The 144,179-nt window shown below is 43.8% G+C and overlaps 1 protein-coding gene across 2 annotated transcripts; it reads right to left on the bottom strand.

Moving 5' to 3' along the window:
• Positions 1–27,391: 27,391 nt before the first annotated feature.
• LOC141107506 (class I histocompatibility antigen, F10 alpha chain-like) lies at positions 27,392–142,603 on the bottom strand. Of its 2 annotated transcripts, none has more exons than XM_073598276.1 (6): positions 142,462–142,603; positions 101,977–102,228; positions 100,495–100,770; positions 63,854–64,129; positions 61,219–61,312; positions 27,392–33,661 (listed from the first exon to the last, which is right to left on the bottom strand). In XM_073598276.1, exons 1-6 carry the CDS (start codon positions 142,517–142,519, stop codon positions 33,637–33,639), a joined length of 981 nt encoding a protein of 326 aa, XP_073454377.1. In that variant the 5' UTR covers positions 142,520–142,603; the 3' UTR covers positions 27,392–33,636. The 2 variants fall into 2 exon arrangements, with proteins under 2 accessions (XP_073454377.1, XP_073454376.1); XM_073598275.1 differs by lacking the exon at positions 142,462–142,603 and adding an exon at positions 135,972–136,094.
• Between the last annotated feature and the right edge of the window lie 1,576 nt (positions 142,604–144,179).

Genomic DNA, 144,179 nt, shown 5'->3' with positions numbered 1-144,179 from the left:
GACCATGTTACGGAAGGGCGTTGCCAGTTTAGGGCGATGGCCCATTGGATAGCACTAAAAAGCGTATGCGCTAGCTTCTGTTGAGGGGGGGAGACCCCTGGGAGCTCAGCAAAAAGAGTGCACATTTGAAACGTCAAGGTCACCAGTAATCCAGTTAACTGGAGTATCAGCGAGGAGGTTTTTTTGCCATAAGGGTTTCAAAACAGTGCAGCTCCAGAATATGTGCAGGAGTGTATACCTGTTCTGACATTCTCTAAAGTATGTTGCAGGGATCAGTGTGTAAATTCTATGCAACCTGTCAGGGGTATAGTACCAGTGGGTATGTAGTTTAACTACCATCTCTTTGATAGAGACTGAGCGTGTGCATTTATACATGTTAGAGACCATATCCTGCCAGTCCTCCGCTGAATACTCCTGGGTTGTCTCTGTCTCCCAGCCTAACATAGCTGTAGATTTGGTTAAAGTATTGTGGTCATTAAGGTACTGGTATCTCTGGAGGCCTCCCCACAAAGGTGACTTGGCCAGTTTCACCCCTTGCGCTAGGGAGTTAGAAAAAAGTGTCGTACTTGCAAATATTTATAAAAATCGGATCTATGGAGGGCAAAATTCTGCTGTAGGTGTTCAAATGAGCAGAAGGACGTGCCTTGCAGCAGGAAGGTTACAAGCCCCTGTGAGATCCAACTGTGGAATAATAGGTCCGTGTCGAAGGCCAGAGGGAACTGGGGTTCTCTTAGGAAAGAGGCCAGGCTTGGTGGAGTAGAGAGCAATTAAACTTCTCTTTGTAGAGAGACCAGAGATAAAAGGGACTGACCCGCAATACCGTTATGCGGAGCAACGTTTCTTGGGGAAACTGAGCGTGACGAGAGGAGACCTGGGAGGTAGTAAATGAAATCTTCTCGAATTGTAGCCACGGTATTGATGCTGGGGAGGTGTGCCATTATGCCATTTGGATGAGACGGGATGCCAGGAAGTATTTCCATACATCTGGGCATCCCAAGCCACCTCTAGATTGGGCTCTATACATCAGCAAACGGCTCAATCAAGGCTTTTTTGTTTTGCCATATGAATTTGAGCAGCTCTGTCTGAATAGTCATTATTGTGGAACGTGGTACATAAAGAGGTAATGATCTAAAGAAGAATAAGAGTTTGGGGAGGATTGACATCTTGGATTCAGCCTAAAAAGGACATTCGGTAGGAGGACCATTGGTTGAGGAGGTGTTTAATAGTGGAAAACGCTTTAGGGTAATTATGAGTGTACGTCAATTTAAGTAAGGGGGCAAGTCTGATCCCTAAGTATTGTAGCATATCAGAGCTCCAGGAGAATTTAAATTTATCTTTAAGGATAGATAGTAAAGGGTGAGGGATGTTGATGGGTAAGGCTGTACATTTTGACAGGTTAACTCCCAGGCCAGTGAGGTAGTAAAAGGAGTCTAGGGAAGTTAGAAGGTTGGGAAGGGAGATTAGGGGGTCAGATAAGAATAGGAGGACGTCATCTGCATATAAGCTTATTTTTAATTCTTGGTTGCTTTTGATATAACCTTTAAAATTAGGCTCAGTGGAGATTGAGTGGGATAGTGGTTCTATTGCCAGGGCAAACAAAAGGGGGGAAAGGGGGCACCCCTGCCTGGTTCCCCTACCTAATGCAAAGTACTCAGATTTGCACCCTGGGAGTTTAATGCGGGTTCATGGATGATGGTAAAGAGCTTAAATCTATTGATAAATTTGCCGGTGAACCCAAACGTAGACAGAATGGTGTCCAGGTAGGGCCAGAGAACGCTGTCAAAGGCCTTATTAATGTCTAGGCTCAGGAGTAATATCTTATTGGAGTGAATGTCAGCGTCTTGGACAATATTAGGTGCTAAGCATATATTGTCCATGATCTGTCTAGATGGTATGAAGCCTGTTTGATCTGGGGAGATAAGTGATGTAATAACCGAGGCCAAGCGGTCTGCTAACAGACATCCAAAAATCTTTAGGTCATTGTTAATGACTGAGATGGGGCGGAAGTTTTGGGGGAGGGTGTGGTCCTTTCCTGGTTTTGGAATTAGGGAGATATTTGCCAGTAACATTTCCTCAGGGAAGTGTTTGCCTTTCAAAATGCGGTTAAAAAGTCTAGTCATTTTGGGATCAGGGTTCCGGCAAATTTTTTGTAATCTGAGGCAGAGAACCCATCAGGGCTTGGAGTTTTGGAGGGTGTCAAAGAGGAGACGATGGAGGTAATTTCCTCCTCAGTACAGGGGGTGTTAAGAGTCTGTAGTTGCAACTCTGTGAGCTGCGGGAGTGAAAGGGCCTTCAGCCAGGTCTAGGAGGAGGGGCAGGGTGGGAGCTTGGGGACTGACAGTAGTTTTTGGTAGTAAGAGGAGAAAATGTTAAGGATATCGTTAGGGTGGGTTGAGAGATTACCTTCCCTATTGCGAAGTTTATAGGAGTGTGTTGGCTGGGTGGTTTGTTTCAATTTCCTTGCAAACATGGTTGAGGCCGAATTGCTATGGAGGAGGAAGTGGACTTTAGCCCAACAAAGGGATTTTTCAGTGTGTTTTGAGATTAGGGTGTCTAAGGCACTCCTCTTTTCATTAATCTGAAGTAGTAAATCTTGAGATGGGGTTTGGCCGTGTCTGTGGTATAGTCTTTTAAGGTCTAAGGTGAGTGTGTGAATTTCATGGAGTTTTTGGCATTTTCTAGTGGTAGAGATTTCTATAAAATGGCCCCTCATCACAGCTTTATGGGCTGCCCAGAGAGATGTAGGGGAAATCTCCTCTGTGTCATTATGTCTAAAATATTCAATTAAGTGCTCACATTGTTGGTTTAATATGGCAGGATCTGTGAGTAGGGAGTCATTAAGGTGCAATGCCCTAGTGGTACTGGAGAGGCCTATACATGTGAGGTCACAGGAGACCAAATGGTGGTCCGACCATGGGCATACGTGAATATTTGCTGCGGTGGAATTTGCAGTTAAGATAGAAGAGCAGAAAATGTAGTCTAGGCGAGAAAAACTGTCATGCGGGTGGGAATAGAAGGTGTATCCTCGAGAACCCACATTGTATGCCCTCCAAGTATCTATTAGCTGGTAAGACTTTAGGGAGTAATGAAGGGATTTAGGTAAAGCATTGGAGGAGGATCCTGTGCAGTTTCTGTCCATTTTAGAATGGGCCACTAGGTTAAAATCGCCATCTATCAGGAGATGGGGAGAGTGGAATTTATGGAGCACCTGGAAAAAGTTTTTAAAAAATTATGCCTGGGACACATTAGGGTACATACAATGAGGCCAGATTGATCGCTTTGTCTTGAATTGAGCCTTTAACTATCACAAAACAACTGTCTATATTCCTTGCCTTCTGGGACTGTGGTAACATGGTAAGTCGTGCCATTGTGGGGGACCTGTAGTTTGAACGGGAACCCCAATGGTAGGGGATATTAGGCGACTGGAGGACAGATGTACATTCCCACATTTTTCTGCATTTGTCCAGGATGGTAGGGGAGATGTCCGGGTATATTTGGATGGGGACTCCGTCGAATATTTGGTGTGTTTCGTGAAGCCTTGAGAATATCCTATTTAATCAAGAAGTCTTTAAGGCAGAGCACAATATCCCTCGGGGGTTTTTCAGGTGCAGGTTTGGGGCTTCGGGCCCCTGTGGATCCTGTCACAGGAGAAGGCAGGGAGGGGGGAGTCAGGGAGGAGAGAGTGGAACAGCTTTTGTACCACCGGTAGCAGATCGGTCACAGTCTCTGGGACCCCACACACCCTGAAAATTGTTCCACCTGTTCCTATTGTCCAGGTCCTCAATGTGGGCTTGGAATTTTAGGATGGTCTCAGAGAGGGATTCATGGTCTTTTCTGAGATCAGAATAGACTAGAGCAAGCTCATCATGTTTGGTTTCCAGTAAAGTAGTCCTGCTACCCAGAGCTGCAATCTCTAAGGACAAGGTGTTGGTGGATTTATGCAGCTCTGATTGGAACTTCTGGGCATACATAGCTGACAGGCTCTCATCTAAATCAGCTTTGGTGAGCTGTAGTGTGTACTCACATTCTCCCAGGGAGTGTGCTGGTGAGGAGTCTGCAGCCAGGGAGCGTGCCTGTGCCATTTTCTGCTGGGCGCCATCTTGAGCCATCTTGGGTGATTTCCTCTAGTGGGACTTTATAAGGCAAGAGTCTTTGAACAATGATATATCAAAAAAGTATATAATTTTATTATCAAAAGTTAAAACATGACAAAAATAGAATTAAAAGGGGTGTATGCCAGCAAATTCAGATGGTGGTAACAAAAAGGAGTATACATATCTGTTTACAATAATGCAAATAACACCACACAAACTTGTCTTGAGCCATCTTGCTCTGCTCCCTCACCCAAAGCAGGTATGTTGTTAGGGTCTTCTGGGCCGGTTTACTGCAGCAATTTTGGGGTCCTGGCATGCATTGAGAGTTCCGCTGGGGGTGCGGATAGAAATCAGGGGAGAATTGTGCTTGTGTAGCCCTGTGGAAGTGCCGTTGCTCTCCGTGTTTCATGGAGCTCTCAGCCGCTGCTGCCTTCCTACTTCACGCCTCACCTGCGGCCTCCACAAAGGAGTTTTTATTATAAATAACAAACTGTGTGGCAAATTAATGCGCACCCACATAGTGCTCAGTAGGTGGGGGGCTTACCCCATCCAGGATGGAAGGCAGAAAACACTGCTGTGTCCTGATGTTGTGTAGCTGCGATTGCCTGGTGTCAGGGGGGAGCTGAAGCCTCATGGGATCTCGGAGGGATGCCAGCTGGGTAATTTGGGGTGGAGGTATTCAGAGCTGTCACACTGGGAAACCGCCCACTGTTGTGGTAGCCAATCAGAATGCATTTTGGAGGCTTTGGCATGCCTCCTTCATCAGCTCTGATGCCGAATTACCCAGCTGGCGTCCCTCTGAGATCCCGTGAGGCTTCAGCTCCACGCTGACACCAGGTGATCGCGGCTCCACAACATCAGGACACAGCGGTGTTTTCTGCCTATCATGCTGAATGGGGTAAGCTCCCCACCTACTTACTGAGCAATATATGAGTGTGCATTAATTTGCCACACAGCTTGTTATTTATAATAAAAACTTCTTTATGCTGCCAAATACTGCCCTGGCGCTTCTCCCCTTTTTTCTTCCTTCTATATGTTATACTTACCTGCCCTGTGCAGTGGATTTGCAGCAGCTCAGATCCTCCTCTTCTTGGATGCCTCTTCTGTGCTCCTGGCCCCTCCCTCTTGTTTAGTGCCCCCACAGCAAGCAGTTTGCTATGAGGGCACCAGAGCCAAGTCACAGCTCCCTGCATACATTCAGACAAGGAGCTGTGGCCCTCCCCCTCTCTCTTGATTGTGATTAGCTAACTGACTTTGATTGTCAGCAGTGAGAGCCAATGGCAACGCTTCTGTGTCTCAGCCAATCAGGATGGAGAGTCTCGGACATCCGATACACTCGTGGACAGAGATGGGGTTCAGGTAAGTATTAGGGGGGCTGCTGCACAAAGAAGGTTTTTTATCTTAATGCATAGAATGTATTAAGATAAAAAAAAACCTTCTGACTTTACAACCCCTTTAAAGTGGTTGTAAATGCATAGACCGTTCACACAGCAGTGCAGCATTGATGTGTCTTAAAAAGATGAGACATGCAGTGCTTATATTCACCACAGTATGTCACATAGGGTGAGGGGATTATTAGTTCCAGGAAGAAAGATAACATTCACTGAAAATGCCTGATAAATCAAAAACAATAAAAAAGGAAAACTACTGCAGCCACCACATTTAAGGACTGTAAGCTGCAATATATGACATCTTTGTTGTTGGGTTTAGATGATATTTCACATGTGTTAACTAGAACTTACCTGCTAAATTTCCCTTTGCATCATTGATTTTGGTGCAATGTGTTAACATGCTAAACAGATGTATTAAAAATAATGGTCATATAAAACATGCATGACAATCCATGAAATGGTCTCCATTATAAAAAAAAAAAACTCTGCCTAAACAAAGCATTTGTTAATACACTGTACATATTTGAATGTACTAGTGCTGTTTTATATGTAAGAGAACTGATTGCTATGAATTTATTACTAAATTACATTTTCAGATTGTTTACATCGCTATAGGAACTTTTTCTAGCCAAACAGTAAAAAAAGCTATAATACACTTCTATTAAAACATCAAGCATATTTCCAGTCTGCACTTTCTGTGTTAAACGGTATGCATCCTTTTTTTGCAGATGCAGACATCCCAACCTGCAAAAACTCATTTCAGGGAGGTGACCCCTCATCCCGGCGCCGCCCCCCAATGAAATACAGCCTTACCAATGCCAATTAAATGCATCCTGATCATTGTCCATCCGTGCCACCTCATCAGTACCTACCAGCGCAGCCCATCAATGTCCATCAGTGCAGCCTACATTGACCATCAGTGTCAATTCGTGCTACCTCATCAGTGCCCACCAGTGTCAATCAGTGTCCTTCAGTGCCACCTCATCAGTGCCCACCAGTGCAGCCTATCGGTGTCCATCAGTGCAGCCTATCAGTGTCCATCAGTGCCACTTCATCAATGCCCACCAGTGCAGCCCATCAGTGCCACATCAGTGCCCACTAGTGCAGCCTATCAGTGTCCATCAGTGCCCATCAGTGCCACCTCATCAGTGCTGACCAGTGCAGCCTCAGTGCCCATCAGTGCCACCTCATCAGTGCTCACCAGTGCAGCCCATCAGTGTCCATCAGTGCCACCTCATCAGTGCCCACCAGTGCAGCCCACTAGTGTCCATCAGTGCAGCCCATCAGTGCCACCTCATCAGTGCCCACCAGTGCAGCCCATCAGTGCCACCTCATCAGTGCAGCCCATCTGTGTCCTTCAGTGCCACCTCATCAGTGCCCACCAGTGCAGCCCAGTACTCCTTTCGGCCACACGGACTGCTCTGTCCTCTGTCAGTGGCTGAGTGACAGGCCCAGCTGGGAGATCGCTGGTGTCCAGGAGCCTGCAGCCAAATGCGGAAAACTCTCACAACTCGCAGGAGACTTTTGATGTCTGCAGATGCTGTTTTTGAGCTAGAGAAGGAGATGCGTGCATTGTGCACATGTGCAGGTGGAGTGCCCACTGGAGTGAGGAGAGCGCACTGCACAGGTGTGCAATGTGAACAGCCCAGAGCGGCCCCCAGGGGGCACAATATTGTAATGTTCAGCCCCTCTTACAAACAGCGGGATGTTGGGGGATGAGGAGCCCCAACAGCTGCATCCATAATGGGAGACATGCACAATAAAATGGAAGGAGCTCTAGTATGTACTATTCCCAGAATATGGAATTGCAAAGGGGGGGTTTTGGGAAAAAAATGTGTGATCTTACACTATCTTCTACACCAATTATACTTGCTGTATATTTTATGTACTCCCAGCTGCCCCCTTTAACCAGCAGAGCCCAAAAGAAGGCCTAGGCTGCAAGATTCTGATACTAGGTCATATTCAGATACTTACACTGCTTGTATGAGGGTGCAAAGGACATATAGAAGTTTGATGGATGGAGGGAGTGGTTTAAATAATTGTGTTAAGTGTTGTCTGGTGGGATGGGTTTGGGAACAAAGGTTTTATTACGTGGAGGGTAGTGGGTGGAAATTTGGGGGGTAATTATGCACATTGGGTGGTGGGAGGGGGTGTAATGTTGTGATGTGTTTGGGTGAATATTGTGCATTAGTGGATGGAGGGTGGTTATTGTGCTTTCATAAGTGGGAGGGTTTGTATATAAAGGGGTTTTTTTGTTTGTTTTTTTTTCTTTGGGTATTCTGCCTACTATTGTAATAGTGATGTATCCCTTGCTGAGACCTTTATGCCTGCCCTGTATAAGCAGGTACAATCACTGCAGACAGTCTTTATCGGATAGCTGAGCTCCAAACACCTTTCCCATCCACAGGATCTTTATTGACTATAGCAGTTACAGCAGACAACAGGATGTGGTAGATGATTGAAACGACAGTATTTGCAGGTCAAAACATGGTAATATTCCCTGGATGCAAGCAGATTGCATGTGAGGACTAGACAAATAGCCATCTCTTATCCCACAAGACAGGGTAAAAAGGGAAGAGGAAGCACATCACAAGATGGGAAGAGACACAGATAACAAGACAGAAAAAAGATAATGCAATAACTAAAACAACCACAAGATGACAGTATAACAACCAACTATACAGAAGTCCTAGAAATTAACTATATACATTCTAACATGTGTAACAGCACATTGGTAATTTTGTCTTTTTCTCTCTTTTCATAGGATGTGCGCTGTGTAATGATGGAGGGACAACAGGGGAGGTATAGCACAGTTGTGTTAGCAAAAAAGAAATTGAAAGTTCCCCATGGGGTTTTTAAGCAGCAATTGTAAATCAGAAAGGAGTTTTGTAAAAGAAAGTTGATTTAATTAATAAAATACTCTGGACATAAATCATACAATACAAAAGTTTAAAACATGAGCTCAGGTTTACATGATACGAGACACAATGGGTTGGATAACAAATCAGACAATAAATTGTGTCATGTGAAAATTATAAGGGGTATGCATACAGCGATGCTACCTGCAGTATTAATTATAGTTGTACTGTCCGATGTTGGAGAAAACCCCAATGCATTTCAACCTTATTGGGTCATGATCTTCCTCAGGGGGTCCTTATAATTCTACAAGTGCATCAGAAAAAATCTAAAGCTAAGTATTATTTAATATATCTTCTATATAAAATGGTTTGAAATAATCACTCTATATTTACCCTCTATACCATATGGACTTGTTTATCCGGAGACTTCTTTAAAAACATAAAAGAAGACAGGAGATTCCCCCACTTGTGATCCTGGATTCTGCTGAAGCGTTGTACCTACCTGCATCCCAGAGGGGAGGCAAAGCTGACCCGTGAGGCTTGCAAGTGGTCACAGATAAAGTGGCCCTCACACACAAAACCAGAGGAGGAAAATGGAGAACCGGAGCACCTAAAAGTTACCATAATAATAGAAATTAGTATATTATCTATATTTTAAAATATATCGAATTATGTTAGTGTTCTAACTCAAGTGTGCAAGGTATTTGTATATAATGTAAGGGATGAAGAGCAATTTTTTGAAAATATTTATATAGACATCAGAAGGTGTATGTGTCGATGCAAAAATGGTTACTAAGGATATAAGTATCAATATGCATCATGGATTTATTTGAAAAGATGGATATCCCATCATGATATTGCTTAATTTAAAGCAAAAATGTCTGTGCCAACAAAAATGAAAAACGTGATAAAGAATGAAATACTGATAAAAGTGCAGAGTGACAAATAGTGAAAGAAGGAAATTGTGCGATGTGCGTCCCCTTCCCCCAAGAAGAGGGTTTTTTTTTTCCCGAAGTGCAAGTGGTGAAAGGAAAATCATACAATATAAATCCTCTACCCAAAGAGGATTACTGAAAAACAATAGTGCAAAAAGTGAATATAACCCTTGGAAACAGAGAAAAAATTATAAAACAAAATGAATAAAGATGAAGGTAGAAATAGCAGTGAGTAAAGAGTGCCACTGTTAATTGAAAATACTGTGGCTGGAAAATAAGTGCTGGTGTGAGATATAATTACCTCGGCAGATATACACCCAGTTGCCAAGGATATTAGAAACCGAGAAAGTGAGTGAGCGTAAAAGTAAAAGTGTAAGTTAAGGTGCTGGCGCTGTGAAGTAGATATAATCCCTCAACAAACAAGAGAGGAATGCCAGGAATATTGGGTGCTAGGGAAGTGTAAGAGAAACCACAGAAATCAATACCTGGTTTTTATGTTTAAAAATGCTGAACAAATGTGACATCCAGAAGAAAATGCACAAAAAAATGCACAATGTCTAATCGCCAGAATCAAAGGACAAAAATTATCATATAAATGACAAAGGTTTTGCAAATAAGTTTGCAATGGTGCAACTTCGCCCTCTATTATTATGTATCCTTACCCGATAGCTTTGTGTGTTGTCATGCTCATGTCAGGGATCAACTGAGCAATCCAGGCAGGAAACATCTCTAAATATGCTCCTTGAGTAGATGAATAATTACTAACAGGTGCTCAGGATAGTATCCAAATCCATCCCTCGGTGGGAGGGGCCATTGGGAAGCAAGGTGCGTCCCTACTGTGGCCACCTCGGCGTTCCGGTAAGCAGACTGCTCTGGACGCCTCCGTCACCTTCGACGTAAACAAAAAGACTGGAGACAAGCAGCGCGCACACGCAGAGAAGGCATCTCCGCCCAGAATCGGGAGACCACTCCGCGCATGCACGCAACACGAACTCCTCATCCAAAGGTGGACACGGAACGCCGCCGGCAGGGTAAAAAGCTCCACCTAGTGGTAGGTGTTGAGACCACGGGTGTTGCTTAAAAGGGGAGAGGCTAGAATTTTCATCCCCACACCCTGCCGGGAAGCCGCCAGATCAAGGATTGACATCCCTAGGTGCAAGGGGAGGACAAGAAACGCAGTCCAGTGTCTAGGGGGAAAACAGACAAAAATCATAAACATAATTAGATATTTCAACTCTACATCATTGGGTATATTACAGTGTCCAGAAATCAGACAAGCTGATACAATTATAAATGCATTGTTTGTTTGTTTATATTTTATAATGAGCAAAAGAAAGAAAAAAGAAAAAGGGGTACAATATGAGAACTAAGACCTAAAGGAATACCAATCTTATAGAATGCATAAAAGGATCCTCAAAGCTTTTTTCAAAGAAAAGGTTGCCAGGAGGAGTGAGTAGATAGAAGTTTATAGGAGGGCAGTGAGGGGCATTGAGATATTACAATAATATGTCATCATGTGTTATTGTACCCAGAGGGGGCCAAGTTTATATATAAATTAAAAAGCAGTAACATATGGAAGGAAAAACATAAATGTCAACGACTACTTCCTATATGAGGAAATAGCAGAGAAAGTAATATTTAGAGAAAGAAAAATGTATTTCTACATCTCCATCTTCCTCCTCATTTCCTCTACTATATCCTCCTAGCTAGTCTTCCCCGAATTGAAGCCCTTCAGGAAAGGGATATATGAAATAGACTTGTTGAGACCTGGATATGTAGTGGCCCCAAGTCTATATATCCATTTTTGCTCAATTTGTAAGAGCCTTTTGTTCCAATCGCCGCCTCTTCCCAGAATATGCATCGATCTAAGGCGGCAAAGGCAATTTTGGGCATCCTATAGTTGTATTGAGTAACCACATGTCTTCCTAGAGGGAGGTAGATGTTGCCTATTTCCATGCTATAGACATGTTTAGATGTTCTGCATGAAAATTTCTGCCTGGTTTTACCCACATAAAATGCGCCGCACTCGCAGGTCATTAACCAGTTGACGACCGCCTCATGCAGATATACGTCTGCAGAATGGCACGGGCAGGCAAAATCACGTACCTGGTACGTGATTGCCTTCCCGCGGGCGGGAGTCCGATCAGACCCCCCCGGTGCCTGAGGCGGTTGCCTTTGGTCTGGCAGTGATCAGAGATGAGGGGGAGGCCATCTGATCGTGCCCCCCCTCGTGATTGCTCCCAGCCAATGAGGATCTTCCCCTGCCTCTGTGTAGTACACAGAGGCAGAGGATGTGATGTCATCTCTCCTCGGCTCGGCAGTTTCCGTTCCGGCGCCGAGGAGAGAAGACATCTGAGTGAGTGCACAAACACACACACACACAGTAGAACATGCCAGGCACACTTTACACCCCCAATTCCCACCGATCACACCCCGATCACCCCCCAATCACCCCTCCCCCCCTGTCACACTGACACCAAGCAGTTTTTTTTTTTTCTGATTACTGCATGGTGTCAGTTTGTGACAGAAGTGGTAGGGCAGTTAGTACTAGCCCCCTTTAGGTCTAGGGTAGCCCCCTAACCCCCCCTAATAAAGTTTTAACCCCTTGATCACCCCCTTCACCAGTGTCGCTAAGCGATCATTTTTCTGATCGCTGTATTAGTGTCACTGGTGATGCTAGTTAGGGACGTAAATATTTAGGTTCGCCATCAGCGTTTTAGAGCAACAGGGACCCCCATATACTATCGAATAAAGGTTTTAACCCCTTGATTGCCCCCTAGTTAACCCTTTCACCACTGATCACCGTATAACCGCTACCGCTGACGCTGGTTAGTTCGTTTATTTTTTATAGTGTCAGGGCACCCGCCGTTTATTACCGAATAAAGGTTTAGCCCCCTGATCGCCCGGCGGTGATATGCGTCGCCCCAGGCAGCGTCAGATTAGCGCCAGTACCGCTAACACCCACGCACGCAGCATTAGTGGTATAGTATCTGAACGGATCAATATCTGATCCGATCACATCTATACTAGCGTCCCCAGCAGTTTAGGGTTCCCAAAAACGCAGTGTTAGCGGGATCAGCCCAGATACCTGCTAGCACCTGCGTTTTTCCCCTCCGCCCGGCCCAGCCCAGCCCACCCAAGTGCAGTATGGATCGATCACTGTCACTTACAAAACACTAAACGCATAACTGCAGCGTTCGCAGAGTTAGGCCTGATCCTGCGATCGCTAACAGTTTTTTTGGTAGCGTTTTGGTGAACTGGCAAGCACCAGCGGCCTAGTACACCCCGGTCGTAGTCAAACCAGCACTGCAGTAATACTTGGTGACGTGGCGAGTCCCATAAGTGCAGTTCAAGCTGGTGAGGTAGCAAGCACAAGTAGTGTCCCGCTGCCACCAAAAAGACAAACATGCCCATAATGCCCTTCCTGCTGCATTCGCCAATCCTAATAGGGAACCCACCGCTTCTGCAGCACCCGTACTTCCCCCATTCACATCCCCAACCAAATGCAGTCGGCTGCATGAGAGGCATTTTCTTTATGTCCTCCCAAGTACCCCTACCCAACGAACCCCCCAAAAAAGATGTTGTGTCTGCAGCAAGCGCGGATATAGGCGTGCCACCCGCTATTATTGTCCCTCCTGTCCTGACAATCCTGGTCTTTGCATTGGTGAATGTTTTGAATGCTACCATTCACTAGTTGAGTATTAGCGTAGGGTACAGCATTCCACAGACTAGGCACACTTTCACAGGGTGTCCCAAGATGCCATCGCATTTTGAGAGACCCGAACCTGGAACCGGTTACAGTTATAAAAGTTACAGTTACAAAAAAAGTGTAAAAAAAAAAAAAAACACAAACAAAAATATAAAATAAAAAAAATATTGTGTGTGATGGAAAAATCTGGAAAGCCGCACTCCGGATTGGAAAAGTGAAAAATAAAATCCTCTTTATTGAAAAAGTAATAACATGATTAAAATCTATACATGGCTTTGTTGGGATAATGCAGCATAACCGCTAACGCGTTTCACGCTCCCATAGAGCGCTTACTCATAGCTGGTTTGTACAAAAGTGATCACGACTTATATACACATAATTTGTCTACCACATGACTACGTGTTGATTATCTGATTCTAAACAGCTGGTCGTTAGTCTGTGTGGGATTTTTTTTTTTTTTTTTTTTAGGCATAGATGTGATTGGATGTGCATCCTATAGTGAAATCACTAATGAAGACATGAATATATAAATGAAATGTGTTCATGTTGACAAATGTCAACATATATGAATGATAAAAAATTATTTTCAAGGTTTTCGAAAAAACATATTTGTTATTTTCCAAAATCACAAGAATGAGATGGGTGCTGGAATTTGACGTTCAAACGTATAAATTATCATACGGATAGGCGCAAGTATGGGCAAACTATGTGAACTGGTGGCTGCGGTATAATGTAAATGGTGTATAGAGTGAAAATTGGGTCTATATGCATGTGGTAAAAAGATGTGCATCCAACACCACTAGCGGTGTCAAAAAAAAAAAACAAAAACAAAAAACTGAATATGTGTGTATGGTGCATATATATAAAAAAATATATAAAAGATTAAACCACATAAAGGTAAAAATATAAATAATAATAAAAAATAATAATAAAAAGCAATTCTTTATATATGTGTATGTGTACGATGATTTCAGCTTTCAAAAAACGTGATAACGTATGTGAATTGGAAGTTGGACAGAAAACTAGCATCCTGTCACAATGATGCGTCCAATAATCTCCTGATTTGCAGGAGTCTATGTGTAAATAAGTGCTTTTGCTTCAATTCCTACATGTGTGAATTTTAATCTTTGCAGCATATAAAAGATTATGAAACTTATCACTCACTGATAACCCCGCCACTCCAGTTTCACAAAAGTGCTCATTTAAAACCTTGCATCATTCCGTATGGGATGCATTCATCCCAATCAAGCAACAACATTAACGTTGCTGAACGTCTTTCTTTGAAGAAATCACATCTCTTGATGAATTGTCTTCAAGTGTATGGGCAGAACTATATGAGGTGGATAAAAATGGGACAAAATACAGTGTTTGCGCACCTGTCACTATTCTTTTATGCATAGTATAGTATTGGCAGTGACCATATGACAGGTTCATCCAATATATGTGTTTATATTAATGGATAAGTTACAATCTCACTCAACCAATTATTATGTGAAATAAACAACTGATCTACCCCTTTGAAGACCACAGCTCTTAAATCAACTCAAAACACATGAGAACTTTGCAGAGAAAGTAATAAACCATGTATACATATGGTAAAAAACATTTGTACAAACATTTGTGCAAAGTTAGTGTTATGGTCTACCTACAGCTACCATCAAACAATAATGTCTAATTAGAGACGAGATTTAAGTGACAGTAAATGCGAAAGATATAGTAAATTGTTTCTTTTTTAATGAAAGCATATATGCATATCACTAGTCATTTGCTCGTATGAGTGGGGGGATGTGTGGCCCAATAAAATGGATCGATTACTGGGGATATGTGTAAACTCAAAACACATGAGAGTTCAATCAAACAACAACATTAACGTTGCTGAACGTCTTTCTTTGAAGCAATCACATCTCTCGATGAATTGTCTTCAAGTGTATGGGCAAAACCATATGAGATGGATAAAAATGGAACAAAATACAATGTTTGCACACCTGTCACTATTCTTTTATGCATAGTATAGTATTGGCAGTGACCATATGACAGGTTCATCCAATATATGTGTTTATATTAATGGATAAGTTACAATCTCACTCAACCAATTGTTATGTGAAAATAAGCAACTGATCTACCCCTTTAAAGACCACAGCTCTTCAATCAACTCAAAACACATGAGAACTTTGCAAAGAAAGTAATGAACCATGTATACATGTGGTGAAAAACATTTCTGCAAAGTTAGTGTTATGGTCTACCTACAGTTACCATCAAACAATAATGTCTAATTAGAAACGAGATTCAAGTGACAGTGAATGCGAAAGATATAGTAAATTGTTTCTTTTTTGCTGAAAGCATATATGCATATCACTAGTCATTTGCTCGTATGAGTGGGAGGATGTGTGGCCCAATAAAATGGATCGATTACTGGGGATATGTGTGAAAGAGGAACTCATATATTAATATGTGTCCCTATATGTTTTTTTGCTCCATCATCCACCAAAAGAATGTGGATGTGTGATCAAGGAAAGAGTTGGGAGGAAGGGTTACAGATGTATTACTCGGGATATAGCTTCAATGTTGTTTTATTCATAGAAATGTGAAACGTCCCACTCAAAGTTTAACCCCCCGTGGGATCCTGGTGTCCAACGAGAATATCCAAAGGACTTCTCGTTTGCACAGTAACTGGAATCTGTCACCTCCTCTCACTGGTGTGATGATTTTCTCAATGCCCTGAATAGTTAAACTGGAAGTGTCTTTGTGGTGTGTGTGAACCCAGTGCTTTGATACATTGGTTAAGATCTCCTTCTCAATATTGTACAGGTGATCATGTAGCCTGTCTCTGAGACGCCGTGTTGTGCGTCCAACATATTGTACCTGGCAACTGGAGCATGTAATGACATATACCACAAATTTGGTGTTACAATTAATAAACACGGGGATCGAGAATTCTTTTTGATTGCTGCATGATTTTATGAGTTGACCCGTTTTAATGTACCTGCAGTAATTACAAGTTTTTATTCCACACTTGAAATTGCCTGTGAAGTTGAGCCAATTGGGTTTTATTCGGTTGGTTGAGAACAAACTGGGAGACAATGAGCGTCCCAATGTGGGTGCTCTACGGGATACAACCTTGATCCCTTTAGAAAGGATGTTGTTATATATAGGGTCATTATACAAAACAGGAAGGTGTTTCATGATAATTTTTTTGATTGTATTAAATTCAGAGCTGTATGGAGTAGAAAATACCGGGATTCTAGGGGACATGTCCCTTCTCTGTTGAATGTTTTTAGCTGTTTTTTTCTTTACAAGTGAAGGCCTTGGGATAGATCTTACTGTGTTGAGTGCTTTTTGTACTGATGTTTCTTTATAGCCTCCAGCTTTAGGCCCCATTCACACTAGCGCGTTTTTTGATGCATTTTGCAGAAATGCACGGGAATTTTTTAACATGGGTTCCTATGGAACATGTTCACATCAATGCTTTTTTGTATCTCTGCGTTTTTGGAAAGGGTCGGGGACTTTTTTTCATGCAAAAAGCAGCGTTTTGCATGTAATGGATTTCAATGGACAAGCATCAAAAACGCAAGTGCACCGTTTTTGCAGCGTTTTTGCAGCGTTTTTGGTGCGTTTTTGGTGCGTTTTTGCCGTTTTTTTTTTTTTTTTTGTAATTTTTTTTTAAGACTGTAAAAAAAAAAAAGAAAAAAAAAAAAAAAAAAAAAACGCAAAACGCAAATCGCGGCAAAAACGCCGCAAAAACGCGGCAAAAACGCGGCTCAAAAACGTGGCAAGCATGAAAAAAAAACCTCCAAAAACGCTCAAAAGCAACATGCATAGGTGTGAATCGAGCCTTAAACCTGTTTGCCATGCTTTTGGCTTCAGCCTCAAAAGTATCAGGAGAGCTACATATGCGCTTTAACCCTAAAAACTGGCTATATGGAATGCCTCTGATGGTGTGTTTAGGGTGTGCAGAGTCAGCTCTAAGTAGAGTGTTGCCACTGAGAGGTTTTCTGTACAGACTGGATTGAATCGCATCACCGGACCCCGCCAGTTGCACATCAAGGAATTCTATGGATCTGGATTGCAGATTTCCCGTAAATTTTAAATTTAATGGATTGTCATTGAAATATGCCAGCCAGATATCCAAATTAGCTTCTCTATCTGATGTAATAAATAACAGGTCGTCTATAAAGCGACAGAAAAAGACCGTATCTTTACGGCGGGGACTATTTGGTTCAAAGATGCGGGACCTCTCCCACCAGCCCATATAAATATTGGCCAGTGAGGGGGAAAATTATTTTTTGATGGTAGCTGTAGGTAGACCATAACACTAACTTTGCACAAATGTTTGTACAAATGTTTTTTACCATATGTGTATATGGTTTATTACTTTCTCTGCAAAGTTCTCATGTGTTTTGAGTTGATTTAAGAGCTGTGGTCTTCAAAGGGGTAGATCAGTTGTTTATTTCACATAATAATTGGTTGAGTGAGATTGTAACTTATCCATTGATATAAACACATATATTGGATGAACCTGTCATATGGTCACTGCCAATACTATACTATGCATAAAAGAATAGTGACAGGTGCGCAAATACTGTATTTTGTCCCATTTTTATCCACCTCATATAGTTCTGCCCATACACTTGAAGACAATTCATCGAGAGATGTGATTGCTTCAAAGAAAGACGTTCAGAAACGTTAATGTTGTTGCTTGATTGGGATGAATGCATCCCATACGGAATGATGCAAGGTTTTAAATGAGCACTTTTGTGAAACTGGAGTGGCGGGGTTATCAGTGAGTGATAAGTTTCATAATCTTTTATATGCTGCAAAGATTAAAATTCACACATGTAGGAATTGAAGCAAAAGCACTTATTTACACATAGACTCCTGCAAATCAGGAGATTATTGGACGCATCATTGTGACAGGATGCTAGTTTTCTGTCCAACTTCCAATTCACATACGTTATCACGTTTTTTGAAAGCTGAAATCATCGTACACATACACATATATAAAGAATTGCTTTTTATTATTATTTTTTATTATTATTTATATTTTTACCTTTATGTGGTTTAATCTTTTATATATTTTTTTATATATATGCACCATACACACATATTCAGTTTTTTTTTTTTTTTTGACACCGCTAGTGGTGTTGGATGCACATCTTTTTACCACATGCATATAGACCCAATTTTCACTCTATACACCATTTACATTATACCGCAGCCACCAGTTCACATAGTTTGCCCATACTTGCGCCTATCCGTATGATAATTTATACGTTTGAACGTCAAATTCCAGCACCCATCTCATTCTTGTGATTTTGGAAAATAACAAATATGTTTTTTCGTAAACCTTGAAAATAATTTTTTATCATTCATATATGTTGACATTTGTCAACATGAACACATTTCATTTATATATTCATGTCTTCATTAGTGATTTCACTATAGGATGCACATCCAATCACATCTATGCCAAAAAAAAAAAATCCCACACAGACTAACGACCAGCTGTTTAGAATCAGATAATCAACATGTAGTCATGTGGTAGACAAATTATGTGTATATAAGTCGTGATCACTTTTGTACAAACCAGCTATGAGTAAGCGCTCTATTTCAAAATTTATTTTTTTTCAATGGATCAAAAACGTTAGAAAATGCTGGTGAGTGACGTTTTTGAGCGTTTTTGAGCGTTTTTGAGCGTTTATCAGCGTTATGCCCCGTACACACGGTCGGATTTTCCGACGGAAAATGTGTGATAGGACCTTGTTGTCGGAAATTCCGACCGTGTGTGGGCTCCATCACACATTTTCCATCGGATTTTCCGACACACAAAGTTTGTGAGCAGGATATAAAATTTTCCGACAACAAAATCCGTTGTCGGAAATTCCGATCGTGTGTACATAAATCGGACGGACAAAGTGCCACGCATGCTCAGAATAAATAAAGAGATGAAAGCTATTGGCCACTGCCCCGTTTATAGTCCCGACGTACATGTTTTACGTCACCGCGTTCAGAATGATCGGATTTTCCAAAAAATAAATCCACCAAGAGAGAGAAAAGAAAAGAAAATAAAGTGAGTGCATCACTCACTTCGGGTGCGGCTCCCTGGCCTCCATTGGTTCATCAGCGTGGCGTCCCCCATTCAGGTGAACTGCCCAATTCATCAGTTCCCCTCTGGGGTCTCCACACACCAGCTACACGTCCTGCTGGGAGTTGTTCTGTTGCAGCATCAGGGTAGGTGTTCTCCTTTGCTTCTCCAACCTTTATTTTCTTTTCTTTTCTCTCTCTTGGTGGATTTATTTTTTGTTCACACTATTTGCCCTTGTTTCCACGTGGCATTCCTATCAGCATTTATACCACAATCTGTTGTATGTTCATGCTCATCATTTTTATACACAGATACTTGCACATCCTTGGGCATCATTTGTATCTTCCTTATTTTTTTCATATTATTCATACACCTCCTATATGGAGCTATACTGGGTTCATTTACCGGTATCACCACCTCCTACTATACATCATCACTATGATTAATATATGATTAATATATTATAATTATACACATATTTTATTTAATTTTGTTCCCAGATATCTCTGCTCCATTGAGTATACACTACTTTCTTGGTCACATGAGCTCTCATCTATATTTTAAGCTCTTATCCTATCCGATGTTGCAACCCTGTATTATGCCGCCTCAGCTTCCACGCTGAGGCCATGTTCTCGGCCGGCCCTGCTCCGATCACTCCACCTTGCGGTCCATGCCTGAGTTGGTGAGTGTCAGTGGTTAACCACCCATACTAATAGAAACAACATACGGTTCCTTAAATCTTTTTTATTCCATAGAAATGTCTGACGCATCCGCTCCTGATGAGTGGGAACACCCACGAAACGCGTAGAGCTTTATATGATGCCGCAGCCACTTATTCCATACGGATTGAGATTTACTTATTTTTAATATATGATGTTTTTTATACCATCTGGTGGATACAGATGTACCATGTGGGCGCATGTGCCGGTGGTAGGCCTGTTGCTATTGGCATGTACATGTTATTCTTATGCATATATGTATTTATTGTTTTGACCACATGATGTTATGCATGTATTTTTCCATTCTTGCATATTCAGCCTTTGTGCACGTTTCTCATGTATATATGACATGAAACATTCTTTTATTTATATATTTTTTGTATGCAAACTCATGCTACCAAATAAATATGCTTTTATTGCAATCTACCTCCACTACTCAATTGCTTCATATAAAGTCCCAAACTTCCCTTTTTCATTCAAGATATCATCAATGTACCTGAGCCACGTAGTAACGTAACACAGTTGTGTTATGTTTATTATTAAGGGAAAGTTGGATAGGGAGAGTTTTGATGTGTGCTGATCTTATTTTTTGTTATATAATTTTGCTATTTTGGACTTATGATATTGGTGTTTTTTATTATAGAATTTTTTTTCTGACATGAAAATACTTTCGGAACTTTGAATTTGTGGAATTTATTTTATGTATTTTAAGATACTCTAAATAAAAGAATGAAAAAAGATGCGTCAGGATAACAATGGGATGGATAATTCCTAGACCTAATGCATTGGGAAGACTTAAATATCAGCTGGCCAGGAAGTCAGGGTATTCAAAGTGCTGGATGTGTTCAAAATTGCACCCTAATACCTAATACCACCCTATACCTGTACTGGAAAGCCCACTTACATTGGAAGATCCAAATTTAGAATTTCAGATATCTTACAGAAATATTACCAGTGCACAAAGAGACATGTCAGTTACTCTACATGTTGCAGGCCTATTCAAGGATCCTATGGTGTGTATAATGTTTTATGGGAATAAAACTGATGTGGGAAGGGTAGATTCCTCAAAAGCACTAGACAACATATCATGTGTACAATTAACTGCAGATAGCCCCCATAATGAAACCTGTATGCATTATAAAAAAAACTATAAAACACAAAATTAACCAAATACGGTATGACAACATGGACACATCCCATTTGGGTGAAGAACTTAGATTCTTTATGTTTAGACAATAACTAGGGTCATATTATAGAAACATAGTTAATTTCCATCCACACTCACATGGGTACCCACACTGGGATCAGGAATCTATTATGTTTGTGGTAACAAGGCATATAGTTGGTTTCCTCAACAGGCCTTAAGAGTATCTACCTTAGCTTTCCTGATACCTATGGTGTCTGCCCATCCTGATGAACACAACCCCCTAAAAGTCCTGCCTTAGCCTAAATACCTCCTAAAATAGGGGGCGGGACCACAAGAAAACTTTTCACTACTGCTGATAGTCCTGGTTTCCAACTTGGACAGGATGTGGAATTAACCTTATGATGAGTAGGTTGGGTTTTGCTTTGCCTCTGTGGTTCAATGGTTCCAAAAATTAGGGGGATTTATGGTTATGGTGTTTTTTGCTTCTTGGAGTCCTATTGATCAAGAAGGTCCTTTATGTGGTTGACAAATTTACTTAGGCTAATGGCCCGTACACATGGTCAGATTTTCCGATGGAAAATGTCCGATCGGAGCGTGTTGTCGGAAATTCCGACCGTGTGTGGGCTCCATCGGACATTTTCCATCAGATTTTCCGACACACAAAGTTGGAGAGCAGGAGATAAAATTTTCCGACAACAAAATCAGTTGTCGGAAATTCCGATCGTGTGTACACAAATCCGACGGACAAAGTGCCACGCATGCTCAGAATAAATAAAGAGATGAAAGCTATTGGCCACTGCCCCGTTTATAGTCCCGACGTACTTGTTTTACGTCACCGCGTTCAGAACAATCGGATTTTCTGACAACTTTGTGTGACCGTGTGTATGCAAGACAAGTTTGAGCCAACATCCGTTAGAAAAAATCCATGGATTTTGTTGTCGGAATGTCCGAACAAAGTCCGACCGTGTGTACGCCCTATAAGACTTACTTCACCTTCCTAATAAAACATGGAATAGCTGATGACAATGAATATGCTGCAATGACACATTTGTCACCTCAACCCCCCCAGTATAAAGATGCAATTTCCACTTCAGAACCTCCCAAGAAGCAGACACCCCCAGTGATGGGTCACCCTCTAGGCCACTGTCCTAAATGTTAGGGGTGTTCCCCTCAGGTGGCTTACATGTAGAATAGGTAGTTAAGGTGACCAGTACATTTGCAATTGCGGAAGATGGGGTGGCAAACAATATGGCTGTTTAGGGAAAAATGGTTTCATTATAAAAATTTGAATCTGTACTTGTTTCTTTCCTTTACATGTACACTTGGCATATTGTGTATAAATAATTCTGATGACTTACCAAAAATTATGATTTATGTTTGGAGAACCTGTGGCAAAGAAGTTCCTCAAAATTGGCCTCTGGGTACTATTTTTGAATGACACACAAAGCCACAAGCAATAAACATCCTTGATGAACCATGATCACAAGGCAACTAACTCAATGCTTGCTATAAGCATATTATTTTTTGATTGGTCAATTTCATATTTTGACACAGCCTACATGAAATGCGTCAATCTGTATACTTATTCTGGGATCCACCAAAATTACAGAACAGCCTACTCACCATGCTTGAGGCTGTCTGGTCTCTATGTTGTTACATATTATATCTTGAATTGGTTATCACTGACTAAGAGAGGTCAAGTATCTGTAGCTAATTTAAAAATCCCACGACAATATCGTATGTGTTCCATCATTTGATATTTTAATCAATGACGAATCGCTGAAAACTCGTACCTAAATCGATCACAAATTATTATGTGCATGGCCATCCTTACTAGCGCCTACATCACTGTAGGATTAAAGATGAACTCCAGGCACAAAACATATATTTAAATAGCCACAAATGATATACTGTAAATCCACTTTCTGTGCACCAAATGCCTTTGCAAACCTAGGTATCGTATTTTAATGTAGCAGTGACATCATCACTCTGCTGTACATAGTCTGTGCAGAGAGCAGAGCTGTGGGAGGAACCCAGCAGGTCACACCCACTATAGGGCTGCCTGCAGAGAACCACAGGAAGGGCGGAGACAAGACCAGTCTCCCTGCACAAGGAGATAGAAGCAGTGACCAGTCTTTAATACAGGAAGTTCCTGCACAGAGGATTACAGCACAGACCTTTCTATTTTGCCTGGGGTCACATGCCTAGTGAACCTGATGCTCTACAGCTGTATGTTGAGTCTCACACTACCATTTTGTTTTCTTACATCACCAGGGGGGTGGTTGTTTCCATAATTTACTTTCAGTGTGCCTGAGATTGTCTGGTGTGCTGAAGATTGCCTCCTGGGATACGTGACATGAGTAGCATTCTTGCTTAAGTATTTACATAAGTGTAGCTATGCTTTGCTAAAATAGACATTACAGTTGTGCTTGTTACAAATGAGTTTGGCTCCTTCTAGTGTCCTTTTTATGCTATTAAGACTTTGTTTAGTTTCTGTGAAGCAGCGTCACAAAGCATTGTGGGAGATGTAGTTTAATGAGGAAGTGACTCATGTGTTAACTTAGTTTGGGAACTACTAAACCCACAAAGCCAAGTCACAGACTCACAAGGCCAAGTTACTGCACTGCATGCTTGGATCAGTAATAAAAGGAACAGCGCAGCCATATTTTGGCCTCTTGGGACACCATTCAATACCTGCCTGCAGTGAGGTCTGTGTGTGTGACCGGGAGATTGCGGCCTGTGAGGAGCTCCAGAGCACAGCCAGCTGGACCAGTGTGTGGATGGACCTGAGGACCCAAGATTTCTGGAGGTTTCCTGCGTTCCAGTCATGAGCCATCAGAAGGAGCGGTGCGGTGTGACGGCGCCAGCTTTGGATCAGACTGACATATCAGGAACGGAGCCTTACAGTACCTGGGCCTGTTGTGGTGAGCAGGCACTTGCCCAGATCAATATAGTGCACTGTTGTTGTGTGAGTAAGTACAGACTGCTGGTGAGACTTGTAGTGCCCCAGAAGTGATCTCACTTGTCCACAAGCTGCACACAGTTGAACTTTAGGATTTGTTTCTGCTAAGGAAGAACTATCATAAGAGTTTCATATTTGCAAGTACACAACAGCGCAGCTTTTAACCTACAATTTGCTTTCTACTTGTTCTCCCTGTTTGGATTTACAAATACTGCAGTCTAATAACAAAGCTAGCTGAAGATTCTGAAGACAAGGAACTGTTATTATCTTCTATAAAGCATCACAATTCACTTTGCATTTGGAACATTGCATTGCAACCTAGGGGGAGCCCTTGAGTACAGGATATATACTGTATATATTGCATTGTACTGTTGCATGTTCATAACATTATACTGCAGATTTGTGTGTGTGTGCTTTGAGGTTTCAGTGGGAAGGCGCTTAATATAAGCTTGGCAAGATTGAACGCTTGTCTCAGTGTGTAGCTGTCTGCATAAATCCTTTATGGTAACTATTTGATCTACAATTTTGCAAGTTTATATTGAGTGTTATCAATTGTCACATTATTTATGCTGAATTGCATTTTCTTTTCAACATTTATTACAGTAAATTACTTAAGTGGTTCCGTAACTCTGTGTGTGGTTTTCATTGATAACATCATATTACAATATGGAACCCGAGGTGTCAGAGGTAAGCGAGGATCTGAAGAGTCAGGGTAGCCAGTGGGGTATAGAGTCAATTAGCAGCCCCTATGGGGGTACCGCTACATAAGTAAAATGTTTTTGCAATGTCTGACTGTGTAACTGGGGAGGAAGAAAAGTATGTAAAATGCTTAAAAAGGACCCATTTAGTCCTGTCCATTCTTGTGTGTTCATTTTAATTGGGCTGCCAACACATAAGAATGGACTAAAAAAATTAAACATTCAGCATTTTGTCTGATGCATTGCAATGTAGTGCATGGTGCATTGGGGTATTATTCAAAATAAATGGCACCACAACATGCTAGCATGTAACCTGCATAAATGTGTCTGTGTTACCACAATGCTCTACATCCTAAAGATGTGTTTGGATCTGAAATATTTTTGTTTTCTTTCCCACATTTTGGAATTTTTACATTTAAAGCCTTGTTCACATGGGCATACTACCATGTTGTACCTACATGGGATGCACAGGTGTTCCATTCATCCAGCCCCATTCATGTCAATTGGGATGCAGCTGCTCAACAGCCCCTGCTCTCAATTTGACATCCGTGTGGGTGTAGGTACATGTCCTGATTGGAGACAGTATGGGTTTAGGGATACACATCTGTACTCACACGGTTGTCAAATTGGAAGCAATGGCTGTGTCCATGCAGCTGCTGCATCCCAATTGATATGAATGGGACTGCTTTCACACAACACCTGCGCATCCCTTGCAGACAAAATACAGCTTTCACATTGGTGTATGCTTAAGTATGCCAATGTGAATGAGGTTTTAGAAATAATAGTTAATATAGCTTTAATATTTAAAAGAATGCAAAGATGTTAGACAAATGAAGTACCAACACAACACAAGAACATTTATTGCTATCACACCTATATGTACTTGTCACATTTAACAAGTTTTCCCAGGTGTTCACACCAAACTGCACACTGAATCTCATAGGAACATGATCTGCGTTCCTGTGTGATTCCTGTACAATTCAGTGTGGTGCAATTTGAAGCCCATGGGCTGAAATTGCACTAGATCACACCAAACGTAGTGCATGCACTCAGAGCCGGATTTCTCACAAGGCCACCGAGGCCAGGCCTCGGGGCGGCAGTGGTGCAGGGGCGGCCCCGCTCCTGCGGCGACTTCTCGGCTGCCCCCCTTTTGGGCTGCCCGTTAAAGTTCGTCACGGGCACCGGTGCCCGTAAAAAAGATGGCCGCAGGCCGACCACGCAACTGCACATGTGCCATTCCAAAGCTGGCCAAGCTCGGGAAAGCTCATACACGCTCGGCTGGGCGCCATTTTTGAACAGATCGAGAGTCTAGACCACGGCGGCCGGCGACTGTGCAGTGCACTCATCATAGGCGAAGCCGCGGAGGAGCCGAGCAGCCAGTGACGGTGAGGACACTGAGGAGGAGGAGGAGGAGAGTGAAGCTGGGGGGATATCCATAGTAAAAAAGGCGACAGAGAGAGAGAGAGGAGGATGTTACTGGGAGCCCCGGGAGGCAGAAGCCATGCCATGCAGGGGACAGAGACTGATGTGCTCTGTCCACCATCCATCATATTACTTCTCCAGTCGACATCACTCATCAGTGTGCTGTGTCCTCCTGTGCCTCTTTCACCTCTCCACAGTTCAGGGCAGCACTGTGCTGCTCTGACCTGTGGAGAGGTGAAAGGGGCACAGGAGGAGGACACAGCACACTGATGATGTGGAGAAGTAATATGATGGTGGACAGAGAAGCTACCGTGAGGGGGTGAGGAGGACACTATCATGTCCGCAGCCTCTGTCCACCTCCTGTGGTATGTCCGCAGCCTCTGTCCACCTCCTGTGGTATATCTGCAGCCTTTACTTGCCATTGAGTCAGAACTTTTAAATACTTTGTCCTACGAAGATATTATCGATGAGTTTGCCAAAAGAAAAGTTAGAACTAAAAAATTGTAGGGAGTTTCTTACTGCTATAATCTTTAACCGCTTGCCAGCCACCTGCTGTCATATGACGGCAAGGCGGCGCGGCTCTCGTTCTGGGAGGGCGTCATATGACGCCCTCGCCTTCCCTACCCACCAGGGGGCGCACGCACGCCGGCAATCGCGCACGCCCACCGTGTCACTGGGCACCCGATGCACTGTATTGAGATGGTAAAAGGCATTTTCTGCATTACAGAGTATTTTCAGTCTGTACAATTAAAGCCAGTTATTTTCATTGTTCTCGTGTGTGTGGAGATATGTTTTTAATTGATCTATTGTAGCAGTCATTGATAAAGGACAAGAATGGTGGTGTGTGTGTGGGGGGGGCGGCATTGAAGGACCTGGCCTTGGGGCGGCAAAGGGAGTAAATCCGGGCCTGCATGCACTACTTTTAAAATTGCACTGCAACCGGTTTGCATGGTACTGCGGTACCCCAGACCAGTCATCGTGCTTGTAAGAGGCGGTTAGTAACAGTGGTGGCTGGAGCTCAATATTTTGGCAAACCAATGCCACCCAGCCCCTCCCCACAGGAAATGGATGGCAAGGCAGCAATCCTCCCCCGCGTGGAAGATGGAAGGGAAGGTGGCGATCAGAGGCTGCCTTACCTTAGGAGGCAAATGACAAGGATTCGGGGTAGGGCTGCTGCTCCTCGCTCCAGCTACTCCTCACTCCAGGGCTGTTGCTTCACCTTCCAGCTGAACAGGAAGTGTGTCCTGAGATCCGATTGGCTGGGAGTCCTAAGACTCCCTGACCAATCGGGTCTCAGGACCCGCTTCCTGATTGGCCGGTAGGAGAATCAAGACGACAATAGCGAATATTAATTTGCTATTGTCACACAACTGGGTGGGCTTAGGGAGCGATGCTCTGTGCCCCAAGCCCACCCTTTTTTGATGCCATCTAGAGCCTCAGACTCCAATCACGTGCTTCAAAAAAAAAAAAAACATTGAAATCCATGTGTCCAGTCCCCTGCATGTAGATTAGGGGCCATACGCATGGATTATGGGGCGGCACCCCTGTGCCCCGTATGGACGGCCCGCCACTGGTTAGTAATTGGCTAGAACTGGTGTCCATAGCACAAGTCCCTACCCCCACTCCATTCCTGCTAGAACATTGCCCCTCCTGCTGAGGCCAAACCCTTCAAAATCTTCTGCCCCACTCCATGCCAGAGGCCTCCACACATCATTCCCACCCATTGACCTTTACTGTATATCCCAAGGAAGGTATGTCCACACATATGAGTAGAATTACTGCACTTTACTGATGGAATTCAGGGAATGGCATAACAGCCACATCACATCGACATACATTTCGGAGTTATTTGACAATACACAGTCAATCAGATTTAGTGAATGGCCCTCAGTAGTCACATGTGAAAACATGTGCAGCACTTTTAGCAGCCATCTCCCTCTAACAGTCTTTCGTTCTACCTGTGGTCATTATTACTTATAGGACTCGGCTCTATGTAGTCCCCTCCTCCATAGATACACCTCTTTCGGGACCCTCCATGGAAGCAGCTTAACTCAGGGAACTGTTGGCCTGGCCTAAAAGGCATTTTGCAATCTGCCCTAGACCCCCAACCTCCATAAGAGTCAAAAAGTCTACAGCTGGCTCTCCTGGGAGCAGATCTACTCCTTCCTGGCCTCCTGTCTTGTACAGGGCCTCCATGTGCTGGTTACATTTTTGGTGGTGTAGGGTGTTTGGCTCCCATGCCCCAAGTGTACTCAGACTTCTTGCAACCTGGCTTATAACTGGGCACTGACTCATCCATGACATCATTGCAGGAGAGGTCTACCTAAAAGGGGCCTAGCACCTGATGACACTCTCTGCTGTAACCAGACACTATTCTGTAACAGAGTCATCTAGTGGCATACTTATGTAGCACTTACCCCTGAAGGAGCTGCTGAATTTTGATTTGGGCCTGTACTCTGCTTTTACACCCCCTATAACTTGACTTAGTCCCCTTGACACAGCTGTGGTATAGAGTAACTCTGTGCAATCTTCAGTTCCCCCATAGTTCTCTTGAAGCGCTTCCAAACACTCAGAGGTGGTACAGCTGGCCTTGTCTCTTTTCAGGTTCCGAATTACATCAGAAGCTGGAGCTCGCAGGCTTTCGACCAATCTTTGTCTTTTTACTGTATCAGCTACCTCCCATTCTTCAACTGCCTGGACAGCTTGATCAAACCAACTGTCAAAATCATCCTTTCAAGAGGGGATGGGAACTCTTCCTGAGAAGAATCGTAGCTTACGATAGTCAGCCCCAGAACAGACTGAAATGCTCTTCTGGCATTTGGATACAAAGTCCCCCATGGCTGTTAAGAACTCTGGTCCGATCATGGCTAAAGGTGCCGCGGATGGGACTTCTTCCTTCATGGCCTTAACTTGACTGGTACTTGGCCAACACCTGTGTGGTGTCTGGATTAAACGAAACTCAGTCTGGTCAGCTGACCGCACACTGGATCCTTGCAAACGGTCAGGAATCTCCTTCTTCCATTCCAGTTACACATGGGTGCATGAGGCCTCACGATCAGGTCTGACATCGATCACCCATGTTTTCTTGCTGAAGGACAATGTCTGCACTATCTGACCAATCTTCTCCTCAGTCCAGGCCTCCCCAGGGAATTCAATCACTACACTTGATTCTGGGTTGGCGCCTTCTTCTTCGCACCACTGAATCGCAGCATCAGGGTCCATACTGGTGCCAAGGGGATGGGCTTGCTTGCAGAGTAACAGTATCCTGGATGACGCCCCCACATGTAGCACTTACCCCAAAAGGAGCTGCTGAATTTTGATTTGGGCCTGTACTCTGCTTTCACACCCCCTATAACTTGACTCAGTCCCCTTGACACAGCTGTGGTGTAATGTTAGTGTGCAGCATGAACTTAAAGACAACTTCACAATATAACTACCTTTTACCTCCAGCTCTCCACCTGGTCAGGAATGCAAAGGAAACAACAGCACTCCACACAATAGTACTTAAACAAGAATAAGATTTTACTATATCTGCTTTTGTGATAGTGTTTACAGCAGTTGTACTGTCAGACCAACGTAGTGTGACAGCCAACAGATTTAGTTCACAACAGTACCATACAAATAAAAGTTGTTTAAATTAACCTCTTAGGAATGTGTCTTTGAAATGGGACCAATGGCAGAGTGAACTGACTTCACTATGGGCACTGTCCCACTCTCAGCACGCTCTGTCTATGCGAAAGAACAATTGCAATTTGATAAAGCATAGCACAATTACTAGGGAGCTCCCACTGCTTTATGTCACAATAACCCTGTGAAACAGTAGAATGCAAGGCCTTGTGTTAACAGAGACAGTCCTTCTTTTCTTCTGTCTTCTGCTAGCTATGTGTAGGTTAATTTGTAATCCAGTGATTAACAAAACCCAGGTAAAGCAAAATGATTGTTAAACTATTGTTGTGGTGCGGCAGCACTGTAACTGTCTCCGGTGCAAGTATTTTGGTATAACACAGTGTCAAACTGTAGTGAAATGCAGGCTTGAGGCCTATATTAAACTCCGTCTCTATCCCTCTAAATCTCCTCTGTAGACTACAGGTCCCAGCAGCACCGTGTTTAATATGCAAGTGTGTGAAAGTGCATCAATGAAACTTTGGGCAGCAGCCCTCTCACCACACTGCGTCCACAGTAGATGGATGCCTCTGCTCCACCATATCTCAATTCGTTCGCCACGGCCACGCTGTCACGCTGTTCCATTTCACAGATGACCAGGAGTCCTCGGTTACCTCCTTCAAGGGTCTCTGAATCGATCACACTGCTGCTCCAGCACGCTGTGATGTAAGGCCGGATCAAAGACTGCTCACAGATGACCGGGAGTCCTCGGTTACCTCCTTCAAGGGTCTCTGGAACGATCACACTGCTACACTAGCACACTGATGTAAAGCAGGATCGCTGACTGTTCCGCTCTGCACAGTAGGCCATAACTCTGTGGAACACCTCCTCATAGATCCTTGCAGGCAGGCCATGCATCCATAACAGAGCTATGATGGCCGCTGTGGGCCCTTTTATATCCTACCCAGCATGCAGTTCAGTCCTTGGGTGCTCATGGGAGGTCACTTTGTGGGTAGGCATTGGCATTGTGGGTAGGTCAAGTTAATGTGAAAAGTAAACAACACAGTCACTTCCTATCATCTTCTCACATTCTTCAGAAAGAAAAAATAAAATCAAGTTAATTCACAATTTTAGCCACTAGATGGTGCCAAATACTAAGCTATAACACAACATTAGATTATTGAACAAAAATGTGGTCGCTACACTTACTAACTGCACCTGCCTGCATGCTCAAGGAGAAAGATTAGCAGAGACTGTTCATTATACAAAGAAACTCCTGATGCAATCTGTAGGGATTGTATCCTCTTTTAATAAGAGGAAAAAAGTTGTTGAATGAGCAAAAGTTGTGAAGGGCAACAAGAGAGATGGAGGTCCCTGTAGAGGACGTACAGGCATGATTTGAGCTTAGATGAAAGGAAGTGTAACCTTAGATTGCAAAAAGGGTTCTTTACTGTTATTCCCCGTACACACGATCAGACTTTCCGACAACAAAACCGTGGAATTTTGTTCGAAGGTTGTTGGCTCCAACTTGTCTTGCATACACACGTTCACACAAATGTTAGGCAACAATTACGAACATGGGAACGTGGTGATGTACAAGACATACGACGAGCCAAGAAAAAGGAAGTTCAATAGCCAGTGCGGCTCCTTCTTCTTGATTCTGAGCATGTGTGAACTTTTTGTGTACAGACGATTGGACTTTCCGACAACAAAGTTTTGTTGGTGGAAAATTTGAGAACCTCCTAGCCAACATTTGTTAATGGAAAGTCCAACAACAAATGTTCGATGGAGCGTACACACGGTCTGACTTTCAGCCAACAAGCTCACATCACATCCAACATTTGTTGTCGGAAAATCCGATTGTGTGTACGGGGCATTAGAGTAGCAAAAATGTGGAAGTACCTCCTCCAGGAAGTGATACTAGCTGAGAGTATCAACAACTTGGAAGCAAAATATACAGGGCTATGAGAACTGTTAGAGAATAAAAATCACACACACACAGGTTGAACTGTATAAACCTGTCTTTTTTCAACCCTACAATCTATCTAACTATTAATATTGCACAGATCTGAGAGGAATATACAAAGGGCACCAAGATTCAAGTTATATAACATGGTTTTTGTATTTTGACACTATTTGTTTTTCCCAGATTTCAGATTTATGGCAATCACATTTTCTAAAAATGAATACAGTATTCTTTCTTGTTGCACTTGTCTTCCAATTATTGTTACATACTGTATATATACATATCAATATAATTACATTTATAAAAGTGCAATTTGTTTGCATGCTAATTTCCCTACTAGACATGTACATGATATACACATATAGCCAGGTGCTGGGCTAAAGCAATATGGAGAAGGAAATATTGGGGTTGATGTCCTAAAACTGGAGAGTTCAAAATCTGGTGCAGCTGTGCATGGTAGCCAATCAGCTTCTAACTTCAGTTTTTTCAATTAAGCTTTGACAAAAAATACCTGGAAGCTGATTGGTTTCTATGCAGAGCTGCATCAGATTTTGCATTCTACAGTTTTAGGAAATCAACCCCTTGCCTTTTATAATTCTTTACCTCTACTGAGAAACTAATGCATGCTGCGCCATTCTCCTATGGCCGGCAGGGGGAGAGCTAAAGTCAAGCAAGCCCATAGACTTCTATGCAGAATGCTGAGAATCCTGGGAGTTGTAGTTTGGGATGGAAGGCATATAATGGGACCCATAGACTGGATTACAGATCCCAGGGGACACTGTGCAGTAGCAGGAGTGGAGAGAGTATTTTTGTTAAACTGCCTAGGAAAAGTTATTTCTCTTGGCGCTGAGGAGAGAGGGACAGCAGAGCGCCTCTATTAAGGTATTCACCTGCCTGTGGGGATGCAAGCCTGAGCCCGAGAGTGAGGACACCCGGGGCAGCACAGCACCACCCACATTGCAGATCCTGCATAGTGCCACAGAGAGGCTGGAGTGTCCACTCAATCCCTGCTTTCCACTACTGATCACTGAAGGCTTTCAGGGATAGACTGAGGGGGCCATCTTCTACAGTGAGCATACACAGCAGCATCCTGGGAACTTATGAGATGGCTATTCACCCATTTTTTATACTTCTGGCAGAGACTGAGCCACTGAGAGTAGGACACCAAGTGTACCCAATCCATATCACATGTATACTGCACTCTATACCGTATTTATTTGCAACCTAGACTCCCCCTATACCAACCCCATACCACATTTTACCTAACCTTTACTGTATCTGAAGCTCATCTACATTACACCTTTGCAGAGACTATACCATACCTATACTGCTTGCAGGATAACTGGGACTGTCATTAAGTGCAAAGATGCTCTTAAAGGACGGCAGAAGAACAACTCAAAGGACTGACCCTCCTGTAATAATTTTACTGCAAGCTCTCCTTTTGTTCCCCTGCCCCTTTGGCTACAATTATCTTTTTCTTTTAGACAGTACATACCCAGTGGGTCTAAAACTAGTAAATGTGCTCTGGTGGTATAGTTCCAACAGATTAAACTTTACTACTGCTCACTGTTGCACTTTAGGTGGCCTTGCTACTGTTTATGCTGATCTGGATGCCAAATGTCATCTTATGCCTAGTCCTTATTGTTAATCACGTTATATGCTAAATTGTGCTATTACCATTGTTAAACCATTTTATGCTTGCCTAGTTACCAACCATATTGGGTGACAATATATTAGGTTTGCCTTTACTACCTAGTTTGGTGCCTGTTTTCTTTGATATAGCACTACTATTGGATACTAAGTATTGCTTTCAGTAATTCCCTGTGATATTGTATATTTTGACAATCAACTCGGTGTGTCAGAGGAACTGAGGTTCTTGAGAAGGTCGAGGCAAAGAACAGAGGACCCATCTTATCCAGTGGCTCCTACTGGAGTAGTGTAACACACATATGATCATAAAAAGGTAATTATTGCAGAAGGTTAGAACAAGAGATATGCAAAGTTTCAAGCTGTATATGAAGCGATAAAATAAGGAAGAGTTTTTCATTCTTCAGACTTCTCCCATGTTCTGCAACCTAAAAAAATATATAGATTTAGATTATTTTTTAGCTCAAATTATGCGCTTTGTCACATGTAAGATTCATTAATCATAATTACAAAACAATGTAAAGTTTAGGTACTAAAGTTTCATATTATAACCAGTAGAGATCCAGAGATGACAAATCCCTATTCTCTCATTGATATTTAACTCTAGAGATATATAAAGTACATGCACAAATTTTAAAATTGTTCCTGATTTGGCCTGATTTGAAATCAGCTGGGGTCCCAGCATATATGGGATTTAAAGTTCATCTAAACCTAGGGTAATATGTTTGAAATTACCAGTCCTAACATGAGCCATTTTTTGATTGTTTGAGATATGTGGGGAAAGTTAACCACTTCAATACAGGGCTTTTATACACCCTTCCTTCCCAGACCAATTTTTAGCTTTCAGTGCTCTCACACTTTGAATGACAATTACTCAGTCATGCTACACTGTACCCAAATCAAATTTTTATAATTTTTTTCTCACAAACATAGCTTTCTTTTGGTGGTATTTAATCACCGCTGTTTTATAAATTTTTTTGCAATATAAGTGAAAAAAGAGAGAAATTTAAAAAAAAAACACTTTTTTTTAGTTTCTATTGTAAAATTTTGTAAATAAGTAAATAAGTAATTTTTCTTCATAAATTTGGGCCAAAATGTATACTGCTACATATCTTTAGTAAAAATAACCCAAATTAGTGTATATTATTTGGTCTCTGTGAAAGTTATAGAGTCTACAAGCTATGGTGCAAATCATTGAAAAATGATCACACCTGATCACACCTTATGTACTGAAGGCCTATCTCATTTCTTGAGGCCCTAACAAGCCAGGAAAGTACAAATACCCCCCAAATTACCCCTTTTTGGAAAGCAGACATTCCAAGGTATTTAGTAAGAGGCATGGTGTGTTTTTTGAAGTTGTAATTTTTTCCCACAATTCTTGGAAATTTTTTTTTTTTTGCACAAAATTGTCATAATAACAAGTTATTTCTCTCACACAGCACATGCATACTTGCAATGACACCCCAAAATACATTCTACTACTCCTCTTGAGTATAGTGATACCACATGTGTGAGACTTTTACACAGCCTGGCCACATACAGAGGTCTAACATCCAACTAGCACCGTCAGGTGTTTTACGAGCATAAATTGCACATCTCATTCGATGACATCCTATCACACTTTTGAAGGCCCTGGAGCACCAGGTCAATGGAAACGCCCACAAAATGACCCCATTTTTGAAAGCTAACACCCAAAATTATAATCTATGAGGCATAATGAGTCTTTTGAATGGTTCATTTTTTTCCAGTAGTTTTTGGAATATGTGGGAAAAAAATGAAAACGCATTTTTTAATACAAAGTTGTCCATTTATAAGATATTTCCAACACATAGCATGTACATAGCAAAACTGACACCCAAAATACATTCTGCTACTCCTCCTGAGTATGGCGATACCACATGTGTGAGACTTTTACACAGCCTGGCCACATACAGAGGCCCAACATTGAAGTAGCACCGTCAGGCGTTCTACATGCATAAATTACACATCTTATTTCTCAACCACCTATTACAGTTTTGAAGACCCTGGAGCACCAGGACAATGGAAACGCCCACAAAATGACCCCATTTTGGAAAGCTAACACCCCAATGTATAATCTATGAGGCATAATGAGTCTTTTGAACAGTTCATTTTTTTCCAGAACTTTTTGGAAACTGTGGAAAAAAAATGAAAACGCATTTTTTTTTACACAAAGTTGTCCATTCATAAGATATTTCCAACACATAGCATGTACATAGCGAAAATGACAACCTAAAATACATTCTGCTACTCCTCCTGAGTATGGCGATACCAAATGTGTGAGACTTTTACACAGCCTGGCCACATACAGAGGCCCAACATTGAAATAGCAGCTTCAGGCATTCTGGGAGCATAAATTACACATCTCATTTCTCAACCACCTATTACAATTTTGAAGGCCCTGGAGCACCAGGACAATGGAAACGCCCACAAAATGACCCCATTTTGGAAAGCTAACACCCCAACGTATAATCTATGAGGCATAATTAGTCTTTTGAATGGTTCATTTTTTTCCCGAAGTTTTTGGAATTTGTGGAAAAAAAATGAAAACGCATTTTTTTTTTATACAAAGTTGTCCATTTAAAGGATATTACCAACACATAGCATGCACATACCAAAACTGACACCCCAAAATACATTCTGCTACTCCTTCCGAGTTTGGCAATACCACATGTGTGAGACTTTTACACAGCCTGGCCACATACAGAGGCCCAACATCCAAGTAGCACCGTCAAGCGTTCTACAAGCATAAATTACACATCTCATTTCTCAACCACCTATTACAATTTTGAAGGCCCTGGAGCACCAGGATGATGGAAATGCCCACAAAAATAACCCCATTTTGGAAAGCTAACATCCCAACGTATAATCTATGAGGCATAATTAGTCTTTTGAATGGTTCATTTTTTTCCCGAAGTTTTTGGAATATGTGGAAAAAAAATGAAAACGCATTTTTTTATACAAAGTTGTCCATTTATAAGATATACAGAGGCCCAACATCCAAGTAGCACTGTCAGTTGTTCTAGGAGCATACATTACACACGAATTCCTGCCAACCTATCACATTGTTGATTACCTGCAGTTTTAGTAGTGCAGTGGTCCACAGAGAAGAGCATCGGTCCAGGCAGAAGGCAGGAACGTGGACAGCGACAGCAAAACAGGCAGCAGGCAGGAATAGTCAGTACAGGTAGAGATGTCAGCACAGCCAAAGCATTAGTCCAGATAGCAGGCAGGGATGTGGTAAGCAGCAGCAAAATGATCAAAGGATCATCCATGCAGCAGGCAGGAATACTGTCCATAGTTAGTACATGCAGCAGGCAGAGTTATGGTCAGCACAGCCAGAGTATTTGTCCAGGGAGCAGGCAGTACCATCAAGCTTAGGGCATCGGTCAGGAAAGAATGGGGACAGGGGTAGAGGCTTCTCCCACCCAAATCGCTTTGAAGCCTCCAGGCAACCAGACCCTGTTCTGGGAACACAAAAACCAAAAACTGGTTTTCTAAACTCCGAACACTATTCTGGAGCCACTCACTTATGTGAGACCCCTGTGTAGCAGGGTGAAAGATCAATCCAAGGGGCAGGCAAGTGGCAGAACTATAGGGGTCGCTGCAGTCGCACTTGCGACTGGGCCCTGTCATTCTGCCGCTGTGGGGGGGCCAAGACCCGGCATCTCCCCCTGCACCTTTGGCTTGCCGCTTGGAATGCAGTGGGGGGAGGTGGGAGGCAGCTATTGTTCCTGTGGGCGGTGGGATCTCCCTGCAGCTTGTAGTTCTTCCCCAGTGTCAGTGTATACAGTGGAGAGAAGAAGGCAGGGGCCTCTGACCCGGGCAGGTATCAGTTTCACTTTCAGTGAGTCGCTCTGCTTGTGCTGCTCATACATGCCCAGGTCAGAGGCCCCTCCCCTCTCCACTGTATACACTCAGGAGAAGAACTACAAGCCTCATGGAGATTCCCTGCCTGTGGACACCATAGAGCTGCTGATCGCCGCCTCCCACCTCCACCAGCCAGGTACATGGGGAACATCTTGAAGGAGGGGGTCAGCAGTCTAGGGACCCTGATGTAAGGGGGGGCTCTCTGAGGGCCCTGATGTATAGGGGGCTCTCTGGGGACCCTGATGTATGGGGGGGCTTTCTGGGGACCCTGATGTATGGGGGGGCTCTCTGGGGACCCTGATGTATGGGGGGGCTCTCTGGGGACCCTGATGTATGGGGGGGCTCTCTGGGGACCTGATGTAAGAAGGGGCTCTCTGGGGACCCTGACGTAAGGGGAGGTTGTCTGGGGACCCTGATGTAAGAGGGGCTCTCTGGGGACCCTGATGTATGGGGAGGTTGTCTGGGGACCCTGATGTAAGGAGGGGCTCTCTGGGGACCCTGATGTAAGAGGGGCTCTCTGGGGACCCTGATGTATGGGGGGCTCTCTGGGGGGGACCCTGATGTATGGGGGGCTCTCTGAGGACCCTGATGTATGGGGGGCTCTCTGGGGACCCTGATGTATGGGGGGCTCTCTGGGGACCCTGATGTAAAGAGGGGGCTCTCTGGGGACCCTGATGTAAAGAGGGGGCTCTCTGGGGACCCTGAATTAAGAAGGGGCTCTCTGGGGACCCTGACATAAGGGGAGGTTGTCTGGGGACCCTGACGTAAGGAGGGGGCTCTCTGGGTACACTGATGTAAGGGGAGGCTCTCTGGGGACCCTGATGTATGGGGGGGCTCTCTGGGGACCCTGACGTAAAGAGGGGCTCTCTGGGGACCCTGATGTAAGGAGGGGCTCTCTGGGGACCCTGACATAAGGAGGGGCTCTCTGGGGACCCTGACATAAGGAGGGGCTCCCTGGGGACCCTGATGTATGGGGGGCTCTCTGGGGACCCTGATGTAAGGAGGGAGGCTCTCTGGGGACCCTCATGTATGGGGGGGCTCCCTGGGGACCCTGATGTATGGGGGGCTCTCTGGGGACCCTGATGTATGTGGGGGCTCTCTGGGGACCCTGATGTAAGAAGGGGCTCTCTGGGGACCCTGATGTAAGGGGAGGTTATCTGGGGACCCTGATGTAAGGAGGGGCTCTCTGGGGACCCTGATGTAAGAGGGGCTCTCTGGAGACCCTGATGTTTGGGGGCTCTCTGGGGACCCTGATGTATGGGGGGGCTCTCTGGGGACCCTGATGTAAAGAAGGGGCTCTCTGAGGACCCTGATGTAAGGGGAGGCTCTCTGGGGACCCTGATGTATGGGGGGCCTTCTGGGAACCCTGATGTATGGGGGGGCTCTCTGGGGACCCTGATGTATGGGGGGCCTTCTGGGAACCCTGATGTAAGAAGGGGCTCTCTGGAGACCCTGATGTAAGGGGAGGTTGTCTGGGGACCCTGATGTGAAGAGGGGGCTCTCTGGGGACCCTGATGTATGGGGGGCTCTCTGGGGACCCTGATGTAAAGAGGGGGCTCTCTGGGGACCCTGATGTAAGGGGAGGCTCTCTGGGGACCCTGATGTATGGGGGGCTCTCTGGGGACCCTGATGTGAAGAGGGGGCTCTCTGGGGACCCTGATGTAAGGGGAGGCTCTCTGGGGACCCTGACGTAAGGATGGGCTCTCTGGGGACCCTGACATAAGGAGGGGCTCTCTGGGGACCCTGACGTAAGGAGGGGCTCTCTGGGTACTCTGATGTATGGGGGGCGCTCTCTGGGGACCCTGATGTATGGGGGGGCTCTCTGGGGACCCTGATGTAAAGAGGGGGCTCTCTGGAGACCCTGACGTAAGGGGAGGTTGTCTGGGGACCCTGATGTAAAGAGGGGGCTCTCTGGGGACCCTGATGTATGGGGGCTCTCTGGGGACCCTGATGTAAAGAGGGGGCTCTCTGGAGACCCTGATGTAAGGGGAGGCTCTCTGGGGACCCTGTTGTATGGGGGGGCTCTCTGGGGACCCTGATGTATGGGGGGCTCTCTGGGGACCCTGATGTAAAGAGGGGGCTCTCTGGGAACCCTGATGTAAGGGGAGGCTCTCTGGGGACCCTGACGTAAGGATGGGCTCTCTGGGGACCCTGACGTAAGGAGGGGCTCTCTGGAGACCCTGACGTAAGGAGGGGCTCTCTGGGTACCCTGATGTATGGGGGGGTGCTCTCTGGGGACCCTGATGTACGGGGGGGCTCTCTGGGGACCCTGATGTATGGGGGGCTCTCTGGGGACCCTGATGTATGGAGGGGCTCTCTGGGGACCCTGATGTAAGAAGGGGCTCTCTGGGGACCCTGACGTGAGGGGAGGTTGTCTGGGGACCCTGATGTAAGGAGGGGCTCTATGGGGACCCTGATGTAAGAGGGGCTCTCTGGGGACCCTGATGTATTGGGGGGGCTCTCTGGGGACCCTGATGTATGGGGGGGCACTCTGGGGACCCTGATGTATGGGGAGGCTCTCTGGGGACCCTGATGTAAAGAGGGGGCTCTCTGGGGACCCTGATGTAAGGGGAGGCTCTCTGGGGACCCTGATGTATGGGGGGGCTCTCTGGGGACCCTGATGTATGGGGGGCTCTCTGGGGACCCTGATGTAAAGAGGGGGCTCTCTGGGGACCCTGATGTAAGAAGGGGCTCTCTGGGGACCCTGACGTAAGGGGAGGTTGTCTGGGGACCCTGACATAAGGAGGGGGCTCTCTGGGTACCCTGATGTAAGGGGAGGCTCTCTGGGGACCCTGATGTATGGGGGGGCTCTCTGGGGACCCTGACGTAAGGAGGGGCTCTCTGGGGACCCTGATGTAAGGAGGGGCTCTCTGGGTACCCAGATGTATGGGGGGTCTCTGGGGACCCTGAGGTATGTGGGGGGCTCTCTGGCGACCCTGATGTATGGGGGGCTTTCTGGGGACCCTGATGTAAGGAGGGGGGCTCTCTGGGGACCCTCATGTATGGGGGGCTCCCTGGGGACCCTGATGTATGGGGGGCTCTCTGGGGACCCTGATGTATGGGGGGGCTCTCTGGTTACCCTGATGTAAGAAGGGGCTCTCTGGGGACCCTGATGTAAGGGGAGGTTGTCTGGGACCCTGATGTAAGGAGGGGCTCTCTGGGGACCCTGATGTAAGAAGGGCTCTCTGGGGACCCTGAAGTATGGGGGGCTCTCTGGGGACCTTGATGTATGGGGGGGCCCTCTGGGGACCCTGATGTATGGGAGGCTCTCTGGGGACCCTGATGTAAAGAGTGGGCTCTCTGGGGACCCTAATGTAAAGAGGGGGCTCTCTGGGGACCCTGATGTAAGAAGGGGCTCTCTGGGGACCCTGACATAAGGGGAGGTTGTCTGGGGACCCTGATGTAAAGAGGGGGCTCTCTGGGGACCCTTATGTATGGGGGGCTCTCTGGGGACCCTGATGTAAAGAGGGGGCTCTCTGGGGACCCTGATGTAAGGGGAGGCTCTCTGGGGACCCTGATGTATGGGGGGGCTCTCTGGGGACCCTGATTTAGGGGGGGCTCTCTGGGGACCCTGACGTAAGGAGGGGCTCTCTGGGTACCCTGATGTATGGGGGGCTCTCTGGGGACCCTGATGTATGGGGGGGGCTCTCTGGGGACCCTGATGTAAGGGGGGGCTCTCTAGGGACCCTGATGTATGGGGGGGCTCTCTGGGGACCCTGATGTAAGAAGGGGCTCTCTGGGGACCCTGACGTAAGGGGAGGTTGTCTGGGGACCCTGATGTAAGGAGGGGCTCTCTGGGGACCCTGATGTAAGAGGGGCTCTCTGGGGACCCTGATGTATGGGGGGCTCTCTGGGGACCCTGATGTATGGGGGGGCTCTCTGGGGACCCTGATGTAAAGAGGGGGCTCTCTGGGGACCCTGATATAAGGAGAGGGTCTCTGGGGATGCTGATGTATGGGGGGCTCTCTGGGGACCCTGATGTATGGGGGGGCTCTCTGGGGACCCTGATGTAAAGAGGGGGCTCTCTGGGGACCCTGATGTAAGAAGGGCCTCTCTGGGGACCCTGACGTAAGGGGAGGTTGTCTGGGGACCCTGACATAATGAGGGGGCTCTCTGGGTACCCTGATGTAAGGGGAGGCTCTCTGGGGACCCTGATGTATGGGGGGCTCTCTGGGGACCCTGACGTAAGGAGGGGCTCTCTAGGGACCCGGACATAAGGAGGGGCTCTCTGGGGACCCTGACGTAAGGAGGGGCTCCTTGGGGACCCTGACATAAGGAGGGGCTCTCTGGGTACCCTGATGTATGGGGGGCTCTCTGGGGACCTTGATGTATGGGGGGCTCTCTGGGGACCCTGATGTATGGGGGGCTCCCTGGGGACCCTGATGTATGGGGGGGCTCTCTGGGGACCCTGATGTATGGGGGGGCTCTCTGGGGACCCTGATGTATGGGGGGCTCTCTGGGGACCCTGATATCTGGGGGGGCTCTCTGGGGACCCTGATGTAAGAAGGGGCTCTCTGGGGTCCCTGACGTAAGGGGAGGTTGTCTGGGGACCCTGATGTAAGGAGGGGCTCTCCTGGGACCCTGATGTAAGAGGGGCTCTCTGGGGACCCTGATGTATGGGGGGGCTCTCTGGGGACCCTGATGTAAAGAGGGGGCTCTCTGAGGACCCTGATGTAAGGGGAGGCTCTCGGGGGACCCTGATGTATGGGGGGGCCCTCTGGGGACCCTGATGTATGGGGGGCTCTCTGGGGACCCTGATGTATGGTGGGCTCTCTGGGGACCCTGATGTAAAGAGGGGGCTCTCTGGGGACCCTGATGTAAAGAGGGGTCTCTCTGGGGACTCTGATGTAAAGAGGGGGCTCTCTGGGGACCCTGATGTAAGGGGAGGTTGTCTGGGGACCCTGATGTAAAGAGGGGGCTCTCTGGGGACCCTGATGTATGGGGGGCTCTCTGGGGACCCTGATGTAAAGAGGGGGCTCTCTGGGGATCCTGATGTAAGGGGAGGCTCTCTGGGGACAGTGATGTAAGAGGGGGCTCTCTAGGGACCCTGATGTAAAGAGGGGGCACTCTGGGGACCCTGATGTAAGAGGGGCTCTCTGGGGACCCTGATGTATGGGGGACTCTCTGGGGACCCTGATGTAAAGAGGGGCTCTCTGAGGACCCTGATGTAAGGGGAGGCTCTCTGGGGACCCTGATGTATGGGGGGGCCCTCTGGGGACCCTGATGTATGGGGGGGCTCTCTGGGGACCCTGATGTATGGGGGGCTCTCTGGGGACCCTGATGTATGGTGAGCTCTCTGGGGACCCTGATGTAAGGAGGGGGCTCTCTGGGGACCCTGATGTAAGGAGGGGGCTCTCTGGGGACCCTGATGTAAGGGGGCTCTCTGGGGACCCTGATGTATGGGGGGCTCTCTGGGGACCCTGATGTAAGGGGAGGCTCTCTTGGGACCCTGATGTAAAGTGGGGGCTCTCTGGGTACCCTGATGTAAGGGGAGGCTCTCTGGGGACCCTGATGTATGGGGGGGCTCTCTGGGGACCCTGATGTATGGGGGGCTCTCTGGGGACCCTGATGTAAAGAGGGGGCTCTCTGGGGACCCTGATGTAAGGGGAGGCTCTCTGGGGACCCTGACGTAAGGAGGGGCTCTCTGGGTACCCTGATGTATGGGGGGGCTCTCTGGGTACACTGATGTATGGGGGGCTCTCTGGGGACCCTGGTGTATGGGGGGGGCTCTCTGGGGACCCTGGTGTATGGGGGGGCTCTCTGGGGACCCTGATGTATGGGGGGCTCTCTGGGGACCCTGATGTAAGGAGGGGGCTCTCTGGGGACCCTGATGTAAGGGGAGGCTCTCTGGGGACCCTGATGTAAGGGGAAGCTCTCTGGGGACCCTGATGTAAGGAGGGGCTCTCTGGGGACCCTGATGTAAGAGGGGGCTCTCTGGGGACCCTGATGTAAGGAGGGGGCTCTCTGGGGACCCTGATGTATGGGGGGCTCTCTGGGGACCCTGATGTAAAGAGGGGGCTCTTTGGGGACCCTGATGTAAGGGGAGGCTCTCTGGGGACCCTGACATAAGGAGGGGCTCTCTGGGGACCCTGAGTAAGGAGGGGCTCTCTGGGTACCCTGATGTATGGGGGGGGCTCTCTGGGGACCCTGATGTATGGGGGGGCTCTCTGGGGACCCTGATGTAAGGAGGGAGGCTCTCTGGAGACCCTGATGTATGGGGGGGCTCCCTGGGGACCCTGATGTATGGGGGGGCTCTCTGGGGACCATGATGTATGAGGGGGCTCTCTGGGGACCCTGATGTATGGGGGAGGCTCTCCGGGGACCCTGATGTAAGAAGAGGCTCTCTGGGGACCCTGACGTAAGGGGAGGTTGTCTGGGGACCCTGATGTAAAGAGGGGCTCTCTGGGGACCCTCATGTATGGGGGCTTTCTGGGGACCCTGATGTATGGGGGGCTCTCTGGGGACCCTGATGTATGGGGGGGCTCTCCTGGGACCCTGATGTAAAGAGGGGGCTCTCTGGGGACCCTGATGTAAGGGGAGGCACTCTGGGGACCCTGATGTATGGGGGTGCTCTCTGGGGACCCTGATGTATGGGGGGGCTCTCTGGGGACCCTGATGTAAGGAGGGGGCTCTCTGGGGACCCTGATGTAAGGAGGGGGCTCTCTGGGGACCCTGATGTAAGGGGAGGCTCTCTGGGGACCCTGATGTAAGGAGGGGCTCTCTGGGGACCTTGAAGTTAAGGGGAGCTCTCTGGGGACCCTGATGTAGGGGGTTCTCTGGGGACCCTGATGTAAGGGGGGTTCTCTGAGGACTGTGATGTAAGTGGAGGATCTCTGGGGACCATAATATAGGGGTAGGCTCTCTAAGGACCCTGATGTAAGGGGAGGCTCTCTGGGGACCCTGATGTAAGGGGGGGCTCTCTGGGGGCCCTGATGTAAGGAGGGGCTCCCTGGGAACCCTGATGTAAGTGGGGATCTCTGGGTACCCTGATGTAAGGGGGGATCCCTGGGGACCCTTATGTAAGGAGGGAGGCTCTCTGGGGACCCTAATATAGGGAGAGGCTCTCTGGGGAACCTGATGTAGGTGGTGAATCCCTGGGGACCCTAATGTAAGTGGGGGATCCGCATTCAGATATGTAACTCTCTCTCTCTCTCTCTCTCTCTCTCTCTCTCTCTATATATATATATATATATATATATATTATATATTATATATATATATATATATATATATATATATATATATATATATATATATATATATATATATATATATATATACACGTATATATTATATATATGTGTATGCCCACCAAAGTGTATGACTTTCCTTACTTAGCTGCTATGGGCTCTAGCCCGAGATCTTTTGTAGACCTAGCAACGCCACTGGTGGGGTCCCTTCATGGTTTCTTGCACCGGGGCCCAACAGGCCGAGGTCAGTGCAGATAAAAGGCAGAAATAGACGGTAGGCAGAGGTATAGTCGATACAGTCCAGGGTCAGTTCACGTGAAAGGCAAAAACATGGTGGAAAAACAATGCAGACGGTAGGCAGAAGCATAGTCGAGAAACAGGCCAGGGTCGATTCACATGGAAGGCAATGATATGGTTGATTGAGGAAGGGAAATATTCAGGACAGAAATTGAAAACGGGAAATTGGCAGTATTAGAAATATGGACTAATAATTTTCCAGAGTGTGATATAGGCCAGGTTGGGAGGGACAGTCGGGACAAAGGAAGCTGGTATCTTTCCTAATTCCTCTTTTGGTGCACACCCGACATTTTTTTTGGCGTCGTCTTCCAGATCCTGTTGGTGGAATATGGTCCGGGAAATAGCGCTCATGTAGTCTGCTGACAGAATCGGAGCGAATGCTTTCTGGGCGGGATACTTGCTGATAAATCAGGGCAGTGACAATGTCTTCAATAAACTTTATGAAGGTGGTGGGTGTTTCTGTTGATTATTGGTAGATGATGAAAGAATTTAAAAGGGCCAAATGAAAAAAGTAAATTGCGACTTTTTTGTACCAGAAGAGGGATTTTCTTGTTGAAAGATAGGGCTGCAACAATTCATCATTTAAATCCACCCCCTATGTATTTATTATACTCAGTGATACAGGAAGGCTTGCGAACGGTACCACATCTTCTGTGAAGTTCCACCAAGGTGTCATCGTGGATGGTGGACATGATGTACACATTTTTCCTATCCCTCCACTTCACAGCCAACACTTCTACGTTCCTCAAGCTTGTCGATTCCCCCCTTTGAATGGTTGTGGTGACAAGACGCTGTGGGAAGCCCTTTCGGTTTTTTCTTGTTGTACCACAGGCCAAAGTTTGTTTTAGATATAGGTGGCGGAGAAGGGGCAAACTAGTATAATAGTTGTCCATGTAAATATGGTACCCCTTTTGGAGGAGTGGGAATGCCAACTCCCAAACAATTTTTCCACTTATTCCCATGTACGAGGGACACTCAGGGGGCTAGAGCTGGGAATCTTTGCCTTCGTACACGCGGAATGAGTGCACATAACCAGTGGCGCTTTCACAAAGCTTGTTAAGCTTCAAGCCGTACCTCGCCCTCTTACTGGGGATATATTGATTGATTCCCAGCTGGCCTGTGAAATGCACCAGGGATTTGTCCACAGATATATTTTTGTCACGGACATAAACGTCGGCAAACCTCTGGGAAAAAAAATTAATTAGGGGGCGAACTTTATATAGTTTGTCAAAGTTTGGGTGATTTCGGGGAGGGGCACTGTGAGTTGTGACTGAAATGCAAGAAGCGCATTATGATTTCGTATCAGGACCTGGACATGGCCGATGAAAAAATTGGCATATGGTGGATGGGTTTGGTCGACCAATACTTATGCATTTCATTTTTTTTGTAAGCCCCATGTTGAGGGTTAGGCCTTAAAAACAATTTTAGCTCCACTACTGTTAGGGGTCTCCATTCAACAGGGTGGGCATAGCTGGAGCTGGGGTTGGTTGCAATGAATTGTTGGGCAAAGAGATTAGTTTGGTCCACGATGTCTTGAATCAATTCGTTAGGGAAAAATAAATTTAAAAAATCCATTTGGGAAAAACCTGAACACCTGGCTGTGCTGTAAAAGGGGGATCGTGGCTGACCCTGTGGTAGAAGGCAGCCACAATGGGTTTGCCAAGGCATCTGGAAGCTGGGTTTGGGCCCTAATTCTTTGGCGTGCACTTGTGCTAGGCCTTTCCTCCTGGGGTCTACCGCCGCTAGCACTGCTGGTAACTGCCTGGTGTTAAGACCGTCATCTTTTTGGACGGACTGCTTCCTCCTCTGATTCAGATCCTGATATGCTGCCTTCGGGGGGCTCATATTCCGAACCAGAACCAGAATCTGAATCAGAACTGAGCGGTGAGAGCTCCCCGTTGCTCTCATCGGTCAAACTGAGTATTTGGTATGCCTCTCCTGGGGTGTACACCTTTCTGGATATAGTGGCTGACTGGCTGTATGTACTCTGGTGGCAGGTACTCTGGTGGCAGGTGGTGAGGTGGCGGGTACTCTGGTGGCAGGTGGTGAGGTGGCAGGTACTCTGGTGGCAGGTGGTGAGGTGGCAGGTACTCTAGTGGCAGGTACTCTGTCGGCCGGTGGTGAGGTGGCAGGTACTCTGGTGGCAGGTGGTGAGGTGGCAGGTACTCTAGTGGCAGGTACTCTGGTGGCCGGTGGTGAGGTGGCAGGTACTATGGTGGCAGGTACTCTGGTGGTGAGGTGGAGGGTACTCTGGTGGCAGGTGGTGAGGTGGCAGGTACTCTGGTGGCAGGTGATGAGGTGGCGGGTACTCTGGTGGCAGGTACTCTGGTGGCAGGTGGTGAGGTGGCAGGTACTCTGGTGGCAGGTGGTGAGGTGTTGGGTACTCCTGATGGACAGGTACTCCTGATGACAGGTACTCCTGATGACAGGTACTCTTTATTTAGGGGGGCAATCTGGGCACAGTAGTACATATGTGTAATAGGTAACTCACTGTTAGCTGATCTCCTCCTCACACTGGATCGGTGTGTGAAGAGGAGAACCCAGCAACAGCAGTTACACTGTGTGTTTTGTTTACATTAGTGACCCGCTGTGATTGGACACAGCTGGTCACGTGGTAAAGAGCCATCTAATTGGCTACAGTGATCGGGGCTGAGCTGTATCCAAGGAAAAGCCTCGGCCCCGATCACCGCACTGCGCGCCACCAGAGGCATGAGCAGACACAATGCACGCCGCTTCCCAATGCCGCTCTGCATTGTGACAGGTCCCCCGCTTCCGACGCTCTGCCGCCCGCCGCTTCAATACCTCCATTGGGGAACGGCTGTGTCCCCAGGGACACAACGGAACCCCGATCGCCGCTCTGCGGGCCCCCAGGGGCCCGCAGTATCAGCAGAAAGCCGAGGCCGTCATATGACGTCCACCCAGGATGGGAGATCCCATCTGTGGCCGTCATTTGATTATGGCTGGGTATTGAAGTGGTTAAAGTATAACTAAAGGCAAAACTTGTGTTTTAGTTTTATATATAGTGGAGAGTGATTAGAACACCCACGATCCAGCGCTGTGCTCACACCAGCCGTTTTCACCTCCTGTCTTCTGTTTCTGGTGCCAGCATCTTAACTGTGGCCCTGTGGGCACCTGGCTCCTCCCATCTGACACTTTGTGTTAGCGGTGAGAGGAACACAACACGGCTATCTGATTGCTTCTGAAGCGCTGTATTTTTTTCTCCTACACTGTGAGTGAATATGATGCGGATGCTGATTATTCTAAACTAGTTGACATTGCGCAATGATATATTTCCCTTTTCTTCCCTCTCTGTATGCAATACCTAATACGAACTGTGAGGATTATTATCTATATATCGAGCCAGCCTTAGAGCTGCAGGGTTGATCTATGCAGCTCTACTTGGATTAATTGAAGAAAATCGGTTCCTTTATCTGATGTTTTGAGAACATATGTTTTATTTATAAGACAGAGTTTTAACTGCTGGTTTATTTTTTTATATTTTGAACTTGTTTTCACTTCACTCATCTCTGGACGTTTATGAAGATATCCTATTTATTGGCTTTTTACACTGAGGACACTAATATTTAGTTTGTATTTCCCTGTATGTATTAGGGATCACTGTATTGGTTTTGATTTTCACGGATACACAATTTTATAGGAAGTTGATTATTAGCGTACTTATATTATGTATTTTCTATTATTTTACTAGTGTTAATCAGAGCACTTTCACATAAGAGCAGCTTTTAATTATTTGGTTATTTCCTATGTTCACTTTCAATTAAGTTTATTGATATTTTGGATTATTAATATTTTTCCACAATTTTTATATATATAATTTTTAATTTTTTCATTATATGCACTTTGGTTTGTATTTTACACCAGACCACTACCCTATATCATATCAGCGCTTTAGTATTTTTGATTTTGGTCTACCTCTAGTTCCATGACTAACCTTACATTGGTGTTCTTTAGGACAAAGAAACAAACTCGTCTATGTCCCAAATAATACCCAGGTGCTTCCTTCCCAGCAATGATCCCTCCATCCCGAATACAGAATGAAATATCTTCCCAACATTTTTCGTTCACCACCATGTATTGACCTGGCATACAAAGGACATCATGATCATGCCTCCGACAGAGGGAAATATCAACCTGCCTCCAGCTCCCGTCCTCTCTGATCACATGCAGGTAAGTTAGCCTCAGATGCAACAAAGTAGAATCCCCAGTCAGCAAGCCCATCGATATCACCAAATACACAGATTGAGTCTGCACTTCTGTATATGGGATCAATGAGGAAGCATAACATCTCTCATAATCCAAATTAGTACGGCCCATTCAGGCATTCTATCACCAACTTGGATTAGTGTAAGAGATGTGCTTTGGTAAAATCTTACTGAGCTGTGATGCCAACTCATAAGGCCACTGCCCCCCATACAGAGACTGTACAATCAGCTTGATGTTGGTTGATAACTCTGCCTGTCCCTGCGTGCACGCCATTTATGGACTGTTCCACAGGGGCTGTTTCTGCACATGTTGAAAAACAACACCTTAAGACAGTTAAGGACTGTTCTATAGGTACTGGCTTGGAAACACATGTTGGGGAGAAAACAGTTATGGACTGTTCAATAGGAGCCGTGTCGGAAGAAGGGTGGTATGCGCCCTTTAGGCGCAAAGCAGCATATGTTGGATAGCGACATGGTTTAATATCTTCTGGTATTTCACTTCCTGGTTGACACAGCCAGGTAGGAATGAAACACATCAAAACTTTGTGATCAGAACAATGGCTTGGCTCAAGCCCCCTGCTGTGACATGTGTGATTACAGGCTTCAAAGAGAATAAGAGCTAGCTGAGAAGGCACAGGGCTAATGGAGCTGCCCCTAGTGGACAATACAGCATGCTTCCTGGAGAATGGGCAGACATTTGGAGGAATACCTCTCAGCAATATTTATTACATGAAAGGCAAATGGGGGTGGCTATGAGTGGGCATGTATGTTTGAATGAAAGAGCACACACAGGCGATTCTTTCTCTCTGCCCCTTTCTCTCTCTGCTAATGCAGGTCTGTGCAAGCCTCATGGCTCGGCTATCTTGAGGCCTTGCTCTGGGTGCTGGTTTGGGCCTAAACTCCATGCAGCGCAGAGTTCCCTCTTGCAACACCTGGAGACCAGCCGATAGGATGTGTTAAGTATAAGTCTTGTATTGTGTTCTAATTTTAAGCTATGTAATCTTGTAATTTCTTGTAGTACCTTTATGTTAGTTTCCTAATTCCTTGGGAAATAAATAAGATGTTGTTTTACTAGCAGCACCGTGTGTTTGGTTTCATAGCTAACCTGGTATTATTGTGATATTAACAATAGCATGTGCTCAGAGTTTAATAGACCAACTAATTTCAGGGACTAGACAAATTAATACACAGATATAATATTAATTATTATATCGTTTACTTCATTTGGCACACCAGAAAAGCGTGTGAATTTTATTTTTACACAGAATCCACAAAAACCTAATGTATTTTTTTGTCCTGAGTCCCTGTAAGCATAAATCCTCAAGTACACCCAGAACTGAAAATCATCTCTAGTGTGGACAAATATGCCTTGTAGGCTGTAGAACTACAAGTCACTGTTAGGTTTAAATGGCTTTGTATCAGTTTTTTTTTTGTTTGTTTGTCTATGCATTGTAAGCAGCTCTGGTAAAAACAGGTTAGACAAGCTTCAGTGTAGACTAAGTTGCAAATTAGCATATCAATGGATATTCCCCAGAAAGCATGTAGTAATCCTAAAAGCCACGTAGAACCTACAGCACAGAAGTGCTCAGATACAAGGCACCCGATAATGCCACAGTAAGTGTGGTGAGTCTTTTCTATGGATATGCAAAAGTTTAATGGTTTTGAAGGATATCAGGTAAAAGTGGTAATGAATGAAGAATATTGAATGCTAGAAGAGCGATTCATTTTTTTTTCGTGAGTTGTAAGAGCTAGCGATAATTGAGTTTGGTGTATTACTCAGTGCAGTGTTGGAACGTAAGTACAAATAGAATTGTGTATGGTGTGGATTGTATGGTTGTGAAATGGAACTTGTGTATACATATGTTAAAAAGTACGCTTCTGCCAATTATCATTCATGTGCAGATGAACCTCTTAAAAGCCAGTGTAATGTACTATTGTCTCAGTGTCAGCAACATAATAGCAGATTATTGGGTAAACAGCTAAAAAAGAAAAAGTTAAAAAAGAAAGGTTGGCAAATGAAATTGCAGAGTTGCTCAGAATTACATTTATATCTGAGCTAAAGGAGGGGAAGTGGGAAGCAGAGAGGAGACGTCTCGGGGAGGACATAGAGGAAATCAGTGAAAACCTTCTAAAGATTGCAACATCCTCCAGTAGTGAGATGTATGAATTACGAGCTACAGCAGGCAATTTGCCAGAAAGAAACAGTGAGCTACAAGAACAGCTTCAGAGGTGCAGCATGGACTCTGATATGAAGAGCAAACTTTAATGCCGCATACACATGGTCGGACTTTTCAGCTATAAAAGTCCGACAGCCCGTCCGACGGACTTTCGACAGACTTTCGACGGACTTTTGGTGGACTTTCAAATGACCGTACTTGCCTACACACGATCACACCAAAGTCCGACGGATTTGTACGTGATGACGTACACCGGACTAAAATAAGGAAGTTGATAGCCAGTAGCCAATAGCTGCCCTAGCGTGGGTTTTTGTCCGTCGGACTAGCATACAGACGAGCGGATTTCTGGGTCCAGCGGAGTTACGACGTAAAGATTTGAAGCATGTTCCAAATCTAAAGTCTGTCAGATTTGCGACTGGAAAAGTGCGCTGAAGGTCCGGTGAAGCCCACACATGATCGAATTGTCCGCCGGATTTGGTCTGTCGGCCAAGTCCGACCGCATGTACGCGGCATTAGAGTCATTGCGAATAAAGGTGTCAGAGATGGAAGAGTTGGTTAGGTCTTTAGAAAGAAAATTAGCAAATGCACACTCCCAGCTTCTTACTAAAGAGCAATGTATATTATCGCTCAATGAGCACGAAGGAACATGCCAATTGGCCAATATCTGCACAGTCAGTGAGGAGAAGGGCTGTGATGAAACACATTCTGCTATTGCACCCATACCTTCGAAGCAGAATAACAGTTTGATTACAATCCAAGAGAGACTTACTTTGTGCCAAATTCTGGGTGAATTTAATGCACTGGAATCACCAGTGAGTCTGTCCAATAAATTTGAGGCTCTAGTCCTTAAATTTCATTTGAGTAATGAGGATGCATGTTCTCTTCTGAGAGCATGGCTACCAGGACCTTTGGCAGGCCAGTTATTTGCACAGGTTAATGATAACTTTGCAGATGCAGAGATGCGGAGGAAAGATTTGCAGCGTAGTGTGGACAGTCGTGATAATGGTATGAGTGATTTACAACGAATGAGATTTAGGAGAGGAGATGACCCAATTTTGTTCTGCAGTATCTTGCATTGTATACGAAAGTGTTCAAAAGAAAGAGGATGATACAAGTTTCATATACTCAATGGCCAATAAGTGTTATATAAGCTATCCCACTAGAATGGCTCTGAGGAATGTTAGATCCTACCAAAATTTTGTCAATATCCTGCGAGACTTCTGTCAAGAGTCCAGTGATAGGGAATATGGGTCAAAGGCAGGTGTATCCCTAATAAGCAGAGGTACAGGAAGGCAGAGAGAGTTCAGACATTTTAAATGGAATAGACATGGACATAGATTTCGTAAAGCCCTTAACATTGCTAGCATGGAGCAGGAAACCCCAGAATTGCAGGGTGGACAGGCAGCCATAATGGAGCTATCTTCCAAACATGCAATAGCCGAATGTGCAATGGTGGAGGTACCCTCCACACATGCGCAGTGCTCAGCAAAGCTAGAAGTGAAACATGCAGAAAAAACAGATGCTCTTATTGCTGCAAGTGATGTTGCTATGACAGAAATCAATGGTGGAGATGTAAATAAAAGTGCGATAACTGCGCTTGAAATTGATTCAGGAGTTGAAACTTTTGATGACTCCTCAGACGATGAAAGTGTAAAGTCTGGTTATTCCAAGCATAGTAATCGAGTAATAATATCCAGCAATGTGGATTTCCAATGCCATATGCTCAAGGAAGGGCCTATACAGAGAGACCAGCCATCAAATGTTTTTTGTGTAAAAGGGGGGGGTCACATCGCTAAGTATTGTTGGGCTGCGAATAATGATATCAAACGAAGGTCGCACTACCCAAAGACGACCCCAAGGCATTATGAAGTGTATTCTGCCTGATGGGGTAGCAACCCAAAGCATGGAGGCCATAGTAATAAAACCCATTTCCCTTTTAAGACCCAAATGCGGAGACTAAAAACTGAAAATCATCAGTATGTAGAGCAGTTACGTAAAGTCAAAATGGAGGTAGCCGCATGGTTATTCAAATGTAGCACTGGGGGAAACAAAGTTAGCAGCGCTTAGTGAGCTGCATGGATGCTAAGAATTTTATGGTCAATGTTTCCTTGCCATATTTTATTTAAATATGAAGCTTACATCTAAACCATATTCATAGCAATTGTTCCCCTGGCATTGCAATTAATGGGAAAAGCTTGGGGGACTCAAAAAGTCAATTGTCATAATTGTGTGTAATCACTGTCTTTGTGTTCCTTTTTCCAGAGACCTTGGAAGAAGATAAAACTGGTTTGGATACTAATGTCTGTGTTTGCTTGCAGGTCCTTCAAAGGGAGAACAGTGGGCACATTTAGCAAAACAGGGGTTAGGTTATTGTAAATGCATAATCCATTATCAAATGGTACCATGAGCTCATTAATTAGTAATTGTTTGCAAACTTTCTGCTTCTGTTATACTTTTTTCTTGAAATAAACTAAGATTGAAAAGAAAAAATAAGATAAACAATAGTCAGGCATTAATGGATTCAAAAGTTACAAGTGAAGTTACAAATGTTGTGATGAGGTACAGATGTTTTGTTTTTCCAATTAACTAATTGTCTTTCAGATGGAAATGAGCACTTACTCTTCTCAGGAGGAAAATCCATGGATGTCTTTAGTTAAAAGTTGAGTGTTTGTCATTGTTGTATGGTGGTTGTATTGTCATGTTGTTTTTGTGTGATAATGGCCAGAATTTTAATTTCTTTGTTATTAATTTTTTATTTTTTTTTTATATTTTTGGGTATTTGTTTAGTCATCTATTTTATTTTTGTTTTGTTCAGGTGGAAAAATTATTGTTTAGTCCACCTCAAAGGGGGTAATTGGCTATTCCGTCAATTAGCAGCTGAATAGATGGTCATGGGAATATGTCCTCCAGCTGAGTACGTTTTGTTTATTTAAGAGAAGAGCTGGTAGGAAGCCATTCTAGCCGCCGAAGTTCATTTTTTTGTTATTTGTTTTTATGTTCATTCAATTGGAAAAAGTTCCAAAAGGTTTAGCCTCTGTCCACCTGAAAGGGGAGTTAGTGCATAGATCTTAAAGATAGATAAATGCATTTTTTTAAGTGTTTAAATTGAGAATTTTTGAGAGTCAACATTGAAATTCGTTTTGTTTTTAAATTTTTGATCATACCATGGGGATCCATTTTAGAGTGGGTTCAGCCTAAAGAGGTCATGTTTGTTTTGATAGTTTTTTGATAGTTTTGGTCAGAGTTGCAGAAGCCAGGAATGCTAAGTTCCTGGGTTCCAAGGAAGGAACTATAAGTAAACGTAGTAAGCGAGCAGATATTATGGATAAGAATTTGATGCTGCTCTTGTTTTTCACTTCCAGAGTCCTGATGAAGCGAGATTGGAGAGGTCTCTGGAACATGGATGACAGATGTTCATCTTGTTGGCAGTTTGTCTGTGCCATACCACACCGCAAATTTGTTCTGATAAACATCAGGAGAGAAGGGACAAACGAAAAGATTCAGTTTAATACTTGGTTTTGCTTATGGACAATTTAGGGCTAATGCTGGATCTCCTAATGCTGGATCTGAAGGACTGTGCCTATCAACAAGACTTGGGAAACATTTTTGCCGGAGTCTCTCCTGATGAATGCAAACGTGCTATTAATACATGTGCGATGGGTTGGAGGTTGGGGAAGGAATATATACATCCAATTCAATCCATCAAAACATGAAATGTGAAATATATGTTTTTTTTGTTGGAGGGAGAAATTGAAAGAAGAAAAGGTTTTTAATGTATGACATGTATTGACGTAACGGAAGTAACATGGTGCAGGTAACCAGGACACTGGCACTTCTACATAATAAGGGGTCGGTTGGCCAGACTAGAGGTTGGCCAGGTGACACATCAAGGGGGTGAAAATTTCCTTGTATGGGGGAGATATGCCTGGTTGATGTCTCACCTGAGAGGTTGAAAACCTGCACAGGTAATGCCAGTGAATACACACAGGAGCATGCTCCGTTAGATAAAGGGAACAAACGCTGGCTACCAGGGTACAATATGCCTTCACCACATGGCACTGCAACATCTCACAGTGGGTGATAAAAACCTATTACCCTATATGTGCTGAGTATACACTGAATCAAGTGTGATCATTGTACCAGTGACTTGCTCCCAGAGATGTGCGGACACAGAATGAGGTTTATGCAGGGCGCTTATTTCTGAGGAGTAACCGAAAGAGGAGGGATATATTCAGCACTATATTGGGGGGAATAGGAACTGGGATGGGTGTTGTTAATGGAGTGGACATCGATCTCCTGAGGAACAAACTCTCAGCTATAGCTTCAGACAGTAAGCAGGGCTTTGTTGTTCAGAGAGAGATTAATGACATTCTTGATAATGTTCAACAACATCACATAAATACCCGGGTAAGAGTAGCTCAAGATTTTATCCACCATGTTAAGAGGTTGGTAGATAGTGTGGTGACACAGGGCAAAAATATGTCATGGGCTATGGCATGCATGCAGGGACAGGTGGAGTTATCAACCAACATCAAGCTGATTGTACAGTCTCTGTATGGGGGACAGTGGCCTTATGAGTTGGCATCACAGCTCAGTAAGATTTTACCAAAGCACATCTCTTACACTAATCCAAGTTGGTGGTCGAATGCCTGGATGGGCTGTACTAATTTGGATTATGAGAGATGTTATGCTTCCTCATTGATCCCATATACAGAAGTGCAGACTCAATCTGTGTATTCGGTGATATCAGTGGGCTTGCTGACTGGGGATTCTACTTTGTTGCATCTGAGGCTAACTTACCCGCATGTGATCAGAGAGGACGGGAGCTGGAGGCAGGTTAATATTTCCCTCTGTCGGAGGCATGACCATGACGTCCTTTGTATGCCAGGTCAATACATGGTGGTGAACGAAAAATGTTGGGAAGATATTTCATTCTGTATTCGGGATGGAGGGATCATTGCTGGGAAGGAAGCACCTGGGTATTATTTGGGACATAGACGAGTTTGTTTCTTTGTCCTAAAGAATACCAATGTAAGGTTAGTCATGGAACTAGAGGGTTCCTTGAACCTAACCATAGGTAGAGGTGCATGTTATACCATGGGCATGGTCTCTGAAATCCAGCCACAGGGATGGAATTGTGTGGGTTTTGTCATTGTTGCAAATTTGTATGTGTTGTTAGACTTGATATTTATATAGAAGGGTTGCCCAGTTATCTATGACAGCTGGGGGATGAAGTGACGGTAGGGTCTCTGCATACAAGTTAGAGACTTTGATGCCAAGTCAGAGCCCTGCAATACCGCTGACATGCCAGAAGTGTGGTAGGAAAGGCCATTGTGAGCGAACCTGCCTAATCCCGGCCCATATCTACACTGAGGAGTTGTAGGAGGTTGGGAGCGGGATGAGTAATCTGATGGGTCATAGGTATATATGTATATATAATGGTAATGGGTTGATTTATGTCATGGTATAGTGTGATAAAGGTATATTTTAAGCTAGTAATATGGGCAAAAGGCCCTCCTCGAGACTCTATATCTGAAAGCTGGTTGATATGTTGCTATGAATGTGTGTTGGTGAATGGTGAGTGAATGGACACCCCAGGTCTGTACTGCACCCCATCCTGAAGATATCGGAAAGAAGACACAGGATGGTGACATGGAAGCCATCGCTGAAGAATGCTGGTGGTGTGTCACTCAGTGGCAAAGCGGCATGTGTTGGGAAACACAGCACGTTAGGACCGTTATGGACTGTTCAACAGGAGCTGGTTCTGAGGTCTATGTTGAGAGGCGCAGCACGCGTTAAGACATTTATGGACTGTTCCATAGGGGCTGTTTCTGCACATGTTAAAAACACAACACCTTAAGACAGTAAAGGACTGTTCTATAGGTACTGGCTTGGAAATACATGTTGGGGAGAAAACAGTTATGGACTGTTCAATAGGAGTCGTGTCGGAAGAAGGGTGGTATGCTCCCTTTAGGCGCAAAGCGGCATATGTTAGATAGCGACATGGTTTAATATCTTCTGGTATTTCACTTCCTGGTTGACACAGCCAGGTAGGAATGAAACACATCAAAGCTTTGTGATCAGAACATTGACTTGGCTCAAGCCGACCTGCTGTGACATGTGTGATTACAGGCTTCAAAGAGAATAAGAGCTAGCTGAGAAGGCACAGGGCTAATGGAGCTGCCCCTATTGGACAATACAGCATGCTTCCTGGAGAATGGGCAGACATTTGGAGGAATACCTCTCGGCAATATCTATTGGATGAAAGGCAAATGGGGGTGGCTACAAGTGGGCGTGTATGTTTGAATGAAAGAGCACACACAGGCGATTCTTTTTCTCTGCCCCTTTCTCTCTCTGCTAATGCAGGTCTGTGCAAGCCTCATGGCTCGGCCATCTTGAGGCCTTGCTCTGGGTGCTGGTTTGGGCCTAAACTCCATGCAGCGCAGAGTTCCCTCTTGCAACACCTGGAGACCAGCCGATAGGATGTGTTAAGTATAAGTCTTGTATTGTGTTCTGATTTTAAGCTATGTAATCTTGTAATTTCTTGTAGTACCTTTATGTTAGTTTCCTAATTCCTTGGGAAATAAATAAGATGTTGTTTTACTAGCAGCACCGTGTGTTTGGTTTCATAGCTAACCTGGTATTATTGTGATATTAACAATAACATGTGCTCAGAGTTTAATAGACCAACTAATTACAGGGACTAGACAAATTAATACACAGATATAATATTAATTATAATATCATTTACTTCACTTAGGAAGCGGTTGGAGAGAGACATACCAATGGGGAATGTGTGTTTTAGCCATGCTGTACTGTGCTGTGTTGTGTTGAATCAGGCCATGTTGAACTGCATTTGACGAGGCTGTACCAGAGCCGTAGGCTGAGCCATAGAAGTAACCACAGGAGGAGCATACTGTGTGTGAACATTCACCAGCCCTTTTAGTTGCCACTGTGGAACTCCTGGAGGCTTGCCCGGCAGTGTTTTCCAGCTGTCCTCTCTTGCTTTTCCTGTGCCTCCTGGTCAGGACACCTCTGTGTGTTGTAAGATGGTTCCATCCGCCCCCAAGCCCAGGTCCAAGGTCACCCCCCAAACCCCCCCTCCACGCTGGGGAGCTCCCTCAAAGACCCTGACAACCTAACACTCTCCATCTTCCATCCAATACCAACTCCTCTCCAGCTGGGCTGACCCTGAGTATTGGGGATCCTAATTGGGGATCGGACAGGGCCCTCAGAATACTCCAGGCAGCTCCACCTCTCCTCTCCTCTTTCCTTTCCAGAAGATTCCAGCCTGTTCTGGAAAGAAGTGGGAGGTCTCAGTGATGCTGCCTGTGAGTCACCCAGCTCTCCCTGAGTCATTCAAAAGAAAAACACACACACAGTACAAGAAAAACCCTTGTACACTTCTAGTACACCAAAGGGTGCTACATGTGTAAGCTACATTTAGTAGCTGCAGCGTTCAGGAGCGGCCATGGTGTCCTTAACAACCAGTGAATATCTGGTTTATAAGCAGCTGGCCAGGAAGCTGGGCCGCCACATCCTTTACATTGGATAAGACATCAGCTGTCAGCAGGCTTCACCACTGACAGGTGAATGTAAAGAAAAACATTAATAGATTTAAAAAAAGGGGTAAAATGGTGCTACCTATATGCTGAAAGGTAACAGACACAAGTTGCTTATTAGGTGATGTGTGCCTTAAATGTAACTGTTATATGTGCATATACCATTAATGCAATATAATTAACTCCTAGCTATAATAGCTCACTACCTTGGAGAGTGAAAAGTGATAATACCAAAAATAAACTAGTGAATCAGAAACCATGATACTCCAATATCATAGATGTAAATATTACAATCCAGTAAAAATGAAAATGAGAAAAGGCCAGTCCCAAAAAATGTAAAATAAATAATCAGTCAAAAAAAATTAAACAAGTGCTAAAACCAAAAATATGCATCAAAAATCAATCGATCAAAACAAAGTCTTGGTGATGGTAAATACAAAAAATCCAGGTGACTTTTGGTGCTCCCCTTCTTGGGTCCCCACTCACCAGCTCCAATAACCTATACAGGGGTATCTCGCATATAGGACAGGCTTGATGTACAGATGATACAGGTCATGCAGCCAGGTTCCTCTCCAGCCTTTTCATCCGATATCCAGCTCCTATGGCCCTGCTAGGTGTATCTTACTTCCAGATCGACCTGAGTGTGCTGATAAGCTCACCAGGAGCAAATCAGCCAGCTGAACTCCTCTCCTATGTCTCCTCAGATATCCAGTACAGGTAAAATTTTCATGCAAAAAATGAGATATGGGCTCCCGTAGTGTAGTAATCAAATTGGGAAGTGTTTTTATTCAAAGTTAAAACAGTAGGATGATATCAGATGAAAAGGCTGGAGAGGAGCCTGGCTGCATGACCTGACTCTGAAAGTATCATCTGTACATCAAGCCTGTCCTATATGCGAGATACCCCTGTATGGGTTATTGGAGCTGGTGAGTGGGGACCCAAGAAGGGGAGCACCAAAAGTCACCTGGATTTTTTTGTATTTACAATCACCAAGCACTTTGTTTTGATTGATTGGTTGTTAAAGCATATTTTTTGGTTTTAGCACTTGTGTCATTTTTTTTGGACTGGTTATTTATTTTTACATTTTTTGGGACTGGCCTTTTCTCATTTTCATTTTTACAGGATTAGTATATTTACATCTATGATATTGGACTATCACGGATTCTGATTCACTAGTTTATTTTTGGTATTATCACTTTTCACTCCCCAAGGGAGTGAGCTATTATAGCTAGGAGTTCATTATATTGCATTAATGGTATATGCACATATAACAGTCACATTTAAGGCACACATCACCTAATAAGTGACTTGGGTCTGTCGCCTTTCAGCATATAGGTAGGCCCTGTTTGTTAGAGCTTACAATCTAAGAATATAAATGGTTCAGGGGGCTTGCTCATCCCCCCCTTTACTGGCCTGCCAGGCTGAAGGGTCTGGTATGGATTTTGGAGGAACCCCACACATTTCTTTTTTTTATTTTGATGTTGGGGTTTCCCTCATGTATAGATTTGGGGGGGACGCCACACCATTTTTTTTCACATTTTTGTATTGCCAGGAATGTTTTTCTTACATTCAGCTGTCAGTTGTTAAGAATGCAGCGACCGGCTTCCAGGCCTGCTCCTTAACAGTCAGCTAAATCAGTGGTTATTAAGGATGCTGGTAGCCTCCACTTCAAAGGAAAAAAAAACCCTACTAAACGCTTGACACAGTTTAGACTGTCAGCATTCAGTCAAAATGCCGCTACTCTAGTACACGCTGGCAAAGGTATTTTCTCTGCCACTAAACTCTCCTACCAAAAAACACTGATAAAAATCTATATGTGCATGAACACATAGGATACCATGCAGGGGAGTTTAGAGACCGTTAAAAAAAAACATCTAATGCCCAAAACAGCTGCTGTAAAAATGTCCAGTGTGCACAAGGCCTTAAAATCATGGTCTGCAATTAATTTGACATGATAGGCAATCTGAAGACTTGGATTAATTCTATATGTCCAACCCTATTATACATATTTGTAGTATATGTTTATTCTTTAAAAATCATTTTAAAAAAGTGTTTTATCTACACTATGCCGTGTGTTCTGTTTCTGTATCACTTCCAGTTTATGGCATATTGCCACTGGTTATTTATTTGAGGTGCGTGTAGGCTAGAAGAAAGGGTCAACTATCCAGTAAACACAGTTTATGTAAAGATTTAACACACCAGTGAGCTTGTGGGCCAATGCAGCACTGGGGTCATTAGCTTCCCATTAGCAGAATATTATTGTGCAGCACCTGTCTCAAATCCTGGCTAGGACTTTATCTGGGGTTTGCATTTACTCCATGTGATTGCATGGATTTCTTCTTCCATTATACAAACATTTTGCTCTGAGGAAGGGGGTAAAAACCCCGAAACGTGTTAGCAGTTATACAATGTTGGTTTGTACCTTATGGATTTCATTGTGTTGAAGACCTTTGGATTCTGGAGTTTATGTACAAAGCTGTTATATTCATCACTATTGTGAGTATGCACCCTTTTATCCTTTAATAAAAAGCTGTGGATAATGCATTAGGCCTTTGTACCCTTTTGTTCTATTTCTGTATTTAAAATATATTATTTTTTGAATGTTACCTTTAAGTTCAAAGCCTCTAGTTTTTTATTATCACACTTACCTGAACCTGTATATTGATATCCCGAATCCACTGAGGATGAACAGAACAGCCACTGCCATACCTATATATTGTCTTCTTTCCTTCTTTCCTGGCTCTATGTAAAAAGTGTTACAAAAGTAAAAGAAAGTGTAACTTACACATAATATGTTTGAACACCTTTTCCTAAAATGCAAGGCAGCAGTATTATTATATTGCCAGTTTACAGGAATTTTAAATGTCTTCTTTCACAAAAATTCCTAATCTAGCCCCTGGTTACAGAAACATTGAGCTCAATGGATGTATTTAACAACTTTTATCCAAAAGCCTAACATCAGCCAATTTTTTTATTGTTTGGGATATGGGAGAAAGTTAAAGTATAACTAAAGGCAAAACTTGTGTTTTAGTTCTATATATAGTGGAGAGTGATTAGAACACCTGTCTGGTTTTTACTGCTGTGTGTGCCCCGTTAAACTGGCCATTCACTGGCTGAAATGTGATGAGTGTGTGGGCTCTCTTGCTTAAAAGAAGGGGATTTTTTTGTTAGATAATTTTCTATCAATCAGTGGCAGCAACAAATCAGCTGCAGTTGCTGATCTGTGTATGATGACAGCAGTATGTAGAGAGGTGAAGTCTACATTCTTCACTGCAGGTGGCGCTTGACCACAGCAGAAATGCAGATGGTGGAGGAAGTTGTGAGGAACTGGGTTCCTCTACCATTTCCTCAGTCACAGGGAGACAGTGATACAATTGGATGCTGACACCTCCTGTGACTGCAGCAACCATCTTTGGTATCGCAAAGCCTATTTAAGGACCTGGCTTGGTGCACTTTTGGCAAATGGACAGGATAGGGACAAGAACCCCATCTGTCAGGGACAGTGAAAGCGATAGGGAAAGGTCCCTGCAGGAAGAGAGCAGGGCCTGTGTCTACCTTTACAGCAGTGGTCATCAACCCTGTCCTCAGGGCCCACTAACAGGCCAGGTTTTATGTATTACCTTGGGGAGATGCAGACTAGAATACTGCAATCACTGAGCAGCAAATGATATCATCTGTGATGTATTTCTGTTATCTTGCAAACCTGACCTGTTAGTGAGCCCTGAGGACAGGGTTGATGACCACTGCTTTACAGGAAGCTTCCCTTTGGGTCGGACAGGCCAAGCTGCACTTCACTCCTCATGGCAGATGTTGTTGGCATCTAGGAGTCTTCTTTCCACTGATTATCTGCTGCTCAGTTGTAAGTGGCCCCAGATGGGTGAGCTTCCCGTTGGGCCTGTTTGTGCCATTGATTTGGCTGTTGCAATAAAATGTTTCTCACAAATCAGGACTCTGTGTGTTTACTGCCTGCCACACCACGCTGCACCAACCCAACAAGCAGGTGTTGCTGTCATGATACGATGTCCTGGCAGGGGGATTCCTCTATCCACCTCATTTTTGTGGATGAATGAATCTGTTAAACTCAAAGTGTATGGCCAGCTTTAGGGTGGCTTCATACTTTCTATTTGCCCAGTTTACTGTTATCTTGAGGGTGAAAGTGAAAGAAAATCCCACATTTTGGGTTGTCAGTAGACCAGGAATAAAGGAATCAGAAAAGGGCGCCAACTAAATGCAGTATATAGAAAAAGACATTATTAAAAATCACAAGTGGAAACTCATGCGATACAAGGATAAGCATGTAATCCGCTCAGTGTGGTTTGCTGTTGAGCCTCAGCGTGTCTTCAGGAGCCAGGAATCAAATGATGCTGTCAGGAGCTGTGTAGGACACCAGAAACCAAACCAAAACCTGAAGCCACCCTGGAGGCTTCACAAGACCAAAAGTAATGTCACACCTGGGAGAGCCGCAGTGTTGGAGTGTGGCTACATGTTTCAGAGCTAACTGCTCATTTTCAAGACTGAGGAGGAATAGAGGGGAAATCTTCAAATGGGGACACTAGTTCTGGTGACAACCAGGAATTTCCTCACTTTGGAGAGATTTCCCTGTTCTGTCTATGGGGCAGGAAGTGAAGAGAAATATCCCCAATGAGACATAGATGGCAAGAAAAAACTGACAGGTGTTATAACCCTCCCTTACCTTCCTTACTCTATCCAAATTGAAAACTTTAAAATTGCAGTCAGAGTTATACTTCTCACTTTCACCCCATTGGAAGGTACCACCTCATTTACTGCATGGGCAACACCAGAACAAGTATTGGGAACTATTGTCATCGGTACAGAAAAGCAGAGGAAGCAATAAAACAAAGCTGACTAATATAATATGCTGTATATTTTTTCAAGGTTATTTTTTTTTTATACTTAAATTTTATCAGACATTTACAGTATTAAACAGAGGCATTCTTCTTTCTACAGGCTACAGTGACATTTTCCAGCTGTAACCATTAAGTCATAACTGACTAGTGATCACATGACTGGGAACCACAGTGATTGGTTTGTCAATCTTTGACGGGGACTGAAGCTATCAGTTACAGCCAGGTATTTCAGCTAGCAGCAGTGTACAGTGTTAAGCTGTGAGCGTAAAAGGGAGAACCTTTATTGAGGTGTCCTCAGCATGAAGCATTGTGCTAAGTGATGCCTATAATAAGGTTGTGAGTGGGAAAAGGTTAAGTGGATATTCTTCACATCTTTATCTTTAAATATTCTAATACAAAGGACGTTTACACTCACCCCAATTCACAATGAGAATCTCCTTCAGACTGCTGTGATCCACATGACAGGAGTAAGCATCTCCCTCCCTTGTTGGCACTTCCACACTGACTCTGATCTGATAGGTGCCATCAGGATGGGGGAGAATTGGACTCATTTCATCTGAAGGAACATCATCCTCCCCATTCCTCACCCACTTCACCTCCACAGGTCGGGGGTAAAACCCGTACACCATGCAGTGTAGTCTTGTCAGCCCATCTGACTGGAGATAGCCCCACACCTTCACCTCTGGATGCACTGAGATGGAGATAAAAAAATGATTATATAGGAGAAATATAAGGGCGTTATATATGATATGATCGTTCATGTAACCTTACAATTTAAGTACAAGAAAAATGCTCAGAAGAGCTGGGATTTTTCAGGTGCCAATAATATAAACTGCAACATAGAATAAAATTGACATCCTTTATCTTTTCAATTCATATAAAACATGCAAAATAGATAAAATTGGCCAAAACATTTTCCACAATATAGTTGTTTACATATGGTTAGCATGGTGTCGCTATCTCAACACGTTTCGCCAACTTATAGGCTTTCTCAGGAGATATGTAATACAACACTAATTTAATTTGACATAACTAACTGATAACCATTCCAAAGCAAGAGGTTAATGTCTAATCAAGGCAAAGAGGCCAGATTCCCCAACGGGAAGGCAGAGCAATATGTGACTAGCTGCAGGAGGAACAATCAGAGTGAATTTAGCTCCTCCTATAGAAGTCCAAAACAGGCAACATAGACTTAGGCAGCAATCACATCTCCCAACGGGTGTTTAGAGTGGTCACAGGACCATACATCAAATTGTGCTGAATTTGACAGTCACAGTGCTTGCTGCGTGTGCACGCCCCCACCTCTACCTTGCAATATACAGTAAGTCTTCACACTGTGGAATGACCTACTGTATGAGGTAGTCATTTCAAAATAAACAACTATATTTAAAATAAAGTAGATGATTTAGCACAGGTAGGATTTCGTGTCCAGTTATGAATTATGGATCGGAAAGCAAAAGTAGTGATGGTGTACTTAGAGGTCACCACTGGTCTGTGTGGGCATTCCAGGGCCGACTTTGTGCCTTACACTTCTGGCCAATACCAGTACAATCTTGTATATTTATACTATTCTCATTTAAAGCAAAGATTGTGCAGCAGTTTGATTTTTATACTGTTAGCCTATGTCTATAGGTACTTAGATAGGTAAAAGATTTAACTCCTTCTCTACCAAACTACATTTATACACATCTTGGTATTCAAGGGGTTAAACAAGCTCACGGCTGCTGCTTTAAGCATAACTCCACTTTTGTTAAGAAAAAAACATTCCCCTCTGGGTGATCTATGTACATTACAAGGATTTTAGCAAACTTTTTGGCAGATTCCTACCTTTTGTTATTCTGAAGAAATCCCTGTGTTTTTGTCTGTGTCCATGTGGGAAAGTGAGTTTAACCACATGCCGACCGGGCCATAGCCGAAAGACGGCTACAGCATGGTTGGCTTATTCTGGGAGGGCATCCATGGACGTCCTCCCAGAATCCAGCTCTCGCGCGCCCCCCTGGGGCGCGCACCCGAGAACATTCGTGACCGCCGGGTCCTCTGAATCACGTTGCATCACGGATCACGGTAAACGGCCGCTAATCGCGTCAAATGACGGAGTGATCACATGTAAACAAACTGGCGTCATGTCATGACGCCAGTTCCTCCCTCCCCTCTGTGTACCGATTGGTACAGTGTGAGAGGAGAGGGGGAGAGATCAGATGGCAGCAGTGTTGTGGGCTGGATGTGTAGTGACCACAGCGCTGCTTTGTGACAATTGCAGTCACATCCATGGATCCATCCATCCATGCTCAGCCATCCCTCCATACTCTAATACCCTGTAATACCCTGCACTACTCTGCAATACTCCACAATACTCCGCAATACCCTGCAATACCCCGCAATACCCCGCAATACTCTGCAATACCCCGCAGTACTCTGCAATACCCCGCAATACTCCGCAATACCCCGCAATACCCCGCAATACTGCTCTGTGACAATTGCAGTCACATCCATGGATCCATCCATCCATGCTCAGCCATCCCTCCATACTCTAATACCCTGTAATACCCTGCACTACTCTGCACTACTCTGCACTACTCTGCAATACTCCGCAATACCCTGCAATACCCCACAATACCCCGCAATACCCTGCAATACTCCATAATACCCCGCAATACTCTGCAATACCCCGCAATACTCTGCAATACCCTGCCATACCCTGCCATACTCTGCAATACCCAGCCATACCCAGCCATACCCTGCCATACTCTGCAATACCCAGCCATACCCAGCCATACCCAGCCATACTCTGCAATACCCAGCCATACCCAGCCATACTCTGCAATACCCAGCCATACTCTGCAATACTCAGTGATACCCAACCATACTCTGCCATACCCAGTCATACTCGGCGATACCCTGCAATACCCAGCCATGCGCAGCCATGCTCGGCCATACTCTGCCATACTCAGCCATACTCGGCTGTACTCAGCCTCTGTATGTTGTCTGGCTCTGGAAGTCTCACACATGTGGTATCGCCGTACTCAGGAGGAGTAGGAGAATCTATTTTGGGGTGTCATTTTTGGTGTGTACATGTTATGCGTTAGAAATATTGTATAAATGGACAACTTTGTGTTGAAAAAAAATGCGTTTTAACCACTTCCCCCGGCCGGCCGTCATATTACGTCCTTGACAGTTTGTGCGGGGATATCTGAATGATGATGGGTGCAGCTACAGGCATCATTCAGATATCAGCTTTTTCAGCCGGCGATTCCCTACACCATAAGAATGATCATAGCGGTTGTTCCATTGCTTGATTGTTCTTACGGAAGGTGAGAGGGGACGTTTTTTTTTAAAGCACAAAACTGTTTTTTTTCCAAAAAAAAGAGTTCGAAAAATTGCTGCACAATTACCGTGTGAGATAAAAAGTTGCAACAACCACCATTGTATTCTCTAGGGTCTTTGCTAAAAAAAATATAATGTTTTGGAGTTCTATGTAATTTTCTAGCAAATAAATTGTGATTTTTACATGTAGGAGAGAAATGTCAGAATTGGCCTGGGTGCTCCAGAACGCCTGAATGTGCTCCCTGCATGTTGGGCCTCTGTATGTGGCCACGCTGTGTAAAAGTCTCACACATGTGGTATCGCCGTACTCTGGAGTAATAGCAGAATGTGTTTTGGGGTGTAATTTGTGGTATGCATATGCGGTGTGTGAGAAATAACCTGCTAATATGAAAATTTTGTGAAAAGAAAATAAAAATCTTGATTTTGCAAAGAAATGTGGGAAAAGTGACAACTTCAAAAAAACTCACCATGCATCTTTCTAAATACCTTGGAATGTCTTCGTTCTAAAAAGGGGTCATTTGGGGGGTATTTGTACTTTTCTGGCATGTTAGGGTCTCAATAAATTAGATAGGCCGTCAGTACTTCAGGTGTGATCAATTTTCAGATATTGGCACCATAGCTTTTGGACTCTATAACTTTCACAAAGACCAAATAATATACATCAATTTGCACTTATTTTTACCAAAGATATGTAGCAGTATAAATTTTGGCCAAAATTTACAAAGAAAAATGACTAATTTGCTAAATTTTATAACAGAAACAAAGAAAAATTCACTTTTTTACCAAATTTTCAGTCTTTTTTCTTTTATAGCGCAAAAAATAAAAAGCCCAACAGTGATTAAATACCACCAAAAGAAAGCTCTATTCGTGTGAAAAAAAGGACAAAAATGTCATATGGGCACAATGTTGTATGACTGAGTAATTGTCATTCAAAATGTGAGAGCACCAAAAGCTGAAAATTGGTCTGGTTAGGAAGGGGGTTTAAGTGCCCAGTGGTCAAGTGGTTAATGGGAGTGGTTTCATAATTATCAATCAGCTTCAGCAGCTTGAGGGCACTAATGAGCAAAGTTTCTGGGTCTGCATCCCTTTAGACGTGTTACTATTGGAGTATCTCATCAAAAATGACATTTTTGTTGCAGGGGATGCCTGAAATTTGAGTGCAGACTTCTGGGAAAATCAGTGAGCCAATCACGCAAGCAGGAAATTATGTTTCTGAGAGGTGTTCTGTACACATTCACTGTACAGAATACCTCCAGGTGGCCATATTGCATTGCATTTTCAGAAAATTACAGCGGCTACAGATTGAAAAGGAAAGATCATTTTTAATAACATTCAATTACAATATGACTTTAGATGTTTTTTTCTTTATTTGCTATTCCCCCCCAAAAAAAATTGGAGTTACCCTTTAAGCCATGAGCTTGGTATTGTTTTTTTTTTTCAGCTAGAGACTGGTTATCATGAAGCTGTGATCAGAGTGGCTGTAGAGCCTCCAAACACTTTTACAGTACTAAGATAGTGCAGCAAAAACCACCAACAGCCACCAAAGTTCCTCTGGGACAAAAATTAAATGACTTCAGCATGATGAGCAGAAGAGTTTATGGAGTATTTGTTACCCAATCTTTTCTGTTATGAAGAACCCAGAAGTAATGAGCATTTTGCCACCTCTAGGTTTAGACCCGTCACTTCCATTTTTAGACTATAGGTGCTTGATTCGCTGTTTTACCCTGCTACAATAGCCTGGCTCCTCTTCTTGGTTGTGTATAACCCACTGATAGCACATATCCATGCACTGAACCTGCCCCATTGTAACTACACTATATTACAAAAAGTATTGGGACATCCCTCCAACTCACTGATTTCAGGTGTTCCAATCACCTCCATGGCCACAGGTGTTTAAAATCAAGCACCTAGGCATGCAGACTGCTTCTACAAACATTTGTGAAAGAATGGGTCGCTCTCAGGAGCTCAGTGAATTCACACATGGTGCTGCGATAGGTTTCCCACCTGTGTTAAATTTCGATCTAGTTTTAGTTTTATAGTCTATTGACTAAAAAGCCATTTTAGTTATATTTTAGTCATCTCAATTGTTTTAATCGCATTTCAGTTGACTAAAATCACCAGTACATTTTTGTCATCTAAAATCTAATGGGTTTAGTTACATTTTAATTCATTATTTAAGCCTTTCTTTAGATTTGCCAAACTCATGATATACTCCTGGAGTAAAAATCTAATAACATGTTATTATTTCTGCTGTTAACGTTTGAATATGCACTACAGACACAGATTTAGCCATTGTGATATATAACATCGTTATAAATAAAACCAAGTTTCACAAACAAATATATTGTTTTTTGACAAGCAGAAGTACAACTTGAAAATATAAAAAACCCCAAAAACTGAAAACTCTATTGGCTGTAATGCCATTGCACATATTACCTGAATTACCAACACTAAATATTAAGAAAAAAAATAAGAAAAGCCTTTTTCTTATTTTTTTTCTTTTAGCAGCTTAGGAGATGTCCTATACATATTCTTATGTGGCTGTGCAGTGTTAATTTTGATGTCAAATTTCAATTTAGTTTTAGTCATCGTCTTTTGACAAAAATGCCATTTTAGTTTTAGTCGTATTTTAGTCATCTCAATTGTTTTAGTCGTATTTTAGTAGACTAAAATAGTATTAATTTAGTCAACGAAAATAGTTTGGTCGACAAAATTAACACTGGTTGCCACCTCTGCAGTAAGCCCATCCGGGAAATTTCCTTGGTACTAAATAATCCATGGTCAACTGTTAGTGGTATTATAACAAAGTGGAAACAACTGGGAACAACAGCAACTCAGCCACAAAGTGGTAGGCCACATAAAATGATAGTCAGTGCATGCTGAAGTGTACAGTGCACAGAAGTCACCAAGTGTCTTCAGAGTCAATATCTACAGACCTTATATAAACTTCATACTGAATAAGGCTTAAAAGAAACATGATCTTTTGTCTGTATCAGCTTCTCCCACTTTATACTGTTTTTAATGTATGAATGCATAGGAAAAATACATACTGTAGGACATCCCTCAAATTTTCCACTCGCCTACTCGCAAGTGGAAAATGAGGTCTGGCGAGGAGCTGGGCTGCCTGGGAGTGGGGGGGAGGCGAGCACCGCCATCAGGGGGGATGAATGGGAACCGTTCTCCCAGAGAGAGTGTGGAGGAACAGAGGGGGCGGCCGGATCATTATAGCGGAAGAGAGGAAGAGGAGATCTGGCGTGATCACAGAGCGGGGTTTACCGCTCTGTGATCACCCACTTAATGGGTGAGGCTGCAATAATGGATGCAGGTGAGGCTGCACGATGGACACAGGTGGGGCTGCACGATGGACACGGGTGGGGCTGCACAATGGACACGGGTGAGGCTGCAATAATGAACACAGGTGAGGCTGCATGATGGACACTGGTGAGGCTGCAATGATGGACACAGGTGGGGCTGCACGATGGACACAGGTGGGACTGCACAATGGACATAGGTGGGGCTGCACGATGGACACAGGTGGGGCTGCACGATGGACACAGGTGAGGCTGCATGATGGACATAGGTGAGGCTTAATGGGTGAGGCTGCAATAATGGACACAGGTGAGGCTGCACGATGGACACAGGTGGGGCTGCATGATGGACACTGGTGAGGCTGCAATGATGGACACAGATGGGGCTGCAATGATGGACACAGGTGGGGCTGCAATGATGGACACAGGTGGGGCTGCAATGATGGACACAGGTGGGGCTGCGTGATGGACACAGGTAGGACTGCACGATGGACATAGGTGGGGCTGCATGATGGACACAAGTGAGGCTGCACGATGGACATGGATGGGGCTGCACAATGGACATGGGTGGGGCTGCACAATGGACATGGGTGAGGCTGCAATAATGAACACAGGTGAGGCTGCATGATGGACACTGGTAAAGCTGCAATGATGGACACAGATGGGACTGCAATGATGGATACAGGTGGGGCTGCAATGATGGACACAGGTGGGGCTGCAATGATGGACACAGGTGGGGCTGCAATGATGGACACAGGTGGGGCTGCAATGATGGACACAGGTGGGGCTGCACGATGGACACAGGTAGGGCTGCACGATGGACACAGGTGGGACTGCACGATGGACATAGGTGGGGTTGCACGATGTACACAGATGGGGCTGCACGATGGACACAGGTGAGGCTGCAATAATGGACACAGGTGAGGCTGCATGATGGACACAGGTGAGGCTTAATGGGTGAGGCTGCAATAATGGATGCAGGTGAGGCTGCATGATGGACACTGGTGAGGCTGCATGATGGACATGGGTGGGGCTGCATGATGGACACGGGTGGGGCTGCACGATGAACATGGGTGAGGCTGCAATAATGAACACAGGTGAGGCTGCATGATGGACACTGGTGAGGCTGCAATGATGGACACAGATGGGGCTGCAATGATGGACACAGGTGGGGCTGCAATGATGGACACAGGTGGGGCTGCAATGATGGACACAGGTGGGGCTGCACGATGGACATAGGTGGGGCTGCATGATGGACACGAGTGGGGCTGTACGATGGACATGGATGGGGCTGCACAATGGACACGAGTGGGGCTGCACAATGGACAAGGGTGAGGCTGCAATAATGAACACAGGCGAGGCTGCATGATGGACACTGGTGAGGCTGCAATAATGGACACTGGTGGGGCTGCATGATGGATACAGGTGGGGCTGCAATGATGGTCACAGGTGGGGCTGCAATGATGGACACAGGTAGGGCTGCACGATGGACACAGGTGGGACTGCATGATGTACACAGATGGGGCTGCACGATGGACACAGGTGAGGCTGCAATAATGGACACAGGTGAGGCTGCAATAATGGACACAGGTGAGGCTGCATGATGGACACAGGTGAGGCTTAATGGGTGAGGCTGCAATAATGGATGCAGGTGAGGCTGCATGATGGACACTGGTGAGGCTGCACGATGGACATGGGTGGGGCTGCATGATGGACACGGGTGGCGCTGCACGATGGACATGGGTGAGGCTGCAATAATGAACACAGGTGAGGCTGCATGATGGACACTGGAGAGGCTGCAATAATAGACACTGGTGGGGCTGCATGATGGACACAGGTGGGGCCGCATGATGGACATGGGTGAGGCTGCAACAATGAACACAGGTGAAACTGCATGATGGACACTGGTGAGGCTGCAATAATGGACACTAGTGGGGCTGCATGATGGACACAGGTGGGGCTGCACGATGGACATAGGTGGGGCCGCATGATGGATAGGGATGAGCCGAACACCCCCCTGTTCGGTTCGCACCAGAACATGCGAACAGGAAAAAAGTTCGTTCGAACATGCGAACACCGTTAAAGTCTATGGGACACGAACATGAATAATCAAAAGTGCTAATTTTAAAGGCTTATATGCAAGTTATTGTCATAAAAAGTGTTTGGGGACCTGGGTCCTGCCCCAGGGGACATGGATCAATGCAAAAAAAAGTTTTAAAAACGGCCGTTTTTTCAGGAGCAGTGATTTTAATAATGCTTAAAGTCAAACAATAAAAGTGTAATATCCCTTTAAATTTCGTACCTGGGGGGTGTCTATAGTATGCCTGTAAAGGGGCGCATGTTTCCTGTGTTTAGAACAGTCTGACAGCAAAATGACATTTTGAAGGAAAAAACTCATTTAAAACTACCCGCGGCTATTGCATTGCCGACAATACACATAGAAGTTCATTGATAAAAACGGCATGGGAATTCCCCAAAGGGGAACCCCGAACCAAAATTAAAAAAAAAAAATGACGTGGGAGTCCTCCTAAATTCCATACCAGGCCCTTCAGGTCTGGTATGGATATTAAGGGGAACCCCGGCCAAAATTAAAAAAAAAAATGACGTGGGGTTCCCCCTAAATTCCATACCAGACCCTTCAGGTCTGGTATGGATTTTAAGGGGAACCCCGCGCCAAAAAAAAAAAAAACGGCGTGGGGTCCCCCCAAAAATCCATACCAGACCCTTATCCGAGCACGCAACCTGGCAGGCCGCAGGAAAAGAGGGGGGGACGAGAGTGCGGCCCCCCCTCCCTCCTGAACCGTACCAGGCCACATGCCCTCAACATTGGGAGGGTGCTTTGGGGTAGCCCCCCAAAACACCTTGTCCCCATGTTGATGAGGACAAGGGCCTCATCCCCACAACCCTGGCCGGTGGTTGTGGGGGTCTGCGGGCGGGGGGCTTATCGGAATCTGGAAGCCCCCTTTAACAAGGTGACCCCCAGATCCCGGCCCCCCCCTGTGTGAAATGGTAAGGGGGTACATAAGTACCCCTACCATTTCACGAAAAAAGTGTCAAAAATGTTAAAAATGACAAGAGACAGTTTTTGACAATTCCTTTATTTAAATGCTTCTTCTTTCTTCTATCTTCCTTCATCTTCTGGTTCTTCTGGCTCTTCTGGTTCTTCTGGTTCTTCCTCCGGCGTTCTCGTCCAGCATCTCCTCCGCGACGTCTTCTGTCTTCTTCTCCTCGGGCCGCTCCGCACCCATGGCATGGGGGGGAGGCTCCCGCTCTTCTCTTCTTCTCTTCTTCTCTTCTTCTCTTCTTCTCTTCTTCATTTTCTTCTCCGGGCCGCTCCGCAATCCATGCTGGCATGGAGGGAGGCTCCCGCTGTGTGACGGCGCTCCTCGTCTGACAGTTCTTAAATAACGGGGGGGCGGGGCCACCCGGTGACCCCGCCCCCCTCTGACGCACGGTGACTTGACGGGACTTCCCTGTGGCATTCCCCGTGACGTCACAGGGAAGTCCCGTCAAGTCACCGTGCGTCAGAGGGGGGCGGGGTCACCGGGTGGCCCCGCCCCCCCGTTATTTAAGAACTGTCAGACGAGGAGCGCCGTCACACAGCGGGAGCCTCTCTCCATGCCAGCATGGATTGCGGAGCAGCCCGGAGAAGAAAATGAAGAAGAGAAGAAGAGAAGAAGAGAAGAAAAGAAGAAAAGAAGAAAAGAAGAAGAGAAGAGCGGGAGCCTCCCCCCCATGCCATGGGTGCGGAGCGGCCCGAGGAGAAGAAGATAGAAGATGCCGCGGAGGAGATGCTGGACGAGAACGCCGGAGGAAGAACCAGAAGAGCCAGAAGAACCAGAAGATGAAGGAAGATAGAAGAAGCATTTAAATAAAGGAATTGTCAAAAACTGTCTCTTGTCATTTTTAACATTTTTGACACTTTTTTCGTGAAATGGTAGGGGTACTTATGTACCCCCTTACCATTTCACACAGGGGGGGGGCCGGGATCTGGGGGTCACCTTGTTAAAGGGGGCTTCCAGATTCCGATAAGCCCCCCGCCCGCAGACCCCCACAACCACCGGCCAGGGTTGTGGGGATGAGGCCCTTGTCCTCATCAACATGGGGACAAGGTGTTTTGGGGGGCTACCCCAAAGCACCCTCCCAATGTTGAGGGCATGTGGCCTGGTACGGTTCAGGAGGGAGGGGGGGCCGCACTCTCGTCCCCCCCTCTTTTCCTGCGGCCTGCCAGGTTGCGTGCTCGGATAAGGGTCTGGTATGGATTTTTGGGGGGACCCCACGCCGTTTTTTTTTTTTTTTTTTTTGGCGCAGGGTTCCCCTTAAAATCCATACCAGACCTGAAGGGTCTGGTATGGAATTTAGGGGGAACCCCACGTCATTTTTTTTTTTTAATTTTGGCCGGGGTTCCCCTTAATATCCATACCAGACCTGAAGGGCCTGGTATGGAATTTAGGGGGACCCCCACGTCATTTTTTTTTTTTAATTTTGGTTCGGGGTTCCCCTTTGGGGAATTCCCATGCCGTTTTTATCAATGAACTTCTATGTGTATTGTCGGCAATGCAATAGCCGCGGGTAGTTTTAAATGAGTTTTTTCCTTCAAAATGTCATTTTGCTGTCAGACTGTTCTAAACACAGGAAACATGCGCCCCTTTACAGGCACACTATAGACACCCCCCAGGTACGAAATTTAAAGGGATATTATACTTTTATTGATTGACTTTAAGCATTATTAAAATCACTGCTCCTGAAAAAACGGCCGTTTTTAAAACTTTTTTTTGCATTGATCCATGTCCCCTGGGGCAGGACCCAGGTCCCCAAACACTTTTTATGACAATAACTTGCATATTAGCCTTTAAAATTAGCACTTTTGATTTCTCCCATAGACTTTTAAAGGGTGTTCCGCGGCATTCGAATTTGCCGCGAACACCCCAAATTGTTCGCTGTTCGGTGAACTTGCGAACAGCCAATGTTCGAGTCGAACATGAGTTCGACTCGAACTCGAAGCTCATCCCTAATGATGGATATGGGTGAGGCTGCAACAATGAACACAGATGAAACTGCATGATGGACACTGGTGAGGCTGCAATAATGGACACTAGTGGGGCTGCATGATGGACACAGGTGGGGCTGCACGATGGACATAGGTGGGGCTACACAATGGACATGGGTGAGGCTGCAACAATGAACACAGGTGAGACTACATGATGGACACTGGTGAGGCTGAAATAATGGACACTAGTGGGGCTGCATGATGGACACAGGTGGGGCTGCATGCTGGACACTGGTGAGGATGCAATGATGGACACAGGTGGGGCTGCAATGATGGACACAGGTGGGGCTGCAATGATGGACACAGGTGGGGCTGCATGCTGGACACTGGTGAGGATGCAATGATGGACACAGGTGGGGCTGCAATGATGGACACAGGTGGGGCTGCAATGATGGACACAGGTGGGGCTGCAATGATGGACACAGGTGGGGCTGCACGATGGACACAGGTGAGGCTGCACGGGTGAAGCTGCAATGATGGACACAGGTGAGGCTGCATGGGTGAGGCTGCACGGGTGAGGCTGCATTAGTGGGCACTGGTCACGCTGAGTTGATGGGCACGGGTGAGGCTGCATTGATGGGCATGGGTGATAAAGTTGTTAATATTTATTTGTGTAACTTAATTTTGCATAAAACATTTAAGTGTAATTTCATGAGAATTTATGAGGGCGTGAATAGGGGCGGGGCATGGCAGGGATTGGGTGGGGCAACTGGTGGCAAGTAACCCTTAAGGCCTGGCTAGTAGCTAAGGACTTGAAATTTTGAGCACTGCTGTAGGAGAAAGTAAGACAGGACTAGGTCTGTATGTAAACTCTATATTATGTGTAGCACCCTGTAGTTTAGTCAGGGATGATCCTCACAAACTTACTTGCCAGGAGTAGTTACCCTGGTCAATTGTTAGAGATTCATGGATTGGCATTGTTGCACTTTTCTCTTCTACCACTAGGTGGCTGGGTACTTGGTGGTACTAGATATGAGAAGGGCAACCCAAGGCCAGGTTATGGGTAAGTGGGGTATCTCAGCCAATGGACAGGGGTTTTCTTGAATCCCTTGGCTTACTGGGGGAACCTATTTATTCGGGTGCAGTCAGGTGATCTATGTTCTGTGCCACCTGGATGGCTGTCAGGGTGGACATGTGTCACGTGGCCTGGGCTGCTAGGCTGGAGATTGGGCCTATTCCGGGGGTATCTGGCTGCTAAGCTGTTTGAGGGCCTATCCAGAAGTAAGAAAGCAGTGGAAGGTTGGGACTACGGCTTGCAGTTCAACCAAAAGTGACAGTTCAGAACCTGTCAGTGGTCGGAGGTAGAAGGGAAGCTGTCGCCACAAAGGGGTCAACCACTTTATTACCAGGGACCACAGTGAATAACTGAATCAAGTACCGGAGCAGCATTCTAACCAAATGGGCACAGTGGAGAATCTGGAAACTTCAGGCGATGATCAAGTCAGGGACCTAACCAGCGGAGGTGACGCTTACAGAGCAGCCTTGTGTGTCAATCCAAGGACTAAGCCGGTCAGCAGGGGTGAAGCTTGAGAAGTATCTGGAGTGCCAAGCTAGGGACTCACCAGGGAAGCGTGGGTGATGCTTCAAGGGAGATACCACTGCAAAGATCGGAGGAGCTCAAGGGATTCAGAGTCAGTGAACAGAGGGTCTAGTGAGAGACTAGGAGCTCAGTGTTGAAGAACTACAAGAGGTAGTTATAGTATAGCTGAAGGAACTGTTAAAGACTTGCCATCAGACAGCATTCTTGCATTCCAGCATTCCTGCATGTGCAGATGTGGCGCCTTGCTGGAGTCTTTCCCTGCACGGCTGTTCTCCTATTGAAGTCTCAGAGTCTGCCAATTGAATCTACAACTACTTAAGGGTGTCCTGGCCCTAACCCTCTTTCCCCCAAAAATACAAAAAGGACTGTTAATAGAAATAAAACTTCTTTTACATCTATGAAGTGTCTTGTGCCCAATGACTTTCACCATCTTTGCACCCACTATGCCTCACAACCCACTACATACAGAAGGATGCCAGCTATCTCTGGCCTGGAAAGTTCTCATTAGACTGGACAAGGCCAGAGACCTTGCTGCATATATGGCAGTGCTATAAAGTACATGCCCAGACTAGTTCTAAATTGTTGTCTACTGTACTTGTTTACAAGAATTAAGGTGCAAGTCATCTGTTTTAGTACAGTGCCAGTGGTCATCTTAGGATAGTTCAGATAAACCTTATGGAAGGTGTCTACCATGTTATGAAAGGTCTATCCTGAGCACTTACAGGATAGTACTTATGTTACTTCAGATTGAGTTGTAAAACGACATCTTATGGTTGGATATATATTTCAATCCTTAATGTAATTGGACAATAATTAACTGGCCAATGATCTGTTGGCCATCCTCTTTTCTTGATGTACTGTATAACTCTTTATAAGTAACAGACGCTGTAATATTTGAAAGAGTGGCCTTTAACTGCTCTCTCATATGCATATTTATACAAATTGGACCTATTTTTGCCTGAGGTTGCTGCTAATGAAAATTGCAAACCATTGGGGCGAAGTTTTCCCCTACCCAATCTGATACCGTGACACTGATCTCCAAGAATATTATAGGACGATTTGTGGTCACATTAATTCAGCAGGCAAAGGGCCCTGTGAGTGCTTTTATCTCACTATAAATCTGTTTGCTTGTCTTTATGTGAAGTTCAATAACTCACTGGCTGCAAATGCTGAGCAATCTAATTGTTTCCAGAAGCCCGTCACTGGACCTGCTTCTAATTCAACCTCAAGTTCTGTACAAACTCCTAGGAGAGACAGGGAGTCAATAAAAGGAACAGGAATGAGGTTATGGGAAACCTTTCTATACCAATAAGGCTTCATTTACACTGCCATAAAAAACGCATACAGCGCCTAGAAAAAGTATTCATACCCCTTGAACTTTTCCAAATTTTATGATGTTACAACCAAAAATGTAAATGTATTTTATGTGATAGACCAACACAAAGTGGCACATAATTGTGAAGTGGAAGGAAAATGATAAATGGTTTTCAAAATTGTTTACAAATAAATATCTGTAAAGTGTGGTGTGCATTTGTATTCAGCCCCCATTACTGATACCCATAACTAAAATCTAGTGGAACCAATTGCATTCAGAAGTCACCTAGTTAGTAAATAGAGTCCACCTGTGTGTAATTTAATCTCAGTATAAATACAGCTGTTCTGTGAAGTCCTCAGAGGCTTGTTATAGAACCTTAGTGAACAAGCAGCGTCATAAAGATCAAGGAATACACCAGACAGGTCAGGGATAAAGTTGTGAAGAAGTTTAAAGCAAGGTTAGGTTATAAATATTCAATCCATCATCTGAAAATGGAAAGAGTATGGCACAACTGCAAAGCTACCAAGACATGGCCGTCCACCTAAACTGACAGGCCGGGCAAGGGGATCATTAATCAGAGAAGCAGCCAAGAGGCATATGGTGACTCTGGAGGAGCTGCAGAGATCCCCTGCTCAGGTGGGAGAATCTGTCCACATGACATCTATTAATTGTGCACTCCACAAATCTGGCCTTTGTGGAACAGTGGCAAGAAGAAAGCCATTGTTGAAAGAAAGCCATAAGAAGTTTGCAGTTTGCGAGAAGCCATGTGGGGGACACAGCAAACATGTAGAAGAAGGTGCTCTGGTCAGATGAGACCAAAATGTAACTTTTTACCCTAAAACCAAAATGATATGTGTGGAGGAAAACTAACACTGCACATCACCCTGCATACACCATCCCCACCGTGAAATATGGTGGTGACAGCAGCATCATGTTGTGGGGATGCTTTTCTTCAGCAGGAACAGGAAAGCTGGTCAGAGTTGATGGGAAGATGGATTGAGCCAAATACAGGGCAATCTTAGAAGAAAACCTGTTAGAGTCTGCAAAAGAATTGAGACTGGGGCAGAGGTTCACCTTCCAGCAGGACAATGACCCTAAACATACAGCCAGAGCTACAATGGAATGGTTTAGATCAGTTGTTCTCAACCTTTCTAGTGCCGTGACCCCTTGATAAAATTTCCCAAGTTGTGGGGACCCCTAACAGTAAAATTATTTTCGTAGCATGGGTTGTCAGTACCCAAGGCAAGACAAGTAATTTGCGCCCCTAACCCATGGACATTTAGCGCTCCCTGAGTCCCTTCCACTCGTACAGTAATAAAACCCCTTATGGTACATTTTAGGATGTACCACTCTCTCTCTTTGCTCTCCTTTCTTTCCCTTTTATCCCTCTCTCTATCCTAATTTCTTGTTTTTTTTCTCCATCCCTCTCGCCGTCTTTCTTGTTTTTTCTCTCCCTTTTTCTTTGTTGCTCCCCCTCTTTTCCTCTCCCTTCCATGTATTTTCTGTTTTTATTGGGATCAGTGCCAGTGCTGGGGGAAGTTCTGATCAGCCAACTTAGGTGCTCTTGATCAAGGTCATCTGCTGATCTGAGAACTGTAGTGGGGACTTTTAATGGCAATGCTAATCACAGGCAGTGTTACTCACTGTGTCTCAGACTTTGTGGTGTCTCGTAGCAGTGACACCTATGCCAAAATCAGGAGATAGGGTCTCCTCCAGCCCCTCCCACTTCACATTCCTCACCAGGCAGCTGACCTCTAGTCTCTGCCCCCCAGTCATACCGTCATCTGAATGGGCGGATGCGAAGAGGCTGAGTGGGCAGCCGCTGGCCCCAGGAACAGCCCTGCTGGGCAGCCACAAAAAGGCTGGGAGAGCTGTGTGGGGTTCAGGATCAGGAACAGCCCAGGATTCGGTGACCCCTGGCAAATCATCATTTGACCCCCAGGTTGAGAACCACTGGTTTAGATCAACACAAATTCATGTGTTAGAATGACCCAATCAATCATGCTGCGTTTACACTTATGAAAATTGGATGTGTGTTTCCCCGCATCCAATTGGCATGACAGGAGAATGTGACCAGCTGTCAGGGCTGAGCTTAACCCTTCCTTCTCTGAGCTGGCCGCTCAGCTGTCGGCTAATTGCCAGCTCCTATCTCTCCACAGTGACTCACCTGTTGATGATATCCTGCTCATCAGTCCTGCCTACTTAAGCCGTCCAGCCCAGATGATCTCTGCCTTCGCCTTGGTGGACATCACAGAGACTCATGCATTCCTGTTAAAGACTTGCTTGGCTGACATTCCTTCTGGCTCCAGATTAGGGATGAGCCGAACACCCCCCGGTTCGGTTCGCACCAGAACCTGCGAACGGACCGAAAGCTTGCGCAAACTTTAGAACCCCATTAAAGCCTATGGGACTCGAACGTTCGAAATCAAAAGTGCTAATTTTAAAAGCTAATATGCAAGTTATTGTCCTAAAAAGGGTTTGGGGACCCGGGTCCTGCCCCAGGGGACATGTATCAATGCAAAAAAAAAAGTTTTAAAAACGGCTGTTTTTTTGGGAGCAGTGATTTTAATGATGCTTAAAGAGAAAGAATAAAAGTGAAATATTCCTTAAAAATATCACCTGGGGGTGTCTATAGTATGCCTGTAAAGTGGCGTGTGTTTCCCATTCTTAGAACAGTCCATGCACATTTTAAAAGGAATAAAAGTCATTTAAAACTGCTTGCGGCTTTAATGTAATGTCGGGTCCTGGCAATATGGATGAAAATCAGTGAGATAAACGGCATGGGTACTCCCCACCCCCCAGTTCATTACCAGGCCCTTTGGGTCTTGTATGGATATTAAGGGGAACCCCGCACCCAAAATTAAAAAAAGGAAAGGCGTGGGGCCCCAGGCCCTCTGAACAGCAGTATACAGGCGGTGCAAACAAGACAGGGACTGTAGTTTTGTTGTTAAGAAGAATCTGTTTGTAATTTTGAACTGGTACATTTTTAAAGTGTAGCTCCAGCCAAAAAATTTATTTTTAAGCTTTTTGGAAAACATAGGGAAGGGTTATCACCCCTGTAACATTTGTTTTGCTGTCTGTGCACCTCTTCAGAAGATTTCACCTCACTTTTCTGTCCCAATGACAAATGTTTTTTGAAAATTTGGGGTTTTTAGTGAAACAAGGATTGGTGATAAAGCATCAGTGAAGAGGAGACACGTTTTTCCCATATTAACTCTTACAGAAGAGAATTTCCCTTCTTAGGGGTAGATTTTATCTCACTTCCTGTTGTTTCCTTCCGTTTGCAAGTAGGAGTCGTTTGTAAGTGGATGTTTGAAAGTAGGGGCCTGCCCTATATACTCTGCAGAAATTGGGGCCTTAGGTGTTGGTGTTGCCACAACACAGTAAGCCCTCACAGTTACTCTTGGTGGGTGCAGGAACGGGCCCTGCTGTGAAATATTAGATCAAGAATTGTAATTACATGCCATTGTTGAACAGTGGTAGAAAAATTGGGCCTTTGGTGGTGGTGGTGGTGGTACTGGTGCCACAACACTGTAAGTCCTCACAGTTACTCTTGGTGGGCGCTGGAACGGGCCCTGCTGTGAAATATATCAAGAATTGTAATTACATGCACCTGTTAAACAGGAGCAGAAAAATTGGGCCTTTGGTGGTGGTGTTGCCACAACACCGTAAGCCCTCACAGTTACTCTTGGTGAGCGCAGGAATGGGCCCTGCTGTGAAATATTAGATCAAGAATTGTAATTAGATGTCCCTGTTGAACAGGGGCTGAAAATTTGGTCCTTGGGCACTGGTGCTGGTACCACAACACTGCAACCCCTCACAGATACTCTAGTTGGAGCGCAGGAATGAGCCCTGCTGCAAAGTATTGTATCAAAAATTGTAATTACATGCCTCTGTTAAATAGGGGCAGAAAAATTGCCACAACACTGCAACCCCTCACAGATGCTATAGTTGGAGTGCAGGAATGAGCCCTGCTGCAAAGTATTGCATCAAAAATTGTAATTATACGCCCCTGTTAAACAGGGGCTGAAAAATTGGGCCTTGGGCACTGGTGCTGGTGCCACAATACTGCAACCCCTCACAGATACTATAGCTGGAGCGCAGGAATGAGTCCTGCTGCAAAGTATTGCATCAAAAATTGTAATTACACACCCCTGTTAAACAGGGGCAGAAAAATTGGGCCTTGAGCACTGGTGGCGGTGCCCAGAACCAAAAATGTTCTTACTAGCTATCAGCATGAAAATTGAGGAGGAAGAGGATTGTGGTTCAGCATAATGGGATAGTCACTCAGCATCAGCATAGGCAGTCTTGAAGGGATCTCACATAAAAAAAAAAATCAATCGTTTACATCAGCATCAGGTGCTTGGCAGCTGGTAATCCAAGACTGATTCGTTTTTATGAAGGTCAGCCGATCGACCGATTCGGTGGACAGGCACACCCTGTGATCAGTTACAAAGCTTCCAGCAGCACTTAATGTGCGTTCCGAAAGAGCGCTGGATGCAGGACAGGCCAGTAGCTCAATTACATACTGTGCAAGCTCTGGCCAGTGATCCATCCTCAAGACCCAGTAACCCAGAGGATTTTTGGTGGGAAAGGTGTCCAAGTCTGAACTTGCCCCTAGGTAATCCTGCACCATGTGAATCAGACGCTGGCGATAGTTGTTGGAACCGAACAGACCTTGGGGCTGCGGACTAGAAATTGAACGTCGGTCAGATGGCCACCTTCTCCACCGCTCCTTCTGTGACTTACCGAAGCCTCAGCAACACATTGTCCAGGAGGACCAGGAAATTGTAACCTCCCAGGCTCTGGAAACGCATTGCACAAACCTTTCTGCAAGGCCTCCCAAAGATATTTCATCCTCTGCTCCCTCTGAGACGGCAAGATAAGGTCCCCGACCTTACCCTTGTAACATGGATCAAGGAGGGTTGCCAGCCAGTAATCATCCCTCCCCTTGATACCACGAATACGAGGATCCTTCCGCAGGCTTTGCAGAATCAGGGAGGCCATGCAGCGTAGGTTTACTGAGGCATTCGGTCCAGAGTCCTCTGGGTCACTAAGGACGGCATGATCCACAGCCACCTCCTCCCAGCCACGTACAAGTCCATGGGTTTCTTCGGACTGCAAATGATCCCTTGAAGACTGCTGATGATGCTGAGTGCCAGGCTCCACCTCCATGCTGACACAATCCTCCCCCTCCTCCTCCTGTGTGATTGGCGGGCATGCAGGAACACTGTCAGATAAAGGGGGCCTTGAAAGGTAAGGAAGTCCTCCTCTTCCTCCCTCTGTTCTGCCTCAAGCACCCTGTCCATTATTCCACGCAGCGTGTGCTCCAAAAGGTGGACAAGAGGGACAGTGTCACTGATGCATGCACTGTCACTGCTCACCATCCTTGTGGCCTCCTCAAATGGTGACAGGACAGTGCATGCATCTCTGATCATGGCCCACTGGCGTGGGGAAAAAAAAAGGTCCCCTGACCCTGTCCTGGTGCCATAGTCGCATAGGTACTCATTGATGGTCCTCTGCTGCATGTGCAGCAGCTGCAGCATGGCCAACATTGAGTTCCACCTGGTGGGCATGTCACAGATTAGGCGGTTCTTGGGCAGGTTAAATTCCTTTTGGAGGTCAGCCAGCCGAGCACTGGCATTATATGACTGGTGGAAATGCACACAGACTTTCCTGGCCTGCCTCAGGACATCCTGTAAGCCCAGGTACCTGCCCAAGAACCACTGCAACACCAAGTTAAGGACGTGAGCCAAACAGAGCACATGGGTTAGTTGTCCCTGTCGGAGGGCAGAGAGGAGGTTGGTGCCATTGTCACAAATCACCATACCTGCCTTAAGCTGGCATGGCGTCAACCAACTCTGAACCTGCCCCTGCAGAGCTGACAGAATCTCTGCCCCAGTATGGCTCCTGTCCCCCAAGCACACCAGCTCAAGCACCGCCTGGCATCTCTTTGCCTGCGTGCTTGCGTAGCCCCTTGAATGCCTATGGAGCACCGCTGGTTCCGAGGACAAATCAGCACAGGAAGAGGCCATGGAGGAAGAAGAAGAGGAGGGGGTGGAGGAGAGAGGTGTGGCAGAATCACCACTAGTGGAATTTTGGAGGCGTGGTGGCGGAACAACCTCCAACACTACTGCATCCTGTCCTGCATCCTTCCCAGCTGCCAGAAGAGTCACCCAGTGCTCGGTGAAAGATAGGTAACATCCCTGTCCATGCCTGCTGCCTCATGAGTCAGCGGTAATATGCACCTTACCGCTGACCACCCTGTCCAGCAAGGCAAAAAATTTGCCTTCCACATGCCTTCCCAAAGTGGCGTTTGGGAACCAGCCACTGAGGAACCGCACATTCCACAAACTCACGGAAGGGGACAGAGTCTACCAACTGAAAAGGCAGCAGTTGAAGTGCTAGCAATTTAGCCAAGCTAGCATTCAAACGCTGGGCATGTGGATGGCTGGGAGCGAACTTCTTTCAGTGGTGCAGCAGATGGGGCAGGGAAATTTGCCTGGTACAATCTGATGTCAGAGTACCGATAGCAGATTGCCCACATGTAATTGGCTGTGACACACCTAATTCTACACTTTCATTCCTCTCAGTGCAGGTTTCAGAGAGGACAGAAGGTATAGTGGGGTTGGAGATCCCAGTTGATGAGGGGCAAGGAGAGGTCCGCTTTTTTCTTTGGTGTGGGTTTTTTAGGTACGCTTGCCAACGAACTGCATGGCAGGTCGACATATGTCTGGTCAAGCATGTGGTGCTCAAGCGGGTGATGTTTAGGCCATGCGAGATATGCTTGAGACTTGTGTTGCAAATAGCAGCGGTGGGATCTGTTGCACTCATCTCAAAAAAGGCTCACACCAAAGAACTTTTGGAATAACGCGCAGAGACAGCAGCGCCTTTCAGAGCTCTGCGGTGTGATGCAGTCAGTGTGCTGCCCTTAAGCTGGCCCCTGGAGGGCATCCTGTCTCATTGTAGATGTGCCTCCTCCTCCTCCTCTCTCCTATCAGGCACCCACATGTAGTCAGTGACCTCATCATCCCCTCCCTCCTCATAACTGGAGCAAAGCTGGCAGTATGCTGCAGCTGGGAGAACATGACTGCCAGATTGCTGTCCTTCTTGGGCACCCCCTCTCTCTGGGCTCACGTTACTGCCTTCCTCTAGCTGGGTACCATCATCAGAGCCTTCAAAACGCTGGGCATCCTCCTGGAGCATGTACCAAACACTGTGGTCAAACAGTTCAGGGGACTCCTCGGGAGGACATGGTGGGGCTAGGGAAGGAGTGACTGATGCCATTGAGCCGAGGGAAGAGGCCGCGTTGGCAGCTGCTTTGCCAGACAAAGTACCCTGAGCCTGGGTGAGAGAGGATGAGGAGGATGAGGACGGCTTGGTCATCCACTCTACCAAGTCTTCGGCATGTTGTGGCTCAACACGGCCAGCTGCCGAAAAAAAGGACAAGCGTGTCCCATGGCCACATGCTAATGAGGATGCACCGTCTCCATGACCAGCACTGTTTCCTCTAGACACAGAGCCTGCTTGCCCTCTTTTATGGGCTTGTGACTGTCTGCCTCTCCTTGTTGGCCTTCCAGACATACTAATGGCCTGCAGTGAGATGTAGCTGCACAAAGCTGGGATGTATATATATATATATACTGATACTGCAGCTAGCAGAAATGCCTGCCTGTGGTACTAATAGGATCAGAAGAACACCACCAATTTTCTTCAGGTAGCTTTAGGTGCACACTATACAGAGAACAAAGTACACTAACTGTAAATACTGCAGCTGCCTGCCCGTGGTACTAATAGGATCAGAACACCACCAATTTTCTTCAGGTAGCTTTAGGTGCACACTGTGCAGAGGACACAGTACGCTAACTGTAAATACTGTAGCTGCCTGCCTGTGGTATTAATAGGAGCAGAACAACAGCAATTTTTTTCAGGTAGCTTTAGGTGCACACTGTGCAGAGGACGTAGTACACTAACTATAAATACTGCAGCTGCCTGCCTGTGGTACTAATAGGATCAGAAGAACACCACCAATTTTCTTCAGGTAGCTTTAGGTGCACACTGTGCAGAGGACACAGTACACTGTAAATATTGTAGCTGCCTGCCTGTGGTATTAATAGGAGCAGAACAACAGCAATTGTCTTCAGGTAGCTTTAGGTGCACACTTTGCAGAGGACGCAGTACACTAACTGTAAATACTGCAGCTGCCTGCCCGTGGTACTAATAGGATCAGAACGCCACCAATTTTCTTCAGGTAGCTTTAGGTGCACACTGTGCAGAGGACACAGTACACTAACTGTGAGTACTGTAGCTGCCTGCCTGTGGTATTAATAGGAGCAGAACAACAGCAATTTTTTTCAGGTAGCTTTAGGTGCACACTGTGCAGAGGACGCAGTACACTAACTATAAATACTGAAGCTGCCTGCCTGTGGTACTAATAGGATCAGAAGAACACCACCAATTTTCTTCAGGTAGCTTTAGGTGCACACTGTGCAGAGGACACAGTACACTGTAAATATTGTAGCTGCCTGCCTGTGGTATTAATAGGAGCAGAACAACAGCAATTGTCTTCAGGTAGCTTTAGGTGCACACTTTGCAGAGGACGCAGTACACTAACTGTAAATACTGCAGCTGCCTGCCTGTGGTACTAATAGGATCAGAAGAACACCACCGATTTTCTTCAGGTAGCTTTAGGTGCACACGGTGCACAGGATGGACTACACTAACTGTAAATACTGCAGCTGCCTGCAGTACTAATAGGATCAGAAGAACACCACCAATTTTCTTCAGGTAGCTTTAGGTGCACACTGTGCAGAGGACGCAGTACACTAACTGTAAATACTGTAGCTGCCTGCCTGTGGTATTAATAGGATCAGAACAACAGCAATTATCTTCAGGTAGCTTTAGGTGCACACTTTGCAGAGGACACAGTACACTAACTGTATATACTGCAGCTGCCTGCCTGTGGTACTAATAGGATCAGAAGAACACCACCAATTTTCTTCAGGTAGCTTTAGGTGCACACTGTGCAGAGGACACAGTACACTAGCTGTAAATACTGCAGCTGCCTGCCTGTGGTATAAATAGGATCAGAACAACAGCAATTGTCTTCAGGTAGCTTTAGGTGCACACTGTGCAGAGGACACAGTACACTAACTGTAAATACTGCAGCTGCCTGCCTGTGGTATTAATAGGATCAGAACAACAGCAATTGTCTTCAGGTAGCTTTAGGTGCACACTGTGCAGAGAACGCACTACACTAACTGTAAATACTGCAGCTGCCTGCGGTACTAATAGGATCAGAAAAACACCACCAATTTTCTTCTGGTAGCTTTAGGTGCACGGTGCACAGGATTAACTACACTAACTGTAAATACTGCAGCTGCCTGCGGTACTAATAGGATCAGAAGAACACCACCAATTTTCTTCAGGTAGCTTTAGGTGCACACTGTGCAGAGGACGCACTACACTAACTTGTAAATACTGTAGCTGCCTGTGGTACTAATAGGATCAGAAGAACACCACCAATTTTCTTCAGGTAGCTTTAGGTGCACACTGTGCAGAGGATGCACTACACTAACTTGTAAATACTGCAGCTTCCTGGCGGTACTAATAGGATCAGAAGAACACTACCAATTTTCTTCAGTTAGCTTTAAGTGCACACTGTGCAGAGGACACACTACACTAACTGTAAATACTGTAGCTAATAGGACTAATAGGATCAGATACTTTCTGCATGATGGTCTTGTATTTCTGATGATCCCATCTTTACAATAAAGACAAGTTTTCAACTTTATCCGGTGTGCGGCATCCAGATCTTCTTGTTCAAAGCCTCGTTCCACTTAGCATTTAGCCAGCACCTGGAACTCTTCAACACTGAAAGTTTCACATCAACTATACACCTGGGTCCGTGTCCACCTGAGCGGTGAAACACCCTCTTTGCCTTGCTAGGATCAGAAGAACACCAGCAATTTTCTTCAGGTAGTTGTAAATACTGTAAAAACACCTGCCTGCCTGTCAGTAGGAAGAGAACAACAGACACGGATCTAGCTAAACTGAATACAGTGTGTATATATATATATATATATATATATATATATATATATATATATATATACACACACACAACACCTAGGATGCATATATATACACAATACACTGTAAGTGCAGCTAACTGACTCAACTGCCTACTCTATCTAACTTAAATCAAATGACACTGTCTCTCTGTCTATCTCTCCGCCACCACCCCCGCTGCAACACACTACACAAGGCCACCACACAGGCGGCCTTATATAGTATGGGGCGTGTACTAAACCCCCTGAGCCATAATTGGCCAAAGCCACCCTGGCTATGGCCAATTATGGTTCTCCGTCCGCTGTAATTGGCCAAAGCATGTGGGTCAAAGTGCATGCTTGGCGAATCATCAGCCAGCAATGCACTGCGATGCCGCAGTGAATTATGGGCCGTGACGCGCCACTCGAATTTGGAGCGAACGGCCCATAACATTCGAAATTTGACGAAAGGTCGAAACATGCGATGTTCGAGTCGAACATGGGTTCGACTCGAACTGGAAGCTCATCCCTATTCCAGATCCTGCTTGCTGTTCCACTACGCTGTTCCCTGCCTTCCTGACTTTCTGGCTTGTCTGACTATGCGTTCCAGTTACCGAACTTTGGCTATGTTTTGACTACTTTTGTTCTATTTACTTTTATTATTAAACAAGTACGATTTAACTGTACTTCTGTCTCGGTCTGATTCATGGTTTCTGACAGTAGGGGAAGGCCATGAATTCAGAAGATACAGTCAATCCAATTGTTGGTAATATTTTTTTCAGATTGGATGAGCAGGATCCCCGCATGGATCAGTTTACCATTGTGTCGCAAATGCTTCTGAGTTGAATGGCTCACTTGGAATCTCCCACTGTGGCTGCTCTGGTACAACCTGTGTTGCAGGCCATCCCTGCTGCTGCTCCAGTCTCTCTGCAGGCACCCGCCTGGAGTATTACCTCTATAAGAGGTATGTCTGGTTCTGCGCCACTTCCCCAGCGATTTGACAGCGATCCAGTCCAATGCAGAGGGTTTCTCAACCAGGTTGAGATAAACTTTGAGATGCTGCCCCAGGTGTTTCCCACGGACAGAAGCAAAGTAGGTTTAGTGATATCTTTGCTTTCTGAGGGAGCCTTGGCCTGGGCAAACCCCCTATGGCAAAACCCTGTTGTCTTGAGTTACCCTGAGTTTGGTTTTTCTTTTAAAAGGGTATTTGATTTTCTTGCACGCTCCGCTTTTGCTGCCAAGTGCCTCATTTTCATCAGAGTATGAGAACTGTTGCCGATTACGCCATTGAATTCCATACTCTGGCAGCAGAAGTTGCTTGGAACAATGAAGTGGTTGCTTTTTCTCATGGTCTCTCGGATACCATCAAGGATGAGATAGCAGCCCAAGATATACCCACTGAGCTGGAGAAGTTGATCACGTTTGCCATCCTCATTGACTCCAAACTCAGAGAAAGACTCTCTTTTAAGGCGTGCTTGTGGAAGCCTCCTGTACTTTGCAGTCCCAGCCTTGCCTCCCTCACCTCCCATGCCCCCTAGTACTGAGTTGGTCAGTGAAGATGAACCCATGCACTTGGGCTTTACGTGTCTCTCTGCGGATGAGAGAACCCTTAGGAGGAGGGAGAGATTGTGCCTTTATTGTGGCCAGGTAGGTCACTTTTTGAAGTTTTGTCCTGCTAGTCCAGGGAACACACAAACATTGAGGTCCTGTCACAGACAGACCTTAGGTGGCGTTGTTTCATCCCCAGTTATCCAGAAGGATAAGCCCCTGGTTTCAGTTACCCTTTCTTGGGCTGAGTCGTCCGTCGAGATACAGGCTCTAATCGACTCTGTTGCTGCAGGCCTGTTAATTGATACTGCCTTTGTATCGAAGCACTCGATTCCTCTGCAGCTGTGTGACACTCCACTTGCCATTGAGGCTCTTGGTGGGAGACCTCTACAACCTCCCCATGTGACTCATGAGACCGTTCTGTTGTCCATGGCCATAGGGGCTCTTAGAGATAATCTAATTCCAAATTATTTCCCCACCTAATTTTCCGCTGGTTATTGGTTATACTTGGTTACAAGGCACAACCCCTCTTTTGATTGGCTCCGTGCTGGGGTTCTCTCCTGGTTGCCACAATGCAGTAAGACATGCTTCCAGAAGGTAGCCAAGGTCCTGTGCACCTCTTCACTCTCCTCCCTGACGGAGGAGTACCGCGATCATAGCAATGTCTTTGACAAAGGTCAAGCCGGTAGTATGCCTCCACACCAGTCATATGATTGCGCAATTGACCTTTAACCTGGTGCCATACCCCCTCGTGGGTGGGTTTACCCTTTGTAGGTCTTGGAGGATAAGGCCATGGAGGAGGAAGTTGCAGATGCACTTTCTCAAGGTTTCATCCGCAAATCCTCATCTCCTGCTGATTTCTTCTTGTGAAGAAGAGTGGTGAACTAAGACCTTGATTTCATGATTAAGAATGCCTATCCAAGGGAGCAACGGTTTTCACGAAGCTTGCTTTGAGAGGGGCATACAAGCTTGTGAGGATTAAGGAGGGTGACGACTGGAAAACTGTGTTTAATACCAGAACAGGCCATTATGAGGCCATTATGAGTACCTAGTAATGCCTTTTGCCCTTTGTACCACCCTGGCAGTTTTCCAGGAATTTATTAACAATGTCTTCTGAGATTTGTTGCAGTTATGTGTGGTGGTTTATCTTGATGATAACCTCATACTTTCCAAGTCCCTGGAGAGCCACCACACAGATGTCTGTTGTGTGCGTCAGAAGCTAAGAGAGAACAATCTCTATTGTAAATTGGAGACGTGTGAATTCCATTGTGAACAGGTTAAATGTTGTTTCATTAGAATGCATTAAGATAAAAAAAACCTTCTGCCCTTACAACCCCTTTAACTTGCTGTAAATCTGAAATGCAAATATGTAATAAATACTAATAAATAGTAGCAATTATAAACATTCTATCTATTGTAAAACAACATTGTTATAAAAATTAAAAAAAACAAGGCTAACTACCGTATTTTTCCATTTATAAGACACCCCCCACTTTTCCAACCCAAAATTAAGAAATCAATATTTTAAACATAAAACAGAACACATTTTTATTTAGTAATTACCGCAGGTAACCTTTACATACCAGTGTATTATGCAGCATATCACTCTATTCAGCCTCTGTTCTCTTCTTCATCACTATTAGTTTCAGACAGAAGGAGTTCTACCTGTTTTCTCCACTGTCTGATCATACACTCAGTGGGAGGAGGTCCAAACTGTCTCTCTGCAGCTCTATTTCCATGTTCATTTGCATAGCTGACTACAATAAGTTTGATTTTGCAGAGAAAGACAATCGCTTACCGGTATTTATTTTTTTATTTTCTGACATCTTGGGCTCAGAACGCTCTGGTCCCTATTGCATCTGCGCACTCTCCACCTCCAATGGGATTGCATTTGTGCACTCTCCACCTCCAGCTGACGTCAGTAACATACGGCTTGTGATTGGAGGAAGGCTGTTTGACGAGCTATGGGCAGCTAAGCACCTGCGCGGCTCTCTCCCAGGCTGATTGACTGTGTATAAGACGCCCCTTGATTTTCAGTCTAATGATTTTAGGAAAAAGTAGCATCTTGTACATGGAAAAATACAGTACTCAGCAAGTATACAAAGCACAACAAACTGTAGTACAAAATATAGAACAGAGCCTTTTCAATAGCTTTAGTATAAGACTCCTTTCACATGAAGACATTTTTTAAGACTTGTGTCCATTTACATCTGTCTATCTCAAGTCTGATAAAAGAATGGAAGGGGATCTGTCCCCCTTCATCTAGGTGGATATGGACAAAGGAGCACATTTACACCTGACCACCCATAGAGCAGAGTGGGCTCTGTCCGAGTCCGCTCTGCATAAACTGAGTGGACTTGGATGTGCCATCCACCTGCTTTGCTCTGATCAGCAGGGAATCAGCAGACTATAAAATCAGAGTCTGCCTTAGTGTGAAATGGGCATAAGGTACGATGCAGACTCTTGTTGCCATTATGCTACCTTCATAAGCCACACTGGGATAGCCAGGGGAGCAGCCAGAGAGAATTAATAGATTCTCGCTAGTGGTTCTAAATGCTTCCTGCACACACTGTGCATGAACAGCAGCTATCAGCCTGTCATATTTGTACTCTGTACAAGTCAATGACTATCCCCATCTTTGTTCTTATGTAACTGCTCATCTGAGCAGCTAAATAGGAATAGAGCTTCTGACCGGCCTTTGACACAGACAGTGTGCATTCAGGGTTGGTGTTTCTGCTAGATGTAATAGATGTGATAAACTCAACCCAACAATCTGGAACATGATCAGGTAGTGGTCGTTATAAGATCACTTTTTATGGCCCGTCTGTTGATAGACCCTTGTTGGGTCTCACCCAACCCTCTTACCCTGGGGGACTGGATCCAGAAAATGGATAATCATGTTATGCTTGAAAAACACACCTACAGTATGTTCAACCAAACACATCCTTGAAGTTTGAAAAAATATAGAAAATATGGATAGATGCTCTATGCTCCAGCCTAAATGCATACTTAGGAGAGGTAGTGTTTGAAGAGCAGGTTGGCCTGTTTTAGTTAACTTTTTACACAGTGTATCGGTTGACCTGGAATATTTCTGGAATTTTTGGTATACTTGATAATAATGAAATAAATGTGTTAGTAAAGTTTTATCAGTTTAACTGAGCAGTAAGGAAATGACAGAGGAAGAGAGAGAGGATTGGAAGGGAAATTTCTTGTTTTGGGATTTTTTTTGGGGGGGTTTGGTTGTTTTGTTTATTTGTATGTTTGTAATGTAAAAGGAAAATAAAAATAAAAATGTGATTAAAAAGAAATTTTGTCTGCATACAAACTGGCTGAAGTTAAATGGTCAGTTTGTATGCAACCATAGCACAGAGTGCTGCTGTGTCCAAGGGTGGTGTTTAGCTGCCTTTTAATATAGAAAACTATGCATGCCTGGCCACCCGAGTGAATGTAGCCTAATCCTGATGCATAGGCAACCCTGTACCTTGGACCTCATAACTGTAAATCTGCAGTGGCAGATCTGAGACTCTACTGCCTCTGGCTGTCCCACCAGATTTGGAGTGACATTTGAGGTTGTAACTATTGTGCTGATCACTGCTCTGCATCCTGGAGATAAAGCTGTACCTGAAGAACTGCAGTGCAAGAATCTCCTCATTTCTGCTTTAAAACTTCTGTGCATAATTCTATGGTGGATCATCTACCTCACCTGCTGCTTCTTGTCAATTCCCCCTCTAGTCTTATGCCCCGTACACACGATCGGACATTGATCAGACATTCCGACAACAAAATCCATGGATTTTTTCTGACGGATGTTGGCTCAAACTTGTTTTGCATAAACACAGTCGCACAAAGTTGTTGGAATTTCCGATCGCCAAGAACGCGGTGACGTACACCACGTACGACGAGACTAGAAAAGGGCAGGTCCGAACCAAGCGCGGCACCCTTTGGGCTCCTTTTGCTAATCTCGTGTTAGTAAAAGTTTTGTGAGAGACGATTCGCGCTTTTTCAGACTCATGGTTCTCAGATCGTTTTCTGCTGTTCAGTTTGTGCTTGTGGGTTTGTATCTGGTCTTCAGTGCGTGCAGCGAGTTACGCGTGACTCTTGTCATTGTGTTCTTGTTCGTTCGTTACTGTTTTTCAGGTCGCTCTTCACAGGCCTTGCTGTTCTTCAGTGCGTTCTGTTACTTCGTTCTGAGCAGCCGACCGTTTTCTAGCCATGTTGCGTATACGTACTCCTCGTAGAGTTCATGCTGTGCAGGGGCTTGGTGTTGGGGTCCTTACCTTGACACAAGTCCAGTCCATGAACAGGGTAGGGAGGAGTTCATGGACTAAGAATTGGTTGCTTCAGCGTGATCAGTTCTGTCATATGCCTTTGCTCCGTGAGATCCGTGAGAATAATCCTGATGATTTCAGGAACTTTCTCCGGATGACGGACCCCGTATTTCACTGTTTGTTGGCTTTGCTGACCCCTTATATTAGCAGGCAGGATACCTGCATGAGGCAAGCCATCACTCCGGAGCAGAGGCTAGTCACCACCCTGCGGTACTTGGCGACGGGGAGAAGCCTACAGGACCTCAAGTTCTTGACAGGCATCTCCCCCCAGGCTCTGGGGATCATTATCCCAGAGACCTGTTCTGCCATCATACAGGTCCTGCAGAAGGAGTATATTAAGGTAAGATTTATCCTTTAATATCACATGTTATTGTATTTAATGTTTGTTAATATATTGTATTTCTTTCCTCATTCCCTAATTACCATGATTGGAATATGCTGTGAATGTCCCCTTTGTCCTCATGCATGCTGGATTTTTATGTAATTATTTTTTTGTCCTTTATACATATTTGCCTTCACTTAACTCCCCAGCATGCTCTCCTGGCCCTATATTCACCTCATGTAGTCACTTAACAATGTATTTTATCAGCTCCATAGTAGTGCTTTACCCTAAATACCCCCAAAAATGTTTTTAAATTTGATTGGTGCTTAACATTCATGCAGAGTGCTAGAGGCTTTTTTTGGGGGTCCCCAAATCATTTGGAACCCTCCCTCCCCCAATTGCTAAGTCAGCTGATACCAATTCTCTATCTATCCTCAATCATCTATCTGCTGACTTTGCCAAACCCATACACACTATACCCATCTCTTTTGTGGTCAGATGTATGGATGAATTCCCCAAAGCATGTAGTGCAAGGGCCTGCCTGTATACTTTCAAATGGTAATGTTTAAAATTTTGGTATACTATTCTTATCTCGATAGGTAAGAGCAGAATGTCCAAATGTGCTCAAATGTGTACAATGTGTATTTATATCTTTGTATTATGACACTTCTTACCTGTCCAGTGGGCTGCCAATAGTGTACAGTAAGGAGGGTCTGGCCAAAGTAATACCCATTATTTAGGCATTCATCTCTCAATGAAGTGGAGAGGGTTACCTGTCCAAGAGCTCCCCCCTATATTGTTAGAAATGGCCCATGAGAGGGGGAGGGGGAATCTGATAGGTGGACCTTATACTTTGGTCTTTAAAAACTCCCTCAAATAAATGTTATCTTGATGTTGGCCAAGAATGTTTGTGTCTAATCTGCTTTCCCTGTTTATGTGCAAAATGACTAAATTTTTTTTCTTGTTTGACTCCACAGTTTCCTTCCAACCCACAGGAATGGCAGACTGTGGCCTCCCACTTTGCCCAGTGGTGGGACTTTCCTAACTGCAGAGGGGCAATTGATAGGAAACACGTCCACATCGTCCCACCACCCAACTCGGGGTCATACTATTACAACTATAAAGGGTTCAATAGTATTGTGATGTTAGCGGTGGTGTCGGCTATTTACGAGTTCTTGTATGTGGACGTGGGGAAGAATGGCCAGATGTCAGATGGTGGAGTCATCGCCCAGATGGAGTTCTACAGGTGTCTCCAGAATGGCAGCTTGGACTTGCCACCTCCAGAAGACAATGTGGAAGGACTCCCATTCGCCTTCGTTGCGGATGAAGCTTTTGCACTGGGGGACCATCTTATGCAGCCATTCCTAATGAGGAACCTCACCCCGGACCGGAGGGTTTTTAATTACCGGCTGGCCAGAGCCAGAAGAGTGGTGGAGAACACGTTTGGAATCATGGCCAGTCGGTTCCATCTATTTCTTACACCCATACACATGGCGGAATACAAACTGAATCATATCATCCTGGCGTGCTGTGTTCTCCACAACTTTTTACGGCAACATTCTGCCAACTATGCTGGCTCAGTTGGGCCTGAGGATGGAATTCAAAATGAACCAACCCTGACTGCGCTAAAGTGGCCGTCCTGGCTTGTCCCCCCTGAGTGCCCGTGAAGTCCAGCTAAGATACCTTGAATACTTTGCGGGTAGGGGGGCTATCAATATGCCAGACAATGTCTGAAACCTTGTTCAAATAAAAAAAACATTTTAACTACTAACATCTTTGGTGACATTTACTGCTTGTGTTTCTTTTAGATGACCCTGACAGAAATGTGGTGAGTCCTGAAAATGGCGTGATTGTGTAACATTACAAAGCACTGTTGGGTGTTGTTTACTAAAGGCAAAGACACTTTGCACTACAAGTGCACTTGAAACTGCACTTGTAGTGCAAAGTGGATTTTCCCTTAGGAAATAACCCCCATTGTCACAGAAAACACCAATTAGAGCACGACAAAAGTGTTGGAGCGTTGAGACAATAATCAACACATTCTTGATTAACAATCTTTTTAATACCAGCACAATCACATGTGCATTTATAAAAGATTTTTAAAACAAACCAACATGTTTGTTGTATAACAATTTTTGGGGTCACATTAGAAAAAGTAGCAATGTCCATTTAAGATAAAACAGGCATGTTTAAAACCAACACGAAAGACACAAATCTTGAACTTATAAAGTTCGCTTTTGGTAGAACTTGAAGGCAATATCAGACATGAGTATTTCTAAACTGTGTTTGATATTGCGTTCAGATGGGGTGAAGTCACCCCAGGAAAAGCCAAATTTTGAAGATGCACACAAATTGCTGAATGTCAACATGTGCTAGCTGCCAGCACGGGGGATCAAGGGACGTGCTTTGTGCGTGCAACCCCTTCCTCACAGCTACTTTATTATTGAGGAAGGGGTTGCACCTCCAAAACATGTCCATTGATCTCCCGTGATGGCAGATAGCACATGTTGACACACTGTGTGCATCTTCAAAATTTGGCTTTTCTATAATATGTAAAAAAATTGTATACATTTTAGAATCACCAAAAAAACAAAAAAGGGAAGGGATTTTGATTGTTTTTAAACTCTCCCTAAAACATCAATGATGTTCTTCATTTTTTTTGAACATCATTGATGTTTTTCTGGATGTTTTCCAAGTCCCTATTACACCCCATGATCTCCCCGATCAGGATCTGTGCACTTTCAGAGGTGAAATGCCCTGGATCCATAACATCACGATCATCTAAAAAGATAGAAACAAAAAAACACCATGTATTATAAATATGCCGGCATCCATCTCTTACCTGTGCCTTTGGTCGCAGACACTCACCTGTTGTGGTGACTATTTCCACCACGTCTCCTTCCTCCTCCTCCTCCTCCTCCTGTTGTCTACATATCTACACAACCAAATTATTTTCAGAAAGTAGGCCATAAAAAATGTTGGCAAATGCATATGGGCAAAACAATGGTGTTTTCTAGGCCGAATGAACAATGTTTTATACGAACGAATAATGTGCCCATGAACATGAAAGTTGACATTTTAAACTGGACAACAGTTAAGAAAAGCACATGGAGCAGCACGAACGTAATAAACATAAAGAATAGGCACACAGGACAACTACTTACTTTTTTGCAGCACTCTCCGGATCCTTCTGTACTGCTTATGCTCTCTTAATTTCAGGTCCGACGACCGCTTCCTGAGCTGATCTTTCGACCGTTGTACCCCGAAATTCCGGTGCAGACTCTTGACCACTTTCACCATGATCTTGGCCTTTCTGACATTGGGGTTGGGGTAAGGTCCATACTTCCCGACATAGTCGGTCCTCTTCAGGATGTTGACCATCTCCAACATCTCCCCAAAGGACATATTTGATGCCTTAAATCATCTCCTTCTGGATCCAGACGTTTCAGGCTCCGGGCTTTGTTCCTCCTCCTCGTTGCTGTAATTAGCACGCACCTGCTGTGTCTCTGCCATGTGCTCTTCCCCCACTGCACCGAACGAGAAGGGGCGGGGAATAGACTAGAAAGAATGTCAGGGGTGGGCGGAGTTTCACGCATGTGCAGTGTCTATAAAGCGTAACACGCATGCGTAGTACGTACGATCTGTGAGCGGAGGAAGGAGCATCGGAGGCGCCGATCGTGATAACGAAGGTAGGATCTAAACTTGGGCCTATACTGCTTCTACATTGAGGCCTATATTGTAACAAGCTTAGGAGAGTTTTCCCTGACATTAGGGTTTGTCTTGTGTTGTGTCTTGCAGAGAAAATGGATGGCTTCAATGACCACAACTTCCTCCCCCTGTTCATAGATAAATACAGGGAGCTGCCCTGTCTGTGGCAGGTCAAACATCCTCATTATAATCATAAACAAAAGAGGCAGGCAGCGCTGGAGAAACTGCTGGAGTTGTTGACACCGGTGGTCCCCACGGCAACCATCCCCTATTTAAAAGCCAAAATTGGTGGCCTGAAGAGCACTTATCTTAGGGAGCGCAAGAAGGTCACGGATTCCAAGAGACCTGGAGCAGCAGCAGATGACATTTATGTCCCCAGGCTGTGGTACTATGAGAGACTGTGATTATTGTCAGACCAGACTGGAGTCAGGGAATCCCTCTCAACCCTTCCTTCCACTCTTCCTTCCACCCCAGCTGAGGCTTCCGAAGTCCAACCTGGGACTTCCAGCCAGGAAGAAGTGGAGGAGCCCAGCTTGAGCCAGGTATAGCATTGTTCTACAGATTTCTGGTCAATAAATAAATGAGGTTTACTAGATGTTATTATTGATCACTAATTGCTGAATTAATAAAGTGTTTTACATATATTGATATGTAAAACACTTTGTGTGTCGGAAAATCCGATGGAAAAAGTCCGACAATAGTGGGCAAAAATAATTGGGACAAGAATGAACAATGCTGGGCTCAGAATGATCATCTGTTATATTTGATAACATTCAATTGGCAACAGTCATGAGGTTAAAATTGTGTGTGATTGATGAAGTAAAAACTAAAACTATGTCCCTTTTTCATACACAAGAAGACCTCAGCCAGGAGGACGAGGCTGTGGAATGTGGCAGCCAGGAGGAGGCGGGGGTTAGTGGCAGCCAGGAAGAGGCGGGGCTAAGTGGCAGCCAGGAGAAGCCTGGGCCCAGTAGGAGCCTGACCAAATCGCAGGTTCCTCCCCTCCGCCTTCCAACCAAAAGACCCAGGAAGGGGAGTCACGTGCAGGATTCAGCGCTCAGGCTCATTCAGGAGGCTTCTGCGTCCCTCAGAGCCACCCCCACTCCTGAAGAGGTCTTTGCCTGCAGGGCTACCACCAAACTGCAGGGCATGCAGGAGGGCCAACGCCAGCTGTGTGAGGACCTTCTTTATAAAGTCTTAATTAAAGGGGTGAGGGGCGAAATCACACTCAATACCCACCTGAGTGAGTTGGAACATCCTCCTCCTCCCCCTCCTCCTGCCACAACTACACCACCACAGCCACAGCATGGAAGGAAGCGTGGAAGGAAGACCAGAGAGTGAGGACCCTGGGTTCAGTCTGGTCTGGCAAAAGATGCAGGCTCTAGTATGACCACAGCCTGGGGACACAGATGTCATCTGCTGCCTTCAGAATCTCTGGGACTTCTGGACCAGACTGCACTCCCTTTTATATGGACTCCTCCAGCCACCAATTTTGCAGGAAAATAATTGATGTGTGCCCTGGGGGCCAAAGGCTTCACCAATTTCTGCTGTTTCTCCAGTGTTGCCTCCCTCTTTGTTTGGTTATGAGCCCTTAATAAAGGTTTTTTTGTTTCAATTATACTCGCCTATGTGTGTTTTCCTTCAAAAAGGACAGTTTGTTTTGTGAGGATTCAGGTACATTTCTAAAGTACAATGTGAAATTAACAAGGGACATCAACACCAAGCAACCTCCTTGAGATTAAATAATACAAGATAATAATGGTGTTGTAGTAACTTGACACACAAAAATATTCTGGATGTTAAATAACTAAAAAAAAAAAATAACAAGATCAGCCTTGAAAAAAATACAAACATAAAAAAATTAAAAAAATCACATCAGGCTTGAAAAAAAACACAAAAAAAGATATAGATTTTTGGTCAGATGTGACAAATCATAATATATTGAGGGAATCACGATAAATAATAAAGAAAGAAGTTTGTAAGAACTCTGTGTGAATATCAGCAGCAAAACTACTTTGTTCTTCCTGCATTATAAAGAAGAAGAGAGTGCGCTGTATTAAACAATTTGAAACACTGCAGCCTGACGAAAGTGCTCTATCCATTCCGAATGCTAATTTTACCAGACCGAGCTGTTCCATCTCGGAATTTCTTCTGAGCATGCTTCTGACCATGCGTGGCACTTTGTGCATCGGAATTGTCCACAAACGGTCAGAATTGACACGATCGGATTTTGTTGTCGGAAAATTTTATAGCCTGCTCTCAAACTTTGTGTGTCGGAAAATCCGATGGAAAAAGTCCGATGGAGCCCACACACGGTCGAAACTTCCGACAACACGATCCAATCACACATTTTCCATCGGAAAATACGACCGTGTGTATGGGGCATTAGGGGCGCAGCTATGACAGGAAGAAGAAAAGCCCTGCTTCTACCAAGATGATCACCTCTAGAGAATAGAATAAGAATAAGTCATGGTAAGTCAGTAATGGGGAAAGATCAGATGTAGGGAGCATACATACAGTACTGATGATTAGTCCTTAGATATCACCTTTCAATAGGTTCTTACCTTTTTTATCTAACTCATAGCTTGCATATTTGAGGTAACTATGTAGCATTTTAGGGCATTGAATTTCTAAATAATTTTTGTCAAAAAAAGAATCAGCAGTTTGTGTGTTGTAGTACTGAGTTATTGGTTCAGCGTAAAAGATCATAGGTATATACAGCATCTTCTCCTTATCAAACTTCAGAAATTCCTTCCCCTCATGTGCAAACTCCAAATATCCAGCAATATTTCCATCGTCATCCACTGTGCAGCCACGCTTTTGCTGGTAAAGATACTCTCCTGCGTAGAAAACAAGTTTTAATTACTAAACTTTCAACCACAAAAGTGTCAACTGATTTTTTGGGACTATGTGGCCTTTTTGCTACTTATCTTAGCTAATAATGTACGTGCAATGTGCGTGCACTGTAAAATCTTTTTGATGCTTTTTTTTCCCACATATAGAGCTTTCTTTTGGTGGTATTTGACCACCTCTGCAGTTTTTATTTTTTGCGCTATAAACAAAAAAAGAGCGTCAATTTTGAAAAAAAACTGTATTTTTTACTTTTTGCTATAATACATTTCCCAAAAAATAAATACAAAAAACAAATTTCTTCATCAATTTAAGCCAATATATATTCTTCTTCATATTTTTGGTAAAAAAAATCACAATAAAAGTATATTGATTGATTTGCGCAAAAGTTATAGCGTCTACAAAATAGAGGATAGATTTATGGCATTTTTCTTATTTATTTATTTTTTACTAGTAATGGCGGCGATCTGCAATTTTTAGCGGGACTGCAACACTGCGGCAGACAGATCAGACACTTTTGACACTTTTTTGTAAAAAGCGATCAGTGCTATAAAAATGCACTGATTACTGGCAGGGAAGGGGGTTAACACCAGAGTGCGATCAAGGGGTTCAATGTGTTCCCTGGAGGTTTCTGACTGTGGGGGGAGGGGACTGACTGAGAGTAGAGAGAGATTGCTGTTCCTAATCATTAGGAACAGACAATCTCTCTCTACTCCCCTGTCAGAATGGGGATCTGTTTATTTACATTGACAGATCCCTTTTCTGGCTCTCTGTGGTCACACGCATCAGCTCCCTCGCTGTGCAGCTATAGCTGCTAAAGGGAATGCCATGCAGCTACTGCAATTTGCGGGAACGAGCCGACCTGCCGCCGTATAATGACAGCGACTGGTCGGCAAGTGGAAACATGAAGGAACCAGTAAACAAGGTTTTATGAATGAAACCTTTTTTTAATTTTTTTTTTTAATTATTTACCAGTCAGTGTCTCTGATCACCCCCACATCAGTCACAGTGTCCCTAATTACTGTTACACCAGTCCCAGAGTCCCTGATCACTGCCACACCAGTTACAATGTCCCAAATCACCACCACACCAGTCCCAGTGTCTCTGCTCACCACAAAACCAGCCCCAGAGTCCCTGATCACCACCAACAGTCACAACACATAATTTATTAGCTAAAGGGGCATCTTAATACTTACCATTTGTTAGATTTAAAAGACTATTTACGTAATTAATTTTTTGCTTTTGAAGCCAAATAAAATGTTGGGAATCTGAAGTTTGATCTATCCAGTACTCGGCATTAACAGGTCCTTTTAATCTGGATTGAAATATTTGTGTGTCATCATCGTAACTTGCCAACATCACATCATCAATATACACTTTAAAGGAGAATTGGGGGAATCCAATGGGATTTGAGATAGCTGTGCCATAATAATTAAGACTGTGCGATTCTGTAAAAAAAGCACAATAAAAGTATATTGATTGATTTGCGCAAAAGTTATAGCTTCTACAAAATAGAGGATAGATTTCTGGCATTTTTCTTATTTATTTATGCCTGAAGGAAGAACAGTTTCTTTGCCCAGAGCAATCCAATTCTGGATTCTGAATTAATGGAGAATTAAAAAAACTGATTCACTTCTATGGGTACCAAGAACTGTTCTTTCTTTAGACACTTTTCTGTGTGAGGTCCAGAGAAACAATAAAATATCTGAATCTGAAGTTAAAGGACCACAATTATCAGGATAATTTAAATATATCACATATGCATCATACAGAAATCATCCTACCAAATTTGCATTTCCATTTTAAGGAAATCATTACTTACATGCGCTTAGAAAAAAAATATCTAACATTTCATGGCATCCCATCCTTACCTCTGCCATTTATTTTACTGAAATATAATCCCAATTTAGGGCAGTTTTAACCACTTTGCTTCTGTAGCAATCTTCTAATGCTGCGTACACATGACCGGACTTTCCATCAGAATAGACTCAGACGGTCTTTCCGACAGGGTTCCGCTGAAACGGACTTGGCTACACACGATCACACCAAAGTCCGATCGATTAGAACGCGATGACTTACGACGGGAATAGAAAAAGGAAGTTCAGTAGCCAATAGCTGCCCTTGCGTCATTTTTGGTCCGTTGGAATAGCATACAGACGAGCGTTTTTCCCGATAGGAACTGATTCCATCGGAAAGATTTGAAACATGTTCTATTTCTATGTCCATCAGAATTTTGGAAAGAAAAAGTCTGATGAAGCCCACACATGATTGGAATGTCCAACGGAATGATTCTGTTTGACCTTTTCTGCCAGAAAGTCCGGTCGTGTGTATGCGGCATAAGTTTTGCACACATTTTAAAATCTGCATTTTTTGTTAGAAAACAGTGGCAGTTGGTGCTCAATATTTTGGGGATGGGGTAGATGACGAGGATCTGGGGTAGAGCTGCTGCTCCTCACTCCAGCTACTCCTTGCTCTGAGGTCGTTGCATCCCCTTCCAGACGAACAGGAAGTGGGTCCTGAGACCCGAATGGCCAGGGAGACCTAAGACTCCCTGGCCAAACTGGTCTCAGGGTCCACCTACTGATTGGCCGGGAGGAGAATCAGAAAGACAATAGCGAATATTAATTTGCTATTGTCACACAACTGGGTGGGCTCAGAACGCAGTGCTCTGCACCCCGAGCCCACCTTTTTTTTAAGCCAATTAGAGCCTCAGGCTCTAATCACATGCTTAAAAAAAACCCATTGAAATCCATGTGTCTGGTGCCCTGCATGTAGATTAGGGGCCGGGCGCACGGATTGGGCAAGCCGCCACTTTTAGAAAATGACTTAAAGTAGAACTATGGGCAAAACTTTTTTTTGGATAGAGTAGGGGAGGGTTACAACCCCTGTCAGATTTTTTTTCCCATTGGGGAGATTTCACTTCACTTCCTGTCCAATAGCCACAACAGAAAGTGAGAGGAAATCCCTGAAAATTAAAGTGATTTCTTGGGGACCCCCATGTCACCAGAACTAGTGTCCCCATTGGAAGTTTTCCCCTCTGTTACTTTTCTGGGGACAACCCAAAATTTGGGATTTTCTTTTACTTTCACTTTCAATGATAATGATAAGCAGAACAAATAGAAGAGGGTGAATCTCTTTAATGAGGGCACAGACAGTGATAAAAGCATGACAGGGGTTTTAATCCCTCTCCACTCCATCCAAAGCTAAAAAAACAGTTTTGCCTCTAGTTATAGTTTAAAAACTCAAAGCAATTATATATTTTCTGAAATAAGACGCCCTCTAGAATAAAATGATTGCATTTGCAATTTATATTTTAAGGAAAAAATACACTAAAATTAATTTTAGTGCACACAAACATAATATAATACAGTTTTTGGTACAATACTGTAAGTAGAAAAGATGGAGTTGCAATGAGTAAATAGATACCAAACATATCAAACTTAAAAAATTGCTCTTGTCAGTAAAAAGGCAAAAAACTACAGTACCCAAAATGGTCATAAGGCAACTATATATTAACTTTTACAGTTTATCAGTTTAGAATTAACAGTGAATGATGACTAAAATGACTTCTCTTACTTTGACATTCATGGCAATACCTCACATAGTTACATAGTAGGTAGTTACATAGTAGGTGAGGTTGAAAAAAGACACAAGTCCATCAAGTCCAACCTATGTGTGTGATTATGTGTGGCATGTGTGGCACAACCACCATTCACATACATTTATGTGCCCTACTCGCACATTTGCACTTGCTACTTCTTGGCCTTTTGGCTAAGATCAACTGTGGTTTTACTGCCTTGAACCTGGCCATTAGTTTTCTGGGGTCCCCCCTAAACCTCCTCCTTTTTCTTTCTTTGGAATTTTTTTTCTCCTCTCTCCCTCTAATTTTTTGTGGATCCTGTCCCCCTCCCCTCTATTTCGCTATTGGAGGGGAGAGGACGGGAGCAGATCAGATAAATTGCATTTATATTTGTAATATTTGTAATAATAATAATCTCTCTCTCTCTCTCTCTCTGAAATGCTGAAAATAATAATTCTAAAAAAAATAATAATAATCTCTCTCTCTCCTGGGTGTGGGGGTAGGTGTAAGAAAGTGATTGGGTATGTGGACGATGTGAAGGTGGTATGTAAGAACTTTGAAGAGAGTGACGTTTTTAAAAAAAAAATTTTTGGCAGGCTAGATATTTTTGTGTGAATATAAATAAGAGTGAGTGTAAGTTTTTTGGGCGATGGGAGGGAGCCTGAGCAATATAAGTGAAAGGTGGATAGGAGGAAGGTGTTAGGGGTAGCACAATACATTTTTACTGAAATTTCCATAACAAACAATGTGTATGGAGAAAGAGTTTTGAGGCGGTGGTGGTGAAAATTCAGTATAAAAATATTTTTGTCCCTTAGGACTCTTCATTGTTAGGATAGAAGTATTAATTATTAAAGAGGAAGTAAACCTTGGTGCTGCTCTGTGACTGACCGGAGTCGCGTGACATCACTCTCGCGCATGCGTGGTAGCCGCCAGTCACGGCATGACCCCTATTAGAGACGGCATGGTGTGCCCTTTCTAAAGTGGAGGTTTAGGAGATATTTCAAGCACCTACAGGTAAGCTTTAATATAGGCTTACCTGTAGGTAAAAGTGGTCGTACAGGGTGTACAACCACTTTAAAGCTGTGTAGTTGCCTATTATTTTTTTTTTTATTCTTGTTTTTCCAGCATAAGATAGTTTTAAAAAAGATTATTAAGTTGTGTTTTATTTTTTCTGGTCATCAAAATGGAAAAACTTAAAAGGAAGTAAGTAATGAAAGGCAAGTGGAATGGTGGTAAGAGTTTGGAAAGTATTGAAAGGGTTTTGGTGGTTAGGGATGAGATCACTGTTCTGTATGAACACACATTCAGACCAAAAACTGTCTGTTTGGACATTTATCCAAATGCTGAATATTTAAGGCATGCAGCATGGACATAAGTGACAGATTCTGTCTGTCAATGGTTGATAAGTAAGCAATGGCTGCTTGGACCTACTGCATTCTTACCAAAAAACTGACATCAAGCGGCCCATTCACTTACTTGGCCAAGAATCCTCAGCTATGTAAGCAAATGGGTGAGTAATGGAGCAGGTTACATCATTTTCCAATATGCCACATGGCCATATTTGGGCAATGATGTCAAAGCAATTCCAGCTTTCAATGGCTGCTGAGGAAGCAGAGGTTGCTTGCACCCTCCAAGAGCTTACAAAGCACTGGCATCACTCACAACATTCACTTACATTGCTAAGAATCCCTGACCACGTACGCAAATGAGCATGCAGTGGAGCATTACATCATTGCCTAAATGTTGCCTACATTTAGGCAATGATGTCACAACTATAGTTGCCCTATCTTTTATATAGCTGATGACAGCTTGGGTAGCATTTATTCAGCTTTGTCTATTTTTTTTTGGTGAGTTCCGGTGGCAGTCATTGTGACTGACAATGGATTTGCAACAATGGACTTTTTTGGAGATTTTTATTTTTTTAATAAAAGAACTTATATTATAGGAGACTTCCAGATTATGATAAGCCCCCTGCCCACAGACTCCCACAACCACCAGACAAGAGTTGTGGGGAAGAGGCTTTTGTACTCATCAACATAAGGACAAGGTGCTTTTCTGGGGGAAACTTCCACCCCCAATATGTTGAGGGCACATGGCCTGGTATGGTTCAGGATGGCCCACATTTTTGTTCCTCCACCCTTTCTTGGCCAGGCAGGCTGAATGCTCGGATTAAGGGTTTGGTATAGATTTTTAGGCTGACCACATACTTTCTTTTGTTTTTTTGCATAATGTATCCCCTTAAAATCCATCCTAGACTCAAAGGATCTGGAATGCATTTTATGGGGGACTCTACACAATTTTTTTTCATTCTTGCTGTGAGACATGTTACCTCAAAAATTACATTTGCAAAAAAAAAAATTATGATACTATTTAAATTGCCAAGAAATAGAACTTCATCTTTGGCTTCTTTAACCACTTCACGCAAATCGCCGTACCTGTACATCTGTATTTTGACGGTAAATACTGTTGTTATGGCAGCAGCTAGCTGCCATAACCCTGGTATTTTCAGGAATGGCATGCATTTCTCGTTAAGATAAAAGTGGTCTCTGCAGGGGATTCCCCGCAAGATCACTTTTATCGCTGGCCGGAGAGGGGCCCCCCCGCCACCGCGCTTCAGTTGTCTCCGCTGCTTACCAGAGCCACAGGTAGTGGTGGAGACAATCATATCTGTTACCCTCACTGCCTGATTGCCGAGTGAGGGAAAGATGACCCCCGCTCGGCTCCATAGCATTGGAGGGTGGAAGCAATATCAAACATCACTTCCGCCCAATGTTCTTAAAGAGGTATTTTTTTTAATGACATTTATTTATTTATTTATTTTTATTGCATTTTAGTGTAAATATGAGATCTGAGGTCTTTTTGACCCCGGATCTCACATTTAAGAGGTCCTGTCATGCTTTTTTTTCTATTACAAGGGATGTTTAGATTCCTTGTAATAGGAATAAAAGTGACCCCAATTTTTTTTAAAAAGGACAATGTAAAAATAAAAAATAAAAGGTAAAATAAATAAGAAAAAAAAATTTAAAGCACCCCGTCCTGCCGAGATCGCGTGCAGGAGTGAACGCATACATAAGTTGATCCCGCATATGAAAACAGTGTTCAAACCACACATGTGAGGTATCACCACGGTTGTTAGACTGAGAACAATAATTATAGCACTAGATCTCCTCTGTAACTCAAAACTGGTAACCTGTAGAAATTTTTAAATGTCGCCAATGAAGATTTTTAAGTGCCAAAGTTTGTCAGCATTCCACGAGCGGGCGCAATTTTGAAGCATGACATGTTGGGTATCAATTTACTCGGAATAACATTATCTTTCACAATATAGAAAAAAATTGGGATAACTTTACTGTTGTCTTATTTTTTAACTCAAAAAAGTGTATTTTTCCAGAAAAATTGCACTTGTAAGACCGCTGCACAAATACGGTTTGATATAAAGTATTGCAATGACCGCCATTTTATTCTCTTGGGTGTCTGAAAAAAAATATGTTATGTTTGGGTGTTCTAAGTAATTTTCTAGCAAAAAAATATTTTAACAAATCTAAAAAAGAGGCTCAGAGCTAAAGTGTTTTTTTTAAAAAATGCACACAGAGGCCTCCAAAGTTTTCCACAATACATAACAGACCCTTAGGAGTCTGCTATGTATTTTTTGGGGACCTTTGGGGTCAGTGCGCCAATATTGCTTTTTAACCACTTCAGCCCCAGAATATTTGGCTGCTCAATGGCCAGGCCATTTTTTGCGATATGGCACTGCATCACTTTAACTGACAGTTGCGCAATCGTGTGACACTGTACTCAAACAAAATTGATGTCCTTTTTTCCCCACAAATAGAGCTTTCTTTTGGTGGTATTTGATCACCTCTGCGGTTTTTATTTTTTGCGCTATAAACAAAAGAAGAGCGACAATTTTGAAAAAAACACAATATCTTTTACTTTTTGCTATAATAAATATCCCACATTTTTTTTCAAAAAAAGAAATTTTTTCCTCAGTTTAGGCCGATATATATTCTTCTACATATTTTTAGTAAAAAAAAATCGCAATAAGCATATATTGATTAGTTTGCGCAAAAAGTTATAGCATCTATAAAATAGGGGATAGAGTTATGGCATTTTTATTATTATTTTTTTACTAGTAATGGCAGCGAACTGCAATTTTTATCGGGACTGCGATATTGCGGCGGACAAATTGGACACTTTTGACACATTTTTGGGACCATTGACAATTATATAACGATCAGTGCTATAAAAAGGCACTGATTACTGTATAAATGTCACTGGCAGGGAAGGGGTTAACACTAGGGGGCGATCAAGGGGTTAACTGTGTTCCCTGTAGGTGGGATGGGACTATATAGGAGGAGAGAGAGATCGGTGTTCGTACTTACTATGAACACACGATCTGTCTCTACTCCCCTGAAAGAACCAGAATTTGTGTGTTTACACACACAGATCTCGGTTCTCGCTCTGTCACGAGCAATCGCGGGTGCCTGGCGGACATCGCGCCCGCCGGGCACTCGCATCGACTCTGGGCACATGCTGCGGTGCCCTTAATGGCCAAAAGTAAAGACGTAAAGGTAACATCGATTTGCCCAGCTGAGCCAACCTGCCGCAGTAAAACTGCGGCGGCTGGTCCAGAAGTGGTTAAAAAGAAGCCAGGAGGGAGATGTCAGCTGCTAGCAATTTAAAACTTTGTAAATGCTAAAATATCACTGTTCCTGATTGCATGGAATTTAAAATAAGATTTTTTTGGATTGGTACATGTTCCTTAGAGCAGTGCCCATTCCTCATGCTATTTGTTAGACACCCCTTACCTATGAGCCCAGAAAGATGCATTTTTTTTTTTTCTTAAATAATCTTTATTAACATTTCTTAGTTTACATACACCATTAAAAACATCCTCAACTTCATGTAGGCATACTCTGCGGAGAAAGGGGCCTTGTATTCTTCAACCGGTCCCCCCTCGCTCCCACTAGATCTACAAAATTATGTCCAGCAGATGATTTCATATGGTACAGTAGGACGACAGGTATCTATTTACCCCCATACCCTCCCACCTTCCCCTTGCCCTCATCCCGCCCTAAGCCAGGACTTTCGTTAATTCCTGACACCCTACGCTTGCCAACCAGGGGTTCCACATCTTCTCAAATTTTTTAAGGTTCCCTCTTCTGATATATAGGGCTCTCTCTTTCCATATTATGTCATTTACTGTTTTAACCCACTCATCAACTGCCGGGGGGAGGACTGATTGCCATCTCTGCATAATAAGTTTCCGAGCCTGGTAAAGGCATCTCAGAACCACTATCTTAACTGCTGCCTCCTCCAGGCTCCATACCCTATATCCAAGTATGCAGAGTCTGACATCTGTCTCTAAAGAAATTCCCCACTTCTCTCCAATAGAGCCCACTACCCCCAACCAGTACCGTACTAGTTTGGGGCACCTCCATACCATGTGAATCAAGTCACCCTCCTCCCCGCACCTGGGGCATTTGGCGTCAGGTCTTACACCAAAGCAAAATAGCTTCTTTGGGGTGTAGTATGCTCTATGTAGCAGCATTAGGTGGGAGAGTCTCTGTGCAGGTGAAACTGAGACCTCCTGACCCACCTCCAAGATTTCCCTCCATTGTGTGTCAGTTAACTTTCCCACATCCTTCTCCCACCCCTCCCTACAGCCAAGGTGCTCTGATCTAACGACAGCTTCCTTACATAGCTGCGTATATATTTCGGAGATAAAACCCTTCCTCTTCCCGGGTCTAATCACTCTTTGTAGTAATACCGCATCCATCCAAACAGGGGGACCTACCCTAAATTGCACCTCCAGAGCCGCTCTCATTTGCAGATACCTAAAAAATGTTTGCTTTGGCATATTATATTCTTTTTGAAGATCCTCGAAAGTTTTCAATACATTCCCTCTATACAGTTGGGATAGACTATTTATACCCCACCTCGCCCATTCCTTAAATTCCCCCATAGCCACAATCTCCTGCAGGTTTCTGTTGTGCCAAAGGGGAGCAAATTCTGTAAACCCGGTATATCCCATTAAAGACTTTGTTGCTTTCCAAACTTTTGTTATTAATTTGGTTGTGGGGCTACTACCAGGTAGTGAGTCTGCTTCCAGTGCCTCCGCTACGATTTTGTGAGGTGCCTCCAGAGTTAGCAAGCTATTATCAGCACAACCGCCCCCTAGATGCTGCAGCTGTGCCGCCAAAAAATAGCATCTCAGATGCGGGAGAGCTATTCCTCCTTCTTTAACTGGTAGCTGTAGATTCTGGAGGCTAATCCTGGCCTTCCCTCTCCTCCATAACAAATCCCTAAAAAGTGAATCTATCTTTTTGAACCACTTTTTATTCACCCACACCGGTGAATTGTGTAGCAAATACAACAATTGAGGCAACCAGACCATCTTAATTAGGTTGCTCCTACCTGCTACAGAAAGGGGCAGCCGGTTCCAGATATCAATTTTACGCTCAAATTTATCCAGTAGTGGAACTAGGTTATCTGCGATAAACTGGTTGGGATTTTTTGACATATTTATGCCCAGATAACGAATCGTTGAAACTATTTTTAAGTGTGGGGTTCCCGGCAGGTCCTGACCAATGGGTGTGTCTAGTGGCAAAAGTGCAGACTTCCTCCAGTTCACCACCAGTCCCGATACATTACCAAACTTCTCCATTATATCCATTACCTGCCTGAGCGAGCCTCCCGTATCTCCAAGAAACAGTAGGACATCGTCAGCATACAGGGCAACCCTCTCCTCTCCTATTCTTCTTACAAACCCCTTGATCTTCAAGCTGGTCCTAATATGAATTGCTAGTGGCTCCATGGCAAGGGAAAAAAGCAGGGGGGACAGAGGGCACCCCTGTCTTGTTCCCCTCTCTAAGCATATTTTCCCTGAAAGGTCTTTATTAACCCTAACCCTTGCACTTGGGGTCTTGTACAGTATTTTTATCCACCTTCTGAAACCAGGGCCCAGGCCAAATTCTTCCAACACCCGCCAGAGATATGGCCACTCCAGGCTGTCAAAGGCCTTGGTTATGTCCAGTGACAACACTGCTCTTGATCCCATATTCTCTGTCGGGGTCTGGAGGTTCATATAGACCCTCCTGATGTTCATGCTCGTGGTTCTATGAGAAATAAATCCCGTTTGGTCCCCGTGGATAAGTTTATACATAATTTTATTAAGCCTGGCAGCCAGCACCCTTGCCAGGATCTTGGCGTCTGTGCACAGCAGGGATATAGGCCTGTATGCCGACGGGTCCAGTGGGTCACCCCCCTCTTTATGAAGCAGAATAATCTCTGTTTCGGTCATCGAAACAGGCAAACACCCTCCCCGAAAAGCCCAGTTCAGTGTTTTCAGTAATTCTGGCAGAAGGACCTTCCCATACCGCTTATAGGTCTCTACCGGAAGACCATCCGGTCCTGGAGATTTTTGGTTTGCCATTCCATTTACCGCCTGTTGCACTTCAGCTAGTGTAATTGGAGCATCCATACCCTCTCTATCCTCTTCAGTAACCCTCGGGATCCTTATACCCCCAAAAAAATTTTCCATGTCCTTCTCCTCGGCAATCCCTTGCGACCTGTACAGATTTTTATAGTACTTCTCAAATATACCTGTAATTTCTAGTCTCTGAAAGGATATCTCACCCTTTGGGGTCCTGATTGCCGGGATCATCGAGGAGGAGGAATTGGTTTTTACCAAGTAGGCCAGCATGCATCCCACACTTTCACCTTCCCCAAATGTCCGTTGTTTCTGGAAAAGTTGCTTATTTTCACCCCTCTTCAGAACTGCTGCCCTATAGGCTTCCTGTATTCCCTCCCACCGTTTCTGCTTCTCTGGACTAGGGTTTGCTATAAATTGCTCCTCTGCCAGCTCCAGTTCCTTCCTAATTCCCTCTTCCCACTCCCTTGCCCTTTTTTTAACACCTGCCACCCCCTGGATCAGAATGCCCCTCAGGAATGCCTTCAACGTATCCCATTGTACACCCGCTGTAGTTGAACCTTCATTAAATTTTAAAAAGTCTTCTAACTTCATTGTTATCATCTCTGGTTCCCCCATTAGCTCCAACCAATATGGGCTTAGCTTCCAAAACCCTCTAGCCTCCCTGACCCCTATGTCCATTGAGGCCACCATCAGAGAGTGATCCGAGACCCCTCTCGGATAGTAAACTATATCCTTTATTAATGGTATTGCCTCCACGTTCCCCAGGACCATGTCAATCCTGGAGAAGGTAGAGTGGGAGGCAGAGAAGCATGAATACTGCCTTTTTTCCGGGGTTCCGGGCCCTCCATATATCCACTAGGCCTGCTTCCTCTAAGAATTGACCCAACCGGCCCCCTGCTACACTATTTGCTTGGACTTTTGCTGGGTATCTGTCCAGCTCTCTATTCAGCACCTCGTTAAAGTCCCCTAATACTATCACCGGGGTGTCTGTCTTATCCAGCATAAACTCCAATAAGTTGTATAGAACTTCCAATTTAAAAGGTGGGGGGATATAAATGTTGGCAATGACATATGTTCTATTTTCAATAGAGCAGTATAAAAAAACATAACGACCCAAACTATCTATCCTGGTCTGCTTACAAGAGAACATCACACTTCTTGTCACCAATATGCTCACTCCTCTAGAGTAAGAAGAGTAAACCGAGTGGTATTGGGCTTGAAACCTCCTGCTTGGGAGACATTTCATCGTATCCTTTGTCAGGTGTGTCTCCTGTAGGCAGACCAGGCCCACCCCCCTTAACTCCAGTAGCGAAAGAATAGCAGCCCTTTTGTTTGGGTTCCCCATCCCCCGTACGTTCCAAGAACCTATTTTGAGAACCTTAGACTGCATCAAACAGGCCACAGGCTAGAGCTGGCCTCCAAGAAGCCAAAAAAGTGGGTGCCTTAGACTTAGTACATTGTTTTGTGCCGGAGAATAATATCTTCTTACCCACTATACCTCCCAAAGAACCCAAGAAATGGCTAAAGTGAAAATCCTCTGTTACTACCATATTGTGCACTACGTGTAAAAATGGGGAGAAAAAGGGAAAACAAACAAAAAGAAAGAAAAGGGGTGTTCCCTTAATTACCCCCTGTACTTTGTGCTTTGTAAACCATAGGGCTTCTTTACTATTATATTCCATTCCGGTGATCCTTCTAAGTATCTGCTTTTTCATATTGTTTACCTTTACCACACATGTGCTTAGTCCTACATCCCCCCTCCCCCCTTCCCCTTGATTACCCCCCCAAGTGCTATGTGCATATTGGTTCCTACTATAATTTTACAACCCTTCTCCCCCTCCATCACCCCCCCCACCCATCCCCCCCACCTATCCCCCCACCTCACCCCCCCAATCCCTCCCACCCCTACCCCCCCTCTCCCCCAACCCCTCCCCCCCCTCCCCCACCTTACCAGGTTAGCCCCTGGGGCTCTATTCGTGACCGTCTCATATATTCCCTCCAAAGTGCCCCTTCCTAACATTCCTACCATTCCCCCCCCTCCCTGCACCATTAATATCCACATGTGCAAAATTTTAAATATAATAACCTCCTCCTCCCCTATTCCTAGTCTACCATACACCATCATTCTTCCTCTCTATACCAAGTTCATATTTCTTCCCACAGTCCAGATCTTCTTATCCTCTGATCGAGCATCCTAACACTCTGGGCTCCTTTCTTTGGGTTCCAGTCTCTGTTTATTTTCTTCATACCAGTGGGTTACCCCCCCCGGGGAATCGAAGAAGAGAACCTCCCCCATTGCCTCAACCCGTAGCCTAGCTGGGTACAGTAGGGCGTACTTGACATCAAATTTTTGTAGGGTACGTTTGACCTTCATAAAACCTTCCCTGCGTCTCTGCAGCTCCGGTGAAAAGTCCGCAAAAAATGAAACCCTTGCACCGTTATACAAAATAAGCCCCTTCTCTCTGGCTTTACGCATTAAAATTATCTTGTCACAGTGATTCAAAAATTTCATCAATAAGGACCTGGGGCGCCCTCCAGGGAGCGGAGCCCTGAAAGGGACCCGATGGGCTCTCTCAATTGCAAACTGTGGGGAAAATGCATCTCTTCCAAATACTTCTGTGAACCATCCTTCCAAAAAAGCAATGGTGTTCTGCCCTTCACATCTCTCTGGGAGACCCACTATTCTTATATTATCCCTTCTCAGGCGGTTTTCCATTTCATCCATTTTTTCATTAATTCTACCCAGTTGTTCCTTCATAGATCAAAGATGCATTTTTAATTTGGCAGATTCTGCTCCCATTGATTTCAATGGGGTTCCAGTTCGGCATCTGAACTTCTTTGAAATTCACCAAACCCTGCTCCAACTGAACCTAGAGGACCTCAGCTCATCACTATTGGAGGTCAAATATGTGAGTGTGTGTGTGTGAAAGTTAAATAAATGTGTTTGGGATTTTAGACGGAACTGAGGAGATAGGAGGTTTAAGAATAGCTCCCAACTGTCCCTGATTTTAAGGGACTGTCCCTGATTTGGAACAGTCCCTTCTCTTTCCTCTTTCCTCCTCATTTGTCCTGATCTATATAGTTGTATATAAAATGCACTTTTTATCTTTCAAAAAGTGTTTCCCAGTGCTAAACCTTTCATCCAATTTCTAAATGATTGCATTTGTAAATTGCAAGAGCCAATATTAAGGCATTGTAGTAGTAAAAAAGCACTTGGTGGTTTGGCTAATCTTTTTTTTTGTATTATTTTCCTTTAACCACTTCAGCTCTGAAAGGTTTACCCCCTTAATGACCGGGCCATTTTTTTGCGATATGGCACTGCGTTACTTTAACTGACAATTGTGCAGGCGTGCAAAGCTGTACCCAAAGAAAATGTATGTTCTTTTTTTCCCACAAATAGAGCTTTCATTTGGTGGTATTTGATCACCTCGGCGGTTTTCATTTTTTGCATTATATACAAAAAAGACCGACAATTTTGAAAAAAAACAATATTTTTTATCTTCTGCTATAAAACATTCCCAATAAAATAAATGATGGGACATTATTCCTCCCACTGACACCAACAATGCGCCACTATTCCTCCCACTAACACCAATGATGGGGCACTATTCCTCCCACTAACACCAATGATGAGACACTATTCCTCCCACTGACACCAATGATGGGCCACTATTCCTCCCACTGACCCCAACGATGGGCCACTATTCCTCCCACTGACACCAACAATGGGCCACTATTCCTCCCACTAACACAAATGATGAGACACTATTCCCCCCACTGACACCAATGATGGGACACTATTCCTCCCACTGACACCAACAATGGGGCACTATTCCTCCCGCTGACACCAATGATGGGCCACTATTCCTCCGACTGACACCATTGATGGGCCACTATTCCTCCCACTGACCCCAACGATGGGCCACTATTCCTCCCACTGACACAAATGATGAGACACTATTCCTCCCACTGACACCAATGATGAGCCACTATTCCTCCCATTGACACCAACGATGGGCCACTATTCCTCCCACTGACACCAATGATGGGCCACTATTCCTCCCACTGACACCATTGATGGGCCACTATTCCTCCCACTGACACCAATAATGGGCCGCTATTCCTCCCACCCCACTGACACCAACAATGGGCCACTATTCCTTCCACTAACACCAATGATGGAACACTATTCCTCCCACTGACACCAATGATGGGACACTATTCCTCCTACTGACACCAACAATGGGGCATTATTCCTCCCACTGACACCAACAATGAGCCACTATTCCTCCCATTGACACCAATGATGGGCCACTATTCCTCCCACTGACACCAACGATGGGCCACTATTCCTCCCACTGACACCAACAATGGGCCACTATTTCTCCTACTAAAGCCATGGATGGGGCAGAATTCCTTCCCTTGACACCAACGATGGGGAAGAATTCTTTCTATTGACACCAACAATGGGGCCATATTCCTCCCACTGACACCAATTATGGGACACTATTCTTCCCACTGATACCAACGATGGGCCACTATTCCTCCCACTAAAGCCAAGGATAGGGCAGAATTCCTTCCCTTAACACCAAGGATGGGGCAGAATTCTTTCCATTGACACCAACAATGAGGCACTATTCCTCCCACTGACACCAAAGATAAGGCATTATTTACTCCCACTGGACCCCAGTACATTTTCTATTCCCACTGGCCTTAGTTCGGCCCCCCTAAAGTCTAAAGGACAGTAAACTGGCCCTTTGTTTAGAAAGTTTGGAGACCCCTGATGTATAGGATCGAGACAAGAGTGATGCAGATAATAGTGAACTGTGTAAAGGTAAGTTTGTGAAACTCGAGTAATTTTCTTCTTTTTAGAAGGGAATGTTTGAGTTAAGAGATTGCATGGCTATGATCTGTAGAGTTTTGTTATAGGTATTGTGACAATATGGAGCTGACACATGAGAAAGCAGAAAGGATTTGACAGTTCAGTAAGTAAATAGTTTCTTTCAGACTTTCATCAAATGATAAGAAATTTTCTAATAATAATTTTTTTATTTTTCTGAAAATCAGTTATTGTATGTCATTTTATTACATTTATCACATCCAAAATCTTTTGATTGTTGTCCAAATAGCAGCTGCATTCAATCAGATATAGCTGTTGTTGGTGATTTTTTTGATAGCCTGCAGAGCCAGCTGTCAATATACAATAGAATGGATACAGTCAGTGGTTTACATAAACTAGTTCAGCGCAACCTGTTAATTTTTCATATTGACATTTCTTTCATGTATGTATAAATGGACACTTGTTATGGCGTATTAACCACTTCAGCACTGAAAGGTTTACCCCCTTCCTGACCCGGCCATTTTTTGCCATACAACACTGCGTTACTTTATCTGACAATTGCGCAGTCATGCAACGCTGTGCCCAAATAAAACTGCTGCTGATGTCCTTTTTTCCCCACAAATAGAGCTTTCTTTCGGTGGTATTTGATCACCTCTGCGTTTTTTTTTATTTTTTGCATTATAAACAAAAATAAACTGATAATTTTTGAAAAAAAACAATATTTTTTACTTTCTGCTATAAAACATATCCAATAAAAAAATGTAAAAAATCAAATTTCATCAATTTGGGCCAATATGTATGCTGCTACATATTTTTGGTTAAAAAAAAATCACAATAAGTGTATATTGATTTGTTTGCGCAAAATGTTGTAGCATCTACAAACTATGTGATATTTTTATGGAACTTTTATTTTTTTACTAGTAATGGCGGTGATCAGCGACCTATAGCGGGACTGCGACATTGTGGTGGGCAAATTGGACACTGTAAGTGACACTTTTGATACTTTTTTGGGGACCAGTGACACCAGTACAGTGATCAGTGCTAAACATATGTACTGTCACTGTACTAATGACACTGGCAGGGAAGGGGTTAACATCTAGGGTGATCAAGTGGTTAAATGTGTGCCTAAGGAGTGCTTGTGTACTGTGTGGGAGGTGTTTGTATTGTGGGAAGACAGAGATCCGTGTTCCTGCTTAGCAGAAACAGGATCTCTGTCTTCCTTACTAACAGAACAAGATTCTGCCACTGTCTGGAGCGATCGGTGAGTCCCAGCGGACATAGGGTTAGCCGGATCCACTGATTGGCTCCCGCTGTGATTGGACAAAGGTCGCCAGCGGTGCGCATGCACGCCACAGACCCGGAAGTGCAGAATCACGTACCTTCTTATTTTCATTTGTGTGGTAACGTTGAAGGTCAGTTAAAGATGCAGTGGATGGTTTCTCAATCCGAACTGTATAGCAGGCTGAATGAAAAAAATTCTAGAATTGTATGGACAGGCTGGGGCTGAACATAAGGAAATAAAAAAAAAACTTCCATCCACACTAAATGGGTAATGTGACCACCTGAATTACCCTATAGTGACTGCACATGATAGGTTGTAGTCACTGTTCAGCGGTGTTAATTAGGCTTGTGCAATTCATTTTGTAACGAATCGAAATTCGGCCGAATTTTGCATCTTTCGGATATTGGGATGCATCCGAATGCCTGAATAAGAAAATAACGAATTTCAACTAATACGAAAGAATATATAGCGGATATAACGAATGAATTCGTCATGATTCGGTCATTTTTTAAAGATCTAATGAAACAAAAGGTCAACTCAAAGTAAATCTTACAGTCCAATCAGCTGATTAATTTTGTGCTGGAGGTTGGATTACTGGCAAAGTGCATTCCTGAGAACTGAGTGAGAAGGGTGTTGTATTGTATTTGAGCAGAGGAGAAGAGATATTGTCATTGTGTGTGTTAAAAGATTCAATAAACAAATGACTTTTCAAACTATGAATCATTATCACAAATATATAAATATTGAATTTAAACGAATACAAACTAAGTTATAGCACATATAACGAATGAATTCGACATGATTCGAGATTCAATGGTATATGTGTGATGGAAAAATCTGGACAGCCGCACTCCGGATTGGAAAAGTTAAAAATAAAATCCTCTTTATTGAAAAAATAATAACATGATTAAAATCCGTACATGGCTTTGTTGGAATAATGCAGCATAACCGCTAACGCGTTTCACGCTCCCATAGAGCGTTTACTCATAGCTGGGTTTGTACGAAGGTGATCACCACTTATATACACATGGATGTGTATAAAAGTGGTGATCACCTTCATACAAACCAGCTATGAGTAAGCGCTCTATGGGAGCGTGAAACGCGTTAGCGGTTATGCTGCATTATTCCAACAAAGCCATGTACGGATTTTAATCATGTTATTATTTTTTCAATAAAGAGGATTTTATTTTTAACTTTTCCAATCCGGAGTGCGGCTGTCCAGATTTTTCCATCACACATATACCATTGGAATAGCAATTGCCAGCACCTGGGGCTCTCACAATCATCTACACAGCGGAGGACGGGAAGCTTGAACCCGGTTACCTAGAGCGGTGGTAACTATTATGATTTGAGATTCAGTATAATGAATATCGACACTCTACAGAAATAACGAATTATCCGAAAACAAATTAACGTAACATAACAAATCTAACAGAACGAAATTATGTATTTTACGAGTGACAATGAACCAAAACTAAACAAAATTTTCCATTGTGCACAAGTCTAGTGTTTAATGTTTATGTCAATTTTTTGTTTAGTTTTAGTCATAGAGTTTTGACTAATATTTAATTGTAGTTTTAGTCATATTTTAGTTAATTGTTTTAGTTTTAGTCGTATTTCAGTCTACTAAAATCTCTTTCATTTTAATTGACTAAAATCCCAAGTACATTTTAGTTGACTAGAATCTAACAGGTTTAGTTCAATTGTAATGCATTATTTGAGCATTTCTCTAGAATTGCCAAACTCATTATATACTCCTGGAGAAAAAATTTAATAACATGTTATTATTTATAGTATTAAGCACTACAGCAGTGTTAATTTTGACATCAAATTTCGATTTCATTTTAGTTATAGTCTTTTGACTAAAATGCCATTTTAGTTTCAGTCGTATTTTAGTCTTCTGACTAAAATACCATTTTAGTCATATTTTAATCATCTAAATTTTTTTAGTTTTAGTCGTATTTTATTCAACCAAAATCTCCAGGACATTTTAGTCGACTAAAACCTAGTGGGTTTAGTTCAATATCAATGCATTATTTAAGCATTTCTTTAGAATTGCCAAACTCATTATATACTCCTGGAGTAAAAATCTAATAGCATGTTATTATTTCTGGTATTAAAGTGGTTGTAAACCCACTTTTTGGACTTCTACCTATAGGTCAGCCTAGAATAAGGCTTACCTATAGGTAGTGGAAATATCTCCCAAACGTGCGCCGTTTAGGAGATATTTCACTTGCAGTCTGCTGGAAATTCCAAAGGTACATGCGCGGGGAAGAAACAAAACTAAGTGCCGTTTCTTCCCTAACCTATGCCGTTAGTCGTGGCTCTGATGCGCATGTGCGGGAATGATGTCAAGCAGCTCCAGTGAATCACAGAGCCGGAGTCCGTGGCCCAGAAGGAAGAGGGCCAGAAGATGGACGCTGCCCACACAGGGGACATCGCTGGATTCTTTTGCAGGTAAGTGGCACATAATGGGCCCATTATGCTTTTCATTTGCAGGCTGCAGCAGCGAGAAAAAGATGAAGTAAAACCCATCAGGGTTAACTTTCTCTTTAAGGTTTGAACATGCACTGCAGACACAGATTTAACCATTGCAATATATATCATCTTTATAAATAAAACCAAGTTTCAGAAACAAACAAAAATATTGCTTTTATACAAGCAGAAGTACAACTTGAAAAAATAAAAGAAAACAGAAAACTGTAAACTCTACTGGCTGTAATGCCATTGCACATATTACCTGAATATATTATCAATTATGAATATTAATATATATATATTATATTAATATATTATATTATATTAAAAGCATATTTTCTTTTAGCAGGTTAGTAGTTGCCCCCTACATATTCTTATGTGGTAGTGCAGTGTTAATTTTGACATCACAATTTAGTTTTAGTCATAGTCTTTTGACTAAAATGGCATTTTAGTTTTAGATGTATTTTAGTCTTTTGATTAGAGAAAATTGAGTACTGTCCGTGATATTTTTTTTATTTGCACTAACATATCATTTTTCATGGACAAGCTTTCGGGGTGTGTCCCCTTCTTCAAGGTCTAAGCAGTACTGATTCACAAAAGTTTTAGCAGAAGGTGACACAGAAAATTGAGTACTGTCCGTGATACTTTTTTTATTTGCACTAACATACAATTTTTCAGGACAAGCTTTCGGGTATGTCCCTTTCTTCAAGGTCCAAGCAGTACTGATTCACAAATTTTTAAGCAGAATGTTAAAGAAGAAGAAAAAAAAAAAGAGAGAGAAAACCAAACACATACAAATCAATGGTAATAAAGATAGCAGCAGAGTTAGTGAGATAAGACAGAGGGAGAGCTAGGGGGGAATGCAGGGGGGATACTAGTCACAGAGCGGTCGTAAAACTTTAGCATTATGTGTAAGGAAACCAATATCTAAATTCAGGCCATTATTCTTCATGTCAAAAAGAAGTATCATTCTTAGTTCAAACGTTTTCCTTTCCTGGATAGTTCTGAAATTCCCTTTAAGAACTAAGACATTGAGGTCTTCTATAGTGTGGTCCGATTGTGAGAAATGATGTCCCACAGGTCTGCATAAACTGTCTTCTTTATGTTCTTTGATGGTATGTCTGTGCAAATTCATCCTCGCTTGCAACTTCTGTCCTGTTTCACCAACATAAGATCCTTTGCTGCACCTTTTGCATTGGATGAGGTACACAACTTAGCAGAAGGTAAAATGTTAAAACAAAACAAAACAAACAAAAAAAAAGAATCTCTGAGGGAAAGGGAAAAGTTAAAAAAAAACACATATATATCAATAGTATAGCAATGGTAATAAAGCTATCAGCAAGTGAGATAAGACAAAGGGAAAGCTATAGACTGGAGGGGGGGGAGGATCACAGTCACAGAGGGGAGTCATAAAACTGTAGTATAGTGGGTGAGGAAACCAATATCTAAATTTAAGCCATTGTTTTTTGTGTCAAAAAGAAGTATCATTCTTAGCTAAAACGTTTTCCTTTCCTGGATAGTTCTGAAATTCCCTTTAAGAACTAAAACATTGCAGTCTTCTATAGCGTGGTCGGGTTGCGAGAAATTATGTCCCACGGGTGTGCAGAAACTGTCTTCTTTATGTTCCTTGATGGTATGTCTGTGCAAATTCATCCTCGCTTGCAACTTCTGTCCTGTTTCACCAACATAAGATCCTTTGCTACACTAATATGACTACAATCACCTCAAGTCTTTTGACTAAAATGGCATTTTAGTTTTAGTCGTATTTTAGTCATCTCAATCTTTTTAGTTTTAGTCGTATTTTTGTCAACTAAAATAGTATTCATTGAGGGGTGTAGGGATGTGGAAGTGAGAGGACGTGCTCGTGGCTCCCCTCCCTCCATATTGCTGTGAACATCTGAGATGCTGATGGGGGCATGGAGGTCAGCCGGGCTGAGCCGAGATAGCCCCTAAAGCTCTGCTCTACAAGCTCTGCGCCCCCTTGCTTGTCGGTAGTAAGATCAGTTTCAGCAGCAGCGTGTGTTTGGCAAGGAGCCCAATGCAGTGAACTGAGACTCGGAGGATTAACCCGTGAACGCTGGATGCAGGTGAAAGCCCTCTCTCTCCTCTGATGAAAATGCTGGCTGTACTGAAGTGTTGATGTGATAAGGGAGAAGAATTTATTATTTGCACCAAATATAGAAACATCCCTAAGCTATGGGAGAGGCTGGCAGGGAGCTGGATGATGGGACAGTTCTAACTGCAGTACAAATAACTGTCGAGAGCTGAGGCTTGGAGGATTAACCCCTGCAGCTCTGATGATGGAGTTGTGGTCCCTGCCAAGGTCAGGTGTACCAGACCCTGTTCTTCTTCTGCTGTCGTTGAGGTGCAAGAGCTGCAGGTCCCTCGTATGGAGCAGAGAGCCAGTACTAGCGCCGCTCATCCTTCTGGTGAACTGGCAAGCACCAGCGGCCTAGTACATCCTGGTCGTACATCCAGCACTGCAGTAACACTTGGTGACGTGGCGAGTCCCATAAGTGCATTTCAAGCTGGTGAGATGGCAAGCACGAGTAAGTGTCCCGCTGCCACCAAGAAGAAGACAAACACAGGCCCGTCGAGCCCATAGTACCCTTCCTGCTGAATTTGCCAATCCTACTTGGGAGCCCACCACTTCTGCAGCGCCTGTACTTCCCCCATTCACTGGCCAACCTGGAATTCAGAGGGAAACAGTTGATTTTACATCACTTGATTTTTATTTGCTGTTTTTCACCGAAGATCTCTATAGATCTATTGTGGACCAAAGCAATTTGTATGCTGGTCAATTCATCGCCTGCTGACCCTTGCCAGAGATTGTAGACCTATTACAGTCTCCAAATTTAAGACCTTCCTGGGCCTATCCCTCCTCATGGGAGTAACTAAAAAGAGTGAGTTGCGGTCATATTATATTCACCATATGCTCGTGTTCAGATTGCAATGTTTTATTTTTACTATGTTTTATTGTATTTGCTTTGCAGGTATGGTAAGTCTTACTGTTATACTGTAATGTTACTTTGTTTTATTGTTAACCATCATTTGCTTAGCAGGTACGCCTTTCAGCTGCAGCACTGATTTATTTATCTTGACAGCAACAGCGTTTGCTCCCACGATACATAAAGCCATGACTCCAGCGCTGTCAGAGGTGATTTCACCACCACAGTTAAAAAAAATGGTGCATGTATGCCCATCATTAGAAGTGGGTGGATAAAGGGCAGTATTCTAATGGTGTGCATACCCACCGATCAATCTCTTTTTTTCATGCAGCCCACAGGCTGCATGAAAAAAAGAACATTACAATGTATGTCCAACAAGGATCAGCAACATACAGGTATGTTGCTGGACTTTGAGTGGTTATATCAGAATGATGCCTGCAGGTTTAGGTATCATCTTGGTATTATTCTTTTCAGCCAGCAGTCGGCCTTCATATAAAAAGCAATCCTAGTGGTTAATTAGCCTCTAGACTGCTTTTATAAGCAGTGGGAAGGAACGCCCCCCCACCGTCCTCCATGGTTTTCTCGGGCTCTCCTGTCCCAACAGAGAGCCTGAGAATGCAGACGGTGGTTCAGCCAGCTGACCATAAAGCCGATCAGAGACCAGAATGGCTCCAATCATCTCTATGGCCTAAGAAACCGGAAGCTACGAGTATTTCATGACTTAGGTTTCACCGGATATAAACAGTGCCATTGGGAAATTGGCAAAGCATTTTATCACACCGATCTTGGTGTGGTCAGATGCTTTGAGGGCAGAGGAGAAATCTAGGGTCTAATAGACCCCAAGTTTTTCAAAAAAGAGTACCTGTCAATACCTATTGCTATCATAGGGGGTATTTACATTCCCTGAGATAACAATAAAAATGATTTAAAAAAAATGAAAGGAACAGTTTAAAAATATAATAAAAAAAGCAAAATGAATAGTAAAAAAAAAAAAAAAGCACCCCTGTCCCCCCTCTGCTCACACGCAAAGGCGAATGCAAGCGTCGGTCTGGTGTCATATGTAAACAGCAATTGCACCATGCATGTGAGGTCAGATCGAAAAAAATATTTTTTCATGTAAACAAAAAGTGTCAAAAAGAGCTTTGTCTACAACTGTTTAGAAAAGTGGGTGATGTGTGACATAAGCTTCTAAATGTTGTGCATAAAATACCAGGACAATTCAAAACCTCCCCAAATGACCCGTGTTTGGAATATTGGCAATAGAATCATAGAAGATGTATATAACAATATAAATTTAGATGTCTCACACATGAGTTATCCCCATACTCAGGAGAAGCAGTAGAATGTATTTTGGGGTGTAATTCCACATATAACCATGCCATGTGTGAGCAATAGATCATTTAGTGACAACTTTGTGTAATTTATTTATTTTTTGTCATTTTTCAATCACTTGTGACAAAAAAAATAAAATATTCAATGGGCTCAACATGCCTCTCAGCAATTTCCAAAATGGGGTAATTTTGGGGTGGAGTTGTACTGCCCTACCATTTTAGCACCTCAAGAAATGATAGTCGTCACAGTCATAAACTAAAAGCTGTGTAAATTCCAGAAAATGTACCCTAGTTTGTAGACGCTATAACTTTTGCGCAAACTAATAAATATACACTTATTGGCATTTTTTTACCAAAGACATGTGGCTAAATACATTTTGGCCGAAATATATGACTAAAATTTAGTTTAATTTTTTTTTATAACAAAAAGTAGATAATAACTTTTTTCAAAATTTTCGGTCTTTTTGCATTTATATCGCAAAAAATAAAAATCGCAGAGCCAATCAAACACCATCAAAAGAAAGCTTTATTTGTGGGGAAAAAAGGACGCAAATTTAGTTTGGGTACAACATTGCGTGACTGCACAATTACCAGTTAAAGCAGCGCAGTGCCAAACTGTAAAAAGTCCTCCGGTCATTGAGCTGCCAAATCCTCTGGGGCTGAAGTGGTTAAAGGACTTTATGTTTAAACACAGAGTCAGTCCCAAAAAGTCAGTGTGAGAGACTGACAGGGAGCTGGTTTGTGGAACAATTTCAATAGCAGCAAAAGCAACTGGTAAGAAGACAAGCACAGTGTGCTGAGACTTGAAAGATTAACCCCTGCATTATCAGATGAAAGGAGAAAGTTCTTTTTATACCCCCCATTTTTTTTTTCCGGTGATGCTGGTTGGGTTGACCCCCCTGGTGGAGAGCGAGATGTTTCTGTTGTAACCCCTAAAAAAAAATGTCATCATTCCAGCGGATTTGAAACCATGGAAGATTATCCCCTGTAGTACTGTGCACTTGTGTCAGGGCTCGGCTCAGCTCTTCCTTCTTAAAGCTGGCCGCTCAGCTGTCGGCTAATTGCCAGCTCCATCTCTCCAAAGTGAATCACTGGTTGATGATTTCCTACTCCTCAGTCCTGCCTACTTAAGCCGTCTAGTCCAGATGATCTTTGCCTTCGCCTTGGTCACATCTCTAGAGACGCTCTCCTGTGTTCCTTTTAAAGACTTGCTTGGCTGACATCCCTTCTGACTCCAGATCCTGCTTGCTGTTCTACTATGCTCATCTCTGGTTCCCTGACGTTTTGGCTTGTCTGACTATCAGTTCTGGTTCCTGAACTGTGGCTATGTTTTGACTACATTTACACTGTTTTACCTTTTTTTATTATTATTAAACAAGTGTAATTTTAACTGTACTTCTGTCTCAGTCTGATTCATGGTTTCTGACAGCTTGGCTGATTGATGGTGGATATGTTAGAGGCACCCACTATACATACTAAACATAGAGAGGTGTGACAAGGATCTGGAAAAATCTCTGGCTGAAGCTGGGAAAAGGAACCAGTGTTTAACCCCTTCCCGCCGACCGTACGCATATGTGCGTACTCGGCTTTCCGGGGTTATACCGGGATGATGCCCGCAACTGCAGGCATCATCCCGGTACCGTTGTTTCGAGCGGGCGATCAGCTACCCGTATATAACAACCGATGCGGCTAAAAGCCGCTCGGCTGTTATACCGGAGGAGCGGGAGGGGACATCCCCCCTCCCGCCGCCTCCCGCCGCTCTTACCAGGCCTCCCGTGCGTTCGGGAGGCCCGGTGTCAAATCGGCTGCCTTCGGTGGCTGGGGGCGAGCTGTAACGAAGCTGTGGGTGGCTTCGTGCCAGCCTTCTCAATGTAAATGCGGAAGCGACGTCATGACGTCACTTCCCATTTACTCGGCTGCCAATGGCGCCAAATTAAAAAAAATACACAGTATTCAGAATCGCCGTTTTCGGCGATCTGAATACTTTGAAGTGCAGAGGAGGGATCGGGGGTCTTTTAGACCCCCGATCCCTCCATAAAGAGTACCTGTCACCACCTATTACTGTCACAAGGGATGTTTACATTCCTTGTGACAGCAATAAAAGTAAAAAAAAAAAAATTTTTAAAACACAATTTATAAATCTAAAAATAAATAAAATAAAAAAAAATTTTTTAAGCGCACCCGTCCCTGCAAGCTCGCGCAGCGAAGAAAACGCATACGGAAGTCGCACCCGCATATGTAAACGATGTTCAAATCACACATGTGAGGTATCGCCGCAATCGTCAGAGCAAGAGTAATAATTCTAGCCCTAGACCTCCTCTGTAACTCTAACCTGGTAACCGTAAAAAAAATTTAAAGCGTCGCCTATGGAAATTCATAGCTACCATAGTTTGTCGCCATTCCACGAGTGCGTGCAATTATAAAGCGTGACATGTTTGGTATCTATTTACTCGGCGTAACATCATCTTTCACATTATACAAAAAAATTGGGGTAACTTTACTGTTTGGATTTTTTTAAATTCATGGAAGTGTCCCTTTTCCAAAAATTTGCATTTAAAACACCGCTGCACAAATACCGTGTGATATAAAATATTGAAACAATCTCCATTTTATTCTCTAGATTCTCTGCTAAAAATATATATATAATGTTTGGGGGTTCTAAGTAATTTTCTAGCAAAAAATATGGATTTTAACTTGTAAACACCAAATTTCAAAAATAGGCTTAGTCATGAAAGGGTTAAAGGAGCTGTGGGGACAGAGACACAGTCGCTTGGGAGCCTTTGGGAGGTACAAACAGGGAGAAGATGACAAGAAAGAAGGGTGAGGAAGCTTTGCAACAGGAGGGTACAAATTCACAAATGCAAAGCACAGCAAAAGACAAGGGAAGTCAAGCAGCAGCTAAATTAGAAAAATATGCGCATACACTGGTTAAAAGCCATCAAACTTCCTCACAAGTTAAAAAGCAGGGGGGCCCAGGAACAAGAAAAAGCCAGGGTCAGCAAAAGACTGCAAAAACAAATGCAGAAATAGTGCCAAAAATGGAAGATCCAATACTATCCTTGTATCCTTGAAAGCAGATGCTAGGGGTGGGGAAGAACCCTCATTAAAGGAAGTACTGCTGGCAGTGAATTTTTGCAAATCATCCCTTTGTGAAACGACTGAGCAACTTAAAGGGATAAAAGAAGAGATACATTTTCTAAGACGTGACGCACAGAAAGTTTGTGAATGGACGACTACCTTGGAAGGGAGAAAGAGCTTGGTGGAGGACAATTTAAACCCATTAAAACAGGAAGTGAAGATAATTAGTAATAAAATGAATACATATGCCCTCATAATGGAGGACATGGAGAAAAGACTGTGCAGGAACAATGTGAGAGTTTGGGGGCTGCCTGAGCGCTGTGAGGGCCCCAACCCTATAGGCTTTATGGAAAAATGACTTGTGGAAATTTTTGGGAAGGAAGTTTTTTCTCCTTTTTTTTTGCAATAGAGAGGGCACACAGAGTACCATATAGAGTGCCACTCCCAGGGGGTCAGCCTAGATCATTTTTGGTGAAATTACATTTTTTTAAGGATAAAGAGACTATACTCCAGAAGGCTAGGGAAAGGAGAGACATATATCATAATGGTGTCAAAATTGTATTCTTTCCAGATTTTTCCCAAGAACTGCAAGAAAAGAGCCAAGTTTGTGGAGATTAAGAAAAAAATTACAGCAATTGAAAATTGTATACACTATGCTATATCCTTCTTGGCTACAGGTAGTGGCATTAGGTGAAACACACTTTTTTATGCTCCAAATGAGGCACTTGTTTGGTTGGAGAAAAATGAAGAGAAGATACGAAGTAAACAGCAGGATCAAGAGCAGAGCATAAGAGACTAACCATGATGCATAATGATTTAGTTTTAAATGAGCAATTTTTTTCCTTTTTTTTGGTGAGTTGGGGGGGCTGCATTATAGGGAGGCAAACAACAGCTGGGCGTCCTCCTTGGTTGGGTTGGTTTGTTTTTTTTCCCTTTCCCTCTATCTTTCCTCCCCATGTTGGGAGGGGAATAGAGGAGAAGGGAAATGCTTTGTTCATTGGAACTGATCACTTCAAATGCCCTTGGTACAGGCCTAGTGTGGGCCAGGTTTGGGGTGTGAAAGGAATTTTTTGTATTTGTCTTATGTTTGTTTTGTTGGTGTTTTTTTGTTGTCTGTTACAGTATTATATGTGGTTTGTAAGTTGGTCTTTTTTTTTTAGTGTGGCTGGGGAAAGTTTAGTGAGGTTCAAGGGTGGGTGGAGAAGGGGGGTTGTAAGAGGATAGGTATAACTGTTTTTTTTTTTTGCACTAAAAACACTATTATGCAAGTTGAGTGTTGTGTGGAAATATGCTTAAAAAATTGCACTGAAAATATTACAGAGGGATTTGAGTATCATGTGGAAACATGTCTAAAAATCACAGTATTCCTTTATGAAAAAACAAGTATTAAATAGGTTAGAAAGTGGAAAGAGCCGCACAAAGAGGAAAAAAATATAGTTAGTGGGGACACTAAGCTACTGATAACTGAATATTTTATTTTTATATGCAGTCTAAAGTGGTAAATGTATGTTCTTGAAATATCCAAGGATTGGGAGACCCTATAAAGAGAGCTGCGGTTTTTGCTGCAGTGATAGCCCTTCGGGCTTCTGTGGTTTGCCTACAGGAGACGCATCTAAAAAAAGAGTCGATATTACATTTAAAAAGAAGAAATTTCCGGACTCAGTATCACTCGGTATACAGTGGGGACGGAAAGTATTCAGACCCCCTTAAATTTTTCACTCTGTTATATTGCAGCCATGTGCTAAAATCATTTAAGTTCATTTTTTTCTCATTAATGTACACACAGCACCCCATATTGACAGAAAAACACAGAATTGTTGACATTTTTGCAGATTTATTAAAAAGAAAAACTGAAATATCACAGGGTCCTAAGTATTTAGACCCTTTGCTCAGTATTTAGTAGAAGCCTCTCTTGATCTAATACAGCCATGAGTCTTTTTGGGAAAGATGCAACAAGTTTTTCACACCTGGATTTGGGGATACTTTGCCATTCCTCCTTGCAGATCCTCTCCAGTTCTGTCAGGTTGGATGGTAAACGTTGGTGGACAGCCATTTTTAGGTCTCTCCAGAGATGCTCAATTGGGTTTAAGTCAGGGCTCTGGCTGGGCCATTCAAGAACAGTCACGGAGTTGTTGTGAAGACACTCCTTCCTTATTTTAGCTGTGTGCTTAGGGTCATTGTCTTGTTGGAAGGTAAACCTTCGGCCCAGTCTGAGGTCCTGAGCACGCTGGAGAAGGTTTTCGTCCAGGAAATCCCTTGTCTTGGCCGCATTCATCTTTCCCTCGATTGCAACCAGTCGTCCGGTCCCTGCAGCTGAAAAACACCCCCACAGCATGATGCTGCCACCATCATGCTTCACTGTTGTGACTGTATTGGAAAGGTGATGAGCAGTGCCTGGTTTTCTCCACACATATGGCTTAGAATTAAGGCCAAAACGTTCTATCTTGGTCTCATCAGACCAGAAAATCTTATTTCTCACCATCTTGGAGTCCTTCAAGTGTTTTTTAGCAAACTTCATGCGGGCTTTCATGTGTCTTGCACTGAGGATTATGGAGGCCACTGTGCTTTTGGGAACCTTAAGTGCAGCAGAAATTTTTTAGTAACCTTGGCCAGATCTGTGCCTTGCCACAATTCTGTCTCTGAGCTCTTCAGGCAGTTCCTTTGACCTCATGATTCTCATTTGCTCTGACATGCACTGTGAGCTGTAAGGTCTTATATAGACAGGTGTGTGGCTTTCCTAATCAAGTCCAATCAGTATAATCAAACACAGCTGGACTCAAATGAAGGTGCAGAACCATCTCAAGGATGATCAGAAGAAATGGACAGCACCTGAGTTAAATATATGAGTGTCACAGAAAAGGGTCTGAATACCTAGGACCATGTGATATATGTGATATTTCAGTTTTTCTTTTTTAATAAAACTGCAAAAAATGTCAACAATTCTGCGTTTTTCTGTCAATACGGGGTGCTGTGTGTACATTAATGAGGAAAAAAATTAACTTAAATGATTTTAGCAAATGGTTACATTATAACAAAGAGTGAAACATTTAAGGGGGTCTGAATACTTTCTGTCCCCACTGTATACCTCATACTCAAGGGGAGTGAGTGTTCTGATTGGGACAGGGGTGGAGTTCTCCTGCAGACTAGTATAGATGAGAGAGGCCGTTATATTTGCTTGTACTGTACTATTGGGGGGAATTACCTGTATTTTGGCTAATATATATATATATCCCTCCCCCATTTAAAGCAGAGGTTTATATCAATTGATGAAATTCACATCTGATAAACCATCCCAGTAATGGCAGTGGGAGACATTAACATGGTATTGGGTGGTAGAGCAGATACATGTGCACCAGGAACTCAGGTTGGAAAAGGGGTTATGAAGCTCTTACAAACAATAGGAGAACTGGGGTTGGGGAATATATGGAGGATGAGGAATCCAACTAAACATCAATACTCTTGTTTCTTGAAAACTCACTCCATGCTCTCTAGGATTGATCTAGCCCTTGGCAGTGAAGATGTTACATTTTGTTAGGAACATAAAGTATATGCCTAGCGGTCTCTCAGACCACTCTCCACTGGTTGTATCATTGAGTCAAGGGAGGAGTTCTGTAATGGGGAACGGAAAATGAGTCCATACTGGCTAGAGATAATAGGGGGAAAAGAGGGAATGACACCATCCCTGGAGGAATCCATGAGGATCAATGCCGGGACAGCATTACCCAGAGTGGTCTGGGGCACAATCAAGGCATTTCTTAGGTGATATTAATACAACAGATAGCAAGAGTAAAAAGACAGACTAGAGAGCAGGAAAAATTGACTGGGAATAAGGTTACAGAAGCAGAACGGCAGTATGTAGAGAGACCAACCCCTGATGGCGGGAGACCAACCCCTGGGGCATTTCAGGATTGGGTTAAAACACAACAAGAACATGAGGATTTATTATATACAAAAGCTTAGAATAAGTTGATGTTTCAGAGACGTTATTATGTGGAGGAAGAGAGTGCAGGACACCTACTGGCTCGATTAGCAAAGGCAAATACATCTACTGCTGTTATATCCGCTATTAGGACAGACGGGGGAAGAATAACATCATACGGTCCCGAGATTGTAGATACCTTTAAAAAGTATTATGAGAAATTGTATAGTGCCCAAGGTGGGGAGGTAGAGGGGGAGATGTGTGACTTTTTTAGAGATCTGAAGACCCCTTGCCTCACTGAGGAAGACAGGGAGGCATTAGATGCCCCTATAGGACTGGAAGAAGTAAGACAGGTGGTGTCAGCACTGGCAAATCAGAAATCTCCGGGACGAGATGGTCTGCCAGCAGAGATATATAAATGCTATGAAGAGACATTGCTACCAGAGCTGTTGAAAACATTTAACGGAGCATTAGCAGAGGGTGTATTGCCTTTATCTATGAGGGAATCCACCATTATTGTCCTTCCAAAACAGTGTAAGGATCTACTTGATCTGACTTCTCATAGGCCAATAGCATTGCTGGGTACAGACGTAAAAATTTTGGCAAAAATATTGTCTGATAGATTTAAAAAAGTTCAGAATCTGGTCCATATGGACCAGACGGTTTATACCAAACAGATCAACCAGTATTAATATAAGGAGGGTGTGGCAAGCTCCGACGATTAATGTGGGGTCAAGGCCAATACTGTCCCTGGATTCAGCCAAGGCCTTCGACAGTCTGGAATGGCATTATTTGTATCAGATGTTGGCTACCTTTCTAGTTTGGTCCAAAGTACGTTGGTTGGGTAAGGCTTCTGTATGAAAGGTCCAAAGCAAAAGTGAAGCTAAACAATATATGCTCTGAGGTGTTTTCTTTGAACCGTGGGACAAAAATGGAAACAGTCAATGAGCTCAAATATTTAGGAATATACATAACCTTAACCTCCCTGGCGGTTTTCCCGAGTGTGGCTCGGGGTTAAAAATCAGGACCATTAGCGGTAACCCCGAGCCACACTCGGGATTACATCGCAGGATCCTGGTGTGGCATTACTTACCTTGTCCCCGGGATCCTGCGATGTCCCCCGCAGTGTCCGCGGGCTGTGTCCTCTGCCCGAAGCCTCTCTGTGCCAGGCTCCGTTCCCTGCGAGCGTTGCGACGCATGGGGGCGGAGCCTGGCGGCAAATTCAAAAAAATGTCAAAATCATAACACATACAGTACTGTAATCTTACAGATTACAGTACTGTATGAAATGATTTAACATCCCTTTTGTCCCCAGTGCTTTGGCCAATGCCCTGCATGCAGTTTTATGTGATATATCCTGTTCTTTCTGCCTGGAAACTGGAGATTGTTCATAGCAACCAAAAAGTGTCCCTTTACGTCAAAAATGGCTTTAGACCAGCTAGAAAACAGCGATAGTAAATTAGAACACTTGCAGAATTGAGCGATAGTGAATCGTGGGGAAATTTATTTTATTACTATTTATTTTTATTTTTTTTAATTATTTATTTTTATTTATTATATTATAATTTATGTTTTTGTGTTTCATACCCGGGATATCTACTAGACTCTTGTTTGGACAGATTTAAGTGTGTTATTGTTAAGAATTACAGACCTACAATATAAAACGCCAAATTTCCATGCAAAATAATGGTACCACTTTCAGCACCTAAAATCCGAAATAATCATACCGCCAGGGAGGTTAAATCCCAAAGAATATATAATAAATAATATTGTCCCACTTTTGGATAAACTTAGGTTTGGAGACAGCTACCCTTATCAGTGGCAGAAAGGTGCAATCTAATCAAGATGACTTGGATGCCTCAATTTCTGTATGCATTACACAATTCCCCAATTTGGATAAATAGGCAATGGTTTCAGAAGATTGACATTATATTTAGAGAGCTGATCTGGAAAAAAAACAGTGAAGGATACGGTTACTCACTTACAATTGCCAAAGGACGGGGGGGGGGCTAGGCAGTCCCGCACCCATGGTGCTATTTTTTGGCATCACAATTGCAGCATCTGAAAGGATGTAACAATCTGTCTGAACATAATTCAAGTAGGGAAATGTTGCCATTGGGCACAAGCCATGACAGTTTGATAGAGTCCCTGGAAGCTGACTCCTTTTCAATTAAATTCCCTACGCTTTTAATAAAAAAGAAATTATGGAAAGTGGACAAAGAAATATTAGAGTATCGGGGATTTACAGAATTTTCACCATTGTGGAATAATAAATATTTGCAGGAACTATCTAATGTAGAGAAGAGCAGAGACTGGGAGAGATGCGGTCTTGCCTATCTTCCTCAGCTATATAGGATGGGTACATTTAAATAATTCCTGAAAATTAAGGAGGAATATGGTATACCAAATCCTTCCTTCTTTAAATACCTGCAAGTCAGACATGCTTTGAAGATACAAATTTAAAGCGGCCACCGGAGTAGAGTGAGGTAAACATTCTTTGAAAAATAATTAATGCTGGTACATCCAAGGGGTTGATCTCATTTATATATGATGGTATATGTGACAGGGTGATAAGGGGAAATGAGGAGCTTCCCTGCAGAAGGGGATGGGAGGAAGACCTGGGGGACATATCAAATGAACAATGGAAACATATCCTGGAAATAGGTCCCTTATGTACCCTGTCACCATCACAATCAGTGTCACATTTGATTTTACTACATAGAACATATAAGACACCTCAGAAATTATTTTGATATGGGTGGAGGATGGATGCTAAATGCCCAAGATGTAGGGACCCAAAGGGAGATCTAATCCATATGATGTGGAGGTGCCCCAAGCTAAATAGATCCTGGAGTGAAGTTGTGGGAAAAATAAATAAGGTATTTGGATTATCTCTCGACCTAGACCCCAAAATATGCTTACTGGGTTGTATGGAGAAGGATAAGAATATGTGGGGGAGACAAACAGCAATAGTCAGATGCCTTTTCCTTGCACGGAAATTGATAGCAAGGAGGTGGCTGAAGTTGAACCCACCAACTCAGGTAGAATGGGAGGATGAGGTCAATAAAAAAAAATAAGAAAGGAAAAATTTGTGTATAATTAAAGGGGAAATGCAAAATTGTTAAAAAAAATATGGGAATGTTGGATTAGTAGATGGGAAGGATGAGATGTAGAGCTAAGGATGACGAAGCCCTTCCTCTTGTGGATACCAAGATTTTCTTTCTCTTTTCTTTTCTGCTGTTTGGAACTACGTATAGTGATTAAATAGGAATGACACACTATTTTTGATAAAAAGAGGAAAAATGAACTGTAGTGCATTATTCAAATAAGGCTATGTATGTTAAATGTTGGGGTGGTGGGTTAAAAGTGAAAGTGAAGGATGTATAAATAAGTATTTGTTCTCTATCTTTTTATATGAATAAAAATTACTTGATTCAAAAATAGTATCTATTTATATTTTATCTCAGTCGATGAAATTAACACTGCACTACAGACACCGATTTAGCTGTTGTGATGTATAACGTCTTTATAAATAAAGTTTCAAGTCTCATAAACAAACAAAAATATTGCTTTTTGGCAAACAGAGGTACAGCTTTAAAATTTATAAAAAAACGTAAACTCTATTGGCTGTAATGCCATTGCACATATTACCTGCATATATTACTAACATTAAATATTAAGAAAAAAAAATAAGAAAACCATTTTTCTTATTTTTCTTTTTTTTTTTTTTCAGCAGCTTGGTAGTGCATTGTTAATTTTGACATCAAATTTCGATTTCATTTTAGCCATAGTCTTTTGACTAAAATGCCATTTTAGTTTTAGTTGTATTATAGTCATCTGAATTGTTTAAGTCATATTTTAGTCAAATAAAATGGTGTTAATTTAGTAGATGAAAATATTTTCATCAATGAATTAACACTGCTGTTCAGCTGATAATTTTTTACCAAACTCAATCAATTTTTAAAATTTAGTAATTTCCCACCAGGGCCACCTGTTGTCTGATTCAGTTGGAATGTGAGCAGTGTGTGGCTAGTTTACACCTTTAAAATCACAATTACTACTCAAAAGTTTCAAAAAGAAGAAAAACTTTTTTTTTTAAATTAATAGTTGTAATAAATTTGTCCTCTTTGTAATGCTGTACATACATTTTCAGAATTGCCTGAGAAACTTCCCAAAATCTTACATCTTTAATAACCCAAGTTATCTAATAAAGGATATCACTTCACTACTATCAATCTTTCTGCATTAATCAACCCCTAACAGTACAAGACTGCACTAGTAATAAAGTAAGAGCACTTACCTGCCCATGCCATCAATAACCACGGACAGTTTATCAATAAGCAGCGTAGCAGATCCATCTTAACGAGCTTTGTTCTCTATTTAAACTGTTTCCTGTAAATATTTCCTGCAGCTCTTCTATTTAACAAAGTCATGCCACCCACATATGATGTGGAGGTGCCCCAAGCTAAATAGATACTGGAGTGAAGTTATGGGAAAAATAAATAAGGTATTTGGAGTATCTCTCAACCTAGACTACAAAATATGCTTACTGGGTTGTATGGAGAAGGATAAGAATATGTGGGGGAGACAAACAGCAATAGTTAGATGCCTTTTCCTTGCACGGAAATTGATAGCAAGGAGGTGGCTGGCATTGAACCCACCAACTCGGGTAGAATGGAAGGATGAGGTCAATAAAACAATAAGAAAGGAAAGATTTATGTATAATAAAAGGGGAAATGCCAAATTGTTTAACCACCTCAATACTGGGCAGTTTTACCCCCTTCCTTCCCAGACCAATTTTCAGCTTTCAGTGCTCTCTCACTTTGAATGACAATTACTCAGTCATGCTACACTGTACCCAAATGAAATTTTTTATCATTTTGTTCACACAAATAGAGCTTTCATTTGGTGGTATTTATTCACCACTTCATTTTAATTTTTTTGTGATATAAGCGAAAAATGAGCGAATATTTTGAAAAAACAAAAACTAAACTTTCTACTTTCTCTTTTAAAAGAAACCAAAAAAATTACACTTTGTCGAAAATTTAGGCAAAAATGTATTCTACCACATGTCTTTGGTAAAAAAAATCCTGATAAGTGTATAATCATTGGTTTGTGTGAAAGTTATAGAGTCTACAAGCCATGCTACGCATTATTGAAAATGTATCAATCCTAATGCACTGATGGCCTAATGCACTGATCTCATTTCTTGAGGCCCTAAAATGTCAGGACAGTACAATAACCCCCCAAATGACCCCTTTTTGGAAAGAAGACAGTCTGAGGTATTTAGTAAGAGGCATAGTGAATTTTTTGAAGTTGAAATTTTTTCCCCACAATGCTTTGGAAAATTAAGAAATATATATATTCACTAAATTGTCATATTTACAAGTTATTTATCACACACGGTGCAGGCATAATTGCAATTACACCCCAAATTACATTCTGCTATTCGTCCTGAGTATGGCAATACCCCATGTGTGAGACTTTTCCACAGCCTGGCCACATACAGAGGCCCAACATCCATATAGCACCATCAGGCGTTCTAAAGGCATAAATTACACATTTCATTTCCTGAGTACCTATCATATTTTTAAAGGCCCTGGACCACCAGGACAATGGAATTACCCACAAAATGACCCAATTTTGGAAAGAAAACAACCCAATGTATATTCTATGAGGCATAATGACTCTTTTGAACATGTCATTTCTTTCCACAAGTTTTTGGAAAATGTGGAAAGAAAATGAAAACCAATTTTTTCTGACAAAGTTGTCAATTCAGAAGATCTTTCTAACACATAGCATGTACATAGCCAAAATGACACCCCAAAATACATTATGCTATTCGTCCTGAGTATGGCGATACCCCATGTGTGAGACTTTTCCACTACCTGGCCACATACAGAGGCCCAACATGCAAGTAGCACCACCAGGCTTCTAACACATAGCATGTACACACTAAGAATTACACCCCAAAATACACCCAACATACATTCTGCTGAGCAAAAGGTAAAAAAAAAGCTCACCTGTGGTTTTAGCAGGCAGGAATACCATTCCAGAGCAGTCAAAGCATTTGTCCAGACAGCCAAAGGAAATGTCCAGGAATTGTCCAGGCAGCAGACAGATATGGAAAAGTATGGTTCAGTACAGTCCAAGGTTTAACAGGCAGTTCAGGTAACAGGCATAGGCATGGCCAGTCCAGGTGGCAGGCAAAGGCATGGCCAGTTCAGGTGGCAGGCAGAGGCTTGATCAGTTCAGATGGCAGCAGGCAGCACTTTGTACATTGGGCCTTGGTCAGGTAAGACCTGAGGACAGGGGTAGAGACTTCTACCCACCCAAATGTCTACAAACCTCCGAGTCTCCAGACCCTAATCCGAGAAAACTAAAAACCCAGAGAAAAATGTTTTCTCCACTCGGAAAACCTTTTCTGGAGCCCCTCACATATGTGAGACCCCTGTGCTGTACAGTTGCAGGGCAAATGATCAGTTCAGGTGGCAGACAAAAAGCATAGTAATTTAACAGTCTGGGTCAATTCACGTTGAAGGCAGAAATATGTTTGGCAGAGGCATAGTCGTTAACAGTCCGGGTCAATTCACGTTGAAGGCAGAAACATGTTTGGCAGAGGCATAGTCGTTAACAGTCTGGGTCATTCACAGAAATGGCAGATAGTGGAAACAGGAAAAAAATCATCTTCACTTTACTAATAGTGTAGTGAAGTATGATAGCTCTGATAGCACGTTCCAATACAGAGGCCTGGCTGGGAGGGACATTGGAGACAGTAGTATCGGGTGTCACGGCGAATTCCTCTACTTGAACACACACAACTTTTTTGGGGGGTTTGCGGTAAGAGGGATGATTTCGGGAAAGTGCCTTTCATGGAGTCTGGCTAATGAATTGGAGCTAATTAGTTGAGGGGCTTGGCCTTGGGGATAGAGAAGGGCTGTGACAATGTCTTCTTGGAATTTTAGATTAGGGAATTTTGGGTCCACCCCCCATGTATAGGTTGTACTCATGCACACATTTTGGCTTCTGTATGGGGCCTCTTCTTCTCTGAAGTTCCACCAAGGTGTCATCATGTATTGTGGAAAGGATGTAGACATTTTTTTTTTTATCTCTCCACTTCACCGCTAGTACCTCTTCGGTCCGCATACTGGCCATTTCACCGGGCTTCAATTTCTTGGTGACCAATCTCTGTGGGAAGCCTTTGCAGTTGGTCTGTGTTGTCCCACAGGCCACAGTGTTCTTTAAGTACAAATGGAAGAAAAGTGGGAGACTAGTGTAGAAATTGTCTACATATAGGTGGTAACCTTTCCCAAGTAATGGTTGGATCAGCTGCCAGACAATTTTGCCACTTGTTCCCATGTAGGTAGGGCATCTAGGGGGGTTTAGCTGTCTGTCTTTTCCCTCATAAATTATAAAGTCATATGTGTAACCCGTGGCTCTGTCACACGCCTTATAAAATTTTACCCCACATCTGGCTCTTTTACTGGGGAGGTATTGTTTTATTCCGAGTCTTCCAGTGAAGTGTACTAGGGATTTATCTACACAAATATTTATATCAGGGGTAAACATCTGCTTGAAGCTTGCACAAAAAAATTGATTAGGGGCTGAATTTTGAATAATTTATCGTAACTGGGATGATTTCGAGGGAGGCATTGGGCTTTGTTGTTGAAGTGTAAAAATCTCATAATCATCTCATAACGGGTTCTGGGCATCAATGACGAATAGATCGGCATGTGGTGGATAGGTTGGGTAGACCAGTAGGAATGGAGTTCATTTTTTTTTTGTCAGCCCCATGTTGAGGGTTAGGTCACGGAAAATTTTAAATTCTTCCATGGTGAGGGGTTTCCAAACAAAAGGACAGGCATATGAAGAACTTGGATTGTTGGCTATATGTTGGTTGGCGTATAGATTATATTGCTCCACAGTGTAGGTTAGGAGATCATTTGTAATAAATAAATGAAAATAATAAAGTGGGGTTACATTTTCCGTCTGCATCTGAGGGCCTGGCTGGGCTGTAAAAAAGGGGAATAACAGGTTTTACTGACATATCGGGCAGCCATGTTGGATACAGTAGAACATCTGGGAGGCTAGTATGGGCACTGCCTCATTGATGGGATGCTCCATTGCTAGCATCTGGCCTATCTTCTAGGAAGGTTGCAGAACTGCTGGTGGATGCCTGCCTATCCCGGAGTGCTGTGCTACTGGTGGATGCCTGTTGGTGGATGTCCTGGAGTGCTGCGCTACTGGTGGATGCCTGCATATCATCCTGGAGTGCTGGGCTGCTGGTGGATGCCTGCATATCATCCTGGAGTGCTGCGCTGCTGGTGGATGCCTGCTGGTGGATGCCCTGGAGTGCTGCGCTGCTGGTGAATGTCTCCTCCTGCTAATTTCTCCTGATTCTCCTTGTTAGGATTCTATCTTCCTCTGTTTCCATCTCGGAGCCACTGCTTTTCACTGGCTCATAGTCGCTATCCGAGTCTGGTGGAGAGAATTCCCCGCTACTCTCATCCGACATACTCTGGAGTATTTGGAGAGCCTCCTTTTTGTCATGTTGGCGGGCAGATGTGCCAGATGGCGGGCAGCAGATGTGTCAGATGCACGCAGCAGATGTGTCAGATGGCGGGCGGCAGATGTGCCAGATGGTGGGTGGCTGTGCCAGATGGTGGGTGGCTAGATGTGCCTGATGTTGGCGGGCAGATGTGCCTGATGTTGGCGGGCAGTTGTGTCAGATGGCGGGCGGCAAATGTGTCAGATGGCGGGCAGCAGATGTGCCTGATGGCGGGCGGCAGATGTGCCTGATGGCGGGCGGCAGATGTGCCTGATGGTGGGCGGCAGATATGCCTGATGTTGGCGGGCAGATGTGCCTGATGACTGGTGGGCAGATGTGCCTAATGATGGCGGGCGGCTGATGTGCCAGCTGTTGATGGGCTGATGTGTCAGCTGTTGACGGGCTGATGTGCCAGCTGTTGACGGGCTGATGTGCCTGATTGTGGGCAGATGGCCGGCGGCAGATGTGCCAGATGGTGGGTGGCAGATGTGCCAGATGGCGGGTGACAGATGTGCCAGATGTTGGCAGGTGGCAGATGTGCCAGATGTTATTTACATTACATGATGACTGTGATTGGACACAGTCGTCATGTGATCAGGAGGGCCAATCACAGGGCCCTCCTGTGTTGTACCACTCCACTGTCTCTGGGGGGCACAGGCAGATTGGGATTGCGCCGCTGCGTGGGCACGTGGCGGCGCAATCTCCTGTCAAATGCCACCCCTCCCCCATGTTTACTTTATGATGGCTGTGATTAGACACAACCATCATGCGGATCAGGAGGGCAAATCACATTGCCCTCCTGCCGTTCCGAGATGCGGCATGTCTGGGTGAAATGCGCGCATCGGGATCGCGCAGCTGCGCGGGAACGTGCCCGTGCGATCGATCCTGCTCCTTCTGAAGGACGTTCAGGAACGTCCAGTCAGAAAGAGGGGGCTCCCACCTGGCCGTTTATGTGCAGTGGCCGGGTGGGAAGTGGTTAAAAAAATATGGGAATGTTGGATTAGTAGATAAGGGAAGGATGAGATGTAGAACTAAGGATAAAGAGGCCCTTCCTCTTGCGGATACCAAGATTTTGTTTCTGCTTTTCTTTTCCGTTGTTGTTTGGAACTATGTATAGTGACTAAATGGAAATGACACACTATTTTTGATAAAAAGGGGAAAAATGAACTGTAGTGCATTATTCAAATAAGGCTATGTATGTTAAATGTTGGGGTGGTGGGTTAAAAGAAAAAGGGAAGGATGTATAAATGTGTATTTGTTCTCTATCTTTTTATACGAATACAAATGACTTGATTCAAAAATAGTATTTATATTTTATTTCAGTCGATGAAATTAACACTGCACTACAGACACCGATTTAGCTGTTGTGATATAGAACGTCTTGGTAAATAAAGTTTCAAGTTTCATAAACAAACAAAAATATTGCTTTTTGGCAAACAGAGGTACAACTTTAAAATATATAAAAAAACCCTGTAAACTCTATTGGCTGTAATGCCATTGCACATATTACCTGAATATATTACTAATAATAAATATTAAGAAAAAAAATAAGATAATAATAATAAGAATAATAACATTTTTGTTTTGCTTGGTAGTGCAGTGTTAATTTTGACATCAAATTTCAATTTAGCCATAGTCTTTTGACTAAAATGCCATTTTTGTTTTAGTTTTATTTAAGTCATCTGAATTGTTTTAGTCATATTTTAGTCAAATAAAATGGTGTTAATTTAATAGATGAAAATATTTTCATCAATGAATTAACACTGCTGTTCAGCTGATAATTTTTGACCAGACTTAATCAATTTTTAAATGTAGTCATTTCCCCAGGGCCATCTGTTGTCTGATTCAATTGGAATGTGAGCAGTGTGTGGATAGTTTACCCCTTTAAAATCACCATTACTACTCAAAAGTTTCAAAAAGAAGAAAAACTAAATAGTAATAGATAATAAATAAATATATAAATAATAATAAATAATAAAGTAATAAATTTGTCCTCTTTGTAATGCTGTTTATATTTTCAGAATTGCCTGAGAAACTTCCCAAAATCTTACTTTTCTTACTTTTTTTTTTTGAAAAACTTTTTTTATTTTCTTAACAAACACAAAACAACCAAAATCTTACATCTTTAATAACCAAAGTTATCTAATAAAGGATATCACTTCACTACTATCAATCTTTCTGCATTAATCAACCGCTAACAGTACAAGACTGCACTAGTAATAAATAAAATAAGAGCACTTACCTGCCCATGCCATCAAAAACCATGGACAGTTTATCAGTAAACAGCGTAGCAGATCCATCTTAACGAGCTTTGTTCTGTATTTAAACTGTTTCCTGTGAATATTTCCTGCAGCTCTTCTATTTAACAAAGTTGTGCCACCCTTCTGAATGCCTGGCACTTTCGTTTTCATCAAATAAACATCAGAAAACTTTAATTAACTTTAAAAATATTTATAGACACTATGAGCAATGAGGGGGTGTGATCACATTACAGCACAGTTCAGCAAAGCTGGAAAACACCATACAATATGATTTTACAATTTCTGTGCAATCTGCTTTGCAATTACCAAAATTATGAGGACAAACCTAAACAACTGATTCATCTTGTATCAAATCAGACAGGCCCTTGCACAGCACAGTTGATGGTAGATCTAAAGGAGGCTATAAAATTAGATTGTACAGTGTATGATGAGCCTAAACTGAAAAGTGCAAACATTTTCAGGTGTTAAAAAAATCTTTCTAATTTGCACCTAATTCAAGAAATATTTTGGGCACACACCATTAGGTAATTTACATTTCCTTTGCAATTTCCCTTGCAAACTGTGTGAGTCCATATTCTCATGCCAGCTTTTGCTTTTATCACTGTGTACAGTGGGGATGAAAAGTTTTCAGACCCCCTTACATTTTTCACTCTTTGTTACATTGCAGCTTTGTGTATCTGGATCGGCGCCAATTTTAAAAGAAACAAGGCTGCAAAGACACAGGCTGCAATGACACAGGAAAGGCTGCAATGACACAGGCTGCAATGACACAGGAAAGGCTGCAATGACACAGGCTGCAATGACACAGGAAAGGCTGCAATGACACAGGCTGCAATGACACAGGGAATGCTGCAGATGGACACTGATAACGCTGCATTGATGGGCATTTAAATGTACGTTTTTTTCCTTAAACTTCCCTCCTAAAAGTTTTTTTCCTTAAAATTCCCTCCTAAACTTGGGGTGCTTGGAGTGTTATACGCAGGCGCATGTTATACGCCGATAAATACGGTATATATTAATGTTTTTTAGCACTCTGATGGAGTGGCGCTGCAGATGATTATATCAAATTACCCGGTATATGCAAAGATCCTTTCCAATGGTATACGGACTGTGTCCATGAGGGCTCCGACCATTGGCAGATCATTGTCCCCTAGTTTGTATACTAGCAACCGATCCACCACACATTGGTTGCAGTTTAAGGGAACTTTTAGATGTGGTATGAATAGTTGTACTTACTGCTCATACATTAAGAAAGGAGATATGGTACTTTCAATGTCAACGGGCAAATCGTTTAAAATTCTATCTTTCATTAACCACAATACACAGTTTTTAGTTTATGTCATTACATGTACATTGTGTAAAATACAATATGTGGGTTGGACGACCCGTAGATTGAGAGACCGTCTTCATGATCATTTATATGACAGAGAAAAAACTCTAAACCAATATAGCCAGACATTTTTAATGAACATCATGATAAGAATGTGCCCAGTTTAGTGATCCAAGGTATGGAAAAAAATCACAATGCCACTTAGGGGGGTGACAAGTTTAGGCTATTATGCAAAAAATAGTTTTTTTGGATATTTAATTTAAATACCAGAAAACCAGCTGGCATGAATTTTGAGGGGGATGTAGCCCACTTTTATGAGTAAGGAATTGCCTACCTTACACCTTGTTCCAAATTATTATGCCAATGATA

Source organism: Aquarana catesbeiana, linkage group LG09 (genome assembly GCF_042186555.1).
Source record: "Aquarana catesbeiana isolate 2022-GZ linkage group LG09, ASM4218655v1, whole genome shotgun sequence".
Classification (NCBI taxonomy): Eukaryota; Metazoa; Chordata; class Amphibia; order Anura; family Ranidae; genus Aquarana; species Aquarana catesbeiana.
The sequence above is the reverse complement of the archived record's forward strand: the minus strand, read 5'-3'. Positions and strand labels throughout refer to the sequence as shown.

Excerpts from the sequence above, each read along its gene's own strand:
- LOC141107506 (XM_073598276.1), bottom strand. The coding sequence starts at position 142,519 with ATGGATCTGCTACGCTGTTTACTGATAAACTGTCCATGGTTTTTGATG. Across the intron at positions 102,229-142,461 it reads GTTTTTGATGGCATGGGCAG|AATCGCACAGTCTTAATTAT; the intron begins GTAAGTGCTCTT and ends CTTTTTTTACAG. Across the intron at positions 33,662-61,218 it reads ATATCAATATACAGGTTCAG|GTTGCAGAACATGGGAGAAG; the intron begins GTAAGTGTGATA and ends ATATTTTTTTAG.